Here is a 144,179-nt window from a genome sequence, read left to right on the forward strand (position 1 = left end):
TGTGGTCACACTGAAGGATGAATAAAGTCACAGGTTCTGCCTGTACAAAGACCTAAGTTCTTCCCAGTCTTGCATAAACTCTTATACTCAAATTTTGTTTTCTTTCTTCGTGCTTAATATGCTGATTCCTGCTGGGAGAAAAAAAATAACCACAACCCATCCACATAAAATAGATAAATCTTTAAAAACATAAGGGAAACTTGGTCATATTTATTGTGGCTAATCAGACAGCTACTATCACCGAGCTGAGTGCCGCTGACTATGGTAGAAACAGCCAATACCATTCTTCTCTCAAAGAAGTGAAGTGAGTCACACAGGCATAAATTTACCGACAAAGTTAATAATAAACGAAGAGGGAAAGCTGTCTGGATCCTGAGTCTTCAGAAAAGATGGGGGATAACTATCCAGAGGGATTTGGGTTATAAGAGGTCACAAATAGTAGGTGATATAGGAGTTACTTGCCCCTAAAAGTCTAAACTTTAAACATATAATTAATCCCATTTTTTTTGCATGGTGTATCCACATCCCAATACATCCACGAATGACCATAAAGGTATGGTATGACGTCACAGGATCTGATGATGTAGTCCTGGTTTCAATTCCGCCTATACTTATGATAGCTTCCAGTTGTACTATCTGTATTTGTAGCATCTTAGTGATAGCTAATTGCCAGTAACACCTGATTCCCAAATTAGACTAGACACTCTGTGAAAAATGCGGTGCACACAAATTCTTTGTAACTTCCTTCTCATAAGAATGCCACATCCTCCTCAGAACTGAGACTATGGCTGACTGACAAGCCCAATGGAGAAAGCAGCAAACAGGAAAGCATGTATTACACAGCTCCCCGTGTTCATCAGGCAACCCTTCAGAAAGGGGAAATTACAAAGAGTGAATGGTGGGAAGTCGTTTTATCTGCTAGAAAAATATGCCTTGCTCTCTACTAAAAAAAAAAAAAAAAACAAGTGGCCGTGAAGCAACCACATTATTTAAAGCTACAAGGCAAACAGGAAGAGGCCAACCAAACACAGGCCCTGAGAACTTCTCACAAAGGCTGGGCTTGATTGCAAGCACGAAGGGCCTGCTGGTGGCTTCCAGGGGCTGCTGTGAGGTTAGAACATCTAGATGGGGAAGGAAGGAGGAAAGGAAAGTGCCAGTTCCCCTTTAACAAGCTATTTAGGGGATCAGTTTCTAATTAAAATAAACTTTTAATTAATTGCTCTCTGGAACCAACATCCATCAGTATACCATTGACATCTGAAAAGAAAACCCAGGGCAAATGTCCAGGCTTGTTACAAAATTTTCTCAAAAGTACAACATTCAAGAAAACTCTCTTCGGAACTACAGAAAAATGGTGATGCTTAAAATGAAATGGCAACACAAGTAACTCCAGTAGCAATAGTACTTGCGATTTACATAATGTACTAAGAAAATCCTTAATTCTAATGTGACATTTTTTAGACAACATTTCCCTATTTCAGCCACATTTTACAGTATGTGTGACCACAGTTAATATCAGATCTTAGCTAAATTATCCCATTGCTTTTCAGGCCTCTCTCTTAGCTGTGTAAAGAGCAGGGTTTCTAATGAGCAAGCATTTGGACACTGTTCTGAACATCTACCTTAGTCTAGTGAGCCACCGCAGTATCAGGGTCACAGTCTCACCAGTGAATACCCTGGGGGGTGGAGCGACTGGTCATTCGTTGTTTGGAACCAGGTCTATCCACGGACACATTCCCTTTATATTTCTTCCCCTATGCCATAGGATAAGATATATTTAAGGGATGCTATGAAATGCTCTATAGCAGGATAATTTATCACAGTAGAAAATGTGAATTTCTTTGATGCCAGAACAGAATAGCAGTGGAAAAGTTTCCCCCTTGGATACAACCAGAGGCATGACTTCATTTCACTCTCAAAACTGAGTGATCTTCCTAGGGACAGAGAGCCAAAGGCCTTCTCATTCTAGATACAAACGGCATAGAAAAAAAAACCGAACGAACGAGCCATCTGACAGTCGTATTAATGTATGTTTTCCTATTTCTCGACTCTGACAAGATGTAGTGTCACAGAGAACCAAATTAACACAGCAGGAGGTTTTGTCATTAAAGAAATTCCAGCTCGCTTTGATTATTGCTGGCAAGAGAACTGAGTGTGGGGGGCAGACAGTAATCCTAGTCTCAGAACTAATATTCTTGCAGACAGCACCGCTCTGTCTCAGTGTATCTTGAATTGGGAGATAGGGTGTAATTTTTAAAATCTAGAGGGACAAAAATGATTTCCAAGCTAGGTACTTAAAGGTACATCCAGCCATAGATCGCCGTGAACACAGCTGTCAATGTTGCCGTAATCATAAAATAAAATAAAAAAAAGTGTGTGAGAGAAACACGAGAGTCAGGGGAGAGAGCCACAAGTGTCTCTGTGTGGTTTGTAGGAACAGAATATGCCATTTGTGATACACAGCCAGAAAGGCACTTAAGTAACAGGGTAAAATAAGATTTATTTATCTGAGAGAAGTTACCAAATATAATCAGGCAATTTACTGAAAGAGTTTCTGAAGTCCTCACTTTATTGCTGTAATCGTCTTGTTTGTCTTTGCATTCAAATTAGAAAGCTATCATTTTACAGCCTAAAAATGCCTTATGTCTTCCTTCCTTACCCCTCCCTCCATCTCTCTTTCTTCCTTCCTTTCTTTCTTTCTTTCTTTCTTTCTTTCTTTCTTTCTTTCTTTCTTTCTTTCTTTCTTTCTTTCTTTCTATTTATCTTTCTTTCTTTCTCTTTCCTCCTCTCCCCTCTTTCTTCTCCTCTTCCTTCTCTTCCTCCTCCTCCTTCTTGTTCATCTTTATTAAAACTTGTCCATTAGGAATAAACAGTTCATAGCCAAAGATCCAGGTTTTTAATATATAGAAATTTCTTATAGAAAGAGATATAGATCTCTTTCATTGGCTACCAGTTGTTAATCCTTTAGTTCCTCATTTTTCTCATCCAATAACTGAAATAATAATGTTATTTAACCATATTGCCCAGGATTGTGCATATCCAGTGTGAGAGTTAATAAGAAAACTTCCTACAAAAACAGACCTAACCCTCCAAATGGTGATAATTTCTTAGTAAGCACAAAGACATTGAACTCCTCTGATACCAGCAGAAAAATCTATCTATGGAGGGAGGAGCACATACGGAAATCCGTATATTCTCTCAGAAATGGGTATCAGCATATTCCCCTCCTATCCTGAAACAGCAAACTCCGAGTCTGTTTGAAACCCAATTCACTGAAAGAAAGATGAGCTGAACTCCTATCACATAAAACATAAAATAAAGATGTAAAAATCCACTTAATTGTCTCAATTAATTGTTTCACTTCCTAATATGGTATTCAGTCCTTATGGGGATAGGTAATTACACCACAAAATCATTTTGATCTGAAAGAGTTTAACCAAAAGCAATTACTCAGAGGAGGCATTGTCTCCAAAATAGAACACCTCAGGTTTTCGTGAGGAGAAAAAATGGTCTCCTACATAAATGGCCCAACAGGGCTGAATGATGAGAATGGAAGGAGTATCAATGAATTCTACAAAGAACAATAGTGATAGGAGTCCGTCATTATTCAGTCTCTGCCAACTAGCAGGAGCTTTGAGTACAGAACCCAAGGCCTAAACAATAAATCCAGGACAACAGGATCAGACAGAATAGATATCTACCTATTGACCACAGCCAAACGGCAATAAACTATTTCTTCCATAAAATGATTCAGATTATTAAAAATGAACTTAACAGTTGGATTTTACTATAGTAGTTAGGTCTGGTTCTATCTCCCAGTCCTATGCTCATAGCAAACAGACTCAGACTCAAAATATATTTACAAATACCTTAGCCATATAGCTAGGCTCTTCTCTGACTAGACACCATTTGTTACAAGGCTTTCTAAAATGCCTTACTAAATTGTTTCTATGTCCTTATCCAAAGTCAATAGACTGTGTATGTGCATCTGCACCCAGAGCCCTCTGCTGCCTTGTCATTGTGTTCTACAGGACTTTGAGTCCTTGTGTTGACTGTATAATGTCTTTAGTTTCTAAATAAAACTTCGATTAAAAATCAGATGCTTTTGATCAAATTGATAATTACTACAGATATAATATACACTACTTATTAATCTGCAAACCCACTTCTTAATCTGTGGATATGGCTCATCCTACCACTTGGTCTTTCTGAGACGAAGTTTAATACAGATCTCATGCCTTTCTTTTATGTAGGCAGTTTCACCCTATGAGTATTTATGTGTAAATATTCCATGTGTGGATAGAGATCATACAACATTTTTTCTAAAACTATCGAGAGTAATTTTCTCAAGTAATGCCCCTTTATTGCTGAATGTTTTATTAAGACATATTTCCTGGTGTATGAATAGCCACAAAGCTATTATCAATTCATAATGGACATCATATACTATCCAGATTTTCCCAATTGTCTGCTTTACGGTAAAATCAAATTTTAGGACAAATCTTATGTGCCGCTATCATTTCACATTAGTACCTTAATCTAAAACAAAGTTTTCTAAGAGAAGTGTTGCTGCTGGTGCAAACGCTGCAGATGCTTCCAGTGCTGACTGCTCTCACCATCCACACCAGCCTCAAACATGGGATGGCTGACTATTTCAAATGAGAATAATAAGTATTGTAAATCAATCTTATTTTATTTAATAATAAACGGAATTCAAAGCATTAATGATGACAAGTGGAAGCTACTGTTTATAGCTCTGAACACTTCAATAGCAATTCTCAAGGCTTTTTTCTTTGTTTCTATAAATATGTTTAATTATTTGATAGCAAATCTCTCAAATTTGGTTTATCATGCATTTTTGACAATTAGATTATATTCAGACATGATATTGTCTGCATCATAGACCATCACATCCGAAGGCCCCCAAAACTGACTAATAACTATGATGTACATTTGGATCATTAAGTTAACAAGGCTGCTGCTGAATTCTCTATTACTAAGTAAATTCTCTTTTGTAAATGAAAGAGTAGCTTATAGAGGGGTACTTTAAAGGTATATAAATACTCTCTGATTCATGTCAGACTTATTTTAACACTTACTGATGTTTCTTGTTTAATTTAAATTGTGGGGGTCAGAGAGCCTTGGAGATGGAGGAACCAGGCCTGGAGCTAGAGTGGGGTTGAGGTATCTCCAAACCTCACAAATTCTTACCCCTAGATCCAGAGGAGTAGTGTCACAACCCATGCCTTGGGCCTGCATGTCTAGGTGATCATAGCCCTCGGGCTAAGCCTCCATCTTGGCCTGCTAGAGGGAGGTGAGTAACCCAGTAGCCCAGTTAAACTTCCTCTCCCTTATAAGGTCATGTGAAGCAACACCTGGAAGTCTTCTTTTTGCTAATCAGCATCCCTAGCATCAGGACCTGGTCAGTGATATACATTTTCCCTCATAGCCCTCTCCACCCCCAAAGGTTTAAACAGACTTTGTTTCCCTCACTAAATGAGCTGTTTCAAGGAAGCTGGCTCTGTGTTCTGGCTGTCCCACCTAACTTTGCCTCTCAGGATCTGTCGGTTATAATGTCTGGCCAACCACAATGTTAAGGGTAGGAAACAGAGGCTGAACACCATTAAGTCCCCAAGAAAGTAGCTCCATTGGCTAATCTATCTATGTAGACAGTATGTTCAAAACAGGAACTAAAAACTGTGAGATTACTCAGTGAGTAAACTGCTTGCTGCTAAGTTGTAGATCAGTTTGCTTCCCAGAATCCACATGGTCAAAAGAAAGGACCTACTCCTACAAACTGTCCTCTGACCTACACAAACTATACATACATAAATAAATGTAAACATGTAAAGAAACCTGAGTGCTATTAAAATGAGTCAAAGAAGCAAGTGACACTGAGAAATACAGCTGAAGGACCAGATGAATAAAAGCATGTTAGATTATCCATACAATTCAAAATTTACCGACCAGATCATGTATAATTTCTTTTTATTCTTTCTTTAATATTTAATTTTTGCCTGTTTCATACACATGTAAAAAGCAATGTGATCATATTCATCCCCAAGTCCTCTAATACCGTGGGCCTTCCCATTCTTGTTAACCATGGTATTCCTATTCCTACCTTCATGTATGTGTATGTATGTATGTATGTATATATGTATGTATGTGTGTTTGTAGTGTGTATATGTATGTATGCATGTTTGTGTGTATATGTATGTATGCATGCATATGTATGTATCAATGTGTATATATATATGTATACACAAGTATGTGTGTATATATATGTATGCATATGTGTGCAAGTGAACATGTGTATGTGTTCACATACACCTGACATGCAGGTAGGCATAGATTGTGATAGCCACATCATAACCAGAAATCATTGTTGAATAGCTGCCTTGCCATATTTTGACTGATGCTGTCTGTCTGTCCCTTCTTCCATGATATTCCCTGAATCTTGCTGCTGGATTTAGAAGAGGGTGTTACAAACATCCCATTCAAGTCTGAGGACTTAATGGTCACTATTTCATCCTGTTGACGACTTATGATTTTCTAAACTGTCACCCTCTGCATTAAAATAAAAGCTTTATTAATCAGAGAGCACTAATTATAGGTATTTGTGGGGGGGGTTATTTATTAGATTTTTAAAAAAACTTTCTATATTCTTTATTTACATTACAAATGATCTCCCCTTTCCTGGTTCCCTCCTCCCCAAGTCCCATAAGCCCCTTTCCCTCTGCCCATTCCCCAATCAAGCCCTTTCCATTTCTCTGTCTTAGTGATCCCCTACATTGCTGCTTCAAGCCTTTCCAGAACCAGGGCCCTCTCTTTCCTTCTTCTTGGGAATCATTTGATATGTTAATTGTGTCTTGGGTATTCAGAGCTTCTGGGCTAATATCCACTTATCAGTGACTGCATTCCATGTGTATTCTTTTGTGATTGGGTTACCTCACTTGGGATATTTTCAAGTTCCAGCCATTTGCATAAAAATTTCATGAATTCATTGTTCTTAATTGCTGAGTAGTATTCCATTGTGTAAATATATCACATTTTCTGTATCCATTCCTTCATTGAGGGACATGTGGGTTCTTTCCAGCTTCTGGCTATTATTTTTTTTGTTTTGTTTTTTTATTCGATATAATTTATTTACATTTCAAATGATTTCCCCTTTTCTAGCCGCCCCACTCCCCGAAAGTCCCGTAAGCCCCCTTCTCTTCCCCTGTCCTCCCACCCCTTCCCACTTCCCCGTTCTGGTTTTGCCGAATACTGTTTCACTGAGTCTTTCCAGAACCAGGGGCCACTCCTCCTTTCTTCTTGTATCTCATTTGATGTGTGGATTATGTTTTGGGTATTCCAGTTTTCTAGGTTAATAACCACTTATTATTATTAGTGAGTGCATACCATGATTCACCTTTTGAGTCTGGGTTACCTCACTTAGTATGATGTTCTCTAGCTCCATCCATTTGCCTAAGAATTTCATGAATTCATTGTTTCTAATGGCTGAATAGTACTCCATTGTGTAGATATACCACATTTTTTGCATCCACTCTTCTGTTGAGAGATACCTGGGTTCTTTCCAGCATCTGACAATTATAAATAGGGCTGCTATGAACATAGTAGAGCATGTATCCTTATTACATGGTGGGGAATCCTCTGGGTATATGCCCAGGAGTGGTATAGCAGGATCTTCTGGAAGTGAGGTGCCCAGTTTTCTGAGGAACCGCCAGACTGATTTCCAGAGTGGTTGTACCAATTTGCAACCCCACCAGCAGTGGAGGAGTGTTCCTCTTTCTCCACACCCTCTCCAACACCTGCTGTCTCCTGAATTTTTAATCTTAGCCATTCTGACTGGTGTAAGATGAAATCTTAGGGTTGTTTTGATTTGCATTTCCCTAATGACTAATGAAGTTGAGCATTTTTTAAGATGCTTCTCTGCCATCCGAAGTTCTTCAGGTGAGAATTCTTTGTTTAACTCTGTACCCCATTTTTTAATAGGGTTGTTCAGTTTTCTGGAGTCTAACTTCTTGAGTTCTTTATATATATTGGATATTAGCCCTCTATCTGATGTAGGATTGGTGAAGATCTTTTCCCAATTTGTTGGTTGCCGATCTGTCCTCTTGATGGTGTCCTTTGCCTTACAGAAACTCTGTAACCTTATGAGGTCCCATTTGTCAATTCTTGCTCTTAGAGCATATGCTATTGGTGTTCTGTTCAGAAACTTTCTCCCTTTACCGATGTCCTCAAGGGTCTTCCCCAGTTTCTTTTCTATTAGCTTCAGAGTGTCTGGCTTTATGTGGAGGTCCTTGATCCATTTGGATTTGAGCTTAGTACAAGGAGACAAGGATGGATCAATTCGCATTCTTCTGCATGCTGACCTCCAGTTGAACCAGCACCATTTGTTGAAAAGTCTATCTTTTTTCCATTGGATGTTTTCAGCCTCTTTGTCGAGGATCAAGTGGCCATAGGTGTGTGGGTTCATTTCTGGATCTTCAATCCTGTTCCATTGATCCTCCTGCCTGTCACTGTACCAATACCATGCAGTTTTTAACACTATTGCTAGAACACATCAAAATGATCATCCACCATGATCAAGTAGGCTTTATTCCGGGAATGCAGGGTTGGTTCAATATATGGAAATCCATCAATACAATCCACTACATAAACAAACTCAAAGAACAAAACCACATGGTCATTTCATTGGATGCTGAAAAAGCATTTGACAAAATTCAGCATCCTTTCATGCTGAAAGTCTTGGAGAGAACAGGAATTCAAGGCCCATACCTAAACATAGTAAAAGCAATATACAGCAAACCGGTAGCCAGCATCAAACTAAATGGAGAGAAACTTGAAGCAATCCCACTGAAATCAGGGACCAGACAAGGCTGCCCCCTTTCTCCTTATCTTTTCAATATTGTACTTGAGGTACTAGCTCAGGCAATTCGACAACATAAGGAGGTCAAAGGGATACAAATTGGAAAGGAAGAAGTCAAACTATCATTATTTGCAGATGACATGATAGTCTACCTAAGTGACCCAAAAAACTCCACTAGAGAGCTCCTACAGCTGATAAACAACTTCAGCAAAGTGGCAGGTTATAAAATCAACTCAAGCAAATCAGTGGCCTTCCTATACTCAAAGGATAAGCAGGCTGAGAAAGAAATTAGGGAAATGACCCCCTTCACAATAGCCACAAACAGTATAAAGTATCTTGGGGTGACTCTTACCAAACATGTGAAAGATCTGTATGACAAGAACTTCAAGACTCTGAAGAAGGAAATGGAAGAAGACCTCAAAAAATGGGAAAACCTCCCATGCTCATGGATCGGTAGAATCAATATAGTTAAAATGGCCATTTTGCCAAAAACAATATACAGATTCAATGCAATACCCATCAAAATCCCAACTCAATTCTTCACAGAGTTAGAAAGAGCAATTATCAAATTCATCTGGAACAACAAAAACCCAGGATAGCTAAAACTATTCTCAGCAACAAAAGAAAATCTGGGGGAATCAGTATCCCTGACCTCAAGCTTCTGGCTATTATAAATGAGGCTGAAGGGCGATGGTGGCGCATGCCTGTAATCCCAGCACTTGGGAGGCAGAGGCAGGTGGCTTTCTGAGTTTGAGGCCAGCCTGGTCTACAGAGTGAGTTCCAGGACATCCAGGGCTATACAGAGAAACCCTGTCTCAAAAAAACAAAAACAAAAACAAAAACAAGCAAATAAATGAGGCTGATATGAACATAGTGGAGCATGTGTCCTTATTGCATGCCGGGGAATCCTCTGGGTATATGGCCAGGAGTGGTATAACAGGGAAGTGTCATGCCCAGTTTTCTGAGGAACTGCCAGAATGATTTCCAGGGTGGTTGTACCAGCTTGCAATCCCACCAGCAGTGGAGGAGTGTTCCTTTTTCTCTACATCCTCACCAACACCTGCTGTCTCCTGAGTTTTTAATCTTAGCCATTCTGACTAGTGTAAGGTGAAATCTCAGGGTTGTTTTGATTTGAATTTTCCTAATGATTAAGGATGTTGAACATTTCTTAAGGTGCTTCTCAGCCATTCAAAATTCTTCAGGTGAAAATTCTTTGTTTAGCTCTGTACCCCATTTTTTAATAGGGTTATTTGGCTCTCTGGAGTCTAACTTTTTGAGTTCTTTCACATGCGGATTTAGAGGACAGTTTAACTACACGTCAGTTTAGCAAAGCATCAATAGTAGATTTACCTATAGAACCTGTAACCTCTGCAATCATAAGCTTTTGATCAGGTTTACAGACCAAGAATGCATTCATTCTTGTGGAATGGACCTCAAATCTAATCAGAATATAGTTGGTTGTCCCCTAACCTGTCATGTCACTATTGAAGCAGTGAGTATATATTGTCTGGAACATTTTTATTGTAACTTACAGTATCCACAACTGATTACAATTATTGAAGCCGTTTATGAATTAGTAGCTTACGAAGCACCTTACGATGAACACTAGCCAGGGAGGATGCTTGAGAACAGCTCTGGATTGATCTCTCTGTGTCTTGTATTCAAAGCATGCCTTCCAACTCAGTAGCCATTGAATCATTTCTGCCTTTAGTAAGTATTCTTCACCCTCCATTTTCATGTCACCCACTAAGGCCTTCCAGCACCGCACTTCATGGCTCCTCATTAATAAAACATATTTTATTATTTTTGATTCTTTCATCACATCTTTACATTACATCTTGATCTCACTTACCCCTTCACTGCAGTTCCTATCTCTCTCTTCAGAGAGTCCCAGCCTCTCCCAAATTGATGCCTTCATGCCCTCCCTTTGTCATGGAATACTGATGTCTAATTTCACTGCCTATATATCCATGAATGTAGAGTCATCCTCTGGAGCATGGCTGAGTTACCAGGGCTCACATCTTAAAGGAATGAGAATCTCTAACCCTCAGAGGCCTCTGCTATCAACAGCTTCTCAACCAGAGATAAGGGTGTGTAAACCCAACTCCTTTCCTACAAATTGACTGGAGACAGACCTTGTATTTCTACTCTATTTCAACATTATGGCTAGAGCAATAGGCTTCATGACTTCTGAACATTCTTGCATACTAAATATTCTCTCAATCTTGACCAGACATCAGTTAGATGACTGTGTTGGAGTGTTGACAAGCTTGACCACGCGCAGGTCTGTGCTGGGAGCTGCCAGTGCTGTGAGTTCCTGAATGCAGTGGTTCTAGCACATCCAAAAGTCACTGTCTCAATCTATCTAGACCTGTGGCTCTTACAGTCTTTCCACTCCATTTTCCTAGATTTTTTTTAAATTTAAGATGAGAGGATGTGATATAGATACTCCATTTGTGGCTGAACACTTCACAGACAATTATTCTCCTCACTTTGACCATCTGTGAGGCTCTGCATTAATCATCATGACTTCTTCATTGTTTCCTGGCCAATTGTTTCCTCACTCCAACTTGCACAAGAAAATCGTAGTATAATCTGTACCAGTTACATGTCTATTTTCTGAAATTTTCATAATTTTTTGTTTTAATGTTAAATAGAATTCCATTAAGTATATGGGTTGCACTTTCGTTGTCCATTCATTACTTGATGAACATCTAAGCTGATTTTATATCCCAAGTATTGTGAACAGAGCAGCAGTGAATGAACCTAGTGTCCTTTGAATATATTCCCAGCAGTGGTATATCTGACATACTGGGTTTGTCCATTTCATTGATTGGTTTGGCTTGGTTAGGTTTTTGTTTCTTTGAAGGATGACTTTCCTAAAAATAATGAAATCTCTGATTTCATTATTGGACCAGATTACACATGCCAGAAAATATGCATCTTATTTTTACCACTTTCCCTCCTGAGATGTTTGTTTATGTAACTAGTTAATCACACTGAAACTGAATTATAAATAAAATTGAAAATGATAAAATATATTTATCCTAGATTTCTAAAGTAGTTAACAAACTCTTAATTTTATTCAAGTGCTAATCAAATAATTTTAATTCTGAAAATGTAATATGTCAAAGACAATGACACAGAAATGTGAAATACCTAATTGGTTGATCTTCAAGAGCCAACATCAATAAAATAATATTTATGCTAGATATATACAGCAAGTTAAATGTATTACATGAACAAGGTCAGCCAGAAAGAAGCAGATACAGTTTGTATAAGGAGGGATTCATAACATAAATGGTCCCACTGGATTGAAGGGCTTATCTGTATTAATCTTCGTTATAACTAAACATAGATAAGGTGCAAACTACAACTTATCAAGGTAGATTGCCAGTCACCCCTTTTGTTTCCACTCAACATACATCAATTTCAAGGAATTAGAATAGTTGTTTTTACAGATACAATGTTTAAATATGTAAGATTTTTCCACATTATTAGGCATTTATTTTCTCCCAAAATTCTTAATGTCGCAAATAGTTCCATGATAGATAGCCATGAACATAAATTTCATAAATGGTTTTTGCTTTTTCTCTTCTTAAAATATTTATTCATTTCTCTTTAAATCCCACTCAGTGCCCTTCCTCATGGTCACTGCCTCCAACACTCCTTCCACCCCTTCCCTCTTCTCCTTTGAGAGAGTGGAGGACCACTGGGCATCTCCTGACCCTGGCATATCAAGTCTCTACAAGGCTAGATGCATCCTTCCCCACTGAGACCAAACAAGACAGTCCATCTAGAATATATCCCACACATGGGCAACTGTTCCAATCGTTCAGAACTCACTTGAAGACCAAACTGCAAATCTGCTACATATGTGCTGGGGGTGGATATATCCAGCTCTTTGGTTGTTGGTCTCTGAGTGCCCCAAGGGTCCAGGTTAGTGGACTATGTTGGTCTTCCTGTGGAGTTTCTATCCCCTTTGGGGCCTGTAATCCTTCCCCCAACTCTTCTGTGAGAGTTCCCAAGCTCCATCCATTGTTTGACTGTGGGTCTCTGAATCCTTCTGAGTTAGCTACTTGGGTAAACCCTTTCAGATGACAGCCATGTTAGACTCCTGTTTGCAAGCATAACAAAGTATCATTAATAGTGCCAGGTATTGGTGCTTGACCATGAGATAGGTCTCAAATTGGGCCTGTTATTGGTTAGCCATTCTCTGAGTCCATCCCCCATCCCTGCATTTCCTATAGACAGGATAAATTTTGCTTGGAAAATTTTGTGGGTGTCTTGGTGTCCCTCTCACTCCACTGTGCTTCCTGCCTGGCCTCAGAAAGTAGCCTCTTCAGTTTCTGAGCATGTACCCGAAAGATGCTCCACCATCCCACAGAGAGACTTGCTCAACTATGTTCATAGCAACTTTATTCATAATATCCAAAAACTGGAAACTCCCTAAATGTCTCTCAACTGTAGAATGGATAAAGAAAATGTGGTACATCTATGTAACAGGATACTATTCAGCTATTAAAAACAAAGACATCATGAATTTTGCAGGCAAACAGATGAAACAGACATGCATGGTATGTATTCACTTCTAAGTGGATATTAGACATAAAATACAGGATACCCATGTTACCTCCACAAACCCAAAGAAACTAAACAAGAAGGAAGGCCCAAGTGAGAAAGTTTGAATCTCACTTAGAGGGGGAAATAAAGTAGTCATAGGAGGCAGATAGAGGGAGAGAACTGTGTGAGAGAGGGAATTCAGAGGAAAATGTAGAGGATAGTTAGGGATCAGGTATGGGGTGGGACAGGAGAGATGGCCAGATGGTCATGAGAAAGAATGAAAATCTGCAACTGATTGGGGTGGGGCAGGTGGGTGGCATCTCAAAGATAGAGATGTGGGATATGAGAGGCTCTCGAGATTCAATGAAGGTGACAATAGCTGTGACTCACAGAATTGGGGATGTGGAAGCTAAATATTATGATATTTTACAAAGAAGAATTAACTATGTACTTAAGTATTTCACCCTTATTACTGAGAGTGATGTGCCTTGCATTTTTTTTCTGTGTCCCACAATATTCTGGTTAAGAGCAGGAGTCCTCTTGACCTCTAAAATTACTTACATATTAACTATCATATCATTCTTCACTAGACTTGAATTAGATGATTGATTATATGAGAGTATAATTGAAAACAACTTGATTGTTGCCTTCTGGGAATTGAACATTTGTTAGCTCATGAAGGCATTTGGAAATACAATGGTTTCTCCTTAAGAAATGGAAAGCAGAAGTCAATATTAAGAGGCAAAACAAGAAATGGGACAATTATGTCAGAAACTTGGAAGTTACCCTTAATGGAAGGGCCATCTTGAGCCAGAATCAACTAATCAAACTGGAAGATATTAGACTGAGTTCATCCTCGACCTGAAACGATAATTCTCAAAATGGCGATAGAACGCACCCTTCGACAAAGGCATCCTCTGTGGTTGTTAACCGTGAACTGAAGAATGATGATGGTAAGCGGTACCTAGGGGATATAGATGATGACACAAAACATTCACGCCTCTAAGAGGAAAGCATTTTCCCAGAGCTCTGCAACTGTCACTAGTGTTAGTTTTTTCATGACAAAGATAATTACAACACCAGGAAAGAATATTTACAGAATATCATCAGAAATCATCTTAGTTTTTCCTCTAGCCCTCTGTCTCTTCACCATCTCTACTCAGTCTCTGAGTCTGTCTGGGACAGGACTTCAGCAGCAATCAGTCTTAGATTTACAGTTAGCATTATTCATTTCTAGCAGCACAAAAGTCTGTGCCATATATATAATATATGTGTGTGTGTGTGTGTATGTATCTTTGTGTGTGTATATATATGTTTGTGTGTGTGTATGTATATATATATGTGTGTGTGTGTATATGTGTATATATCTTTGTGTGTGTATATGTTTGTGTATATATATACATATCTTTGTGCGTGTGTGTATATATATATATATGTTTGTGTGTATCTTTAAATTGAAATGCCCAAGCCACATATCCATTTTAGAATATTGTAAACAAAGTCTGAAGTCAGAGAAGTAGGTGTGTTCAGGTCCCCTTAACTTTTCAATTACTCTTAACAAATTCCATCTCACCTGAATGCACATGAAAACAACTATACCAATATTTCCATTCAAACGTTTATCCTCAAATTATCATATCTCATCCTTCTTAGAATTTTCCATAGGTAGGCAAATTAGGGATTATGTACTTGATTGGTTTGATGTGGTGATGTTTTAGACTCCACATCCCTCTTCGACCTGACTAAAATGTACTTAACACTACTTCTCCATTCGTGCCCTCCATCCTCCTTATGGGATATGTGAAAGAAGAGTACGATGAAACCTTCACGGGAGAAAGAGATCATTGGTAACTGCATCTTCAGTACATTTTCCTATGGTATGTGCTGTACTTTGTACCTTAACAGGTTTCGAGATGTAGAAGTGAGTGAGTAATTGTAGTGAAACTACTGAACAGAATATAGTTATGCAGGTTGGTGAACTTGTAAGGGAACTGTATTGTGAAAGGTTTAATATGTGCTTGACCTGTACTATCTGAGATATATTGGACTTAGCATATTTTACGATATGATGGTGTCATTCAAATTGAAATTGTCATTAGTTGAAAGAAAGTATAATAGAAATGAGATTTGCCCTTGTGCGCTACTGGTACTGGAACTCACTCTCTGGCACTTCATTGAAGCTCAATCAATTATATGTTTGTGCTGAGACTTCAAGTGAGGTCAAATACAGCAAAGGAAGAGGGAGAAAACTGGAATGCCACTAAGCAGCGTTGAAGGCATGCTTCTCCTGGCAACTGTGGCAGTGAATGCTAGCAAACAATCATACTCAGTGTTCCGGGTCTGCTTCTTTCTATAGCAACTTGTTGTCTATCATTCAGCCACAGTTCTCTTGTCCTCCTCACTTTTCTGAGAGATTTGTTCTTAAGCCTTCCCAATTATCCTTAGACTTGTCCAGCATCTTTGCAATAAGGTCCTTTTCTGATTAATTCACTTGAGCCTTGTCTCTTGTTTGCAATCAGTGGCCGTGACTAAAGAATGTGTCTTTACGTCTTATTCTGTCTACGTTCCTGGAACTAACCCATATTGTTGACATAATAAATACTCAGTTACTTAACTGGATAGTTAATTGCAGAATTCTAAAAAGTTTTACATTTTGTTTCACAATTTTTATGCAAAGGCCCATGGTAGAAAGCATATCCTGTTGATATTGTTCTAAATCTTCTCCTTTGATTTAATTCTTGTGTATTTTCATGAGTTCACCAAATCTTCTATCTAATCATAACCTGACTATCAGTGCTTCAGGTTTTACCTACATGATTTCAGTTCACAGTTTAAACTCTTATGATATACTTTCATCATGTGTGCTGCCAGCCTTTCAAACATCTCTGGTAATGAATAACTACCTGGGTTACTTCTGGGTAAGGCGGCAGACTAGAAATCCTGTTGGAATGTGTGGCTGGTTACAATTGGAGATGAAAAGGGACAAGGAACATTCATCACTTCTTTACTCTTGAACCTAACTTGATCAATAAACACTCGCCAATAAACCTTGTTTACTTTGAGAGCCTTGGACTTCCTCTACCACCAGACTGAGCATGCTTCTGCAACTGTAGCCATTGTAGCTGCTGCCAACTACATATTAGTATCCATCACACACCAGGCAAACTGAGCTAAAGGAAATCTCCAAAAGAAGCATTGGCATGGTTTTCATAGAACAGTCTCCAAGCACCTGCTACCAGGAAAGAGAAGCCATAGGAGTAAACAAAAACTTAACCAGTACTTTAGAGGTTGCACAGCCACTAACTGACCCTCATGGGAGAAAGCATCAACTGCTCTAAATGTCTTTACTACCTCTACTATCCACAGCCCCCAGAACCCAGTCAAGTGACACCACATACAAGGAAATCTGAAGCACACAACTAAAGAAAAGACAGGTAAAATCAACAGAGTACAGACTGGGCCAGAAACAAGGGAAAAATCAAGAGATACAGCAAAAGATGAAATCAACATTCAGGCCAATGATCTAATGTTCCTATATTTGCAGCCAGCTCTCTTTCTTTAATACAACTGCTCCTTGACTGTCATTGATAATTTATACACACACACACACACACACACACACACACACACACACATACACACAGGGCAGCACTTGAGCATGCCAACAGTGGTCCTTACCTCCTGCCACCTTTTACAATTCTCTATGTGTCTGTCTGGTTTCATCTCTTTATTTTTCCTTTACTCTCTTCCTTTCTCTTTTAGCATACACATTCCTTTTATTTTTTACAACTTCCCAAGCCCAGGCATGGACATGCTTAATATCACATTATAGTGAAATGATTATGAAAAATATTAAAAGCAAATGTAAGCAAGAAATGAATGTATATTACTATTGTAACGTCTGGAAAAATAGACTTCAAATCAATTCTTGTCTGAAGAGATAAAGAGGGTTACTTCATACTGATCAGACTAACAATAATAAGTTCCAATTCTAAATGTATATACAGCAATGATAGATTTATCCAATTTTATAAAAATAAACATTAATATATTTAAAAGTACAGACTAACCAGAACTAGTGATGGTGACACCCTACTCCCACCATTAGACAAACCAACTTTGCAAAACAAATGAACAAAGACATGGTGAAATTAAGTAACGTCATCAATTAAATCAAATCAATCTAACGGAAATTACAGAACATTCAACCCAAAGACCAAAAAATACACACATTCCTCAACACATCATAGATGTATCTGTAAAGTAGAGCACATGTTAGGACACACTTCAAGTCTCAAGAAGACTGAAACGTCCTTATGTTGGTTTGATGAGAAGTGTTCCCCATAGGATGATGTATTTGAAAACTTGGTCCACAGAACCCACTTTTAATGCACTAAGTCTCTGTTTTGTGTTGATGGTTAAAGATGTAACTTCTCAGGGTACTGTTCTGGTGGCCTGCTTTCATGCCTCCTCTACCATTATGTATTCTTCTCTTAGAACCAAAATCCCAAATCAAATATTTCTTCCATAAGTTGCTTTTGGCCATGGTGTTTTATCTCAGCAACAAAAGGTAACTGATACAATCCTATATTTTTTCATACTATAGGGGGATAAAGGTAGAAATCAATAGCAAAAGAAACTACAGGAAATATGCAAACTAAATGTGTTAAAAATGGATTATTAGATGATGCCTGTTATTAGATTATTAGACTATTTCTTTGTAGAAATCAAGAATTTTTCAATTCCTAATATTAAATAAAAATGAAAATAAAATACTCCAAATGTATAGCATACAAAGAAGGCATACTGAAGGATGAATTTTACATCTCTAAGTGCCTACATAAAAACTGAAACCAAACAACAACAACAAACAACTGAGGGATGAACCTTCAAGAATTGACAAAATTAGAACAATCCAGTTCTAAGAACAATAATTAGAAAATATAGCAAAGTAGAGCTGAAAAGGTAAGACATTTCAACAGACCAAAGGAAATTCAAAACATTATAAAGACATAACTTTAACATTTTATATTCCAATAAATTGAAGAATTTAAAAGAAATTGATCAGATTCTAGATACACTTGGCCTGCCAAAATTAAACAAAGGCCTAAATAATATTAACAGATGTATATCACTGAAACAAAACAAAAGAAATTCTGGGGGAATCAGTATCCCTGATCATTGATCCATCCTTGTCTCCTTGTACTAAGCTCAACTCCAAATGGATCAAGGACCTAAACATAAATCCAGAAACTCTGAAGCTAATAGAAAAGAAACTGGGGAAGACCCTTGAGGACATCGGTACAGAGGGAAAGTTTCTGAACAGATCACCAATACCATATGCTCTAAGATCAAGAATTGACAAACAGGACCTCATAAAATTACAAAGTTTCTGTAAGGCAAAGGACACCATCAAAAGGACAAAACATCAACCAACAAGTTGGGGAAAGATCTTCACCAACACTACATCAGATAGAGAGCTAATATCCAATATATACAAAGAACTCAAGAAGTTAAACCCCAGAAAACCAAATAACCCTATTAAAAATGGGGTACAGAGTTAAAGAATACTCACCTGAAGAACTTCGGATGGCTGAGAAGCATCTTAAAAAATGCTCAACTTCATTAGTCATTAGGGAAATGCAAATCAAAACAACCCTGAGATTTTACCTTACACCAGTCAGAATGGCTAAGATTAAAAATTCAGGAGACAGCAGGTGTTGGAGAGGATGTGGAGAAAGAGGAACACTCCTCTACTGCTGGTGGGTTTGCAAATTGGTACACCACTCTGGAAATCAGTCTGGCAGTTCCTCAGAAAACTGGGCATGTCACTTCCGAAAGATTCTGCTATACCACTCCTGGGCATATACCCAGAAGATACCCCAGCATTTAATAAGGATACATGCTTCACTATGTTCATAGCAGCCCTATTTATAATAGCCAGAAGTTGGAAAGAAACCAGGTATCCCTGGCAAATGGATGGAGCTGGAGAACATCATACTAAGTGAGATAACCCAGTCTCAAAAAATCAATCATGGTATGCACTCACTAATAGGTGGATATTAACCTAGAAAACTGGAATACCCAAAACATAATCCACACATCAAATGAGGTACAAGAAGAATGGAGGAGTGGCCCTTGTTCTGGAAAGACTCAGTGTAGCAGTATAGGGCAAAACCAGAACAGGGAGGTGGGAAGGGATGGGTGGGAGAACAGGGGGAGGAAAAGGGGCTTATGGGACTTTTGGGGAGTGGGGAGCCAGAAAAGGGGAAATCATTTGAAATGTAAATAAAAATATATCACCTGATACCAGTGGCAGCGGCGGCGGCAGCGGTAGCAGTAGCAGCTGGTCCAGCAGAAGGGCCATCAGCAGTGGAACCAAGGCGACAGGGTCCAGGCAGGCCCTGCACCCTACTACCACTGACCTTCACTAGCCAGCTGGGATGTAAGCGATGGCAGATTTACAGCGCCTTTCACCACACAGAAGCTACATCAGAAATCTGGCTCCTGCCAGTAAGTTACGAGAGACTCTCCTCCATCTTGGATCTCGGACACCAGAGAAATCAGACAGATTGAGGTATGCAAATATAACCCGAGGTCAACATCATGGGGGTCTAAGCCCAACGGGTGTTGGCCTGCACCCAGGCCCTGGGCTGTTGGGGGGGAGGCATCGGTGTGCCAACCTGGCCAGGAGGTTGTTAGGCTATCAGACTCTCCTGGCACTTTCAAGGAGCATGCACACACTCCACCATCCTGGTCACCTGACAGAACCAATGAACAGTCATAGCCCAAAGGGAACTTTGTTCGGGCTTAAGCCTGCCAGGCTTTTGCCTAGACTCAGGGCCTCAGCAGCTAGGCTAGCCTTGTGTGCATCAACCTGGTTGGGAGATCGGCTGCCCAGCAGAGTGACCAGCACTCAGAAAAGGTCCCGCAGTATACACCATCAGCACTCCCTGAAGGAGCAAATGGGCACCGCCTGGTTCACACAGACAATCTGGGGCAAGGTACACTAGGGTTCCAAGAGCATCCAAGAGGAGGACAGCACATCAGCAATCTGTAACAGGGGAAACCCAGCCATCCAGTGTTGCAGAAATAGCCCTACAGCCTCACAGGAGGCACAAACACCAGCCAGAGACAAGACCAACTAATGCCAGAAATAACAAGATGGCAAAGGGCAAATGCAGGAACACTATTAACAGAAATCTAGGCAATATGGCAGTGTCTGAACCAAACTCTCCAACATCAGCAAGTCCTGGTTACACAAACACACCAGAAAAACAAGATTTGGATTTAAAAATCACTGTTCATGATGCTGCTAGAAGAACACAAAAAGGACATAAATGAATCTCTTAAAGAAATACAGGGGAACAAGAATAAGCTAGAAACCCATATAATGGAAACACAAAAATCAGTTAAAGGAATTCAGGAGAATAAGGCTCAAGAGATAGAAGCCAATAAAGAAGAAACACACACAAACACACACACACAAAAAAAAAAACTTAAAGAAATGGAAGAGAAAGTGAGTCAAACAGCAGAAGTCATGAAAGAGGAAACACAAAAATCTCTTAAAGAATTACAGGAAAACACAAACAAGCAAGTGAAGGAGCTAAGCAAAACCATCTAGGATCTAAAATCAGAAGTAGAAACAACTAAGAAATCACAAAGGGAGACAACTTTGAAGATAGAAAACCTTGAGAAGAAATCAGGGGCCATAAATGCAAATATCAACAACAGAATACAAGAGATGGAAGAAAGAATCTCAGATGCTGAAGATACCATAGAAACCATTGACTAAACAGTCAAAGAAAATGCAAAATGCAATAAAGCTTGTATCCCAGAACAACCAGGAAATCCAGGACACAATGAGAAGACCAAACCTAAGGATTATAGGTATAGATGAGAGTGAAGATTTACAGCTGAAAGGGCCAGCAAATATCTTCAACAAAATTATGGAAGAAAACTTTCCCAACTTAAAGAGAGAGATGCCCATGAATATACAAGAAGCATACAAAACTCCAAACAGACTGGACCTGAGCAGAAATACCTCTTGTCACATAATAATCAAAACCCCAAATGTACTAAACAAAGAAAGAATATTAAAGGCAGCAAGAGAAAAAGGCCAAGTAACATATAAAGGAAGACCTATCAGAATCACACCAGACTTCTCACCAGAGGCCATGAAAGCTAGAAGATCCTGGGCAGATCTCATGAAGACTCTTAGAGAACACAAATGTCAACCAAGACTACTATACCCAGCAAAACTCTCAATCACAATTGATGGAGAAACCAAGATATTCCATGACAAAACCAAATTTACACAATATCTTTCTACAAACCGAGCTCTACAAAGGATAATAGGAGGAAAACTCCAATACAATGAGGGAAATGACACCCTGGAAAAAGCAAGATAGTTACCTTCTTTTATCAAACCCAAAAGAAGATAACCACTCAAAAACAAAAATAACATCAAAAATGACAGGAAGTAATAATCACTATTCCTTAATATCTCTTAACGTCAATGGACTCAACTCCCCAATAAAAAGACATAGACTAACAGACTGGATAAGGAAACAGGACCCTATTTTGCTGCATACAGGAAACACACCTCAGTGTCAAAGACAAAAGCTACCTTAGAGTAAAAGGCTGGAAGACACTTTTACAAGCCAATGGTCTCAGGAAACGAGCCGGAGTAGCCATTCTAGTATCAGATAAAATTGACTTTCAACCTAAAGTCATCAAAAGAGATACAGAAGGACACTACTTGCTGGTCAAAGGAAAAATCCACCAAGAAGAACTTTCAATTCTGAACATCTATGCGCCAAATGCAAGGGCACCCTCATTCATAAAAGAAACTTTACTAAAGCTCAAAGCACACATTGTACCTAACACAATAATTGTGGGTGACTTCAACACTCCACTCTCCTCAATGGACCGATCAGGAAAACAGAAACTAAACAGGGACACAATAAAACTAATTGAAGCTTTGGGCCAATTGGGCTTGACTGATATTTATAGAACATTTCACCCTAAATCAAAAGAATATACCTTTTTCTCAGTACCTCATGGTACCTTCTCCAAAATCGACCATATAACTGGTCACAAGACAGACCTCAACAAATATAAAAAGATCGAACTAATCCCATGCCTCCTATCAGATCACTATGGAGTAAGAGTGGCCTTCAATAGCAAAAAAAAAAAAAAAAAAAAAAAAAAAAAAAAAAAAAAAAAAAAAAAATACTCTACTCAATGACAACTTGGCCAAAGAAGAAATAAAGAAAGAAATCAGAGACTTTTTAGAATTTAATGAAAATGAAGTCACAACATACCCAAATCTTTGGGACACAATGAAAGCAGTGCTAAGAGGAAAACTCACAGCCCTGAGTGCCTCCAAAAAGAAAATGGAGAGTGCATACACGAGCAGCTTAACAACACACCTGAAAACCTTGGAACAAAGAGAAGCCAATTTACACAGGAGGAGTAGAAGACAGGAAATCATCAAACTCAGGGCTGAAATAAGTCAAGTGGAAACAAAGAGAATCATACAAAGAATCAACTAATCCAGGAGCTGGTTCTTTGAGAAAATCAACAAGATAGATAAACCTTTAGCCAGACTGAGCAAAGGGCACAGAGAAAGAATCCGAATTAACAAAATTAGAAATGAAAAGGGGGATATAACAACAGAAAGTGAGGAAATTCAAAAAAATCATCAGATCCTACTACAAAAGCCTATACTCAACACAACTGGAGAATCTGGAGGAAATGGACAATTTCCTAGACAGATACCAAATACCAAATTTAAATCAGGACCAAATAGATCATCTAAACAGTCCCATAACCCCTAACGAAATAGAAGTGGTTATAGAAAGCCTTCCAACCAAAAACAGCACAGGACCAGATGGCTTCAGTGTAGAATTCTATCAGACCTTCAAAGAAGACCTAACACCAATACTCTTCAAATTATTCCATAAAATAGAAATAGAAGGAACACTACCCAATTCCTTCTATGAAGCCACAATTACACTGATACCAAAACCACACAAAGATCCAACAAAGAAAGAGAACTTCAGACCAATTTCCCTTATGAACATCGATGCAAAAATACTCAATAAAATTCTTGCCAACCGAATCCAAGAACACATCAAAATGATCATCCACCACGATCAAGTAGGCTTTATTCCAGGGATGCAGGGTTGGTTCAATATACGGAAATCCATCAATGCAATCCACTACATAAACAAACTCAAAGAAAAAAAACCACATGGTCATTTCATTGGATGCTGAAAAAGCATTTGACAAAATTCAGCATCCCTTCATGCTTAAAGTCTTGGAAAGAACAGGAATTCAAGGCCCATACCTAAACAGAGTAAAAGCAATATACAGCAAACCGGTAGCCAGCATCAAACTAAATGGAGAGAAACTTGAAGCAATCCCATTAAAATCAGGGACTAGACAGGGCTGCCCCCTTTCTCCTTATCTTTTCAATATTGTACTTGAGGTACTAGCTTGGGCAATTAGACAACATAAGGAGGTCAAAGGGATACAAATTGAAAGGAAGAAGTCAAACTATCATTATTTGCAGATGATATGATAGTCTACCTAAGTGACCCAAAAAACTCCACTAAAGAACTCCTACAGCTGATAAACAACTTCAACAAAGTGGTTGGTTATAAAATCAATTCAAGCAAATCAGTAGCCTTCCTATACTCAATAGGTTATTTGGGGAACTATAATGTGGACATGAAACTAGTGAGATGAGTGTGAATATGGGAGGAATTATTATACGAATTTCTGAAAGAATTAATAAAAGTATAGGTTTTTAAAAGTCAAATTACAATTGAAGGGCTGTCTGATTTTACTAATCTCACCAGAGAACCATGTTTAGTAACTTTGTAAAAGCAGACAAGCCATAGACTTTTAAAACAAAAAGTACTTCTTTTTACCTGTGTTTCTCTTTCTTTCAAGCCTATGCCACATGTTGGACTCAGCATACATACTGGCCCTAGAATCATGTCAATTTCAAATGTCTGTGCCTCCTAAGACAAACGCCATCAGGCATTCCGGAAGCTGGAGAGCGACTACTGGAATCTGAAAACAACGCCCTTGGAGTTTGAAAACGGAAACATCCCAGAGAGCTTTGGCACCCCTCCCTTTCATTTCCTTTTCATAATAATCCTGCTGTTCAAAAAAGAGTTCTTAAACGCCACTTTATAAACAACTGAGTTTCAAAAACACTTAGGAAAGTCTTCCCATTGTTTCCATTCTGCCTTGTGACAGCCACTGTGGACAAAATTTCCACAAAGGAAAGCAAACAAAAAATGATTCCTCAGTGCATTGCCCACCAGCATAACTTAATATGTACAGGGCATGGTATCATGTATCTGGTGGAATATAATATGTCTAAATATGTTAAAAAATAAACCAATTAATGTACCTTAGTACTTATTTCCTTGAAGGTATTTCTTCTCATGTTAATTAAAAATAAGCTCAATTTCACCCTGTTAAGTAAATCTGAGGGTTGGCAAGAGCAATATTGACCCAACAGTAATAACAGGTAACTTTATTGCGAAAACATATTCATTCCTTGACTAAGAGTACAACTAATATTTCTCTAAGGGTAAGAAAAGCATATAGAATGGACTCCACACTACTTTATAAACATCCCCAAGTACAGGCTCAGGTTCTCTGTTCCCTTTTCTGTCTGGACACATTAGACAATCTACTGCAAATGTTGCAGACAGAACCTGCTCTCAATGACTACAGTTAAAATCCCAAAGACTGTCTTAATGGCACAGTACTCAACAAAAATCATGAAGTTACAAAGACTTTTGGACAAGACAATGCACATGATTTTGTGCCAGAGTAACAGAAGGCCCAGATTTTCAGACACAGCATTTTATTGTCATGTGTTTACTTTGTCAGTAAACAATGCCAGTAAGTATTCAGTAGGGATACAGACTTAGAGTATGCCTTATAAAGGTTAAAAGCCATTAAAGAGAGGTAGATCGTATGGTTGGCAGGGCTTCTCTGGAGAGCAGGTGTTGGTAAGAATGTTGCTTTGTCAGATTTGATGACCTTAGGCCACATTCCTTACCAATCATCTCCATTCTAGTTGTATACACACAATAATCAATGTAGCAAGCTTGGTCTCATTCAATCACAGATTGAATAGCTTTGGAAAACATGTTCTACAGGAAGATTTCTCCTATGGTGGTAGTTTGGGGTTTTGCTTAAATGTTGATTTTGTAAAAGTTCTTTGGAAACTTTACTATTTGACTTCAATAAACAAGGTGTGAAAGAGAAAAAAGAGGTTAGAGAGATGGATCAGGTATTTTTAAGTGTTTACTGTCCTTGAGAACTCAGGTTTGGTCCTCAGCACTAATATCAGGAGGCCCCAAACAACCTTTAACACCAATTCCAAAGGACCTTTGTCCTGACCTTCAGAGCCACCTATACACCCATGGTACATAAATTCACAAAGCATATGTGCATATATACATATTAAATCAATCAATCAATCAATCAATCAATCAATATTTTAAAGGAAAAGAGAAATTGAAAAATCTAATTCATAACAGCTGCCAAGTTTGTAAAAATAAGTGGTTATCAGAGCTCATAGAAAGCCACGGTGATATAACAGTCAGACAAAACTGTCATGCCACTGCCCACCACACAAGCAAAACTTAGTTCTTCAAATATGTACATATGAGGAAAACAAAGTCAATGCAAGCTGTCCACCCGTATGGAGGTGGGAAACAACAAACTTTAAAATGCTCATGTGCTTTACTTGGAAAACGTTTCTATATCAGCATGTTGTCACATTCATTCCTCACGATACCTGAGGGTTCCAAACTGCCTGACAGACCAGTGGGGTGATTTTTTTGTTGTTGTTGTTTTATTCCATCTTCCAATTAGAATTAAATTAACTAAATGACAGTGGAAGATTTAGGTTCCACATTTCTGATTGAATTATTTATGTCAAATGCAACCAAACTAGATACTAGTAATATCACTCATGTCTATCACTTTGAAATAATGATTTTCAAATTCCACAACAACAAAAGTAGTCATTATGAAGGTTTGACTGTATAGTGGCCTAAGGTATCTAAGGGGAATAGATGAACACACCTGGAGTTGATTGTCTGTGTTCTCTCATCGCTGTCTGCCTTAAAATCTTTAAATGTTTTGCTAAGTCCTCCAGTTGATACTAGAGCTGAAACCCTGAAGGAAATTCATTGCTTGGAGCATTCTTCATTCTTATTACCCCCCAACCCAACCCAAGCTCTGTTTCCAAACGCTAACACAAAAAATATACTCTCTGTCGTCATGTCCATGGCCTGAGGGTACCTGACTGGAGCTGGGAGCCTGTCCAGTTGAGGCAGAAGGAAAATATTACCCTTCTATTTAATGAGGCAGTGCTGAAGGATTAATCATTAAGTAAATAGCAACAAGCCAAGAGGTTTGCTGGAGCAACAGATCCCCACCCATGTTCTCAATTTTTTTCTGGGATTCAGGACGGAAATTATTACAGGAATAGTTTGGAAAGAGCTTCACTAACAACCATTTTCAGGGCAAGATGGAACAACGTGTGAAACCTCAACTATGGCCTGGCCAAGAGGGAAGCTCATTCTCAAAGCCCTCCGAGAACACAAGCTCCTTTTGTCTAGCAGTAGATATGCTGCACATGATTGGAGAAAGCTGGAGAGGACTCATGGCCTGGCTCCTGTTACCTAAATCACAGCAAAACTTTTTGGAGCTTTGACTTTCCCGTTGTAAAAATGGCAAAAGTATGACCAAAGTACGTTATATACATATATGAAATGTCAATATAAAATCATGCTTTGTACCATAAGTATAAACTAATAAAAATCCTTAACTTTTGAAAATGGCAATGTGTATACTTACCATCATCATTAAGTAGTTTGCAATTAGTTACACATAGAACATTTAAAATGTTGTCACTTAAACTTTTAAGTCTATAAAGACACATACAACTATCTGCTGCCTTCCTTATGAAAAACATATGTAATCTGAGCCAGAAATTCTGAATCATTTGGCTAAACAAGATAGAATATATGCTTTCTCTTAGGAACTGGAAGGTATATAGCTTCATGAACCCTTCCCTTGGGTTTGTAATTTGCATGGTCCAGTATAGGGTTTCTCAATTTTTTTTACTCATGACCTCCATTCATTCTCCCAAATTTTTATGCTTATCTTGGAATTTGATCATGTAAAATAAACACAGAAGTCAAAAACTTATGAATAAGAAATCATAAAGAAGCCTACTTGAAAACAATACTGTGATATATCTATTTTTACTATTTATTGAAGACCAAAGGAAAAATTCAAACTGATGAGATGGCCATGCTTATTTATTTCTACAGGAAGACTTAAATCTTGGCTGACTGCTTGATACTGCAGGACACATAGAACTTTTCAGAGTTGATCAATATAGAGACTTATAATCATCAACTCTGAGAATTCCACTTCACATAAATATAAAGTGCAAAATGGCCGAAATGTTTTTAGAGCCACTTCAGATGTTGTTGGAAACTCTGCGCTAATCCAAAGTCAAACAGACTTAATGATTTTAGGCAATCCAAAAAACAATTTTTAAAGTTATACATTCTAATATAGTCCAGTCTTAGGAATATACTAATTTGATACTTTCATTCTAAGGAATGACTGTAAGAAATATTGAAAGCCTTTGTTTTCCATAATTAAACTAAAAGCTTTGTGTATGCAGTTAGAAGAAATAAACACTGCAATTTGTAACATCATAGTCTGGGGTGAGGTGTTTCAGGCAGAGTTTGTTGACATCCCATGATGTGACAATATATGCTGTCCAAATTGCACATGTGTTTTCCAGGACCAGGGCTGAAGTGACTTTGTGTGATACAACACAGGAACACTTGCCAGAAACACCTTGGGTTAACTATGTGTTTGAGTTTCAATTTGTTGGGTTTTTTTTGTCATCTTCAAAACATTTTCCTGTTGCCAAAACTTTTGCTGTTCCCATAGTTTAAGATGTTAGTGTCTAGTCAGTGTAGCTGGGTGGTACTGGGCAGATGTAGGTGCTCTAGGGAATGCATTGCTTTGGAGGTGGTTCCTTACATTAATATTTCTTTTAAAAATCCTTGAACAAAGATCTTTACCCACAATTGAATCTAATCTGTCTCCTTTTTAATTTTGTATATTCATTGTTTCTGACAAAAAATAGTCCCTAGAAATTTCTGGACTCAATGCTGAATATGCTATAGAATATAAAAGAACTAAGACAAGATGTTTCTGTTTTTATGACAATTTTTCACAAAGTTAAGGATAGAAAGGGCAAAAAATAATATATGTAAATCAAAATATGACTGAATCTGGAAAGACACCTGAAAGCCACATCTCCCAGAAGATGAGGAAGGACTGATATGTCAATTTCCAACAGCCAAGATCATATAGAGGAGAGGAAGGGGCTGTCCATGACCCCTATGGTGCTGCTACCTAAAGTCAAATTAGGGCTAGGCTGCCAGATAGATCACTTTGGATGTCTTTGCAGGTGATGAAGTGTGCTCAGTTATGCTTTGAATACATTTGCTTAAAGAAGTATTAGAAGGTAGAATCAACATTCTGTAGAGGTAAAGTGAAATTTTGAAACATGGAAGAGAATATACTAATAAAGGCCAGGATGCCATTTTGAAGAATGGGTTTCTAACTCAAAGCTCTAAGGATTGAATGTTTTATATCATGAGAGATCAACATCTGCTAAAATGATTTCCTTTCTCTAGTCCTTGTGAGAGTAGCATCTGATTTCTAGACTGTGGTCTTCTAACACCCGCCCATCTTCTTTTATTTCCATATTCATGTCACCTTGGCAAGGAAGCTTCTTCGGGACTTTTAAGTCAGATGTATCTTTTATCCTTTTTATACTCCCGATGCAATAATCATTACTCATTACCCCAACACTTGCTTATCATATTCCAGGACTCTCCCATGTCCACCAATATAAACCTTTAGTGCTGAAGAGTGCAGAGAGATGGTAAATCATTAAACAGGTGAGCAGTGATTTTCAGGTTCTTAAGTGGTGATTTAGCTGTAAAGAATGATGTTACTCTTAGGAAGATAACACAACATCTTTAGATCCTCAAGAATTGAGAGTCATAGGAGCCAAGCATAGAAAGAAATCATGAGGCAATCTTATAAAATGTGTGACAGACACTATACTCTATTCAAAGTATGGAAGAAGGCACCAATGCTGCTGGGAGGGTCAGTGTAAGCGTCAGAGAGGTGAGCTCCTGACTGATGCCTGAACAATGGCACGAGGACTCTCTTTAAGCAGAGAGTAAAGCAGAGGTTTTCAAATCTGAGCAACAGTGAAAAGTGGAACTCAAGACTCTTTGACCCAAAGTCTTTGTTTTATCTACAGAGTCACAGCTAGAACACATTGTCTCAGACTGAAATCTAAATTACTTTAGATCACAAGTTCCCAAAGGGTAGAAACCATGTTTTGGTGTGTTCTCTCAGAACTTCCTGCCTTGTGCACTGTGTGTGTGTGTGCAATAAATATTTAATAAAAAGGAGTTCACTTCAATTACTATTGCTTTAATCATTATTAAGTTGTGGTATTTTTTTAGATAGCAGCTTGGTGCCATATTAACTATTTTGGCTGCCTGCACTTCTAAGACAAGGTAACACCACAGAATAACATTCCTTACTCAGGATAAATGATTTTGGGATACTGCCTGGATATCAAACTAAAGCAGTAGAATTTTGGAAGGACCCTTGCTGAGAGAGTATCCAAATGCATGCTGTAATAGACACTTGATACTAGAAAATGCAAGGAATTCCCTGGCTGAAATCAAAAGTAGAGTAAGCAGTGACTTTAAAAAAATAACAACAAAACAAAAGAGGAAGAGCTCTTTAAACAAATGTTGCAAGGGATGGTTGTGTTCCAGCATTGATTATAGATAACATCCAGGCAGAAGACAGTGATGACCCACAGCAGCAGACCTGTGTGTTTCAGCGTTGATGAGTCCAGTGCACCAAAGTAAAGAAGGAAAGCATACCTGCATATCTGATCACGTGTTTTATATATCACATGTGTATGTCTCAGATCATTAATGACCAGACTGTTCCAGGTGGCAAAACAATCCCATTTTACCTCACCGAGTAATCATAAGAGACAGCTGTAACTTTTGGAGTAGAATGACACAAGAAGGCAGTGAGCTCTAGTGCAGAGGAACCACCCTGTCAAAAGCTGTACCCAGTGTAATGGAGCAGAGCTGAAGAACTGGAAAGCGGGCTGAGCAGGGAGGGAACACCCACACAACAAAAGCAAGATCAGTTTTCTTTCTGTCATTCTGGTCTGAACTCACCCTGAAGAGGAAAATCTCTATAGATAAGTACAAGACTGAGACTTTCAGGCAAGCTTCCTTGTGAATCTTAATTTAAAATTAGACTGCATTAAACATTGTTTTCTCTTTTTTCATCCTTAGTACGCATAAACATTCAGAACAGTATTTTAAATACAATTCAAACTGGATCATTCTCCTGTGGAAAGCCCTCTCGTGACTTCACATCAGACAGCTCTATGTTTTCTGTGGTGCAAGTGTCTCAGATGCAAGATCCTAGGGGACCAGATCATAAGTACTAAACATATGTTCTGAGATCAGTGGGGCCTTTCAAAATTAATGTGTGACCCATTTATAGAGTGATTATTCTGCTCACTCGTGCATTTGTGTTGCCATGTAGAAGCAAGAACTGCTGGATGACATAGCTTACAATTTCTTCTCACAATCTGAATGTGAAATTTTTATGTACATAATGTGGAATATTGCGTCAATTTTATAAAAATACTGTTCCATGTCAAACCAAATGCATGTACATTTTTTTTTCTGACTTCTAGTTGACAGTTTGTCTTCTGTGGCATAGAGATTGGACAATTCTACCACTGGTGTCTGCAAACATTTTTTTCATGATTGCTAACACAGGGGTTAATTTTAGGAAATATAATCAGTATGGCAAAAATCAAATGGTAAGGTTGCAATGACCTGTACGGCTATGGAAATGACATGATTGGCAAATAAGAAATGAAAAAAAAATGACAGATACATGCCTAGAAAAGTCTGGACTAGGTGGGCCATGCACTCTGATTGACATACACCAGCAGCCCTAAAACTCAGTACATTTACTCTACACAGCAGAACAGAGAGTGGCTTACCTAATCTTTTTATTATTATTATTATTATTATTAATTATTATTATTTTCTATATCCTTTGTATACATTCCAAATGATTTCCCCTTTCCTGGTTCCCCCCTCCCCATAAGTCCCATAAGCCCTCTTCCTTCCACCCATTCCCCAATCAACCCCCTCCCAATTCTCTGTCCTGGTACTCCCCTACAATGCTGGATCCAGCCTTTCCAGGACCATGGACCTCTCCTTCCTTCTTCTTGGGAATCATTTGATATGTTAATTGTGTCTTGGGTATTCAGGGCTTCTTGGCTAATATCCACTTATCAGTGACTGCATTCCATGTGTGTTCTTTTGTGAATGGGTTACCTCACTTAGGATGATATTTTCCAGTTCCAACCATTTGCCTAAGAATTTCATGAATTCATTGTTTTTAATTGCTGAGTAGTATTCCATTGTGTAAATATTTTCTGTATCCATTCCTCCATTGAGGGACATCTGGGTTCTTTCCAGCTTCTGGCTATTATAAATAAGGCTGCTGTGAACATAGTGGAACATGTGTCCTTATTGCATGCTGGGGAATCCTCTGGGTATATACCCAGGAGTGGTATAACAGGGTACTCTGGAAGTGTTATGCCCAGTTTTCTGAGGAACCGCCAGACTGATTTCCAGAGTGGTTGTACCAGCTTGCAATCCCACCAGCAGTGAAGGAGTGTTTCTCTTTCTCCACATCCTTGCCAACACCTGTTGTCTTCTGAGTTTTTAATCTTAGCCATTCTGACTGATGTGAGCTGAAATCTCAGGGTTGTCTTGATAGGTCTCTCTAGGATAGCAGTTGCTATTTGGAAGTGTGAACCATTGATTGACATAACTTCTAATTTCTCCACAAAATCTAAATGTGAAAGTTTTTATGCAAAGTTCTAATTTTGGAATACTGAATCAAATTTATAAAAATAAAGTTAATGTAATACATGTGTGATTTTTTTTCCATTCTTCTAGTTGCCAGTTTGCCTTCTGTGGCATAGAGTTTAGATAATTCATCCAGGAGGAGGGAATCTGTAGTGTGCACACACTGTCAACATCTGTATTTGGACCAGGAATAGGCCTTGTCATTCCTCCAAGCCTGACTCAGGGAAGGCCATGCTTGGCATTTCTACACATTGGAGGCATTGGGATCCTGCTCATGTCAACAATACACATTCATTCAGGATATCATTTACTCTCCATATGAGGTCAAAGAGATAAGTTTACAACAAGGAATTCTAGAGGCATCTAGGACAGAAGGCAAAAGAGAGATCATTGGAAGTATCAGAATGCTGCTGAGACAAACTGACATCTATGAAAATGCAAATATGTAAGTAACTTTCTGAGTCAGTAAGCTAATCCAATGCTATGGCCTTGCCAGGCCTTCCCCACAGCAGTGAACATTTCTCTTGCCTCATTAGACAACTTCATTTCTGGGGGAAGTCTAGGGGCAGTGAGTCAAGAGTGGATAAGTGGGGAAGTACCCTTATAGAAACAGGGAGGGGTATATTCTTTTGCTTTAGGATGAAATTATATATATATATGTTAAATCTAATTGGTCCAAAGCTTCGATTAGTTTCACTGTGTCCCTGTTTAGTTTATGTTTTCCTGATTGGTCCTTTGAGGAGAGGAGAGTGTTGAAGCCACTCACAATTATTGTGTTAGGTGCAATGTATGCTTTGAGCTTTGGTAAAGTTTCTTTTACAAATGAGGGTGCCCTTGCATTTGGAGCATAGATGTTCAGAACTGAAAGTTCTTCTTGGTGGACTTCTCCTTTAACCAGCAAGAAGTGTCCTTCTGTGTCTCTTTTGATGACTTTAGGTTGAAAGTCAATTTTGTCTGATATTAGAATGGCTATTCTGACTTGTTTTCTCAGATCATTGGCTTGTAAAATTGTCTTCCAGCCTTTTACTCTAAGGTAGTTTTTGTCTTTGACACTCAGGTGTGTTTCCTGTATGCAGCAAAATGTAGGGTCCTGTTTACATATCCAGTCTGTTAGTCTATGTCTTTTTATTGGAGAATTGAGTCCATTAATGTTAAGAGATATTAAAGAATAGTGATTATTACTCCCTGTCATTTTTTATGTTATTTTTTATATTTGATTGGTTATCATCTTTTGGATTTGATGAAAGAAGGTTACTATCTTGCTTTTTCCAGGGTGTCGTTTCTCTCCTTGTATTGGTGTTTTCTACCTATTATCCTTTGTAGGGCTGGGTTTGTGGAAAGATATTGTGTAAATTTGGTTTTGTCATGGAATATCTTGGTTTCTCCATCTATGGTGATTGAGAGTTTTGCTGGGTATAGTAGTCTTGGCTGGCATTTGTGTTCTCTTAGAGTCTGCATGAACTCCACCCAGGATCTTCTAGCTTTCATGGTCTCTGGTGAGAAGTCTGGTGTAATTCTGATAGGTCTTCCTTTATATGTTACTTGCCCTTTTTCTCTTACTGCCCTAACTATTCTTTCTTTGTTTAGTACATTTGGGGTTTTGATTATTATGTGATGGGAGGTATTTCTGTTCTGGTCCAGTCTGTTTGAAGTTCTTGTATAGTCATGGGTATCTCTCTCTTTAGGTTAGGAAAGTTTTCTTCCATAATTTTATTGAAGATATTTGCTGGCTCTTTAAGTTGTAAATCTTCCCTCTCATCTATGCCTATAATCCTTAGGTTTGGTCTTCTCATTGTGTCCTGATTTCCTGGATGTTTTGGGTTACAAGCTTTTTGCATTTTGCATTTTCTTTAACTGTTGAGTCCATGGTTTCTATGGTATCTTCAGCATCTGAGATTCTTTCTTCTATCTCTTGTATTCTGTTGTTGATATTTGCATCTATGTCCCCTGATTTCTTCCCAAGGTTTTCTATCTCCAAAGTTGTCTCCCTTTGAGTTTTCTTAGTTGTTTCTACTTCTGATTTTAGATCCTGGATGGTTTTGCTTAGCTCCTTCACTTGCTTGTTTGTGCTTTCCTGCAATTCTTTAAGAGATTTTTGTGCTTCCTCTTTCATGACCTCAGCCTGTTGACTAAAGTTCTCCTGTATTTCTTTAAGTGATTTTTGCGTTTCTTCCTTATTGGCTTTTGTATTCTGCTGAATTTCTTTCAATGATTTTTGTGTTTCCCTTGTAAGGGCTTCTAACTTTTGATCCATTTTCTCCTGAATTTCTTTAAGTATGTCCTTCATGTGTTCCTGTACCAGCATCATGACCAGTGATTTTAAATCCAAATCTTGTTTTACTGGTGTGATGGGATATCCAGGACATGCTGTTAAAGGAGAATTGGGTTCAGATGCTGCCATATTGCTTTGATTTCTCTTTGTGACTGGATCGGATATGAAGTTTGCAGAGGGGAAATTGGAAAAGGGGATAACATTTGAAAGGTAAATAAATAAAATAACCAATAAAAATTTAACCAAAAAAAAGAAAATTACCTTTTAAAAACTAAAAAAAAAGAGTAATTGAAGTCAAAAGAATTCAATGTCAGAACAAAATACTTCTTTTCTGAGGGTCGAGTAGGTTTATGTGCCTCAGAAAATAGGCCATTACATGAATTTGGCACAAAAGTATATTTCCTGATGACAGTCCCAAAAATCAGTGTTTGGAATCGGAATGGCAAGACATGGGGATTTAGTGTACTCAGGTAGAATACCCAAGAGTCCCTGCAGTCAGGCACAGACAATAAGCAACAGGAAATCTCAGAGGTTTAGTGAGCAGGACGATCTGATCAACAATACTTTTAAAAACAGAGCATCATACAAGATCAAGAGTATATTAATGTAGGTTCTATTAGTTTATTAATTCAACAAATGTTTATATAATTCTAGATATGGTTCTAGACTCAACAGCAGTGAAACATACCATTGATTCTTGTAGATTGTACATCCAGTCATGAAAACAACAAGATGACAAATAGTTTCAGGTGGATTTTTGCACTTCAAAGAAAACAAATAAGACAATCTAAGACAAATGAACAACCTCATTGCCTTCTACCAATTTAGAATTATTCATTAATAAGCCAATGAAATCTCTTAGAAAAGAGATCCCGAACTTAAGTTTGGGAGATGGAAAGGATCCTGAAAGGGAAAGTTCTCAGGGAAGAGTGTCTCAGCAGAAAAATGGTACTTATCCTTGGATGTTGAAGATGGATCACAGATAGCTGGGGAAAGCTCTTTAAAAGGTACATGTTTTTAATAAGCAACTATTAGGATGTTGTAGTCAGTAGAGTGCTGTGATATGAGCAATGTCTTTCAGGAAGCACAATGTGAAATTGTGAAAATTGTGAAATGTGAAAATTGATTTTACAAATTCTGAAACAGTAGAGTCATCTTAAATAGCAAATTGAATTGACCAGGCAGAATATTAAATTGCTTTGAGTTATGTTTCACAGAGAAGTACTGAATCAGATAAATGAGTCAGAGAAAAGCTTTTTGAAAGTCAAGGTCAAGCTTTACAAATTAATTCATTGCTTGGAGAGAAGAACACCGAGAAGCTACCAGATTAATTCAATACCAGAGAAATAATTTGCTTGCTTTTTGATTATCTGCTTTCCTCCACTGACCACATACATCGTGAGAAAACTCCTGCTCTTTCCCAGACCTGCCCTTTCCAGCTCCACTATAAAGAAGACTAAACATCCTATAAACAGGTAGTGTGCTCATTGGACTTCCAGTGTCAATCATTAGGAGAGTAGGCTGTCAGGAAGTGACTAGGGTGCTAAATGAGTAAACAGATCAGTGAACATGTATCAGATAAAGCAAGCTGGAGTAATGAAGAGAGTAGGAGAGTAGTGTAGACAGTGGAGCAGTAGCCACCAAGCTCATGACAAGATATGGACTTGAGGGTTATGGAACTAAACTACACAGAAAGAGCACAGTGAAGAATACCTCTATGATTTGAAAGGCATCAAACAATGTGGCAGTAACAGACATCCTCCAATCTTAAAGGCTACAACTGACAAAGAAGTAAACGATGTTTGCAGTAGATGTGGTCGGTGTGGTTGTTACTTTTCTATTGCTGTGATTAAAACAAAAGCAAAAAGCAATAGTCACGGACACTGGGGGAGATCATCTACAACCAAGGCAACTTATAGTAGAAAGGCTTTTTGTGTTTACATCTGCAAAGGTCGTGGCAGGAGAGCATGGCAGCAAGCAGTGGGTGTGGTAGCAGGAATAAGAATCTGAGCAGACTAGCACTCTCCAAGCATATCCCCAGTGACATTCTTCCTTCAACAAGGCCTCACTACCTAAACACCAAACAGTGTCACCAACTGGGTGGTCATGAGCCCAAATGCCAGAGACTATGAGGGACATTGCCCATTCAAACCACCACATATGAATTAGCAAGTCATATTTATTTCACTCTCAAGCACCCACATACCATGTCCAGTATGCTACCCTGGTGTGCTGAGCAGAAGACCGAAGACTACATTTCCCAGAAGCCCTTGCAGCTAAAGTTCAGTAAGAACATTTAGCTAAAGAGATGCATGTGTGGTTGTGATTTGAAAACAGAGATGAAATGCCACTGCCTGGCTTTGCTGCTTTGTAAGCAAGCACGACCATAGTGACATTTGATTTTATTAAAGGAAGGATTTACCAGTGATCTTGGGCTCTAGACAATAGTTCCATGCATGTAAAGAATGAGGAAAGGGATTTTTATTTTCCTGATGGAAATTATAGCATGTGGTCCTAGGACCTACAATAATAGTAATGACTTCCTAATAATGGCAGTTTAGTGGTGGTAATGAACACTTTCAGTCGTGTCACCTTAGGATTTTGCTAGTATTGGCTGCCATGAAGAATGATTAGCTTCTTGGTGGGCAAATATGATATAGTGGCCTCAGGAGCTATTCCTGGAACCTTACTATGTATTTTGGCTTTTTTAGTTCAGTGGATAATTTAGTATGTCATTTAATAATGCCCCGATGAAAACCCCTAGTGCTTAAATTACTTACTATGCATGCTGTTTTCTGTAACTGAGCCATTGGAGATATGCCTGTCTGTGTTTCGATGTGAATCTTGGAGAGTGAAGGGAACATAAGGAAGGTAAACCTGGAGGATAAAAACAGAATGGAGACTGAGGGATAAAGAGAAATATTTGTCCTCAAAGTGTAGAAGTAGTTTTACAATGAAAGAATTCCACAACACACACACACACACACACACACACACACACACACACACACACACCACTCACGTGCACACACACACAGAGCCTTTTAGTGCAGCCTCAATACAATGTAAGTAAATCAGCAAGTTGTAAGATGAGAATAGAGACAGGATGCTGCCTACATAGCAAGGGGACTCTGCAAATCATCATGCTAGGAGGTAAGAACATTCAACAGGAGAGTGGAACAGAAAGGTTTATTGGGAAATATTTCCAGGGTGGTTTAGAGTATAGATGCTCTGTCCATGTGGCTTGCACGCAGTCCCCATGAGGAAAGAGGAGAATCCATTGGATATGGTGGCTGTCTTGCTTTTCAGCCATATCCACACAATGCAGAAGAAAGGCACAGAGCACATGACCACCAGCAAGGCACAGGGCATCTGAATACAGGGACACATGTTTGGAATCCCAGCATTGCAGAAGCAGAAGCAAGATGATAATCATGATGTTGAAGCCAGGTATGGCTGCTTAACAAATGTCAGTCTAGGAATGGCTGTGTCAAGAGACTCTGACTTGGAAGGGATGAGGTCAGGGAACAGCAGAAGACAAGGTAGAGGAAATGGAGGGGGAGGGGGAAGACGGGAGGGAGAGAATGGAAGAGATAAGAGGGGAGAGTAGAGGCTAGAGCACACAGCCTTTTTGGCACCATGTTTCATGTCAACAGGACAAGAAATAAAAACAAAAAACACCTTTCCCACAGATCTGAATATACTAGGAAACTCATAGAATGATATGAGAAATTGTTTTCAAGGGGCTGGCCAGATGGCTCAGCAGTTAAGAACACTTGTTTCTCTTCCAGAGGTCCCAGGTTAGACATCTACCATTCACAGCATAGTTCACAAACATCCTTCATTCACTTCAGTCTAGGATATCCCATAGCTTCTTCCATGTAACCAGGCACACACGTGGTATACCTACATACATATAAGCAAAATACTCATGTACATAAAATAAATACACCTGAAAAGATGTTTTAAAGAAATTGATTTCTTTTATTATTAGTAATTTTATTTATTTACATTTCAAATGCTGTCTCCTTTCCCAATCTCCCCTTCACAAGCTCCCCACCCCATCTTGCATCCCCTTTGCCTCTAAGAGGATGATCCCTCACTCACCCACCTACCCACTCCTGCCTCTAGCATCCCCCTTTGCTGGGTCAACAAGCCTCCACAGGAGCAAGGGCCTCCCCTCCCATCCATCCCAGACAAAGCCAACTTCTGCTGCACATGTAGTGGAAGTCCTGGAACAACTTATGTATACTTATTGTTGAAGCCAAGATGTGCTTGCAGACAGGAGCCGGGTATGGCTGTTCTCTGAGAGGCTCTGCTAGCACCTAAGACAGATGCAGAAACTCATAGTGAATCATTGGTCTGAGCCTGGGGACCCCAATGGAAGATTTAGGGGGAGAACTGAAGGAGCTGAAGGGGATTGTAGCCCCATAGGAAAACAATATCAATCCAGCAGACACCTCAGAGCTCCCAAGGACTAAACCACCAACCAAAGAAATTGTTTTCTAAATGAAATATAAGGCTAATTTAGAGTCTTACATAATTATCCTGGGGTTAGTGATATTCTGTGTTTTCTGGTCTTTTTGCAACTTTAGATCAAGCACTACCCAAACATAAGATGGAATAGTAGAAAGAGAAATGAATATGAGCATGTGTCTACATGGAAGATTTTTTTCCAAGTGTTATTTTATTTTATTTATTCATGCACGCATTTTCCCTTTATTTTTCCCTTCAACATGTTTCACAAAGCACCAGAGAAAGACTGATCTGTGATGTCTTCAGGACTTTTATCTTAGGTTTTAAACTATGTGCTGGGGGCTGACAAGCTGGCTCAGCAAGCAAAGGAGCTTGTCACCAAGTTTGATAACATGAGTTTGATCCCTGCATCCCACAGGGTAGGAGGAGAGAACAAAATGTCACAGATTCTCCTCTGAATTTCATCCATTCACTATAGTACAGGAACAGGCACACACACAAAAAAAACACTTAGTATCTCCACAATATATAAAATTCACTCTCCATCCTATCTGTGGTGCTTTGCTGAATGTTGTAACAAAATATCTGACCAAAGCAATGTAATGAAGACTTGTATGTTTGGGCTCAGGATTTGAAAGGACACATGGCATCATGGGAGGGAAGTCACAGCAGCAGGAAGAGAGAAAACTGGTCAGAGTCTGATGGAGAGAGCCACGAGTGCTGAGGATTGCTAGAAACTTCGTTCTCTTTTATTTTGTCTAAGCACTATGCCATGGTCGGTACCTACCACATCCAGGGTGAGTCTTCCCTCCTCATCTAAACCTGACTGGAAACTCTCTCACAAACACAACTGCCTATGTTCTATATCTACATAATCTGTAAGAATCACTGACCAAACAAAACAAAGCAAACAACCAACCATTAATAGACAGAGAACTCTGTGGCATCATCTCATGAATAGGGTATTGTACTCCTTGTGGGAGGGGCACCATCTCCATAAGTTGCTGCAGAAGTGAAAACAAGTATCCCTCAGGTTGATGTTTCCACTGGGAACGACTCAGGCAAACACTACAGACATCAACCTGCTCTACGATGCTCAGGATCTCAACTGAGCATGTGGGTTGATTTGACCTGACTTTTCGTTTTTTTCTATGTGTTGCAATCAGAAATAATTTTATATTTTTATTTTCTTAAACTAGCATTCAAAGTGATAGGCTTCATGTTAATAAGTTTGCACATTCTTTATTTTAGTTGCTTTTCCTCTCCTGGTCTTTGTCTCAGCTCCTTTCCTACCCTATTACAGCACTATCTGCCGTCAGGGGACAGACCCCTCTCCACTTTCATACTGCGCTCATTCTATGACCCTCCTCAACACTGTCGCCCATTCCACTTCTAGCTTCTTGACCTATGATCCTGCACACTCACACATACACATATAAAAGAGTTAAACATTAGGATCTCCATATGTGAGAGAACATGTGGTTTTCGTCCTTCTGATTCTGAGTTGCTTTGCTTCATGTAATAACTTCCAGATCTATCTATTTTCCTTAAAAAAAAAAATCACAATTTCATTTTTCTTGCAAAATTTCATAGTATATATGCACCACCAAACCAAATGCCAATCAATAAATGGGCTAATAAACTGAACAAATGGTTCTAACGCAAAACAAAACAAAAAACAAAAAACAAAATAAATATTTTAATCATGCAAACTTCCTAGCTGGCAAAGAAATGAAAATTGAAACCATTCTGAGTCCTAGTAAGTAAGAGTGGCTTGGTTACAGCACAAAGAAAATAAATAGTAAGAAAGACTAGGGAAGTTGTGGGAAAAGAGGAGGGAAAGAGGTGGGGAGTCAACAACACAGACTGGAGCAGGTGACAAATGCCACGGCAAGCTCACGCGAACACTGCTGCAAGTTCCGTTCATTCCCTGAACCTTCACCCCATCGATCCCAAGAAAGCATCTCTTCTTTTTTTTTTTTATTATTTTCTATATTCTTTGTGTACATTCCGAACGCTTTCTCCTTTCCTGGTTCCCCCCTCCCCATCAGTCTCATAAGCCCTCTTCCCTTCACTTATTCCCTACACCTAATGGGAGTACCCTGCCCATTTCCCTGTCCTGGTACTCCCCTACAATGGTGGATCAACTCTTTTCAGAGCTAGGGCCCTCTCCTTCCCTCTTCTTGGGTATCATTTGATATGCTAACTGTGTCTTGAGAATTCAGAGCTTCTGGGCTAATTAATATCCACTTATCAGTGATTGCATTCCATGCATATTCTTTTGTGATTGGGTTACCTCACTTAGGATGATAGTTTCCAGTTCCAACCATTTGCCTAAGAATTTCATGAATTCATTGTTTTTAATTGCTGAATAGTATTCCATTGTGTAAATATACCACATTTTCTGTATCCATTCATCCATTGAGGGACATCTGGGTTCTTTCCAGCTTCTGGCTATTATAAATAAGGTTGCTATGAACATAGTGGAGCATGTGTCCTTATTGCATGCTGAAGAATCCTCTGGATATATGCCCAGGAGTGGTATAACAGGGTCCTCAGGAAGTGACATGCCCAGTTTTCTGAGGAACCACCAGACTGATTTCCAAAGTGGTTGCACCATCTTGCAATCCCACCAGCAGTGGAGGAGTGTTCCTCGCCAACACCTGCTGTCTCCTGAGTTTTTAACCTTAGCCATTCTGACTGGTATGAGGTGAAATCTCAGGGTTGTTTTGATTTGCATTTCCCTAATGATCAGTTCCCAATTGTCTGGCATTGTCTGCACCAGCAATCCTTGGTCTTTTAGGCAGTCCTCAATTAAGTCCTCCTGCAGGAGATACCTTTGTATCTTGCAGGCCCTGGTGCTTACATAAAGGTGGCCATGCCATTCCTGGCACAAGATTTCAATAAACTCCCCAGAGCTCTGGATGTGTTCAGTGTATTAAAAATATACCCAGTGAATAGATAGTAGGGTGAGCAAATGGAAGGGAATCCAGACTGGCTGCAGTTTATTAACTTCTGGAGTACAGGTTTTCAGTGACCTCTATATCTCTATCATTACAAGGAAATCCTGCAGAGAAGATGGCACCAGGCCTGCTACCTTTGGTCTTCCAAGTCAGAGCTTCTGGAGTTCTTTGGCCATGGCCTGTGCAGCCAGGGCTCCATGATGACAGCCGCCTAGTGGTAAAGCTTTAGGAGAACACACGTCTTAGTCAGGGTTTCTATTCCTGCACAAACATCGTGACCAAGAAGAAAGTTGGGGAGGAAAGGGTTGAATTCTGCTTACACCTTCCACATTGCTGTTGATTGCCAAAGGAAGTCAGGACTGGAACTCAAGCAGGTCAGGAAACAGGAGCTGATGCAGAGACCATGGAGGGATGTTCCTTATTGGCTTACTTGTTCTGTCTTGCTCAGTTTGCTTTCTTATGAAGTCCAAGACCAGCAGACCAGGGATGGCCCCACCCACAATGGGCCTTCCCCCACGTTGATCTCTAATTGAGAAAATGCCTTACAGCTGGCTGTCATGGAGGCATTTCCTCAACTGAAGCTCCTTTCTCTGTGATAACTCCAGACTGTGTCAAGTTGACACACCAAACCAGCTGGTACAATGCTTACAACTGCAACCTTAAATGGCAGACCCAGCCCTACTTCTCAGTCTTCACTGGAAATCCAGTATTGTAGACATAACCTTCCAAAAGAAAGTTTGTTCCTTCGTGTATGTTCTCTCTGAGAATAACAAGTGTACTTCCTACTGTGCAATTTAGAGTGATATCTGAGTAAGCCTTCGCTTTCCAGACTCAGCCTCAGAATCACAAAGACACTCACACCCTTCTTCTTGCCTTACTCTGTGAAAAAGTTCTCCTCTCTCCTCTGTCTGCTGTATCCTCCTCTCTCTACTGTGGGCTCTGTGGTTTCTGACTTATATTTTTCTGCTCAGGTTTCCTCAGTCAATCAATCACCCCATTATCAGATAAGCTTCCTTCTTGTGGGTTCACTAGTTTTAGTCTCTGACCTTTCAATTCTTGGTCAACTTCTAATGTCACAAACATGAGGTCAAGATGATAGTGTCCTGGAATACTTAACTCTTTGGGGACAGAATTGCAGTAGAACAGTTTAGGGAGAAGGAATTTGAGCCCATCAGAATTTGATGAATGCAGAGAAGCAGCAATTCATGTAAGCTTTGCTCCCAGTAGTTCCATTGTGTACATCTGAGTTCTTTTCAGGTATGGACATGTCTTGTGGCATATGTAGCCACAATGTAAAAGGAATGGGATGATTTGGATGGTTTAAGAAAGTTTAAGGCCTCAAACAGAGCCTTTCCCTGAGATTGGGGGAGCAGGACCAGTTATCAGGATAATCAGCTCTGCTCATTCCTGATTCTGAGAAACAGTTCATTCCAAGACAGATTACACAGAAAGTCTAGTTTATTTAACTGCATCCCCATGCCAACTTCTCTTCCAAAGAGGTCAGCTCACCTTATAGATCCTTTGTTCCCTGAATGGGGAATAGGGATTTCCTCAAACAGAAAAATCTTTGAGGTGCTGACACTTGGAAAAGCATTGACTTCCAGGTGGAGAGAACAACAGATGTCCTGAGAGGAACTGGACTTGGCTGCGAGGGTGGAGAGGACTCCTGGGAGGAAATAAGCAAGAGTGAAAGCCACTAAGTCAAAAGAAAAAAACCAGTATTAGTGTGCTGAGTGTGAGAGAGAGGGGTGGGAAAGGGAAATGCTGGAGACAACTGCAGGAAGTCTCAAGGAGGATAAGTAGGGATTCTTTGGCAAGTGGAAAGTAAGGGGAGCTGGGTTAGATCAAGGAAGGATGCTGTAGTAGGCCACAGAATTTTAAAAAATGTGAAGGAGATAAGGGGAAAAAAGTAAAAGCATGAACTACTCCCAGGCTGCATGCAGTGAGAGACAGGTAAGTGGATACCACTGATAAAATTCCTTCTCATTCCACTGACAGAGTTGGGGATGGGATTTGTACCTTCCTGGGCTTGCTTAGGAACCCAGTGGCCTATCCAACAGAAACTGCTTAGTTTCTGATAGAGCATGCTAGCTCTATTTCCTACATGCCTTCCACTACCCTTCATGTGCTTGTGATACTTTATATCTAAAAGACTGTAAAGACCACTGGTCGGATAGGGAGTATACTCATATTAGAAAAAAAAAAAAGAATAGAAAAGACATGCCAAAGGTAGATACAGGTTATGAGGGCCTCATGGAGCCTAAGCGCCTTAGGTTTCTAAGGAAGAGTGGGTAGAGATTAACACTGATCAGCAAGATGAGAAAAGAAATTCTCCAGCTTTGCACATGCCAAGAGTGAATTCTGAGCTAAGTTTGGATGGCAAAACAAAACATGGGTAGAGGAGTTTTATAACTCTGTCCTTTCTACACCTTGCTACTGAGCATGTGATATGAGTGGCCATAAAGGCAGCCATCATTCTTGTGGTCCTGCCTGTGCTCTGTGCAAGTGCCACATCCTGTGCTCTGCTGTGGATCTTGCTTTCCCTTATCTTTCTGTTTTCTATGGTGGCTTTCAGAAGGCAAACTGCACTGCCCTCTGTTCATTTACCTCAGTGCTCAGCTACCATCCCGCCACTAAAGTTTTCCAAAGAAAAGAGAGGAGAGTGTGGGGGGAAGGGAAGCAGGATCAGGTGTGGGGGGAGCCTGGGATGACATACAGAGGGTCAGGAATTTGAACAGAGATGTGTAGCAATGGGGGATGGGGAACTGGGGGTAGCCACCAGCAAGTCCCAGATGTCAGGGAATCAAGAGGTCCCAGGACCCAGCAGGGATGAGATTAGCTGAAATGCCCAACCAAGGGGAGGTAGAAGCTATAGATACCATATCCACGGTTAGGCAAGGCCCGCAGATTGGGGATGGGGCCACCCACTCATCTCCAATTTCTTAACCCAAAAGGTCTCCTATCTAAAGGAATTATGGGGACAAAGTGTGCAGCAGAGACCGAGGGAAAGGCGATCCAGAGACTGCCCCGCATGGGATTCCATCCCATATACAGACAGCAAACCCAGATACTATTGAGGATGCCAAGAAGTGCTTGCTGACTGGAGCCTGTTATGGCTGTCTTCTGAGAAGCTCTGCCAGAGCCTGCCAAATACAGAGGCAGATGCTCACAGCCAACCATTGGACTTAGCATGGGGTCTCTAACGGAAGAATTAGAAAAAGGACTGAAGGAGCTGAAGGTGTTTGCAACCCCATAGGAAGAAAAGCAATATCAACCAGACAGAGCCACCCCCTCCCAGAACTCCTAGGGACTAAACCACCAACCAAAGAGTACACATGGAGGGACCCATGACTCCAGGCACATATGTAGCAGAGGATGGCCTTGTTAGGCATCAATCCAAGGAAAGGCCCTTGATCCTATGAAGGCTCAGTGTCCCAGTGTAGGGAAATGCCAGGGCAGGGAGTGGGTGAGTGGATGGGACACCCTCATAGAAGCAGGGGAAAGGGAATGGGATAGGAGGGTTGCAGAGGGGAAACCTGGAAAGGGGAAATGTAAATAAATAAAATAGTCAATAAAAGGAAGAAAGAAAGAAAGGAAGGAAGGAAGGAAGGAAGGAAGGAAGGAAGGAAGGAAGGAAGGAAGGAAGGAAGGAAGGAAGGAAGGAAGGAAGGAAGGAAGGAAGGAAGAAAAAGAAAAACAAGGGGGAAATGTTAAGGAGAAAAACCTTTGGGAAGTTTTTAATGCACAAAATGTATTTCCTACTGAACATGTGTGCTTTCTGGGATATACGAGTGTGTGTGTGTGTGTGTGTGTGTGTGTGTGTGTGTGTGTGTGTGTGTGTACATACATACACACACACACATATATATACACACACACACACACCTATCCCAGAAATCCATAATTTACAAGTCCTTTCAAAGTAGTCAGTGAGGGATCTGAACATTTCTCTGGTCAACCAAGCCAAGTCCAGTCTCAGCTCTCCTCAGCACACAGTGATGAATCACACACACACACACACACACACAAACAAACAACAAAAAAAAAAAACAAAGAAAGAGAAAGAGTCAGGTTACAGCTGTCACTAGACCCAAAGAGACTGCATGTTTGTTTTCCCTTATTTATGACTGTTTCAGAGCCCACAACATCTGGCTTATTTAAAATTGAGCCAGGGAACAGTTTTCTGATGAAATCATTCCTAAATTTTTACATCTAATGTTTTTTTGTGCACTCTACCTTTTTCATGACTTATTTTTATCTTTTTAATTTTCTGATGACTTTACTGAATATGGACCGCCATTTTCTTTTTTCTTTCTCTCTTCCTTTTTTTTATTTATGGAATATCATCTTCATTTACATTGCCAATGGTAGAACCTTTCCTGATTTCTCCCCTCCCCAAAGACCCCCAACCTCTCCTCTTATCCTGCCTCCATGTATATGCCCCTCCACCCAAACCACTCCCTCCTCCCCACACCTCGATTTTCCTTTGTTGGGGCATCTACTGAGCCTTCACCTGACCAAGAACCACTCCTCCCACTGATGTCCAAAAAGGCATTCCTCTGCCACATTTTTGGCTGGAACCATATGTACCCCTTGGTTGGTGGTTTAGTCCCTGGGAGTCTTGGGGCATCTGGGTGGTTGAAATCATTGTTCTTCCCATGGGGCTGTAATACCCTTCAGGTCCTCTGGATCACCCTCCAGCTCCTCCATTGGGGACCCCACACCCAGTCCAAAGGTTGGCTGCTAGCATCTGCCTCTGTATTTGTTAGACTCTGGCAGGGCCCCTCTGAAGACAACCATGGCAAACTCCTTTTGGTATACACTTCTTGTCGTCCATAGTAGTGTCGGGGTTTGGTGACTGTTTATAGGTTAATCCCCATGTAGGGCAGATGGACCACCATTTTCATATGAAACCAAGCACTTTGGAGGATGGATCGCCTCCCCAAGAATACCTCAGAGCTGCTGTCAAAGGGAACAAGATGCTAGGACTCTGGGATTTGACCAGCACCTTTCCTCTGTACATCTTGGAGTTTTCTCTATTCTGAGGCGGGATCTTCATGGGACCTTATACCATGTTAACAAGTAGTGCAATTTGTAAGGAGGCTCTAAAATGCTCACTTGTTTAGGGGCTGCATGAACAGCACAGTTAAGACTGCACACATTCGTGCTCTCCATAAAGCTGAGAGCTTCACTGAGCAATAATCAGGCAAGGCACTTCCTTTGCTCTTCAAACTCTTCAACTTGATAGGGTAACATGCTCAAGTGAGTGAACTGACCTCTTGGAATGCTACAGCTCCATGTTCAGGATACTGATTTTTTTAAAACTGTCTATGACCCGGCATACATCAAATGATGAAATAAAAGAGAATTTGCTTCCTGTCATACGTGACAAGATGAGAAAACCCGGAAGAGATTAACTTAAGTGAAATCACCCCGGCTGCCCTGAATGAGAAAAAGTGCCTAAGAAACTGTAAAGAATGAACATTTTCTTTGATTTCAAATGCTTCAGTCCATGGTTGTCTAGTTCCATTGTTTTGAACATGAAATGGTAAGGCAGAGCATCTTTGGTGACAGGACAGGAGAGGAAAGTTGCTGCCAACATAGTAGCCAGGGTGCAGAAGGGAATAGGAAGGGACCAGAGACAAAGTATACCCTTCACAAGCATGCTTCAGTGATCTACAGCCTCTTGTATACTGGCTGTATTCTAAACCTCATTCCCAACAAGTCATTACATGGTCACTGTTGTTATCCCAATGCAGAACTGATATGGTTCTATCAAAGGGTTAACCCATTGCTTAGATCAGAGTCCATGTGTTCCAATCATCTCTCAATTATACCACTCCCTGGGGACCAAGGCTTCAACATGTGAATTATCTTGAGACATTCAGTGCTTGTGATGATGTTGAAAAAGGTTTTTGTGTTGGATTAACATATGGGCAATCCTGTACTCATGGGCATGTGGTGTGTGTGTGTGTGTGTGCGCGCGTGTGCTTGCATGTGAACACATGTACACATGTAATGGGGTAACTTCACTGCTTAATTGATTTGGGAAGACCTATTTTAATTGTGGACACTATTATTCCTTGACTATGGGATCCTGGAGGGTGTAAAATGGAAAAGTGAGCAAAACACTAGTGTGGATACATTCAGTGCACTTCTCTGCTCACTAGAGATGTAATGTTGACTTCCTGCCATGATGAAACTCTGAACTATGAGTTGAAATAAACGCTTTCCCCCTTAAGTTGCTTTCGTCAAACTATTTTATACTCAGCAACATGACAAGAATCTAAGACTATATCCAATCCTCAATATCTCAGAAGACTGAACATGGCATGACAACATTTATAAATTATATCTAAAATAATCACTCATGGAAACAGAGACTCATATAATAGTTTCCATGGGCCAAGAGTAGAAGAAAATGAGATGTATTCCATAAGATACGTCAAGTATGCAAGATCAATAGGCTACTCTATGCAACACTCTGTAAATAGTTACTGTGGGAATCATATGGGAAAAGCCCTGAGTGAATGAAGTTCTGATTGAATGTATGTTGTTGACAGAGGCGCAGATATGCCAAGGACCCAGGCCATGGGCAAATGGAAAAGCCTCCTCCTGGGCGTGAAACTCAGAGGGATGGCAAAGCCTTCCTCTGGCCCATGTATAGATAGTTGCAGTGTGTGCAGAATAGATCTACCACAACCTCTTCCATTGTTATGGCCTGAAGACTGCTTCTCTACACAAACTGCCCCTACAGAGCTTAGTAACCTCTTTCCTTGCTCAGTTACATTTATTAACACTTCCTTCTTGTTGATATGTATGCAATAACCCTGACTTCTTTTTTATCTATACACAATAACACAGTCTTTCTGTTCAATTCCAGATAATAAAAATGCTGAGCTTCCAGGGTTCTCCATCAGAGCGCTGTCATCCCAATCTCAGATTTTTTGTCATTGTATCCATATATCACATCTATATTCTCTTGCTTCACTGGCAATGTAGTTTTATTTCAGAATGCTTGCTCCCCTGAAGCTGTTCCTCAGTACTAGAGAAAACATAAATAGCAAAGATATCTTGGAAAGTGTTCTTATTGTAGCAAAATAAAAAAGTAAAACATTAAGTAGGGCAGGAAGGAAATGTGGTGCCAACAACTTCAATTTACGAACAAAGAAATGAGGCTTAGGAAAGTAAGGCTACTTGTCCTTCTTCCAACAGATCTAAATGGTAGCAAACAGACCTTGGAGTGGGGTGTGAATCTCTGTGTTTCTAACCCTTGAATTTTCTACACACTGTTACATAGTACATGGCTGCGAAAAGTCTAGCCAAAACCACCGTCTTTATTATCCACTAATCAAGTCAAAGGGAAACTTAGTTAAACAAATAACAAATTGAAACTAGTTTTGAAAGATGGCTTGCATTTTTGGGTCCCTGATCCTTGGTTGTGAGTAGGAGCTAGGTTAGAGATTTGCATTTCAAGATGGGTCTTTTTGAGCATCTCATGTCTTTACAGCAATATTTTCCAGATAAGCAGGAGTACATACTGGAAGTCTGAGAGCCCAGTCCTGCCTATCTGGGGTGACTCAAAGAAGCTTTTACATCATGATTAATTAATATGTGTATATATGTTCCCTCTCACCTGTACCTGCTGTAGAAATTTAAATGGACAGTGGCCTATCATTATGACTCAACAGTAGTTTGTACCCATGCTAATATACCTAGAACTTCACATAGAAGACATTTGTGATTTATGAAAGACTTATGTTGTCCTTTTAAGGAAGTACCTTGAAAAATGTAAACGTTTCAGAGGACAACGTGATATACTTAAAAGACAAGAGGCCATGGGGTAAACATGGGTAACAAAGGGGCATATAGAAACAGCTCAGACGCAAGGCACCATGGTCTTCATTCATTATTAACATTACCTCCAACAGTGTCAGGCATTCCATTTTTAATAGATTTCTTTTAAAATTTTTGTTCATTCTTCTCTCATATAGTGCATCTTGACTGCAAATTTCCCTCCCACTCTGAAAACAGCAAGTCTCCCAGGGACACCAAAGGAACATGGCACTGCAACAGACCATAAGACTAGACACAAAACTTCTCATCAAAGATGGGCGAGCGATCCCAATAAGAAAAAGGATCCTGAGAGCAGGCAAAAGAGTCAGAGTCATGCCACCCCTCCAAACAAGCTAACAAGCATAGCACATATGCAGAGGGCCTAGCACAGCCCAGTGCAGGCTCCGTGATTACTGGTTCAGTTTCTGTGAATCCCCCATAAGCCCTGCTTAGTAGATCCCACTAGCCCTGGTGTCCCACGTTCCTCTATGCCTCTTTCTCCTCCTCTGCTTATTCTGTAGGGTTCATTTGATCATATTCTTTCCCCAATTCCTCTTAGATCCTCCCCCACTTACTCATAAAAACAACATCATCATGCTCTTTATCGCTGAGAGAGAGAGAGAGAGAGAGAGAGAGAGAATAAAGAAAAAGAACAGGGAGACTATTTCAGGTTGGCTGACTTCCCATTTAGGTTACCAGATGACTTAAGAGAATTCATGGAATTACAAAATTAGATCACAGTATCATGAATATTTCTGTGTGCTCTATACCAATGCTTATTATTGAACAGATGCCAGACTAGCAACAGACCCTCTATTCAAATTAACTCATAAGTTCCAAAGCTAATTGATATCTGTGCTGTACCTTAAAGATACAAGAAGGAACAAATTCAGTGAGAGAAAAAAAATCAAAGTAGGTTAGATTTTTTCAGACTTTCCCCCTCTGATATATTGCATATTTATTGATAAATATTAACAATATCTATATAAAGTATCAACATCTACATGTGATGGATACAATGTCATATTTGTAGCTACTGGAGTGCTATTCATAATAGTTCAGTTATGGAATCAGCCTTGGTGTCTGTGATGGTTTGCACATGCTCGTCCAGGGGAGTGACACTATTAGAAGGTGTCACTGTGAGGGTCAGCTTGAAGATTTTCCTCTTAACTGCCTGAGGATGCCCAGTCTGTTCCTGGCTTCCTTCAGATGAAGATATAGAACTCACAGCTCCTCCTGCACCATGCCTGCCTGGGATGCTGCCATGCTTCTGCCTTGATGACTTGATGACAATGAACTGAACCTCTGAACCTGTAAGTCAGCTCCAATTAAATATTGTCATTTATATGACTTGTCTTGGTCATGGTGTCCATTTACAGCAGTTAAACACTAACTAAGACAGTGCCTATCCATGCAGGAATGGAATTTAAAATGTGGTATATGTAAATAACAAAGTGTTATTTCACCATAAAGATGCAAGAAAATGGATGGTCTTGGAAATCACCATGTGAAGTGCAATAAACTATACTTAGAACAAATAAATCCATTTATTTTTTCTTACATATAGAATCAAAGTGAAGTCATGAAAGAATAACAGAGACTACAAGAGATGAAGAAGAAACCAGGAGGTAGGTGGAGATATATAGGGTATATAGGATATATAGGGATATATAGGGTATATATATAGAGAGAGAGATATATAGGATATATATATATATGGTATATATGGTATATATGGTATATATATGGGGCAATGGGAAATAAACATGATCGAGGTACGTAATATGCACATGTGTATATGTGAGAGTGATACATTGTTCTGTATAACTAACATGCATTAATAACAAAATTAAGGCCAGTGATTATATTACATAAGAGACAGGAATACCTCTGGGCTTCACAATTGTTTCACTGATTAAATACAAGCCTTCACAATTTTATCCAAGCAAACTTCTTTTAGATAAATATCATGGATCCAAAGCAAAATATGGATGCTGAAATGAAATTTTGTGTTTCCTAGACTTTTAGTTTTCCCACTTATTCCCACAGTTAAGCAATCAGCCTTACAGCTCCTGAAAATGTTCTGAAGAAGAGTAAGTTCTACTTCCAACCCCAGTGATTGCTCACAGTTTCATAGCCTGTAGCCTACGCCAGGAAACAGGCAAGCATTCCTTCTCAAAGCAGGTGCAGCAGCCTGACAATAATCCAATAAAAAACCTATTAGCTGGGTCTCCATGACACTCCTGGTATCCATGGGACCCACAATTTCTTTAATGAAGATAATAAATCCAGACCATTTCCTTCCACAATCGCTCCCAATATGGCTTCATTTCCAGGACTGTTCTACTAACCTTTTGATGTTGCATTTTCTCATGAATGCTGAACCACTCTCTAATCTTTGCCAGAAAACAAGTGTGGTCGCACTCAGTGAAACAGATCAATCTGCTTGAGTTAGCCAATTGCAATTATCTACTGAGCTGTAGTTGCTGATTGCAATTACAGGCTTAAAGCTGACCAAGTACATTTTCAGCATGGATAGGTAGTCAAGTAATGGTAGGTAGTGAGGGAACACAAGAAGGGGCTAGTGACCTCCGAAGTCACTGTGTAAATGGCAGACCAAGTCAGAATGTTGAATAAGAACTCGGGTGTCCTAGCTCATCCTGAATGCCCTTTCCCACAGTGCTGCTGTTATAGTCCATAACAGCAATTCAGATGTGACTTTTAATAGTTAATACTAAATGGTAAAACAACCTTGGATTAAAGACTTTCAGCAGGTATCATTCACACACACACACACACACACACACACACACACACACACACACATGTATTTACATCCTAACCAACTCCAACTGTCCTTTATTAACACTCTTGCTAATGAGGCAATACATACCTGGTTGTTAAATGCATATTGTCTTAACCTTGGTATAATCTACAAAAATAACTCAAATTTTGCCTTAAAGTTAATATTAAAATTTTATATAGAACATATATGCTTATAAAATTTACTGAAGTAAATTTACTTGTTTACATCCCCTTTGATCTAATTTTTTCTATAATTCCCTTTGCTATACTTTTATATTCTTCATTGTCTTAGTTATATATTAATTTTTCTTCACACATTTTCTTGGACTCCTCTTAACTATGCTGACTTGTCAAAATCAAATGAAATTAAACGTCCTTAACTTTTGTCTAGAAAATGCTTACACTTTAAGAGTGTTTAAAGGTAATCTTAATACTCCATTTTGTACACAAATGTGAAACTTAGTGCTAAATAAAATGCAATTGGATCTTGATATGCTTTAGTGCAGCTAGATCCAGAGAACCTCGACTATGGATACCGAAATCCACAATGTTCTACTCTGTTAACTATCATCCCTTTGTATATGAATTACAGACACTCTCTGCAGGCTTTTGTTTGTCTTTGCACCACTTATAATCATATGATGGCTGTAAGTCCTGTGGAATTAGTCAATACACTGAATTTCTAAAGGACTCATTGTTAGGGGAAAAGGTCTCTAGATGCTCAGTTAGTCCACTTACTTTTTTCTATAGTTCTCATGTGTAGCTAGTTAAATCAGAGGATGGTAACCTGCAGAAATTAAGGGTCATGTGTGCATCACTAGTTGAAGTTTAAATAGTTCACCACATCTTGACTTAGAACCAACCTTGGACTTTTGTGTCCCATCTTGGCATAATTTGCTCTTGGCTGTGCCAAAGAAACTGTCATTTCTTAAGATTGTTAAGTGCCAGTTGCTCCATGGGCTCCAGGAAGATTCCATCCTGAAGTCTTGCAAATACTGTTTGCTAGTACATTCGTGTTTTTGATATAAAATTTTGAGCTCTAAGATATAAAAATGTAAAAATCAATGCAGGATAATTTTTTAAGTGGCTGCATTTTCTTTGTATCTTGTGTTTGATGAGAAAAATTAAAGTCATTTCAGACTTGCGGTGATTTGTCTTAAGCTAACAAAGACATCGGGTAGCCGTTAAATGTCCCTAAAACTGTAAAAACTCAACAGTCACTCACAATCAATAGTCCTCCTGGGGAACTGCTTCATTACTGGTTCTACAAAATGCAACTAAAAATTATAAGATCATGAGATCACAGCCAGGCATGGGGAAATTTTAAAAGGGTTCCATTTAATTATGAGAATAATACCGACAGTATCCCTGAAGGAATGTGTCACAAGCGATATACAAAATCATGTCCTTGTCATTACATACTGAGTCAGGAGAAGCATACTAAGTAACAAGACAAGCTGCTGAGAACCTAATAAGGCAAGTGTGTAGGTAGCTCTGAGCAGACAGGTAGCCACCCATGCCTGTTGCCCATTCTCCACTGGCTCTTGCCATCCAGCTAAGTGAGGTCTTCAAATTCCCTTGCACTGAACTCCTGTCTTTTGTCTCAGATGTAAGCTAGTAGAATTAAATCTAAACATTCTGTGCTATTATCTCTCTCAAACTTGGCCACTGAAGACGCCTCCCCATGTTTCTTCTAGGTTCTTCCAACTTCCATATGATAGCCTTGCCAGAAGCCTTAGCAACAACAGGCAACATTGTTACCCTATAACCCTGAATGACTTTGACAAAAAGTCTCCCTACTAATCTCAACACCAGTCCTGGACAGTAGTCATGATTAAACTCACTGAAATCTAGGGTGGCACATATTCTCTGTAGTTCAACGTACCCTACCCATATGATAGAAATATGAATGGAGGAGAAAGATTGCCAAAGTTATAAACAATGATCTGTTGGTGGTTTTTAAAAGACAATAAAATACAAACCTACATATTTATTCATCACATTACTGTAAGATGTATTAGCCTAAAAATAGATATTGAGTACCTTTTAATCCTTTTAAGATATTTATTTGTTGTTTATTTATGTACATTTTGTTGTTGGTTTTTCGCCTTCATGGAAATGAGGGTGCCTGAAGCTCTAGACTTGGGGTTACAGCCTCACATGTGCCATATGATTTCTGGGAATTTAACCTGAGTTCTCTGGAGGAACACTGGAGCTCTGCGCAGCTAAAACAGCTCTCCAGCCCAATGTTGATATATTCTTTAAGTGTTCAGGAAATGCATATCACACTCCTCCCAGTCTCTCTCGCTCTCTCTCTCTTTCTCTCTCTCTCTCTCTCTCTCTCTCTCTCTCTCTCTCTCTTATATTTTCATGGCAAGGCTACTTTAGAAGCAAGTCCATAAACACCATCTCCAGTCTTAATTGTGATTTGCTACCTTTAAGCTTGACCAAAGAAAGGAAGCAACATTCAATAACATATGTGGAAGAAGATATTAGCAGGAATGACTTGTGTGCACTCTCTGTGGTCACTAGACTTTGCCAGTGGAAGAATTCCTTCTCAGTTCCTCAAAGCAGCAAGGAGGTTCCAACAACATGCGTTCGGAACAGGCCTTGAGTAGAAATAGTTGTTTTAAGCTAAACTCGTTTCTTCACTTTGGCCCCTAAAGATCGTAACTGTGGCCTACGAGGGTGATAGACAACATGTACTGGCTAGTTTTGTGTGTCACCTTGACACAGGCTGGAGTTATTACAGAGAAAGGAGCTTCAGTTGGGGAAGTGCCTCCACGAAATCCAGCTCTGGGGCATTTTCTCAATTAGTGATCAAGGGGGGAGGGCCCATTGTGGGTGGTTCCACCTTTGGGCTGGTGCTCTTGGGTTCTATAAGAGAGCAAGCTGAGCAAGCCAGTAAGAAACATCCCTCCATGGCCTCTGCATCAGCTCCTGCTTCCTGACCTGCTTGAGTTCCAGTCCTGACTTCCTTTAGTGATGAACTGCAACATGGAAGTGTAAGCTCAATAAACCCTTTCCTCCTCAACTTGCTTCTTGGTCATGATGTTTGTGCAGGAATAGAAACACTGACTAAGACACAACAACTATTTTGTTAATTCAAAATTTAACAAATTCTCTAATTTTCTCTAATTTTCCATTTTATTTAATGGCACCCTAATGTTTTCCATTTTAAATTTGAATTTCTACATAAAACCTATTTTTTCAGCCTTATACTATCTCTAGGATTCACAATTTAGTTTCAATTTTATGCACCTGATAAACCCCTCAAAGACTGTGATCTAAAAAAAAAAATTCTAACTGATTTTAGTCCAAATATTTAATTAATGAGTTGATCAGAGAAGATGCCCAAATATGTATAGAATTACCTTTTGCTAAATATTTATTAAGTTCTGGTCTTTATGCCAAGTCCTCTATATTTATTATTTAGTCTTAAAATTACACTTGTAGTAGATTATTTTTGGCACCACATTCACTACATATGAAGAGACTAACTCTTAGGAGGGTTAATAATATGTCTTTGTTTGTAGTATTTGGTAGTGGGTTTAAAATTCAAACTGTCTTGTCTGAATCTGAAGCTTAAAGTTTTGACTATTATACTGAGTTTAGAATGAAAATTAAGATTAAGAATCACTTAATCCAATTATTGCTTTTTAAGTAGAAACATTCTCAGTTTTCCTAATTCTAAAAATCCAAAAGGATCACTTACTGTGTGTTTAAAGATTCACATTCTCTAATGAACTTGAAACTTCTCTGTCATGCACCTCATAGATATCTCTGTATCATCTGCTTAGCTACCGAAAACAGATACTTCAACACAAGTTTTTTTATGTGAGCGTATTAATATAGGGAAATATATAATATGTTCTGTATATAAATTTATTATACAGCACACACATGCATACACACATATACACACATACACACATGCATACATGTGCATATATACACACAGTTACTTATCACCTTATGGTCCTCTTGTCCATCACTCTTCCTTTATTTTTTGTCCCCTTATTCTAGAGTCTCCTTTGTCTCCCCTACCCCTTTCCCTTCAACCAGTCCTGTTTTTCAAATATACAGCTAGCAAAGAATTTTTTTTTTACTTACCCTGTAGATTATCCCTCTACTCAATTGTTTTCTTCGCTGTTCTAAGGCTTAAAATTGCATGCACTCTCGTTTGTGTCCGGAGTGATGAATTTTTTCGTGAAAAATCCCTGCCTAGACCTGTGACCTGAAGTGTTTTCCTTTTTACTTTCCTCTAATAATTTCAGAGCTTCAGGTCTTATCTTAAGGTTTTTCGCACTTTTGGAGTTGACTTTTATACATGGTAGGAGATAGGAATCTAGCTCCAGTCTTCTGCATGTGGATTCTCCCAACACCATTTTTCAGTCTTCTGCCGATGTATGTTTTGGATTTTTTTTTTTTTAAGATTAAGTGGCTATAGATCTATAGGTTTTTTTCCTCAGTCTTCCCATTATTTTTCTTTCAGTGTGTGAGGACTGAATCTTAACAGGGTTTGGTAGACTGCTTAATAGATTAAATTTGAACTTTATTTGTTCCAAGTGAATTAGTGATTAAAGTTGTACTGATACATCAGATTATCAATTTAAAATAAAATTGAATGTTATTATTGATTCTTCTCTAAGCAAAATGTCTAATGTGACCTGCTTCTTTTGTTTTACATAGATATCAGCTATACACTTTATGAAGTGAAGACAGTTGAGGATTACTGAGGGTGAAGGGTTTAATGAAATTGGTCTAACATGGGGAGGCACCAAAGGTTCCATCCTTCATCCTGGAGACAATCCCGAGGTCTCTTTTCAACAGAAAAATGATAAGAGCAGAGTACCAATGCTCTAGTTTTCTTTCTGCTGCAAAAAATACCATAATCAAAAGCAACATGAAGAGCAAAGTGTTTATTTTGCTTACACATCCCAGGTCAGAGTTCATTGAGAGAAAAATCAAGGGAGGAAGTCAAGACAGGAACTTGGAGGCTAGAATTGAGGCAGAAACCATGGAAAAATACTGCCTACTGACTTGCTCTCCATTGCCTGTTTAGACTTACAGAACCTACAACCATTTGCCCAAACCAAAGTGGCCTGAACAATTCCGTATTAATTTTCAATCAATAAAATGCCCCATATACTTGCCAACAGACTACTCTAATGAGGACACTTTTTCAATTGAGGTTTACTAGTCAAAAAGTGACTTTATCATGTGTCAAGTTGATGAAACAATCAAACAAAGAAACAATAACCAAACACAAACAGAAAAAACAAAAACAAACAAAAAATAAAAACAATCTCATCAGCACAACTGACTTCATTCATCAGGAGAAGGATCCAAAATGCGGTAACAGTGAAAGCCTTGGAACCTGACAGGGGACTAGGAATGCACCTCAGTCTGCATGGATATAAAGGAAACTAAGAGGCACTGGATTGTGTTCTAATGGATTCATAAGTTTCCTAAATACCAAGGATAGCTAGAAAATTAATATGTAGTCTCATGTTAATTCTTTCAAGAAAAAAAGAGGAGGCAAGCTAATCATTATATTGATGTTATTAATGGATAATTCAAACTTCAGAGAGCTCATGCAGCATCCAAGGTCAAAAGTAGAAACAGAAGTGTAAGAGTTAACATTAGTGATAATTCAAAAGAACACATGTCTGAATGCAAGGATACACAAGCAGAAGGTAAGATTTTGTAGGCTTTCTATCTTGGGGCAGGGGAAAACTGGGATCGTCATTTGTGGGAGAGAGCTGATACTAGCAAGGAAAGTCTGTTTCCCATTTATTTACCATACACACTATGTTAATTTTCTGGATAACTACCCCATTAAAAAGATTCCTTCTCTTCTGAACAAACTTAATTTTAACATACTTGCCTGCAAATGTTTTTTGTTTGTAAATATTCAATGTACTTTCTAACAGCAATAATTTTCTACCATCAAGAATAAAAGAACCATTGTGTTTTCGTTTTTTAGTTGAATATTCATGGGGAATTTGGCTAACAAATGTAAGTTACAATTTTTTAGTAGATATTATTTAGCATGAGGAAGAAGAAGAATTAAAGACATTGTTGAGAATTTGTAAGATTATTGTTGTTTCTATTGTGTTGTAAAATACCATTGCAAGCTTAGAAGCCAAATTGTAGTTTTCATTATTTTTCTTTACCAAGTTTTTCTAAACTTTCTGAGCATGTTTCATTTTGTAGAAAAAAATCTGGGTATGTATTAAATATTCATTACTGTGGCTTTTTAAAGAATCTTTGTTTCAGTTTATATTGCAACAATCCTCTCTCCTCCATAAGAGCGATTTTTGTATTTAAAAGATGTCAAAATAGCAAAATAGTTATCGTATTGGAAATAGATTTTATACTATCTTAGATATAATGTGTGTGTGTGTGTGTGTGTCTGTGTGTGTGTGTGTGTGTGTGTGTGTGTGAGAGAGAGAGAGAGAGAGAGAGAGAGAGAGAGAGAGAGAGAATTAATTTTAGAACAAGGAGGCTGAGGCAAAAGGATCATGAGCTTAAGACCAAATGGACTACATAGTAAGATGCTGTCTAAGTAATAAATAAAGTAAAATTTCTTGACATTTTGAGCTCATCCATCTAGCCTCTATTACCTTTTCTCATTTTGAGGACATGGACAAAGAATAAAATGTATACTTCTTATTTCTCCATGTTCTTTCTACTTGAAGTTAAATTTTGCTGACATCTGTAAGGAGACAGGCAGGTAAATCAATGGAATAGAATTGAAGACCCAGAAATACACCCACAAACATATGGACATTTGATCTTTGACAAAGAAGCCAAAAAATATACAATGTCAAAAAGAAAGCATCTTCAATAAATGGTGCTGGTGTAACTGGCAGACAGTATATAGAAAAAAGAAAATAGATCCATATTTGTCACCTTGCACAAAGCTCAAGTCCAAGTGGATCAAAGACCTCAACATAAACCAGATACACTGAATCTAATAGAAGAGAATGTGGGAAAGAGCCTTGAACTCATTGGTATGGGGGAATTTCCTAAACAGAACTACAATGACCCAGGCTATAAGATCAAGAATTGATAAATGGGACCTTATTATATGAAAAGCTTCTGTAAGGCAAAGGACATAGTCAATAGAACAAATCATCAACCTATAGGTTGGAAAAATCTTTCACTAACCCCATATCTGATAGAGGGCTAATATCCAAAATATATAAAGAACTCAAGAATCTAACTTCCAAAAGCCAAACAATCCAATAAAAAAAATAAGATATAGAGCTAAACAGGGAATTCACAATGGAGGAATCTTGAATGACCAAGAAGCACTTAAAGAAATGTTCAAAGTCTTTAATCATCAGGGAAACGCAAACCTGAGATTCCATCTTACACCAACCAGAATGGCTAAGATAAAAAAACTCAGGTGACAGCACATGTTGGCAAGGATATGAAGAAAGAGGAACACTCCTCCATTGCTTGTGGTATTGCAAACTCATACAGCCATTCTGAAAATCAATCTGGAGTATACTCAGAAAGTTGGAGATAGATCTGTCTGAAGACCCAGCTATAACACTCTTGGACATATACCCAAAAGATGCCCCACCATACACAAGGGCACGTGTTCCACTATGTTCATAAAAGCCTTATCTGTGATAGACAAAAGTGGGAAACAACCCACGTGTTCCACAATGGAAGAATGGATACAGAAAATGTGCTTCATTTACACAGTGGAATGCGATTTAGCTATTAAGAATGAGGAAGTCATGAGTTTTGCAGGCAAATGGATGGAACTAGAAAATACCATCCTGAGTGAGGTAACTCAGACACAAAATATTCCTTTTAAAGCAGTCTTTTTGAAAAGTCAACACAATGCTGCCTTTGGTGGTTGGTAACTCTCCCAGGTAAGGCCATCTTAAATCTAGGAGTGGGAAACTCACCTGGCTTAATGCTGAATAATTTAACATATGCTGAGCTTGCTCAGCATTAACAGATTGTGCACTTTTCTCTGGGTACAAATCTTATTTCCAGATTCAAATATAATTCCTGAAATTATCAAGATGAGGCAAATGGACTATTAGGAGATAGCTAGTCTAGTCAACATAGCTGAACAAGAAACATCCTATTTTCTTCACTTTATGTACACGGTAGGTCATTGCTCTTTAGTGCTTAGACCACACTGGCCTAAGGTGGCTCACAAGCCAACAAAATATTTTAAATTTTCATTGCTCACTCTGGTTCCAGCTCTAGTTGAGCACAATCAGGTATTATTTATCTTTTTTGTCTCAAGCCTATATATGCATAGATGCATAATATATAAACATATATAACTAGTAAATCAAATATGAGTCTATTACCTATCTCAATAGTCTTCGTTTGTGCTGCTATAAGAGCTCTGAGACTGGACTGAGCAGTGTGTGTCTGAGGAAGTAGGAAAGGTATCACAGTCACCTTCAAAGGAACCTTCATAGATGCTGATATAGAAGCAGAGAAAGAAGGCAAAGACAGTTGTCACAGAGTGTCCTCAAGAGACTGATTCATCAATTATCAGCCATCGACAGTGAGAGTGTGACATGGTCTATCATCTCTGTGTTAAATAATTCAAGATGTTTATATAAAGGCAATCCAAGCAGGGAGTTATCTCTCATGTAAAGGGTGCTCATGTAAAGATTAGCATGTATTTGATGAAGGCAAATTGACTTGCTATAAAGGACACTGTGTTATATAGCTTATGACATAAGGTAACTGGTCTTATGCCTGTTTTCTTATCTTTAAAACAGAATTACCAGCCTGGTCTACAGAGTGAGTTCCAGGACAGCCAGGGCTATACAGAGAAACCCTGTCTTGAAAAACATAAACAAACAAACAAACAAACAAATAAATATTTGGGGCTGGAGAGATGGCTCAGCGGGTAAGAGCACCGACTGCTCTTCCAAAGGTCATGAGTTCAAATCCCAGCACCCATATGGTGGCTCACAACCATCCGTAAAGAGATCTGATGCCCTCTTCCGGTGTCTGAAAACAGCTACAGTGTACTTACATATAATAAATAAATAAATCTAAAAAAAAACAGAATTAATAGTGTATGTCTCATCTCTCTTAAAACAAAAACGAAAGTTATTTAAGATGAAATGAATGTGATAATGTGAAAAACACAAGAAAAAATGCCAAGAATTATTGTCTAATTTAGTTATTGGCATTTAAACAAAATGTAATTACCTGAAGATGTTCTTGATACTTGCCTGAGTCACTTGTCAATTTTCTTCCAAAGCCTCATCTTCTAAACGAGGGTGCACATAGTAGGTACAATCAATGTATCAAAAGATGAGTCTCTCCTTTTCTTTTCCTTTAACTTCCCATGATTTTGTATTTGAGAAATGTCCAGGGGAAAAAAATCAACTTGAAACTATCCTCCTTCTTCAACATGAAGTGAAATATATTTTAATTTTAATTTTTCTCAATGACTGATGCAGAAGAAAAAAATTGATTTATAAAATATGATAGATGGGTGAGGATGCAAACCAACAGTGTTTTAGAATTTATTTATTAATTAAGTTAGTAATTTAATACCAAGATTGTATCCTAGTCATTTAGAAAATGACTCCTCTTTCTTGTGATTTAGATCCACGAGTTAATTGGTTTTTCTGCCTGGCTGATTGTCATTGGTGAAGCCTACATCACCTATAACTAACATGGCCACAAACAGAGCAAAGTTACCGGTTTAATCAACTTGACTTGGTAGTTCAGGGAAACCAAGCTTTGTGCACATGCTTCCCTTGTGTTTGTTTATGGAGCTGCCACCTCAGAAAGCACTAGGCTGTGGCTATCTATACAATAGATACTGACTCTGTTGGGTATCATCTATGCAGATACTGACTCTGTTGAGTATCGTTTATGTAGATTGTGGCTACCTATACCATAAATACTCACTCTGTTGAGTATCATCTCTGCAGATACTATGTTGTGTATCATCTATGTAGACTATGTAGAATACGTGCCCACTCAATTATTTAACTGAATGTCTAGTTGTCTAATGAAATTGAATGTTTGGTGAACTGTGATCAGTAGATCCAATAGTGATATGGAAACAGAGTCATTTTCTTTTTTTCAAAAACTTGCTTTTCTTTCCCTAAGAAGGCCAATGATTAGTTTTCATCACACTTACCCAAACAATTGACCTATGCTGCAATAAAAGAACTGCATTAGTAGTTAAAAGGTCTGATCTTCTGTCTGGTAATCTTTTTCCAACTAACAAATTATATAATAAAAGGAAATACATTTAAAACTCACACCCTATCTTCTTTCTCACTGCCTCATTTCTAGTTTTGGTAACATTTCAAACAAAAGTTTAAGCCAATAGTCTTCAAATGTGTGTTTCATAAAAACTGATGACAAAATCATAGTGATCCTATTTGCTGTGAAATCCTTGATTACACAGGCTTGAATTATATAAGCTTTTCTGACTTGTGTTACTATCCAATTTGTGTTTGGAGGGCATCTGTAGACCTGGATTGGCACGCCAATGTGCAATGGCTACTAGCTGTAGCTTCCATATGATATCAGTCAAGTGTACCGGCAAGGGATCCCAAGGGTTGTGACACTTGAGCTTCCTATCAGACTCCGAGTAGATATTAACCCAATGAAAATGGGAACAGTAAAAGTTACGCTTACACTCTTCTTATAGTATTTCAGAGTCAGAACTCTGAAGAAAGTCATGTCAGTTTGAGAAATTATAAATAGTACCCCATGGAGAGGGCATCTCTCAATTTACCTGGTATATAAACTGGGAGAGGAAATGTAAAATTAGACACAGTTGGACAGTAAGTAATGTGTGTGATGCACTATCTAGCTCAATGATTTCTGAAGAAGGTAGCCAAAGAGATGAAAGACATGGCCTCCCAAGTGCTTTCTAGGCCTGTACTATAGGCTCAGCCCTCAAGAATTGCTTAAAAATGGTATGTCCCATCATTTTCCAAGACCTAGTAAATGATGTCACATCAGTGTAAGGGAGAACTTCCAAGTGCCTAAATGGAATCAGTGAGGTGGATATGGAAAAATGAATGACTTTACTTGGCATGGCTCTACGTGAGACAGCTAAGGACATGAGCCTCCACCTTCATGTTCACAGGGTAGCACTGTTCTCCTGTGCTAATTTGGGATTGTGGTAAGGTAGAGTATATTTTATTTTATTTATGTTTTTAACTAACAGTTACAAAGCATGCCAGAGCTTCCCACCAATTAATGAGCTCCCGCGGGCTAGGCTGGAGTTATGTTAGGCAAACATGCAAGAGGCATGCTGACAGAGCACCCGAAGAATGACTCCAGGGCCCACAGTCCATTCCTCAGTCGCATGTGTCTATTGCTCTCCTTCTTCTGTAGCCACCCAGCTCATAGATGTGTGTTCCAAGAACCTGCTTGATCCTCTAGCTTTTACCACCACCCAAGTGTTCTCTCTCAACACAAAATACACACAGTATCAAGCAAAGCATGGGCTCAGAGGAAGGCAGTTTTCATTAGAACCCCAGCATGCTCAATTACCAGCTCTGTAATTATGAGTGAGCATTGTAAATATGTCAGCATCTTCAGTCACCACAAATGGGGATTCTACATACACCTAATATAATACGTGTTTTAGAGCAGCTCTGGTCTGTGCCCCCATGTATAAAACCAGAGGCTGTGTCCCCAGCCCAACCTCTCTGACAGACAAGAGAGACAGACAGACAGACAGACAGACACACACACAAACACACACACATCAATTATTCAATCAATCAATCAGCCAATTAATCTTAAATAACAGAGAAGGTCCACTGTTATTGCAGAGAGTTAGGGCAGGGAGGATTATTCTGTGACTCTTGGAGAAGAGAACTTTTTTTTTTTTTCAGGAAAGTTGATGGACTCGGTTGTACAATATTAAATGAGATCACACAATCTCAGAAAAAATAAACCACATGTTCTCTTTCATATGTCTAGTCTAAGCAATAATATATGTAAAACAAACATACATGTGGGTACAGTACTGTATGAAAGAACAAGAAAGATTGAATATAAAGAAGGCAGTCTGCTAGGGCATCTTATGATTGAGGTGGCCTCTTCCAAAATGACTAGCTTGTATCAAGTTGGCATGAAATTAGCCAGCATGGTAATTATGATCAAAAAGCATTCTCTTCATATATTAGGACTAATGATCTTGACGTTCACCCTGTGATGTTCTCTCTAATTAGTAACAATGCCCACTCAATGCTTTCATCCTAAGCAGCTCTCAAGTGATAGTAATGGACCTAGGATAGTACATAAACTCAAATGTGGTACCCTCTCATCAAGTCAAACACAGCATGAGATGAGTTTGTCTGGCTCTGTGGTGCACTCCATGGTCTACACACTGAAGTATTGTACCACATGTATCTGGGGCTTTACTTCATTTTAACTTAATGCTACACAGTGTTGAGGAACCACTTGATGGACTACATTTCCCTTCACTTTATATGAATCGTGGCTAATTTTCAAATGTATAAAATTAACTATAGATGAAATAAATAAGAATGATTATCATTATCAATAGCAGAGATAGGAAATAGCCCAAGGTAAATCTAATCCCAAAGCTCAAACCTGTCTTCCACCCCATTGTGTTGAGTTTTGAAATTCTTGACTGTATTTCCCGGTCGTTCTGAGGGAGATAGAAGGGAAAAGAAAGAGTTGTCTGTAGCTGCTGTGCTCGGCAGTGTTGGAATTAGTTATTTCATCATTATCCTGCCACATGACTAGGGTTCCAGTTGCTTGGCAGGCTGAGACAAATTTAAAGACAGAATGGACAATGCAGAATGTCAACGGGAGATGGGGCAGCGTGTATCGTTAAGTAGTGCAGCGCTTACCCAGAATGCACCAGAACCTGTGTTCTATCCCAGGTACTGAAAAAGATAGTTAACATTTACTGAACTTTGGGGGTGTATTTACCACATTGCATATCTTCAAAATCCCTGAGGGCAACATTAAATTAGTTGGACTTTTGTTGCTGTGAGCAAACACTGGGGAGTTAAAACAATAAATGCTCCCTTTGGCATCTAGTTCCAGAGCTTTCAGTCCAGTCTGCTCTTTCCTGGAAGGCCGGGTGGAGCAGCCCACATTCTGTGGCCCAAAGAAGGAGCACAAACCTCTGCTGGGGGCTTCTGCCATTCCCAGTATTATTCCATCAAAGGTCTCTGTCTCTCTGTTTCTGTTGCTGTCACTGTCTCTTCCTCTACTCCCTCCGTCTCTCTTCCTCCCTCCCTCTCCCCTCCCCTTACCCTCTTATTCCCTGATGAATGACTGGCAATGACCCTAGGAGGAAAAAAAATTACAGCTTAGTGTCTGGATGGAGCAAAATGTATTTTGCCACAGGTTAAACACCTTATCCTCACCTTTCCACAAATGCCTTCCCAGGAATGACTCCATCTCACCAGATTACTGAAGGCAAAACAGATATATCTCAATATTGTTCTTTGCAAGAAAAGGACAGCCCTTCATACCAATGGCTTTCTTTTATTTGTCCCAAATCATTTCCCTTCACAAACAAGAAGGGAACCTGTTCTTTTATGTTCCTGGTTGGATCCAAATTAGCCACACATGTGAAAGACAAAGACTTCCAGATGTCTCTCTTGTTTTCTCCTGAGGTATTTTGTTCCAAAATATATTTTCTTCTAAGAATAACACATAGAACCTATAACCTCCTAATAATAAGATCTTAATCTTATTGCAGCCTTAAACTTGAACCTTGCTCAACTGCATAAGCAATTGAAGTTTTCCTTTTAATGTTTTCTCTCAAGTGTACAGAACTGTCTGTATATGTGGCTCGTGAAAGTCTTCTCGAAATTTCCCCGGCTTTCTCTCACACTCGCTCACCTGGTCTCTGACTTCCTGGCTCTTCACATGCATCCTCTTCCTTCCTGAGGTAATTGAGAACAGAGGTCTTCTTGTCACATTACTTCCTCACTTATTGCCAAGCGCACTTTATTTCACGTATTTGTTGGGCTCATGCATGTCCCTCGAGTTTACAGCAATCCAGAGTTGCTGGATTTCAATTTAGTGTTTCCTTTACCACTAAATTCATCTCTCTGTTATTGCCGAAGTCTTAGCTGCATGCCAGAAAGCTGTATGCCAAAAAATATAGCATTTATCTCACAGTGCAGGTGCAAATGGCATATTCTTCAAATGTCTTCCTTTTTACCAGGAGCTATGGAAAACAAAGACTGGGGCCAGGGAGAGGGCTCAGCTGCTAAAAGTACCAGCCCTCAAAGCCTGACAACCTGAGTTCAGTTCTTGGAACCCTCACAAAAAAACCAGATGCAGGAGTGAGTGCACAAGTGTAACCCAGCCCCGTACGTAAATGTGAAAGGTAAAGATGGAAGATTAGAGAGGAAGCTAAAGTCCAACAAGCCTGAAGTATGTAACAAGATAAAAACAAGAGAGACAGGTCCAAGAAGGTAGACAGAACTGGCTACTGAAAATTGTCCTTTGACACATATATGCCCACTGTGACACATGCATGCATACACACACACATATCCATACATGCAGTAATATTAGTAATTTGGTAAAATTCAGCACAGCAAAATTAAAATTGTTTTATATATGTTTGTATTTGTGTGTATCTTAATGTCAGCTTTCCAGCTCCAGATGCACTATGTAGCATCGAGAGACATCATGGCCACCATTGTTCATATAGTTTAAAGCAGGTCAAAGATTTACTGAACTACCATCCCATTATACCAATAATGCAAATGACTTTGTTTAACTATTCAGAAGTACCCCTAGGCTAAGATAATATACAAAAAGTAGTTTTACATTCATCAACACTGACATAAACAAATATACAGAAATTAAATCACACAGATTCTAACTAAGGCAACAGATCGTGCAAAACCAAGGCTGGCAGCAGTAATGGGTGGATCTCCCTGGTACCATCTACTTTCTGCTCCAAGGCCATTCATTTTTTTTTCCTGCAGCATCTTCATCTATTCCATGCAGACAGATGCTCTTTGCGGCATAACATCTGGGTCCAGCCACACCTAGAGGGATTTGAGGTTTGGTCTATTGGTGGATGACTGTATCTGCATAACACAGATCATGTTTTTTCCCTGGACCAACATTTCCAGTTAGACTTTGGATCAAAATTCATGCTCAAGGCATTTCTGAATGTCATATATTCAAAGCATAGGTGTAAATTATCTATGAAATTGAGAGGATGAAGAGAAAGCTTTAAGAACATGTAAGATGTGAAAAAATGAAAAAAATAGATTGTTTTTATTTTCTTGTGTCTTCTAAGGTTAAAGGTATTTGCTTAGCTTAGGACTGTAAAGTGAATAATCTAATGTAAAATACGAATTTATCGAGAGAGGGGGGAGGGAGAGGGAGAGAGAGGTAGAGAGAGAGGTAGAGAGAGGTAGAGAGAGAGGTAAAGAGAGAGGTAGAGAGAGGTAGAGAGAGAGGTAGAGAGAGGTAGAGAGAGAGGTAGAGAGAGAGGGAGAGAGAGAGGGAGAGAGAAAGAGAGAGAGAAAGAGAGAGAGAAAGAGAGAGAGAAAGAGAACATGATGTTGAATTGTAGAAAGGCAGCTAGGGTGACAAATAAGTTAGAGAAGGAACATGATAAAAATACATACGCTGTATAAAAATATAAAGGAAAGCCTCCCCAGATAATATTTAAAAGTAAAATTATTATTAAATGATCATGAATAACATGAAGACTTAAAAAAGAACATGTATGCCAATACATACAGCTGTTTACAAGTATACACAATAGGTTAGATTCTGCATATGAGAGAAATGCAGTTTTTATCTTTCTGAGTCTGAGTGACCTCTTAAATTACATATTCTATGTCTAGTTGGTTTTCTCAAAGTTTTATTTTTAACTTTTATTTAGAGCTAAGTAATATTCTATTGTATGTATGTGCTGGTATTTCATTATGCATTCATCTGTTAATGGACATCTAAGTTGGTCACACTCCTCTGCTATAGTAAATACAGGAGTAACAAAAACAGCTTCCAAATATTTGTGGAGGAATATGGGGTTCTCTGGCATATGCCCCAGAGTGAAATAGCTGGGTCATATAATATTTCTATTTTTGCTTTTGGGGAACCTCCAAGCTGATTGGTATAATGGCCATATTAATTTTTACTTTTACCAGCAGTAAAAAGGGCTCTATTTCCCTCCTACAGCCTTTCCCTAGTTCATTGTCAATCGAGATGGCTGCCATTCTAACTGAAGCAGTATCTCAAAGGAGCTTTGTGTGTTTGTGTGTGTGTGTGTTTCCCTGATGTCTATAAATGTTTGTTTGCTGTTTTAAAAAAAACAAAACAGTTATTGGCCATTCGTGTTTCTTCTTTTGAAAAGTTTTCAGCCCGTTTATTGATTGCCAGTTTTATTTCCTTGGTATTTAATTTCTGAAGTTCTTCATTAATTCTGCATATCAGTTTCTTATCTTGGGTGGCTGGTCTAGATTTTCCCTTATTCGGTGGGCTGTCTGTGTGCTTTGCTGATATTTCCTTTCACTGTGCAGACTTTTATGATTCCTTGCAGTCTCATTGTCTGATACTCGAGGCTTGTTCCTGTGCTAATGAAGTTCTTTTCTGAAAGTTCTTACCCGCCCTACTCCAATGTCCCTCAGCGTATTTCCTATGTTCTACTAGTGTTTTCAGATTTTTAAATTAAGGTCTTTGACCCATTGCATACAAATTTTTACAGGTGAAATAAAGAATCTATTCTGACAGATCCAAGTGTGGTGTACTATAACATTCAGTAAGGAGACTCGTGTCCGTGGGAATATGATGCAGGCCAATGAGCTGGGTAAGCAAGTGCACATGTGAGTCATGGAGGAACCGTAAAGGTAAGTGCGGTTACAGAGTTCATTCTGTAGCGATCTTTTCCATTTAGGGCTAAGCATATAAAAATATGATTGACACTGTGAAACCCCACATGAGGCCCCATAGATCCATCCCAATAGCTCACTGAGGTGGACAGATTTCGAGATGAGACAAGTGTTTGGGTGGACACCTTAATCTAGCTCTGTGATTTTCAAATTATAAGTCCCTTACAATGAAGTGGTTGTTTTATTTTTAAACAATGACAAAGAGTAGGTGACTATCTTTTAGTTATAATTCTACAGTTTATTTGCCAAAATTCCTAACTTCAATTGGGTTCTAGATAAGGCAATTTATTTAAAAAATAATTTAGCAAAATATTTTTTATATTCCTTGTGTTGTAATCCTTCATTTTGTAGCAAATGGATGGGAACTAGTATTATTTCTTACAGCAAGTAGGCAAGAGTTTAGAGCAAAAACCATTTGACTCATGATATTGATTCTGTACTCGGTTTTACCATTGATACACAATGATTAGGCAAAGTCTACAAAATCTCTCTGCTGCATCTTCTCATCTGAAAGACTAACCATTGGTATATTCATTTTATTTATAACATTTACAGACTCTCAGTGAATTCTCTGTTTAGGTCTGTACCCTCACTTTGGATTATTTATTTTTTGATATCTAATTTCTTGAGGGTTTTTTAAATATGTTTTGGGTAATAATTCTCTATCTGATGCAGAGTTACTAAAAAATCTATGGGGACAATTCTTATTCAAACCACCATAGGTAGTCTCCATCAAATCCCTCATTTCAGAGCTCAGGGAATTCCTCAAAGATTTTAACAGCCAGAGGGGATGGAGAACCCCAGGAGAAGAAGGCTCTCTGAATCAACTAAGTAAAGCACATATGAGCTCACAGAAACTAAGCAGCAAGCAAAGGGCCTGTATAGGTCTGGCTAGGCCCTCTGTTTAGATGTTACAGATTTTAGCTTAGAAATTTTATGGGACTCCTCACCATGGGAACAAGTGGGTCTCTTGGGGCTTTTTTCCTCCTGTTGAGTTGTCATGTCCAACTTTAATATAATACTTTTTGCTTCATCTTATATTTTATTTTGTCATGTTTGCTTATTGTCTCTTAAAAGCCTTTTCTAATGAAAGACAGAATGGGAGTGGATCTCAGTGGAGTAGCCATGGGGAAGAATGGCGAGGAGTAGAAGGAGGGAAAACTGATATCAGAATATTTTTATGAGAAAAGAATCTGTTTTCAATAAAAGGGAAAAATATAAGAATGTAAATTGATAATTGGGAGACTTATCTTCCTATTGTGTGGCCTGTTGCTTTGTCCAAACGATGGTGTCCTTTGCCATACAGAAGCTTTTCAGCATCATGAGGTCGTATTTATTAATTATTGATCTTAGTGCCTGTGTACTTCAAGAGACCACAGTACTGATATATATATATATGAACTCACAGAGACTGGAAGCACACAGAAAACTTACACAGGTTCAAGATAGATGGGATCCCATATCTGAGAGGAGGAAGTCCACAGTCTCCCACAGAGAAGCTCTTTGCAATTGATACCTAATGATTAAGAAAAAATCAGTTTTCTTCAATAGGGAGTCACTGAATAGATCAACCACATTTCAGGGCTTGACCCATGCCCATGAGAAGTTAGCCAATACAAAACAAACTCCATGTTGTTGTTATTTTTGTTCTAGTTGTTTTGTAGACCTTTTTTTACTTTTGTTTTGTTTGGAATTGTTATCTTATTGTGTCTTTGTTAGGTGTTATGGAATGGAAAAACAATCATATATATTATTTGCAACACAAAAAATTAAAAATAAGAAAAAATTAAAAATAAGAAAAATACCTACCTATACTAATTTGAAGGTTACAGAGCAAAACATCCCTTGTTAGAGTGTATGAGCTTTATGATTGATTAAATTGGGGGGCTTTTGAATGCAAAAATACTACTGAAATAGAATTGTATTCACTTTGGCATGGCTGGTTAGAGATCACAAATTGTTGTTAGTATCAACATTGTCAATTCTCCAATAAGATTATCTTCTAAGGCTTTCCTCTGTAAAGCTTTTATAGTCCCATTTGTAACTAATTAATATTTGAGAGATTTTGAGACTACATATAAATGTTGATAGCCCTCAAAAATTTAGCTCACTATTTTAATCAGTTGATCAAACTGATTTAGCTCATTATTTTAATCAGTTGATCAAACTGTCAGATATTAAATTCTGAACTGCATTTTCCGTCATTCATTTTTTTGTAAAATTATTCCACATAATTATTTTACTCAGCTACAATTAACTATCATTATTAATTTTAAGCGTAAGTTTTATTGGATTTTGCCAGTGGTATCCCTTTAATAGTGGTTCTTCTGTCCTTTTGAGATGCCATGCCATATTCTGAACACTTCTTTACAAAATATTCAGCCTAGCTGTATTTTGCTTTCCCAATCCTGAGAGCAGAGATTTGTTGGTTCAAATAAAAAGTTTTATTTTTGTTCAAATATTTATTCTACTTGTATTAAATATTTCTATTAAGATCTCAGTTTGTTCCATGAGTTTTCTTTTTTTCTACTATTTTCTAACTTTCTTTTGAATAAACTCAATTTTTGTCAATCCATACCTTTATTTCATTGTTATTCACTATTATTATTATTATTATTATTATTATTATGCAAGTAATTTTCCTAGAGTATATAATATACATTACTCCCCAACAAACTTCAGTATGTTCTTGTTCTGCATTAATATTATCATAAATTTTGGGTACACATATTAGTTATTTTTATTATTTTATATAATACACATTGAGTTAGAACTACTGCCCTACTTTATGCTTTCTGGTGTACTTTACTCCTCTTTACAAGCATTGTTCTTGTATTTGAGGGACATCCTGTAGCATTTCTTCTAGTACTTTTGTTTGCCTAAATGCTCTTTCATTTCACATTGCTTTTTGAAGGTTTTTGATGGATGTAGAACTAGAGTCTGGGAAGTGTTTTTTCAGGCATTGCACTACTCATTTTCCATGGTCTACTTTCTTTCTTGGTCTTAGTAACCTAGGTCCCAAAGTAACCTACACTGAACTCATACCTGCTTTGAGGTAGGTCAGGTTGTAGCTTTTCTGCTGTTCACTTTAAAAAAGGGTAAGTGAGATGGCCTTCATTGCTCAAAGCAGATTTGTTGAACCAGCCTTTGGTATCTCAGAATGGGACTTCTTTTGAAATACAATTATAAGGATGTGATCGTGATTTTTAAAGGAAGTTGTAAGACCAGTCCCTTATCCCATGTGATCAGTGTACTTATTGAAGAGGTAAAATTTTAGAAAGAAAGGTATTTATGATTCTCCTATATTGTACACTATATTTCATAGTTGTATGAGATATGACAATTCTGCCTAGCCCCTCCCTTGAAGGCCTATTAAACCATGAACTGTCCCAAGAGGCCTGTTTCTAAATATCAACAATATATTACTTGGATAATCCAATTAGCAGACATGAATTCTATGAGCCAGTCTTTCATGCCATAGTAGTGCATAACGTTCCGATAGGGCAGCGGTTGGGTTAACTACTGCTCTAGCTGCTGTATCTTTTGGTAAAAGGCATTTCTTGAAATTTTTCTCCAATACTCTCAGGTATAAAATTTTATGTCTTTGTCAAACTCAAACCTTATCAGATATTATCTCTTCACCTATTTTTCTAGCTCCTTTCCCTCTCTCTCCCTTGCTCTCTCACTCTGTCTTCCTCTTAATTTATGTATGTATGTATGTATATGTATATGTATATGTATATGTATATGTATATGTATATGTATACATCTCTTATAATCTTTCCATGTATTTACTCATTTTTTTATTCTGTGTGTAGTTTGGGTAATTTCCAATGTTTTAGTTCTAATTTGTTATTTCCATAGTATATTACAACTACTGTTAAATAATTTTAAGATAATCTAAAGAAGCACCAGAAAGTTCAAGTCATGTAACCTGGGCTTGAGTACCAGAATCTGTCAAAGTATGTCTTGAGCAACTCATGCAGGAACTCTTTTCCAAGTTTTTCTTTTTTTCATATTTAAGAACTTAGTATAAATTGCTATCCCATTTTACCCCACGGTTTCATTGCAGAACTCCCTGTGTTTGCCTGTGTGAATGTGCCCATGGACATGGACAGAGTTCTAAGTACACATAAGCGCACTTCCCCTGAACAAGCTTACAAGCAAGCCAAACTACCCTTAGTTCATTTTCAAGGACAAATCCAGTGTTTAGTTTTGGACCCTGGGACAAGGGACTGAGGTGCAGATTTTACATATCAAAGAAGACCTGGCCTCCAGGTTCTCCCAGCATCCCTCAGATCCTGACTTGGAATTTTCCATCCCAGGGGCTGGGCTAGGCTGCCCTTCCCCCAGAGGCTCCTCCCTATATAATACAGACATGTTGGTCTCTTTCAAGCTGGTTCTCTCTCTCTCTCTCTCTCTCTCTCTCTCTCTCTCTCTCTCTCTCTCTCTCTCTCCTCCTCCTCCTCCTCCTCCTCCTCCTCCTCCTCCTCCTCCTCCTCCTCCTCTCCCCTTCCCTCCCCCTTCCTCTCCTCCTCTCTCCTTTCTCTGTGCATTAGTGCCCTTTCTCTCCACGTTTTCCCCCTCCCCATCTCCCCATGGTGACTCCCCCACCTCAATCCTTGGGGCCAGTGACCTCTCCTGAGAGCAGCAGCTTCCCAATACGCCTGACTTTAATATAACCTAATCTGGCTTGAATTGGCTCATTTTAACAGTAGAGAAATAACCTATCACCCAGGATTGCCTTTACTACCAAATGCCCACAGGCCCAATGATAGCAGCACAACTGTGGTTTGACCCACCAGCAGCACTGCACAGATTGCAGTAAGAAAGAAATTAATTCTATAGGTGGGGGCTTTATTTAACTGCATAAAACACTAGCAATACCCAGTTTGTAGCATTGCATTTGTAAGTGGCTTCCAATCCTTTCTGTTAATTTTTCTGTACACTTTGTGGCTTAATTGGGATTCCAAGAAATATCTGATTTTAAGGGTACTTGTGACATTTATTGTAGCTATCAACAATGCACTGAGGTCTTTATACTATAAATTCCAACTATAGTTCCAGCACTAGTAAGAATAGTCTGAATAATGATTATCCTGAAAGATACTCATATTTGAAGAGAGGAATTAGGAAGATGGCTCAGGAAGTACAAATGAGCAGAACAACCCCTGAGATAACCCCACCCAGGGTCACATGGGGTGGCAGAATATAGCACTCCTAAGATGACCCAGACATCCAGGGATCCTGGCCACCACTAGGATGAGGAAGTAAGTGGGGGAGAGATAGAAGAGAAAGAAAAGCAAAGTGGTATGTGCACAATAAAAAGAGGCTGAAGTGGAGACTGGAGGATAGTAAGAGCCTGAGGTAAGTAGCCAGTAATGCTACTTGAGGCCATGGTATTGTCCTGGCCAGTGCTGCCACCCGGGGCCATGTCTGGTCTATGGCCTTGCTGCACTTGGGATCTGTTACAACCAAAAGCCATTGGGGTATCCTGGTCTGACTGCAGCTTGGGCCATGTTAATATCTGCGGGTTATGCAGAGGTAGCCCTACCTCTCAGCAGCTGTAGCATTGAGAAGAACTGGCCCCACCCTACCCTAAGCATCATGGGAGAACTGTTCCCAAGGGTGTGAGAGCATAAGAGCTAGCTTAGCCCGCCCACCCTACTCCCCCAACTCCCAGTGGTAGCTTCTCACCCAGGAAGCTCAGAAGAGCTGGCCCTGGTTGCACAGGGTTGTAAGTGAGCTGGCCCCAAGGGCATGAGTGCAAGTGAACTGGCCCTGCCTCTTGCTGGCCTTGGGGTAGCTTGGGATGGTGGGAGAAATGCCCCCTCCCTCCCACCATTCTCTGAAAGCTAAAGAGCTGGCCCCATCCCTAGCCTGAGTAGTGTGGGAAAGATGGCCAATGGGGCATGAGGGCATGACAGCTGGCCCAACTACTTGCTGTAGTACTTAGGAGAGCAGGCGCTGAACCTTTCTTGGGCAGCAAAATAGAGCTGGCTTTGTTGGCATGAGCATGGGTGAACCAGCTTCAAAGAAATGAGAGCCGGATAGCTGGCCCGCCCACTTCCCAGCTGTGATGTTGGATGAGCCAGCTTAGCTGGGGCTGTGATGGGAAGCTTACCCTGATGGTGTGAGTATGAGAGAGCTGGTGGGCTGACCAGCTCAGCCCCCACCCAGACCCAGATCCAGGGTTTTGAGTTGGCCCACCCCAACACTTACTCCATCTATAAACTGCTGGAGATTAGGAAGGGGTTGGTCATGTAGAGCGAAAGCTTCAGGATCTTCACCACAGAGAAATAACAGGATGTCTGCTAAAGATCCTGGATCCAGTATTAATAGTGAAGCAGAATCTAGAGGCCTTGAACCATACCAATAACTCATTATAGTGAACATTGGCAAGTAAAGATGAGTGGACAAAAGAGTATACTGTGGGGCACTCTGTAGTACAGCTACCACAAGGAGATTTTGTTGTTATTCTTGTTGTTGCTGCTGTTGCTGTTTTGATTGTCTTTTGTTTTATTTTTTATTTTCATTTTTGCAGGGGTGTTGCTAGGGCAAAGAGTAGATACAAAAGGATGAGAAAATGAGTGGCATTGGGGTGCAAAATGTGAAATTTACAAAGAATCAATAAAAAAGTTTTAAAATGAAGAAAAGAAAAGAAGAAAGACAATTTACTGATTGAGACCACTTGGTATTCTTGCAGAGGACCAGGATCTGGTTCTCAGTACTCACAATGAGCTCACAATCTCCAGTGACTCTAGTTTCAGTGAATCTGATGCCCTTGTATCAGTGGGCATCTGCATACACACAGTATGCACACATACATACATATATACATACAAACATACATATATACATATATACTTACATAAAATTTTTAAAATGGCAAATATATCTTTTAAAATATATTCCTATTTATCTTATTTAAGATTTCCAATGCTGTGAAGAGACACCATGACAATAACAGCTCTTATAAAGGAAAACATTTAATTGGGGCTGGCTCAAGTTTCAGAAGTTTAGTGCATTATCAACATAGTGGGAAGCATGGCAGCATCCAAACAGGCACAGTGCTGGAGAAGAGCTGAGAGTTCTGCATCCTGATCCAAAGGCAGCCAGGAGGATTGTGGACGAGCCCCTGAGTGGAACTTAGAGCATCACTTCAAAGCCCACCTTCACCATGACACACTTCCTCTAACAGGCCTACACCTATTCCTACAAGGCCACACTTTCTTCTTCTTCTTTTATTAGATATTTTCTTTATTTACATTTCAAATGTTATCCCCTGTCCTCATTTCTCTTCTGAAAATCCCCTATCCCATCCCCCCTCCCCCTGCTCACCAACCCTCCCACTCCCGCTTCCCTGTCCTGGCATTCCCCTACACTGGGGCATTGAGCGTTCACAGGACCAAGGGCCTCTCCTCTCATTGACGTCCAACAAGGCTATCCTCTGCTACATATGCAGGTGGAACCATGGGTCTCTCCGTGAGTACTCTTTGATTGGTGGTTTAGTCCCTAGGAGCTCTGGGGGTACTGGTTGGTTGATATTGTTGTTCCTCCCATGAGGTTGCAAACCCCTTCGGCTCCTTGGGTCCTTTCTCTAGCTCCTCCATTGGTGACCCTGTGCTCAGTCCATTGGTTGGCTGTGAGCATCAACTTCTGTATTTGTCATACACTGGCAGAGCCTCTCAGGAGACAACTATATCAGGCTCCTGTCAGCAAGCACTTGTTGGCATCCGCAATAGTGTCTGGGTTTGGTAACTAACTGTATATGGGATGGATCCCCAAGTGGGGCAGTTTCTAAGTGAAGGCCACGCTTCCTAATATTGTCACTTCCTGTGGACCAAGTATTCAAACATATGAGTCTATGGGGGCCATTCGTATTTAAATCACCACAAAATTCAACCCCCATGGCCCATGAATATGTGACCGTTTACAAGGAATTGAATTGTACAGTTATAGTAGAGCTAAGGTTTTTGAGACAGGAGGATGTCCCTGGACCATGAAGTGAACCTAATGTAGTTGCCAGAGTTCCTGTAAGAGACAGACAGGAAATTGAAAGGTGTAAAGGATTGCTGATGACAGACCTACAGGGTACACTGATGCAGGGCTAGGAGCCAAAGAATGCAGTTCACATCTAGAATATTCCCCCTTGAGTTCCAGAAAAAACATGACCAATCCTGCTGACACCTTGATTTTAACCCATCATGCATGGTGTTGAATTTCTGGCCTCCAGTATTGTAAGCGAATAAGGTCATGTCATTTTAAACCATCAATTTTAGGGAAAGTTGTTGCTATAGTATTAAAAAACCAATCTGCTAGCTTTATAAAAGTGTTCGTATATCTAAATAAGATAATTGTAACAACCAGTTCTGTCATCCAATAGACAGATGGTGACTTACACAGTTAGTGGATCCAGGTTTCTTGCAGAAGTGCAGTTGGTGGTTTGCCTATGTGATCATTCTTCTGCTGTTTCTTAAGATACATTTTTTTTTGCCTTAACTTGTCTACATTTTGCCCTGAGATTTTACACACACACACACACACACACACACACACACACACACACACACATATGCTTTATTGTTTGCTTGTTTTTCTAAAACAAAATAGGACTGACAATCTGTAAATAAGGGCAAAGAACAGTATTATTTTCAAAATCAGAGATTTTTATCTCCAGCTCTACCTTTTAAAGAAATACCTCACTTCACTCCAATCTTTTTAAATATAAATTACCTATTGTAGCCACATAAATGTTGACAAACTCAGTGGCTTCAAGCACGCATATATTCAGGAGGCCAGAAAGCCAAGGTCAAAGTGTTAGCAGTATTGGCTCCTTTTGGTGCTTCAGCAGGAATGTACTCCATGCCACCTATTACCTTACGTTGGTTGCCAGGATACCTTCAATGGTATCATTACAATGGTTCTGCAATCAAGTGTATTTCCCTTAGAATTATCTCCTGCTGCTGACTCTGGTCATTAGATCTAGAGATCACATTAATCCAGTGAAACTTCAGTATTAATATTGAACCAAAGAAATAGAGCCAATGCACTGTATGTGTTTATATAGAGGAAGATTCAAGAATTGTGCTCAAACAGTTACAGAGTTAGCTGATAAGTGCTGGTATATCAGGTGCACGCTGGAAACAGTAGAAAGTCAATGACAATGGTCCTACTTCAAGATAGCTAGGCTATGGATCCAGGAAGAGATATCTTTTAGTTTAACTCTTAAAGAAGTGTGTGGGTTGGGAGGACTCAGTAGAATGTAACCAAAGTGAATTCTTACTTTGGGGAGACTGTACAATGATTATTCCATCCAGGACTTCAAATGATGGGATGAGGCTCCCTACACTGCAAAAGGCCTCTACTTCACTCTATCAAGCTCAGTGTTAAACATATCAAAAAACACTTCCACAGAATTATAACTGACCAGATTATTTGACGTCATTAATAAATAAATGATCACAACTTGATCTGCACTAATTTGTATGCAATGGCCAACATTCCAAATTAGGTCATGTGTGGGCTTACCTGTTCATGTGACCTTAAGTGATAACTATTCAGCCCTCTGTATCTTCTCCATTTTTCAGTTTGAATATGGGTGTCTGAACTCTCATCCTGGTCTTCTCAAGCAATGCTACTGGAGAGATCTATATGGAATCCATGCAGGGCTTCTTTGTCCAGAAGTTTCAGCGGTTGCTATGGCTGATAAGTACTGCTGTGACAAAACTAAATAAGGTTCTCTGTTTCTGGCCCACATCCAGGATTTATTCTGTAGATAAGCCCTACAAGTTTTACAGAGAGGACCCCTTTCATTTCCCAAGCATTTTGTACAAAAACACCTCCACCCAGCTTATCTCTGAGAAGCTCCCAACACAGAGGGAACCCTAGAACCTAGGACCCAAAACCCAGTCTAGAAATTCAAGACTAGTACAGTAATCTCCAGGTGGCCTCAAATTCTAATACTCTGTGGGCCAGCTTTCACTACAAGAATAAAGCATGCTTACTCTCCCAATACTTTCTTGGATATATTTATTATAATCTTAAATATGAATGAACAATGAAGCTACCTGTAAAATTATAATCCAAACAAATGTGCACACCCATTTCAAAGATACCAATTAAGTTTAATCAGCAATAATGACCTTGGGCGTTGCTGCTTGACTGGAATTCGATCACAGCTCACCCTGCACAAGTTCTGGAGCAATTCGCCAAGATACGGTGTGCCACAGGTGATAGAATTCTTCCATTGTAGTCTTTCTCTAATTCCAGGAAAGTATTGCTTGTACAACTCTTTTGGAGGGCATTGTGTGGGCACCCATTGCTGATGTATTTCTTATTCCTTTTCCATTCTGTTCTTATTTATAGTGATTGATCACTGGGTAGCTCTCATTTGTGTCCATGCAATAATAAAATAACAAAAAACCCTATGACAATTGCAGTCTAGGGTAAGATAGAATACAAAAAACCAGACTGGCTTTGTTTTATGGGATAATTTAATTAACATTGATTTTTAAGAATGTAAAAAAGTAAGCAATTGTACATTATTTTTGAATGTATCGGAGCTTATTTTCCATGGTTATTACATTTATTCATTTCATTATTTATTGTGTTAGATGCATGGACACCTGTATGGCATGGAGCTGTTCTCTCCCTCCCCAGCTGGTCCCGGGGGATCCCGGTCAGGATCTCAGATTTGGCAGTGAGAGACTTTACAACTGAGCTGTCTCACTAGTTCTGGAATACACTTTAAACATTTTCATTGGTCTTTACAAGTGAACTTGTGAACCTAGAGCATCCTCACCAGGTTAGCCATACCACTGTTCCTTTGCCTGGTACCAAGGAGTCAGTAATACATGTGAAGATGGGTCTCAGTCATAAAGCTTACCTCCTCTCGCCTCTGTTGACCAGGGCCACGGACTTTCCCTTCTCTGAAGGTACTAGAAACTTGTGGCTAGAACTGGGTGACATCTGATGTCTCCCAGTTGAAATGTCAGGACAAAAGGGCTGTCCTGTAAGGACCTTTTTAAGTGTCTCTCTGAGATTGCCCACAGACAAATGTCATCACTCCACATTCAGCTGGCTTATGAAGTCTGTGGCATTTCCAGGACACAATTCTTTCTTTTTCTTCACTAGTAAACATAATGACTCAGACTAACAGAAGGAAATGTTGAGAGGCAGAGTCCTTAATGGGCTGCTTTAATGAACAGGTAAGAACAGTTTAAAATTAGCACAATGATTGTTTTTCTTGCAAATTGATTCTCTACTCTTCTATTAAACACTTTAATTCTCTACAATCTTGTTTACTCCAATAATTTGCTAAGAAAACCCTTTCTTTCATGGGTAGAGTAGCAGCAGCATTTAGTTAGGGCCAGTCCAAATAAACAAGAGTTTCAAATTAGTAGCATCTGATTTAATTAGGATTTATTAAATAGCAGTTGAGAGAATGCATTAACTTCCTTAGCCCACTAGGGGTTCCCTTTGTGCTCTGCAGTTAATCCGTGCCATTTGCTCCACCGCCTGTTCCTTCCCTCTTGCCTGCCTCTTCATTTACTGTAATATGGAGAACCTTCGGACTAGCTACACTCAGCCCCTCACCAGTGTTCCCAGCTCCGCAGATGGTGCATAAGATTTAGCTGCCATTCTGCATGGTGAGGTTAACAGGTGAAGAGAAGGCCAGCTGAGCGAAGTCACTGATACCTTGTTCCTGCATTTACTTCCGGAGAGACTCACCAGATGGGCAAGCTCAAGGTGAGCCTTTCTTGAGGACATCTACAGGTTTGGTTTATTTGTACAGTGCTGTGTCTGCCTTTTCCTGTGCTTTCCCCTAGGTCACACATTCTAGTAGCGTGTTCTTCTCTCACATGAGTAAATTCGTGCTGTAGAAAGGGGTAACATGAATGGCCTAGAGGAGAGGACTTGTTTGCCCATTCATCTAACCCTTACCTTTATCCCAATCCACTGCCATCATTCTGAGACCGAGATAATAACAACTACTATGAATAGTATGGTATACTATAGAATAAAGTAACCGTCACATGCCAGACTGACTGCTTAATTACCAAAGGATGCTCGCAGAAGAAAACAAGTGTGTTCTGTCCTGGTGACAGCCATGGCCCGGCAGAGGACATGATCTGATGAAGAAGAAATATGTTCCTATTCTTCAGCAGCTTCTACTTGACAAAGTGAGTCATAATGTTCCCTGCTTCTAATCTCTAAGAAATATTTATTTTAATGAGAGGGGGCACATAAAAGCAATATGCAATATTATCTTGGAGGAGATGAACACTTTGAAGAAAAATTTATATCCAGGAGAGCTCATTTCAACCAGTCACCAAGATGGAATTTTTCTCCTGAGTCTCGTATTAATAATCTTTACTAGACCTGAAATAATATTTACTTCAGTCCCCACTGGTTCAAAAATTTATGCAGTGGCTTGAAAGCCAAAATGTAATTTTCATAGCCGAGTCACATCTATTTCCTTCAAAATTAGATCCAATGCCCAACAGCAGTTCAGCCAGCAGCCAGCATCTCTGAGGAGGTGTTGGGGCAGGTCAGGGTCCAAAGAGAAAGACTGAAAAGCATTGCAGAAGTGGGAGACACCCAATCAATCGACAGAAAGTTGGGCTGGAGTATCTTTAAAACTAAGTCTCACCTCAGTATCTACACTGTTGCAAGTCTTCAGAGTCTTGATGCCTCAAGGCCATCCAAGGTGTGCTATGAATGGGAGACATATGTTGTACTGTTCGGCCATTTTGTGAGCCATTCTGTGGTTGGTTTTCTGTGCAGCTCAAAAAAAAATGCATAGTGCTTTCTTTCCTTACGGCACATAACTCGCCAGGCGGTGGTGGTGCATGCCTTTAATCCCAGCACTTGGGAGGCAGAGGCAGGCGGATTTCTGAGTTTGAGGCCAGCCTGGTCTACAGAGTTCCAGGACAGCCAGCCAGAGCTACACAGAGAAACCCTGTCTCAAAAAAACAAAACAAAACAAACAAACAAAAAACCAAACAAGCAAAAACCAAAAGAAAAGAAAAGAAAAGAAAGGAAAAAAAAAGGACATGACTCACCATGCCAAAAAAAAAAAAATTACAAATTACACAACCATTTATCAGATCTAAGAGCTTCCTTTAAGACCCAGCTGTAGGAAACAGTCAGCTCGGCAGCTAATAACAAACCCTAAGGAGAAGACTTGAGCCTTAAATGACATCTCTCTCATTGGATTAGGGGATCACTTGTGACGAGAAGGCAACACTATCCTCCTGTGAGCTTCCCTGTTCATCCTGGACAGAAAGTAAAGACTTGGGGGCTTTAGAGCTACAGAAACGATGGCCCTTTTGTTGCCAGAGTTTTCACACAAGGAATGTCTTAAGGCATAATAACATGGTAATTTAAGAACAGTCAGCTCGGCAGCTAATAACAAACCCTAAGGAGAAGACTTGAGCCTTAAATGACATCTCTCTCATTGGATTAGGGGATCACTTGTGATGAGAAGGCAACACTATCCTCCTGTGAGCTTCCCTGTTCATCCTGGACAGAAAGTAAAGACTTGGGGGCTTTAGAGCTACAGAAACGATGGCCCTTTTGTTGCCAGAGTTTTCACACAAGGAATGTCTTAAGGCATAATAACATGGTAATTTAAGAACATTATTTGTCAATAGTAATTCTACATTTTGATGATCCAAAGACTGAGCATAGGTTCAAAGTATGTACTTACCACTATTAAGAACATTATTCTTAAGAGTAAAATCTCTCTGGCTAGTCTGTGACTGGGACAGGAGCCAAGGATTATGCTGAATAGAGTAGTAGTTTTAGAGGAATCTGCCTTAGAGGATAAAAGTATAAGGCCTGAAGCTCAAACTAAGTTGAAATCCCAGCTTTACCCCATGTTTGCTGCACAGCTAATCACTTAATCTTTCTGATACCTGGTTGTCCCATTTTTATGAGATATCAATACTCTTCAAAATGCCACTTGAGGATTAAATGAGATAATGTATGCATAGTTCTTAGAAGAGATTTAGATGCTTAGTATAAAACCTTTTGGGGTTTCACATTACGTTAAATAATCTAAAAATTACATTAATTTGGGATGATAATGATAATAAGAAAAATAATCAATTACCTTGAATACAATTCTTTAATTTTACATCAACAAGGGGTATTGTAAGGAGAGGAAAACTGTCCAAGATGACCCCATTGGGTAATCTCAGAGGTAGGATTTGGAGCTTTCTGAATTCAGGTCACTATGGTTTCTTCAATAGTATTTTAACATACTTTGGGAATGCACATAAAGATTCTAGGCTCCCCAATTCTCCTTATGGGTCTAATCTCTAGCTGGATTCCCGGCAAAGGGACAAGTTCCAATATTGTGCTACCTACTCTATAAAATAAGACTCCAGGAGGATTAAAGTCTCACTGAATTGTGAGTAGCCCTTTGATCTGAGACTAGCTTATTCTTTGGCTCCTAAGGTCAGATGTATGTGCTATAGAAGAAACCATTTTCTGTTTCCATAGGAAATCACTGGCCACTCCATACTGCTCAGAAGGACTCATCTGATGCCAATGTATTGTTTTGCCTTATTATCTTATGATAATGAGACTTCTCAACCTCTGCTTCTATCACCTCTCCTGAGGAATGGGTCTTGAAAACAGCACTAAAATAGATTTAATTCAAATTCATCCAAAAGAAAAAATTCCTAACAAAACATTTGGGCATACCAGCCATCACCAAACATTTTGCATACCAGCCGTTTTGCAGTTTTGCCTATCAGCCATCACCAAGAAAACAGCATGACAAGATGCTCACCTGAAGAACATTCTCTGTGACAAAAACAATTGGACACTTAATTCTGTGGTGGCCTCTATAGGATCTCTAGTGGACCACACTCTATATCGATCATCATTTTGAAGGATACTCCAACCCCAGTCCACACCATGACAACTGGCAACAATTCTGAAGGTGGAGGTAAACACAGATGGCATGAAAATTTCTGGTAAACCTCTTCCTAGTCTCAGGTAATATATGTGCATGCTTCCTCCTTATTAACTCACACTCACATCCTTTACCCTACATTAAGATTTCTCCAGCCATGAAGAACTGAGAAATTGACTCTTAAGTTAGAATCCTGCTTCTCCAGTTTTTTGTCACTGAATAAATGTGCACACACCACACACACCACACCACACCCCCCCAGACATACACACACACACACACACACACACACACACACACAGAGAGAGAGAGAGAGAGAGAGAGAGAGAGAATTATGCACCTCATATAATTTTCCTAGGATTTACCAATAAATCAATCATTCCACTCTGTACATACCACTATTACTTCTTCAGATGATGGGGTAAAATGAGAGATGTTCCCAAGATATGCAAATACAAGACTTAGGATGAGTCCCAAACATTTCTTTCTCTGATCTATCTATCCCTAGATCTAGGCCTTGGTAGCTTCTAGCCTATGTACAATCTAATCTTCCAATTTGACTTTTTCAATCTGGCTTCTCTTGGCTTCTGCCTGAGTTGCTCTGCTTGGCCTCATACTAACTTTAGCAATGTTCCAATCTTCTGTCTCTTTCTCATTCTCTGGCTCATTCTGTCTTCACCTGTGTCTAACTTGTCTTCTCTGCAACCTGTGTCTGTAAGACTGTCCCACAAAAACAGCTATACACATACTCCACAGTTGTATATAGCCTCTTATCTCTCCCTGTGCTGCTCTTAAGTAACCTCTCTTTCCAGTGCTGTTCTTGTGAGAGTTGGGTATGTGCTATCTCTGACTCATTCTCTCAGATCTTTCCATGATTCACCACTTTGTCTGCCTCTCAATTAGATAACAATTTCTTACATGGCTGCTTCCTTCTACAAACTAGCCTTACCTTCAAGATTAGGAATTAAACATGTATACTAAGGGCATGTCTTCCAGCCAGACATAAAGTAATTCAGAGCATGTCTGCATTCCAGCCAGATCACATAGACCTGGAAGGTTTTTGGATGTGATCCTTGCCAGAGCAGTCCTGTTGCTGAATTAAAATTCTACACTATCTTCTTGCATGAATCAATAGTAGCTCTCAGGATAGAATCAAAAAAGTGGAGCATTTACTCAAAAAGACACATGCGAAAGCTGCACTCTGTTTCTCTAATATTCATATTTATGGAGCCAAAAAAACAAGGGTGAAAATAATTCTTTGCCCTCAACCCATCCGGAAAGCTGCTTTTCCAAACTGCTTCACATCATATAAAGCTAGAGGTAGAAAGCACAACCCCATTCTCAGAAAATATAAAAAGGAGAAAGAAAACTCTATAACCTGGGTGTCTTTGACCATAGGACAATATAGGATTATAGACATAGGACTATATAATGGGTTATATGTCCATGTTTTTTGTTTGTTTTGTTTTTGTGACCATCTTAATCCCTGCATAGGTCTTAGGTATATATTGTCTATGGATTCTATATTTCAGATTTCAGTCTAGGATTCTCTGCTTCAATATACACAGCAATTTGGGGGCCTCAAATAATAAGACAAAACTATAAGCCCTCTAAATTACTTCTTTAGGATTGTAAGAATGAACCTGCTACCCAAGCCACCAGAGGAAAAGATGAAAGTTTTCAGTCCACACTACTGCATGAGATTTTTTTTTTGGAGAAGTTCCTCCTCATTATCTTCATTTTCATCTCCCTGGATGGTCACTGGTCAATGTTTTAGAGGAACTACAGAGGAGAGTTCCCCTTTAGTGTGAATGCTTTAAGTCAGATATGTGTAAATCTGCATTTGTAATTATCAGTTCCAAATGGAAACACTTTCTTTGTCTTCAGTTTTTATTGCCATTTGTGGCTCCCAAGCCACAACTCCAGCCTCAACCTTGCTCAAGAGAAGAATCATATTTGCAGCCACGAACTACAGCTTTGATAACGAGAGCCTGAAGATAACCAGCTGACACTTAAAGCTAAAATATTTATGATAAATTCATATTTTCCAAACTGCTTCACATCATATAAAGCCATTAAATGAACCTTTTGGGGGTAGTTTTATAATTTTTTCTATTCCTCTTGATGTTACCATTAACTGCTCCATCATTCTCCCACCATGCAGATTGTATTCTTTAGGTTTTCTTTTTTTATGAACTCTCAAGTTCAACCAATCACCAGTTAACTCATAATTTCTTTGAGCCATATCCATCTTTGTCATTACCAGAGTCTAGAATCTTAATATTTTACTTTAGTGAATATTTGCTTATTTATTTATTATTTATTTGTGTGTGTGTGTGTGTGTGTGTGTGTGTGTGTGTGTACCTGCATGCCAAGGGGCATATATGGAGATCAAAGGACAACTTACAGAAGTTGATTCTCTCCTTCTATCATGTGACTTTCAGGAATGGAACTTAAGTCATTAGGCTTAGCCACATATTTACCTTTTGAGCCAATTACTTGCTCTGCTTTACTTAGTTTTGACGCAAAAACTTACCATGTATCTCAGAGTAGTCTATAATTAGTGACTACTTACCTCTCTGTCTTTTATGCAGATATTACTATTAAATGCCATCATACCTGGTACTTTCTGCTGAATTGTAAACTCGCAACTTCTGGCTTCTATCTCAGCTGTACTTACCTTTTAAATTAGTCAGTAGTTGTCATTTGTGGCTTCTTATAGCCTCCATACTGAAATGTACTAGACAGGATTTTAGGATCCTAGACTTATGAATTTTCAACTGTGTTAAGAAGGCTGGAAGTGTCACAAAGCAAGGAGTGGAAAATGGTGCAGCTCTGTGACCTTCCAATGCTCTTAGTACCACAGGCAGGTTGACCTTGTGTTCATAAGCAACGCTACATATTGGGATCCACAAAATTTGCATTAAAATTATCTTCATTGAAAAAAAACACAAAACAAAAGTATATAAGCTGAAAATCAACACCTTATGTAAAAACAAGTTCAACATTCTGATTTTTTAAGACTCTTCTAAGGAATGACTTTATAATTCCAAATTACTTCATTTCTTTTAGAGTTGAAGGTGATTTTTTTCTTGTTTGTTTGTTTGTTTTTACACACTTTCTCACACTGCATAGAGGCTTCCTGGACAGTAGCAGGTAGCCCAGGCTGGCCTTGAACACACAGCATTGCTCTTGCTTTGGAGGGATTAGGAGTTCACATGTGAGCCAGGACAACTTGGTAAGTTTTATCCAAAACTCTTCCAATGGTTCTTAGATGTTCCCTTCATCATCTTTGACTGAAATATATCAGCACTTCTGATACTATCAGCAGTTCTCCTATTTTCCAACAATCTCTCACTTTCCTGCCCTACAATTGCAAGAAATAATGGCACTTTTAAGGGTTATGTCTAAAGTTAAAACCAATGACTTTTGAGCACAAATGATTTGTGTCACTCTCAAAGAATGGAACATTGATTGCTAGTTTAAGGTCCTCTAAGGCTTGGCCACTCTTGCACTATGACTAGAACCAGGGCAATGACTTCACCATTAGCCTTGGCCGTAGAATAAACATGAAATTGTGGGAAGCCACCCAACTACATGGGAGAAGCAAATATTTGTCCCAAATGCAAAGGATATCAAGTTTTATGGCCCTGTTCTACTGTTTCTAAGCAATAGTAGATTAAAAATCTTCAAAATGGTTTTCTTTTAGCATTTTATCATGTAATCCACTTCAAGATTCATGCCTCCCAATGTATGGATATCTGTTAAATGTTAAACAATCCACAGAATACCCAAAGTCCTTGTAACTGCTTAATTTTGGGGTATATAAGTCAATAAGCCACCTACTAGTGATTCCCAGTGCTCCCTAAGGAGCATGACTCCTCCAGCATGAACACTCCTTTAAATGCTGCAGATCAGGGATGGCATTTCAGGATTGGCTTCTCTTCTCATCCTTTCCTGGGTCTAATGTACTTACTCCAGTTGGAATTTGGCTAAATTGAGGTAAAAGAAGTTACTGAAGGAAAGATAATCTCATAAAATATAGGTAAGAAATATATCATCAAAGGTGTGTGGGTATCACAAGACCCAGTACCTCCAAATCTGTGAGTGATATTTTTCATTTACTATTGTCTTTCTGTTCACCCCCCCTACCCCACTCTATGGACTGCTTTATACAAGAAAGATGCAGTGAACTATTGAGGGACTACTGTCCTGTAGAATTGAGGGTGGTCACCTCACTTCAACATGTCCTGGCATCATCCCTGACACATTCCTAGGTTGGTGAAGTCCAGGACTAAGTGAGCTTTAATGTCCTTGTTTCCTAGCCCTTCCATGTCTCATTCAAAGATGTCCGACAAAAATTCATGTGTGGGTCATATGTCTTTTTGTGTTTGTTTGTTTGTTTTGTGTGTGTGTGTGTGATAGAGTTTTTTTTTTAATTTCCTTGAGTAAAACTGGAGAGTGACAAGAATTACTAAAATGAGCTAATAGTAGCTAATATTTATTTTTTGTATAAACAGAATAGAAGCAACTAGTCTAAACATGTTTCATGTGTTAATGTGATGCAATATGATAGTTATGGTAGGGCCCAACATCAGATTGCCAGAATACTGATCTTTGCTCTTTAATTCTTACCTATACGACCTTGGGCAACGGCTCACTTTATGCTTCTGTGTTTTCATTTGTGAACTGAAGTGATGACCATGATAGTATCCACCACATTGATATTCTGAGACTCCAAGGAAGCAATTAATGTGTCAGTCTTAAAACCCAATCCAGGAGAAAGTATGAACTCTGTATGTTCATCCTGATTCATTACAAAGAGCAAGAAGAGCCTATACCCAGGAGCTAAGGAATATTTCAAATGAGATCCACAGAAGCAAGTCTATCAGCTTTCAATATCACATCAAAAAAGGAGAGTTGAAAGTTGGTTCTTGTCTTTATTGAGATGGAAAAAGTGCTTCCTAACAGAGGTTCTTTTGTCTGGCTGCTGCTGCTGCTGTTTCGCATTAGACAGTTACTTTTTCTCGCTGAAGGTGTAATCATGATATACTCTGTACTTCAGGGTCTTACCTCAGAGACATTTATGAGATGTGATAACAACTCTCATAGCACTTAATTCCCAGCAACATAAGCCAGGCCATCTCTGGCTAACACTTTATGGGAATGCCCCCAATGCAGTTAAACAGAACAAGAAACAGGTCTAACACAATTGTCCAGGGAGGAAAGGAGGATGATCATTTGACCTGTAGTAATTGCTTTGGGAGCATTGGCGATTGCTGGAAGGGAAGGGTAGACTGCCTGGCAGGGAAGAGATCTGGAATCCCATTAGGAGCTCCTATGTCGTGTCCTGAGTCCTGAGCCTTAGCCACATCCTGCCTGCCAGTGCTTTTCTTCTCTCAACACCCACAGAAGGTAAACCAGAAGTGAGAAGCCCCGTGCTTGGACAGGTGGCTCTTAGGCTTGGCTCCTTGCAGTCTGAGGATGGGCAGCCTTCCAGAGGTCGGCCTAAAGACCAGGAAAGGAAAAGAAAGCCGTCTCACCGCCTTCCAACTTGGAAGCTTTCTTCTTCTTTTGCATCTGCTGCCAAGAAGGTGTGTGGAGCGCTTGGTCTCTGAATGGAATGCTGGTCCTACTTGCCAACTTGGACAGTTTGCAGTAGGAAAAAGCAGAAAATAATTGTGCTTTGACATAATATTTCTACCAGGTGGTTTAACTATATTATCATTGTGAAAATTTATAGAAAAAAAATCCATATGACTATATTATCATTTTAGCATTTCAGTTGGCACTCTTTGTGACGTTTCACTGAAACCTGATTCTGAATCATTTTACATATGAATGTAGTGCGATGTCTTTAACATTCACCCCTGTGTTGCCTAAATTGGCCTCTGATTTCTCAGAACTCCAAAAAGCAAGGATGAAAGTATCTTTTTATTATCGTTGCTGACCATTACCTTGGCAGGGATTTTTATTTTTTTATTGAAAAAAATTCATACAAAATGTTTTGATTATGGTTTCCCCTCCCCCAATTCCTCCCAGATCCTCTCCTCCTCACCAACTTCATGTTCTTTTTCTCCCTCTTTCGTAAACAAAAAACAGCAGCAACAACATAAAAAAAACAAAAGTCCTGCAAAAACATAAACAAAAAAATCAAAACAAATATGCGAAAGTCCAATAAGACAAAAAAAAAAAAAGAAAGAAAAAGAAAAAAAAAAAGAAACAAAGCAAAATAAAACAAAGAGTCCACAAAATGCCATCAAGCTCATGCTGTGCTGGCCTACTACTCCTGGGCATGGGGCCTGCCCGGAAGTGTGGTAATATACCCAGTGGGACTCCTTTAGAGAAGCCAGGTTTTCCCTTTGCCAGTGTATATCAATTCTAAAGTACTTCTTTGTTAGGGGTGGGGCCCTGTGTCAACTTCTCCCTCTCAGTTTAGCAGAGAGCCTTAAAAGAAAAAATTCTAGGCATGCACATAACAACACTTATAAGGGAAACAATAAATTTGAGAGAGAGAGCAAGAGTGGGGGTTTCATGGTGTGGGGCGTTGGAAGGTAGAAATGGAGGGAATGACAAAATTATGTTTTAGTTCCAAAAAAACATCAATTACAAATATTTTTGAGTTGACTCATCTGAATATTTTTAAATCACTCATTAATTTTTCCAGAAAAGAATTTTTATGAAAGAAGTTCTCATGTCCAAAATTTTAGTGTAAAAATAGATATTATTATTATTATTATTATTAAAAGCTAAACCAAAACCTAGAGTCATCAACAAAGAGCATCAGAATCATGGCATTGTATAATTTTAAATCTTTAAACAGAGCACAAGCTTACTGTAACTGAAGATGTTAGAAAGTCAATGAAATTGAATACAGTCAAAGAACAATTAAACTCTGGAAGCATGCAGCTTCGAGTTAAACTTTAAAACGTGTTTAAATGGGATTCATTGAAATAATAGTGAAACATATGCAGAGCTGAGAAAGAAAAAGGTTGAACAAAGAAGCTGAGGAGCAAAAAAAAAAAAAAAAAAAACATATTTGGGAGATGTTTTGTTCCCAGAGAACATTTATGTCCACATCTACTCAAGCAATGTTTGTTTAATACATATTAGGCACCTGGCACTTTGTTCGGTGCTGAAACTACAGAGATGAATAACACAGCGCCAGTCTCCAGATGAAATCAGCTCCTAACTGGCCTCTGTGCTTCCAAGCACAACCCAACCCAATCCATCAGTAACACTGCCATCAAAGTATCCCGAAAACTATAAACCTGTTTATATTACTGCTTCGTTTTAATCCTTAGATCATTTTTATGGGATTGGGAAACTTCAGTGGCTTAGCAATGCTGTAGGATAAAATCCAAGGACTTTAATGGGGTTTTCGTGGCTTTTGTCCATCTGGAGACGTCCTACCTTGACTAGTTCTGCTTCTCTGCTGTCCTTTCCAGCAATAATAAGCTGCTTTCAGTTCTGGTCAAATGCAATTTCTGAACACAATGTCTAGACTGCTAGAATCCGTGAACGCTGTTTCCACTTCTGGAACATCTCCCTGCTCTGCTGCCAGGCCCTTCACCCGCATCGTTCAGGGAACTAACTCCTAGCTGTCACCTTTGGGAAGCCTCCTCTTGGTCCCGAGTCTATATTATGATTTCCAACTATGCATTCTCACAACACCTTCTACTTGCACTGGCAAAATTCACCTCATATTTTATCTACATAGTTTCTTTTTCATGTAATCCTCAATATTGCAATCTCTACAAATACAAAATCTTTGTCCCTCGTACTAACCTCTAAATTCTTGCATTCTGCAAAGTATGTATTCTCTTTGTTTATTTGTTGACATAGTTTGAAGTGAATTTGGTTTCAGAGAACTGGTAGCTGTTTCAACTCAAGAACCAAAAGCTTGGAGCATTGAATTACAGAATCAAGCACACCCAGCATAGGTTTTGAGCAGAGCACAACTCAGGTTGAAGAACTGGAGAGCATAGCATTTAGTCTCTTTAAGCAGTGCGGTAGACACAGAATGAATAAATTCCCACTGAATTTACACAGATAAGAATTCAGATGACAACATCCTAAATTGGAGACTTTGGAGAATGAATTACATAAATAGCTCATCTTTACCATTCTAGTTATGTGAGCTTGCATAACTTTCCCTCTCCAAGACTGAGCTACCTCTTCTATCCATGAAAAGAAGCTTCTTTCTGAAGGGCATGCAAAAGAGCTAACAAAACCAAGCCCAGGTATGTAGCACAGTGCTAGAGTACTAATGTTTCAAGTATAAGGCCCAGTGCTTGATTCCCAACACTACAAAGAGGAAAACTAAAGTAAATTTTAAATAAAGTAAAATAAATAAAGCATAGATAATACAAAATATGAAAAGCCCTAACCGCAGCACATATAAAATGCTCACATTCCTTTCTCTCTTTCCTTCTCACATATCTCCTTTATCCCCAAAGAACCTTAAAACGCCACTTCCTTCAGGACTTTAGTGCTCTCCTCTGCAAATATATGTAAGGTATTGGATCCAAGATGGTAAAACACATGAACCATAAAGGAATCTAGCCTTTTTTAGATACACACACACACACACACACACACACACACAGCTACATAATGAGAACAAAGACCTCAAAAGCATCCACAGAGAAATCTTCTTCTTTCTTACCCCAAGTTGTAACTGTGATCCATTGTAATGTTTTTGAACCATTTGGAGTAGATCAAAATCTAGCTTTGACAGACTTCCTATAAAAGCAAAATTCCAAGTCAATTTTCTCTTTTCTTTTCTTTTTTCTTTTCTTTTCTTTTCTTTTTTCTTTTCTTTTCTTTTCTCTTCTCTTCTATTCTTCTTCTTCTTCTTCTCTCCCTCTCTCCCTCTCTCTCTCTCTCTCTCTCTCTCTCTCTCTCTCTCTCTCTCTCTCTCTGTTGTTGTTTTAGTTTGTTTGTTTTGGTTTTGTTGCAGTTTAATTTTTCTAGGTGATCCTAGGAAAATCATCCCATCATAAGATTACACATTCATGTCTGCAGGACTTACACTCTCCAGTATAAAAAGTGATAGTTTCACTTTTAATCTCTTTCTCAAATGGAAAATGTTTATTTAATAAATCAAAAGATGAATTGCCTGACTAAAAGTTTTTGTTGTAATAATTATCAGTGAAGTTAACCTCTCTAAATGTGTGTTGAGGTAGGAAAAGGCAGACGAATCGACAATATCTTGCCTCAATCAAATAATTCAAGTCTTTACTTGTCTGGGCTAGACTCTCTAACAATGAAGACTATAGCTTTTATGTATGGTGCCTTCAGACCAGTGCTCTTAAAATAGAGACAACATGAGGGTATCTTTATTCTTCTAAAGTTATAACATCAGCACCAGGCACTACTGGCAAGTTGGCCAATCACCATTGCTGTATTAAGTCAACACCACATTATATGATCATTGTAGACTCTCAGAACCAGGAAGAATAGTAGAGACAAAGTCAAACCAAGTTAGAGTTTTGTTATAAAGCTGGATTTCTGTCTGATATAACAATAGAAAATGTATAAACTATATGGAGCATACATGAGATTCAGAACTCATGGATATTTAAAATTTGATGCCTACAGAATTATTTAACACATACACTCAATACTTCATACATATTTCTTGTGCCTCTTCTAGGGACCAGATGTTGCATTATAAATTGAGTACAAAAATACATTAAGGCATGGTACGTTCTTAAGAAACTTGCAGTTGATGAATAAATATACTTTAAATAATTGTAATCCAAGATCCATTCTATGTTAACTGTATTACATGTGACATGTCCCTTAATCTATTTGTCAATTATGCATCATGAATATTATTATTGCACTGAGTTTAACAGTTCACTCAATATTCAGATACATTAGGAATGCTGGGCTACCTCTTTATTAATAATACATGAACCTGTTAAAAACACCCTAGATTTTACATAACATATTTGCAAACAGTATTGTCTAGTGAATAACTGTGGTTCAGTTATTGTTAAAGGAATACCTTCATTAAGAGTCATCAAGTTGGCTTTGCCCCCACCTCCTTGTCTACCAATCCACAGCAAACAAGTAGGACTTGTCAAGCCTTGAATACTCTGTTTCCTGTCCACCAATCTCCTGCCACAGATCTGTAAGAGGTCCCTGACTCTGAATCCTCTGCCCACACTTCTGCCTGCTCCATAGTTCCAGTTATAGATTAATAAGCAATCGCTCCCAGTACTATACTTCCACTCACCAACTAATTCCAAATACATAAATACCCGTACAAATACAAGTGGTATGAAAACCCAACACAACATGAGTCCTTCAAACATTACTAATCTCACTGTAAGTGACCTCAATTTGATATGGCTTCAGAATACTTTCAGACAAAAAAATTTCAAAACATGGTTACAACCATGCTCAGATTGAAAGGATCTCTAGTAAGTCTCAGCAAGGCAAACACAGGACCAAACACAGTACTGACTGGTTTCACCTTTTAACCTTCACCCCTTGCTAAAAATTGTTAAGATTGCACTCCTAAAGGTAGTCTCCAAGGTCCATATTCTTATTTGGCCACTGCCTCATTGCTGAGAAAAAGCACCAAGGTCCAAGCCTCAAAATCTATTATTTGGCTAACATGTCCAATAAGTATCTACCAACTTGCACTAGTACTTCCCATTTTTCTGCTTAAAAGTAAAAAATATATCGAATAAAAAAAAAAGTTAATAAAAAGAAAAAAAGAAAAAAAAAGTCCACTCCTGCAACAAAAGCTTGCATGCTTACTGCTTGTTGCTTGCTTGCTTCTGTTGTTGCTGCTACTGCTGCTGCTGCTGCCGCTGCTGGTTCTTGCTTATTTGTTTTCTGCCTTTGCAGTTCTACCCCTTCTCACCTCCCCTCTCCCACTTGCCCCTCCAGAGTAATAGATCTCTTCTGAGCTGTGAACTTGGTGTCTGGGTGTGTGACTCAGGGGGCAGGAGAGGGGGGGGGAGGGGTGGTACACAAGGAAGTCGCTGTTCTTTACAAAGGTAACATACAGCAAAACAAAACAAAGATGGTTGAAATGAGGGAGTCAATAGAATTCAGTAAAGACAGGGTTGTTGAAGAAGGCAAATTTGAATGCAAACCTCAATAAGCAAACTAAAAGGTTCTGGGAAAAGATTTACCATCAGAAAGCATTAAATAGAATACAGAGTCTTGGGGTTGGAAGCCAAAGTAGAGGAATTGGATCAACTACTAAAGGCCAATGGGAGTGTTTTGTAAATATAAATATGTGAATAAACTATGGGAGAGCTTCAGAACCCCATGAAAAGCCATATCCTTCAGGCAAAGAAAAAGGAGAAGAATAACATATCAAAGACATAGAACATATTTTAAGTAAAACCATACAAAAAATATTTTCTTACCTCACCAACAACTTTGAGTGCTTAATCACCTCCAAAACTAAAGGACAAAAACCAAACAAACAAACAAAACTACATTACAGTGAAAACATTAAAACCACAGAATAATGACAATGAATTGAAAGCAGCAAGAGAGAAAGGTCAAGTCATGTTCAAAGGCAAGCTGGACAGAAGAATGCTTGACTATTGCCAGAACCTTGTACTCTGGCAATACGGAGTACTGAGAAAGATGTGCTCAAAGTTTGAAAGACCACAGCTGTCAAAGCAGACTATTATAGATAGCAAAACTATTTGTTAAAATATAAAGAGTAATAAAATACTTTCATAATAAAATAGACTAAAACAATTTATAACTAAGGTATACTTCAAGCTTAAGAGAAAACACCACACACACACACACACACACACACACACACAATGTCACACAGAGAACTGATAAGCAATATCAGGTCAGTAGATCAAAAGAGGTCAAAAAATAGCACAAAATCACTAAATGTGAATTAACACACATTAGTCAATCAAAATTCTAAATAATCAATGGCCTTCATTTTTCAATAAAAAAGTAAAAAGTTGCATTGAATCAGAAAATATGACTCATTATTTTATTGACTTCAAGAGATGCACATATGGGTTAAAATCAATGATAGATACTAATCTAGGATACAGAGATGGGAAAAGGTAACCCAATGAAATGGATATAAAAAAACAGTAGCTGTAGCTAATCATAGTAGATCACAAAACTGACTTCAAATCAAAACTAGAAGAGATAAGAATGATGACCACTCATATTAATCAAAGACATAATAAACCCAGAGGATATTGCAATTCTAAAATGACATACACTAAACACAAATGCACCAAATTTCATTTAAAAAATTTAGACTAGCTGTAAAACCAGAGATTACCCCAAGTAATACTTCAATACTCTCCAGCAGATGGGTTATTTATAATAAAATTAAACAGAGAAATACTGGCATTAAATGATATAAAAATCAATTGGACACAATAAATATCTATAGAACCACATGAAGTCTGCTTCTTCCCACAAATTCAGGTATGGTTCATAAATACACTCAAAGAAAGAAACCACATGATTACTCCTTTACATGGAGAAAGGGTTTTTTGCTTTGTTTCGTTTTGTTTTTAACAAAGCCAACACTTCATGATAAAAAATGCTGGAATTTCTAGGACTACAGGGCACAGATCAACAATAAAGGCTGTAATGACAATATAAGCCCACAGCCAACATCATGCTAAACAGATGAAAATTCAAAGCATTACTGTCAAAATTAGAAATATGACAAGTATAGCCACGCTCTCCATTTCTATTCAATGTAGTACTTGAAGTATTAGCTAGAAGAAGACAAAATAAGAAGATAAGGGGGATAGAAATAGGAAATGGGAAAATAGAAATAGGAAAGGAAAAATAAGTCAAAACATTCTATTTTGCAGAATCTCCTAAAACTAACAGATTCAGCACAGCAACAAGACGAAAAATTAACATACAAAAATCGGTTGTCTTTCTATATAGAAAAGACAATGGTGATAAGAGCAAATTCAGGAAAATAATCCTATTCACATAGCCTCAAAGAAAAGAATACCTTAGGATGATGAAGTGAAATATTTTCAGGAGAAAATCTTATGGCCCTGAAGAAAGAAACTAATGAAGATACCAGAAGTTGGAAAGACCCATATTCCTGAACAGCTATCTTGCCCAAAGCAACCTACAAATTCGACACAATCACCATCAAAATCTCAACACAATTCTTCACAAATATTACAAAAAACAAAAACAAAAGAAAAAAACTAAAAATACATACAGAAAACAGAAGACAACCAAACAATCCTGAACAATAAAAATACTGCAGGAGGTATCACCATCCCTGATTCAAAGAAACCCAGCAGACTGAAGCAGCGTGGAAATGGCATAAAATCAGAAACTGACACTGGAACAGAAAGGAGGACCAGAGAGAAGACTGTACTCCTATAGCCATCAGACTTTTCACAAAGAGACCCAAAACACACTGGAGAAAAACAGCATTTTCAGCAATGGTGGTAGGCAAACTGGATCACCACATGTAGAATGGACTAAATCATTATCTTTCTTTTTTTTTTTTATTGAATATCGTCTTCATTTACATTGCCAATGGTAAAACCTTTCCCGATTTCCCCCCTCATCAAAGACCCCCAACCTCTCCTCCCACCCCCTGCCTCCACATATATGCCCCTCCCCCTGACACTCCCTCCTCCCTGCCCTCGGTTTCCCTTTGTTTGGGCCTCTATTAAGCTTTTACCTGACCAAGGACCACTCCTCCCACTGATGCCCAATAAGGCCTTCCTCTGCCACATTTCTGTCTGGAACCATGTGTACTCCTTGGTTGATGGTTCAGTCCCTGGGAGACTTGGGGCGTCTGGGTGGCCAAAGTCATTGTTCTTCCCATGGGGCTGTAAACCACTTCACCTCCTTCGTGCCACCCTCCAGCTCCTCCGTTGGTGACCCAACACCCAGTCCAATAGTTGGTTGCTGGCTTCTGCCTCTGTATTTGTAGGGCTTTGGCAGGGCCCCTCTGGAGACAACCATGGCATGCTTCCTTGGGTATATGCATCTTATCGTTGTGTCGGGGTTTGGTGACTGTTTATAGGATGCGTCCCCAGGTAGGGCAGTCTCTAGGTAGCCTTTACCTCAATCTCTGCTCCACACATTGTCTCCCTTATTGCTCCTGTGAGTATTTTGCTCCCTTTCTCAGAGGAACCAAAGCACCCTCACTTAACTTTCACTTTACACAAATCTCAACTCCAAATAGATCAAGGACTTCAGCTTAAGACTGACTTACTTACCCTGACTGAAATAAGGAAAAAAGCAGAAAATAGGTTTTCATTTTTTAGAGACAATAAAATACTTTCTGAACTGTATCCCTGTAGCATTAAGACCAACAAATCAAAACTGGGACCATGTGAAACTAAATTGCTTTGTACATCAAAGGACACCATCTTCAAAGTGGAGACACAGTAGAGAGGATGGGAAAAATTACCAGCTATACATCTGACAGAGAACTGGGATCCAGAATATATAAAAAATTTAAAAAACTAAATATCAAGAAAACAACCCAGCTAGATTTTAGGGATGGAATTAAACAGAGAGTTCTCAAATGAAGCAATGCATAAGGTTAAGAGATGTTGTTTAAATGTTCAACATTCTTAAGTGTCGGGAAATGCTAATTAAAAATACCTTGAAATTTTATCTGATGCCAGTCAAAATGACTAGGATTTAAGAAGAAAGAGGAGAAGGAGGAGGAAGAACAGGAGCAGGAGGAAGAAGAGGAGGAGAACAAATGTTGACATGAATGTGAGGAACTGATGGGTTCTAAATGAAGACTGGTCCATTTTCCTGGAGTGTGGGGCTCCAGGAAATTCACAGTCCAGCAGAGAGTTGATGCTTGTGTATATACACGTCTGATGTTAAGTCCACTTGATGGGTTTAAATGCAGAGCACATGACATTAGGCAGAAATGCTGGTGAGAGAAGGGTCAGAGAAAACTGTAGAGAAGGCAGAGCTGGGTGGATTTGATCAAAAATGCATTAAGTACATGTATGAAATTCGCAAAAAAATACTTTTTCCATGTCTATATACAAATATTGGGTAAAATAAAAGTAACAGTCCAGACTCCAAAATAGAAAATGAAATTCTAGGTGAGCAAGAATTGTGTTGAAAAGTCCCAGAGAAAATAAAACTTTAAGAACTGGTGATTAATCCAAAGAATAAAAACCATTCTTCTGTCTTTAGCAAAAGAAGGAAGAGTTTATGTAAAGAGAAGTAGGAGGAGCGAGGGGGGAGGTGCAGAAGGAGGAGCAGATAGAGGAGCAGGAGGAAAAATGGGAGGAGCAGAAGGAGGAGCAAGAGGAGGAGAAGAAAAATCCCAAAACTATCTAAGCTAATAATTAGACAACCAAGTATTTATTACTGCTCCAAAACCCTTTGAAAGTTGTCATTTCAGGAAGTGGAGAGAAGGGTAAATAATCTTTGTGTCTGATTGAAAACAGGCTTCCTGGTTCTTGGGTTTCCACATTTAACAGCTCATTCCACTAAAACAAGTTCTTCCTTGTGCTTGGTCTAGAAAGTCTCTTACTTCATTAGCTCATTTTAGCACACTGTCACCTGTAGGTGACTCGTCATGGTCGAACGTTCACCTTACAAACCTCAACTGCTTCCCTGCCACTAAATTAGCTGACTGTATCATTGTTTTGACTTGCATTAGATGATTGCTGTTGAACTTGAAAAGGTTGCGTTTCACTTTCTGGCAACTCCAGGCAGGTTACAAATCATACACACACTAATTAGCAGGTGAACTTCTGGATTCCAAGCATACTAAGCACAGAGAGACTTGGGGAAGGGAGGGAGAACACACTGGCATTCGTGCCATTTAGGGGGGGAAAAGATAGAAGTAGGGATAAGAATTTGAACAACATTCTGTCTCTCAAGTAGAATACAAGCAAACATAAGTATTTGTGTATATATATATATATATATATATGTGTGTGTGTGTGTGTATGTGTGTGTGTGTGTGTGTGTGTGTGTGTGTATGTATATATATATATGAACAAAATGCTTCTGGTTCACTAACTAATAAATTGGGCTTTCTAAAGAAAACAAAAACCTGTCTCATAGCTCCCCATACTAATGGCAGATTTTGAAAATGGAGACCTTTTAAACACCTGCTGTTTCCATCTTCCTCCCCTCCCCTTGCCAAGCTGAGCCTATCACAAAGAAGTTCTTCAGGAGAATTCTACCAAAGACTCAAGGACCTGAGACTTTCTGTGTTAAGCTTTATTATTTTGCTTTCTTTTTCCTCCTCTATGTCTCCTTTTCTGATCCTCAGGACAACTGCATCCTAAGTGAACCTTCAGGCCAGACTACAATAGAAAAGTACTTATTTTGGAGTTAAAGATAATTGACAAAAAGAAAAGACAGTGCTGTCCAAGCACAGTGCTCCTGAATGAAGAGAAACTTTCTTTGAAGCACTGGGATGCTCGGTGGGATACAGGAGGGTGTGTTCATGTCTACATTTGGGGCTTCCCATAGAAAGAACTAGAGCTTCATGGGATAGACTTGTAATATCAGTTACTAACAGGAGACAGAATTCAACGATCCACCTTTTCCAGTGAGAAATCTCAGCTCACAGAGTTGGTTGGTTGGTTGGCTGGTTGGTTGGTTACAAGCATGGACTTGCAGAGCAGAACCAAATACTCCTCTTCTTTGTCCTCCCTCCCTCCCTCTCTCAATCTCTCTCTCTCTCTCTCTCTCTCTCTCTCTCTCTCTCCTCTGTCCTTCTAAAATAGATACAATGGAAAGAATGGAAAAAATGTTCCTCCAGTCCCAACCTGGAAACTGAGGGAACATTGCCATGTTTTGTCTTATTTTATGTTCAAAATGAACATTATATTTTATTTTAAATATAGTTTGCTGCATTAAAATACAAACCCCTATTTATTTTATTTTTTTCTTTTTCATATTTGTTATCTAGCTTCATAGCCCACAACTCTTACTCTACCTAACAGAGAACTCCTATGATAGGCTTAATGATTTTGTTGCTTGTTTTGATGTGCTCTTAAAGTAAGTAGATTTTATATAATTCTATGTATTTTAATTTTCTCATAAAATCTATTGCAGTGTACACCTCACTTTGTGCCCCCTCTTCCTGTTTATTTTAAAGATCTATTAATGACACTTTCCAGATTGCTGTGTAATTTGTTGCTTCTATCTGTAGCCCACAGTATCCATCTTCCATGTGATACCCTCTCTGAAACCCTGTGTTGTGATGGATGGTTTCAGTATAGTGTATCTCCCCAACAGGACAGACTGCAAACTTTACTGCAACAGTATCAGAAAGTAAGAGTAAATGCCTTATAATTAGGCCAGAAAGGCCAAACAATAGTGTCACTTCCAGTGAGTAGTTTTGGTTCCTTGTAAAACTGGGAAATGTGACTCTTTTACCTACTCTTCCCTTTGACCCAGTCTCATCCCCCCCACACATGTTTAAAGCACTGCATGTTGGCACTCACTGAATGCTCAGCTAGCAGTCTTTGGTTTACCAGCCTCTAGAGCCATTAGTTAATGAATTTCTCTTCATTATAGCACAGCTTCATCTTGTCTATTATAAGAACACAAAATAGACCAAGGTATCTAATTATAGGAAATAATGAGCTAAGCTTTCAAAAATGAATTAAAGAATAGAGAATTTGTCCTCTTTTATGCCGATGCACAGCATAATGCTATAGAATAAAAACACAAGTAAGGGTCAAGATTACACAGATAAGCCAGAAATGGAAGCATCTATAATCCCACATTCTTGGAAGGCTGAGGGAAAAGGATCTCCTGTGGTTAGGAGTTCAAACCCAATCTGGGTAGAATAACAACAGGGGTAGAGATAGACTTGAGGGAGAAAGACCTGGTGGGATGGGGTTCACAAATGGAAATCAAACTTAAAAAAAGTGGTGATTTATAAATAATTGAGGTTTTCTGTTTATTGAAAAACATGAATGAAAATATTATTTTCCATATTTAGCTTTTGGAAACCTTTACATATGGCTTTTCGCTTGACCTACTCCAGATAATATTCATCCTTTCTATTAAAATTAATAAGCAAGCCAGCCTCCATTCCATCCTAAACTCCACATGCTTTTACATGTACTGATTAGAAAGGCTTCATCTTCTCAAATGAATCTCTTTGAAAAGGAAAAAGAAGTGTTCAGAGGGTGTACTCTGTGTCTCATAAGAGATTATTCAGCCTCCTTTATTTCCCCTGCTTCTCAGAGCTAGTGCTAAGCATGTATGGGACTCCTTGCAGAACTCGCCCAAAAAGAATTTAAACATGCAGAACTTAACAGAGGTTGGGAGTATGGAAGGGCATTGAGGTTGCTGAATTTAAGACCACAAATATGATTCTTTGTTACTTAGGTAAGAAAGTCTGTCTAAGCTTCTAAAGAGCGCCTAAAGGGGCACTCATAGAATGAGACCTTTTTTGATCCCCAAACAGAAGGAACTACAAGAGTTGTCAAATCCAAATATCCTCCACAGTAGTGAGGAAACATACTAGATAAAGTTCAAATTATTCCTCCAATGTTACAAAGTTATCTAACTGATACAGAGCTTTGATTCAAAGTTGACTCTTTTCCTCCTTTTATTAGCTAAGATATATTAAAGTGTTACAGTAATGATAACAAAACATTTTCACTTATTCTTAGTTTCCATGAAAAACAGCAATAGCTGGTATCTGTCAGACATAAACTATTGGCTCCAGAGAGCTCACATGGTTTCAAAATTATTTTATGTTCCTCTTGATAATGCTGTTTCATTGAAAAGCTTGATCGTCATCTCTCGCAGTGAGTAAAAAAGTAACTGAATAAACCCAAGACAGAAATTATACAGAAATATTGGGGTATCTTGAAAAGTATTGGAGTCTTTAGTGGGGAGTTGAGGTCCTGGAAACTTGACCGCCATAAAAAGTTTGAGCCAGAGGTGTTCAGGTTCTTGTCTCAAAGATTTGAAGAATGATATGCAAAGACCACAGAGGGTATGTTTTAGAGCAAAGTCCATTCTGGGTCCATAGATGAGAGCTTAAGAAGCAGAAAAAAGAGCAGAGAACATGTATGCCAGGGCAGAGAGCCGCTTACCACTGAGGGAAGGGAAGAGAATGAGTTGGTCAGGACTGCTAGCCCAGCGGGAGGTCTGGGTGCCTCCTCTCAGTCATGTACTTATAGTCATGTAGTTGTAGTCACATGCACCAGTTAGACAAAAATGCTCTACTAGAAGATAACAAGACAATGGGAGATAGAACTCTGTTCTGAAATGCCTAACCTCCAGTAAGGATGTTCTCTGCACAGCTGTCTGGGGTCCATGTCCCCTCCTGCCCAGATCAAATCAAAAATTAAATAACTGAACTGCTTAAGGCTTGAGGAATTGTATTGTGCCTAACACATCCACTTGCATTCTTAGAAAGTGGTTCATCCCAGATACTGTCAACAAACTCCAATACTACTGTGCATGCTAAGAAAGGCTTGCTGAAAGGAGCCTGATATATCTGTCTCCTGAGAGACCCTGCTAGAGGCCCTTACAAATACAAAGTCAGATGCTAGCAGCTAACTATTGCACTGAGTGCAGGGTCCTCAATGGAGGAGTTACAGAAAGGACTGAAGGAGCTGAAGGGATTTGCAACCTCACAGGAAGAATAAAAATATCAACCAACCAGACCCCTGCCCCAAACCTCCCAGAAACTAAGCCACCAACCAAGCTACATATGGCTCTGGCTACATATGTAGCAGAGGACAACCTTGTCAGACACCAATGGGAGAAGAGGTCCTTGGTCCTATGAAGGTTCAATGGATGCGCCAGTGTAGGGGAATTGAGGGCAGAGAGGCCGGAGTGGGTGAGTGGGTGGACAAACACCCCCATAGAAGCAGAAGGAGAGGGGCTGGGATAGGGGGTTTCTGGGAGGGGGGACCTGGTAAGGAGATAACATTTAAAATGTAAATAAATTAAAAATAAATAAATAAAAATTAAAATATAACGAAATATTATTGTGCTATTTTTAAGAACAAAACAATTCTTTTTCTTCATCAGTTATTTTTCAGATGGCTACTAAGCTGTTGAAGTGAATACTTGTTTCCATTTTAATACTTAAATGACTATTTTGTGCTTTTTTTAACTCAATAATTATAATGTTAGAGTTTGTATGTTTTTGTTTTGCATTGTTTTGTGTTTTGATTTCTTTCTCATTTCTTTCTTTTTTTCTTTTTGTCTTTAAATACTTCATGAAACAAATTCTGAAGCACAAAGTGTGTGAAGAGACTAGAAGAAAGAAAGGAAGGAAGGAGGAAGGAAGGAAGGAAGGAAGGAAGGAAGGAAGAAAGAAAGAAAGAGAGAGAAAGGTAAATAAAAGAAAAGGTAAATAAAAGAAGGGAGAGGGAGGAGGGAGGGAGGGAAGGAGGGAAGAAAGGGAAGGGAACAACAAGGAGGAAAGGATGGAGGGAGAGAGGTAGACAAAACATGAGATGCTTCAAGTGTTATAAGAGCCTTGAAGGGCACTGAGTTGGACCACTACCTAATGAAGCACACCTCTGGCACTGGGTGGAGACATTACATTCTGATTTGCTCCAAATACTAGAAATGTGTATATTGTTTTCTCCTCCCTTGTGAGTTAATTACAATGGGCCTGTCAGTTGTCTGGCCAAGAGATTCTTCCTCAAAAAGGCTGCCATCCTAAGGAGACAGAATAAGTAATTACTTCCTTAGTGAGATAATGTGTGTTTCCTTTCCCAGACCTCCACGCACATGCGGAGTCCCCGACCCATAACACTGCAGCAAGTGCTCACTCCTAACTCACAGTCTGTAAGTTTCCCCTTTTACTATCATATTCCTGTGCCCACTTTTCCTAACACTCTGAGCTTTCTCATTTCTCTGAATCCCCCTCCAGCTCCAAGTTCTCACCATGTGGGTGTTTGTCTGCATGTGGGTACTTACAAAAGAGCATGGTTTTCTCTCTACCAAGATTTTAGAGCTTTCTTGTCCTGTTGTGCTTCTCTTGAGCAATAAAAATTTTTGCAAGCTTTCTTCTGGGCCCATTTTAAATTATTTTTACTAAACTAAGACTCCAAAGAGGCAACCTCATTTTCCTTAAAAACAAAACATTTCTCCATAAGAGTAGCATCATATCTTCTGTGTATTTGTGACTTGACATATGGGATCTTGAAGATACCCCAAGTTTAACAAAGTGCCTTTATTTACCTGTTTCCCACTCTGTACATTTGTATCATTCTTTTGAGAAGTATGCTGAGACCAGAACAAGTAGACACAACACATTGGTATGAGTACAAGTTAAAAAAGTTTCAGGATAACAATTTATACTTGACTGAGATCAGGAAGTAAAAGGAGAAAAGGAAATGAAGAACTTTCATCAAAACTGCACAATCAGTTTGTTTCTAACCAAGAGTTTGGCACAAACACAGTATTAACCTCTATTCAAAGGATCATTAAAAATAATTTACAGTCATTTAAATGGGAACCTTCTTAGCTTAGATCCAGGTTTAACATTAGTTGATCTTTCAAAGTCTCTGATTTTACTCATGATTTAGATTTAAAGATTACTTGTTCCAGTTTAACAAATATTACTTGTACTGTCTAGTTTTGCATGTCAACTTGACACAGGCTGAAGTTATCACAGAGAAAGGAGTTTCAGTTGGGGAAATGCCTCCATGAGATCCAGCTGTGGAGCATTTTCTCGGTTAGTGATCAAGGGGGCAGGGCCCATTATGAGTGGTGCTATCCCTGAGCTGGTAGTCTTACGTTCTATAAGATAGCAGGCTGAGCAAGCCAGGGGAAGCAAGCCAGTAAGGAACATCCCTCCAAGTCCTCTGCATCAGCTCCTGCTTCCTGATCTGCTTGAGTTCTAGTCCTGACTTCCTTTGGTGATAAACAGCATTGTGGAAGTGTGAGCTGAATAAAGCCTTTCCTCCCGGATTTGCTTCTTGGTCATGATGTTTTGTGCAGGAATAGAATCCCTGACAAAGACACTACTCATTGCCACAAGTTGCATCTCCTGAACTTGAAATGTAGAATCATCGTTCTTTCTCCTTTCACTTTAATGTGAACACTCAGTTGGGGGCAATAAGCATGAACTATCTGGCACATTTACTCTACCCTTTCCATGAGCTATTGAAGTATATCAAGACGAGAAAGCTTTGGAACAGTATATAGGTAGTTACAGGGATAGAACAAAGGGAAATGGTTGCTCTCAGAGAAGTGGAAGTTATAACCGAGACACCAAAAATGTCAAGCAGAGAACCCCAGAGAATATGCTCGGTGGCATGAAAAGGGGACCTTGGCAAAAGAGATGGGGCATAAGGCACCCATGGAGAATGACAACCACAAAAAGATGAAGGAAAGGTAGGGGAGTAAGGTTAGATGACTGTGTGTCATATTGTATTTTGCATATTAGGTAGGTTGAGGAAGAAAACAAAACTGTAGAAATCTGGGAGGTGACTTATAAGAGAACAAAGAAAAGTGAGACTGAATGCTTTGCTTGATATTTATAATGACTGCATCAATTTTGAAGAAGACCTTGTAAGTTACTTTTTCTGAGAGTATTGCTTTTCAAAATCATCACAGCCAATGAATCAGAATCTTGCCCCACCTGATGTCTGTGCCACTCTCCAAGCAGAACCATTGTTCATTGAGACAGTTGATGATGACTTCATGGATAAACCATCTTACTACACCATTTCTTAAATGAATGTAACCTGTTCCCTGTGGGCTGTGAATGATGACAATAACTCAAGTCAAATAGCATTGACCATAGCAAGAAATCTGTACCCAAATAATTGTACCTACAATTCATTCCTTGGTGCAGCAGAACTATCAACTCTTAGCTTAGCTACTATAGTGGTAAAATCCTTTGGTGATGTGAGGGACATTGAAGTACAGCCTTATTACAATGAATTCCAATGTCTAAAAATTGTTCTTAATGTGTGTTTGTACCACAGTAAGAGCCAAGATTTTAAGCTCTACTAAAAACCAAAAGAACCAAACAAAAAGACCTTTAATTTGTATATTCATTTAATAACATGACCATCATTTTTATGATTGGTATAAAAATATATATTGTCTTGAATATAATAAAAAGTTAAAATTAAAATTAAAAATGGTAGAAATCATCTCTTATATTTACAAATTTATTCAGTTCAACATAAGACTGATTCATCAGATCTTTGCTCCTGTGACTGAGCAGACAGGTGCAGACAGAAACACAGAGAACACCCAAGTGTAATATCACTTGGGACACAGTCCACCAGGGCCCATCATGCTCCCAGGAGCTGGGAAGCTCCACAGCCCTCTGTGCACCTATCCTGCAAGGGGGCATCTGCTCTGCAGGGAGTCCTGCAGTTAGAGGTGAGGCCACCATCTTCACTCCTGCCACTGAGAGGGCTGGAACAGTCAGGAACGCAGGGAATATCCAAGTGTCAGATCACTTGGGACTCGGTCTACCAGAGCCCCACCTATGCCCAGGAGCTGGGCAGTGCCACAGTACTCTATGCCAGGGGAGAGCCGGTCACCCAGGAGTACTTAGACAGGCTTGCAGGCACACAGGAGGGACAAGTGCCAGTCAGAGACAAGACCAACTAACACCAGAAATAAACAGATGGCAAAAGGCAAACGTAGGAATATTACCAACAGAAATCAAGGCAACATGGCACCATTCGAACACAATTCACCCACAACAGCAAGTCCTGGATATCTCAACACACCAGAAAAGCAAAATTTGGATTTAAAATCACAGCTCATGATACTATTAGAAGACTTCATGATGACATAAATAACTCCCTTAAAAAAATACAGGAGAACACAAGTAAACAGGGAGAAGCCCTTAAAGAACTACAGGAAAACACAACAAAACAGGTCAAGGAATTGAACAAAACCATCCAGGATCTAAATGTGGAGGTAGAAACAATAAAGAAATCACAGAGGGAAACAACTCTGGACATAAGAAATATAGGAAAGAAGTAAGGAGTCATGGATGAAAGCATCAACCACAGAATACAAGAGATAGAAGAAAGAATCTCAGATGCAGAAACTACCATAGAAAATATTGACACAATAGTCAAAGAAAATATAAAATGCAAAAAGCTCTTGACCCAAAACATTCAGGAAATCCAGGACAAAATGAGAAGACAAAATCTAAGGATTATATGTTTAGAAGAGAGTGAAGATTTCCAACTTAAATGGCCAGTAAATGTCTTCAACAAAATTATAGAAGAAAACTTCCCTAACCTAAAGAAAGAGATGCCCATGAACATACAAGAAGCCTATAGAACTCCAAATAGATTTGACCAGATAAGAAATTCCTCTCATCAAATAATAATTAAAATGCCAAATACACTAAACAAAAAATAGAATATTAAAAGCAGTAAGGGGGAAAGGTCAAACAAAAGATAAAGGTAGGCCTATCAGAATTATACCAGACTCCTCACCAGAGACCATGAAAGTCAGAAAATCTTCCATGCTTGTAAATTGCCAGGATTAATATAGTAAAAATGGCCATCTTGCCAAAGCAATATACAGATTCAATGAAATCCCCATCAAAATCCCAACTCAATTCTTCATAGAGTTAAGGAGAGCAATTCTCAAATTCATCTGGAATAAGATAAATCCCTGGATAGCTAAAACTATTCTTAACAGTAAAATAACTTCTGGGGTAATCAGTATCCCAGACCTCAAGCAGTACTACGGAGCAATTGTGTTTAAAACTGCATGGTATTTGTACAGTGGCAGACAGGTAGATGAATGGAATAGAATTGAAGACCCAGAAGTGAACCCACACACCTATGGTCACTTGATCTTTGACAAAGTAGCTAAAACCATCCAGTGGAAAAAAAGATAGACTTTTCAACAAATGGTGCTGGTTCAACTGGAGGCTAGCATGCAGAAGAAAGCAAATCGATCCATTCTTGTCTCCTTATACTAAGCTCAAGTCCAAGTGGATCAAGAACCTGCACATAAAACTAGACACACTGAAACTAATAGAAAAGAAAGTGGGGAAATTTTCCTGAACAGAACATCAATAGCTTATGCTCTAAGATCAAGAATTGTCAAATGGGACCTCATAAAATTACAAAGTTTCTGTAAAGCAAAGAACACTGTCAAAAGGACTTTTCACCTAAGTTATAGCACAGCATCCTCTTCTTTCATCTATTTTTTGTTCCATTCAATGTTCCATGTTTTAACCTTTCCTAGACTCCAAAATAACCTTAAATTTGTTGTTTGGAACTATCTGGATGCAATCCACCCACAAAAACTTTTTAGGGGGTTTATTCCTTTTTAAAGTCTCAAGGATTTGGGATATGTCAATTTATTTATTTTTCTATTTATTTATCTATCTATCTATTTTTGGTTTTTTGAGACAGGGTTTCTCTGTGTAGTCCTGGCTGTCCTGGAACTCACTCTGTAGACCAGGCTGGCCTCAAACCCAGAAATCTGCCTGCCTCTGCCTCCCAAGTGCTGGGATTAAAGGCATGGGCCACCACCGACCGCCCGGCGGGACATGTCAATTAATTTATGATACAGCTTCTGTTCTTTCGTTTCCAGCATCTTATCATCAGTAGCAGCATCTTTGAAAGGCTCAAATTCACATCCTCTCAATCTCCCAATGGTTAGATCTGCTTTAGTTGTGCAATCTATAACTTTTTCAAATCAAGGCAAACACTCAGTCAAATCTTTATTACAAGAAGATGGCAGGAAAATGTTTATTGGGGTCTGGTTACTTGCTCATGTTGTCCTTGGTTGAATCCCTCTGCAAACTTCTCTACACTGCTGTATTCCATAGTGGTGGCTCTATGGGCAGTGGGACACTAGTGTGCAGTACGGGTCTGGCTGGTGGCAGCAGCAGTCAGGTGTTGTGAGGAGCTTGATTTTAATGGTCCCGCCTGTCTTCCTTTAAGGCTCTCCAGCTGAGCTCTTTGAAGCTAATTACAAAGTGATGCATTTTGATGATGATGGACATTATGAAAACTTATCAAGCATTTATGTGCCTCTACAATTATGTTTTATTTTTTCACTCACAGTAATACAACTTAGGAGGAACTCCAAGAAGGATTATGAAAAGAGAGTAAACAGTTAGCAAGACTTCATAGACCAATGCTTCTCAACCTTTCTATAACTGCGTGCGACCCTTTAACACAGCTCCCCATGTTATGATGACTCCAACCATAAAATTAATTTTGCTGCTACTTCATAATTATAATTTTGATACTGTTATGAATCGTAATATAAACTTTTTGTGACAAGGGAGTTGTGACCCACAGACTGAGAACCAATGTTTTAGACCTTATTATTCAGAGAGCACACTGTTTCTAGAACACAGGCATTGTTTTCTTTGGGAATCAATTGTTGTTTCTGTTTGCTTTGATTTTTAAGCTTCTACAAAAAAAAAAAACAGTTTAGAAATCTCAAACAAAAAAAAAAGTACATTTCTCACGTTTTCTAAATTATCTGAAGACGTCTCCCCTGCAAACCAATATTCCAGAACAGCAACATGCAGTAACCCTGAGTCATATTGCTAGTTTATTGTAAAAGGTCCAATCTGGCCTTGTTCCTCATTGACTCCCAGGACTTTCTCCTATGGATGGCCCACTTTGCAAGCCTGCAGCAGAGCAATGTGGGCAATGCAGAGACAAAGACTGTCTTGTAAGCGCTGTGACAAATGATTACTCAAAACCTATGGCTCTTCTTCTAGAGACAGACACATGAAAGGACATGGGAGAAGGAAGCTTCTGTGGTTTGTTTGCTTGCTTGTCCTCATTCTCATTCACAAGTGCTCCCGAGGTGCTGCCTCACTGCTATTGTAACCTACCGCTCCAGGATTCCACTGTTAACTGAAGACCAGCAGGTCTCTAGGAATCTTCTGGGACTTGAGCACCACAGTGAGACTGCTGAGACATGTAGTCTTATTACTTATAAATTGAACAGCTATCAAATTCTTGGCTTTCCCATTGGGAGATAGGTATTGGACTTACCTGACCTAAGCTAATAAATCTCATATGTATACACACACACACACACACACACACATTCATTCATTCATCAGTTCTGTTCCTTCAGAGAATCATGACTAATAAACCTTCCCACCACCACTGACTTTATCACTTCACACCATGAGTCATAATAATAATTAACTCCTCTCAAAAGGACAAACTAACAAAACAAAATAACTTGAAAAAATGGTTTCAGAAGGTCATCTTTCAACACATATCTAGTTTATGACTTAATAGCACTCTGACACTGTACAACATGGCATGTTACTAAAAGTCCTCATATGGAAATGTTTTTACTCTCATGACTATATTTTCTCTGCCTGTGGCATTTGACAAGTCTGGCCAACCACCCGCACTTACCTATACAGTTATGGTAAGGCCACGTACCCTCCCTCCTTCATGACTTACAAAAATAAATGCAATGCATCATTTTTATAATGTTCTTATAGAGAACTGTAGAATAGAATCAGCCAAGAGTCATCTGACTCAGAAGGCAGAAGGCAGAGGGAATGTGGGCAGATAGATTTGTTTTGTTTTGTTATGTTTTTTTGTTTTTTCAAGACAGGGTTTCTCTGTGTAGCCCTGGCTGTCCTGGAACTCATTTTGTAGACCAGGCTGGCCTTGAACTCAGAAATCTGCCTGCCTCTGCCTCCCAAGTGCTGGGATTAAAGGAGTGTGCCACCACTGCCCTGCCACTCCCACCAAGACCTTGACCCCAGTCATGACGTCAGTTAGATGCTCAGTGGACGGGCATCTATCTGCTATATTAACTTATCACTCAGTTGTGCACCAGGAGAAGATAAGTCACAGTGTTAACCCTTTCCCCATTGTTGTACCATCTGAATGTACAAAGCCCTTGCTGCTTTGCTCTCAGATCCCTCCTGATTCCAGAGTTTCTCTGTTTCTTTCTAATAAGTGTCTCTCAGGTCCATTAACTTTGTTCCTTATAGTTCACTGAGCGTGCTCTCAGGATTAGACAATTATTAAGTTTGGGAACTTACCTGAGATTATATATTGTGACTACATGTGTAGTGGCTATTCCTGGTTATCAAATTGACTATATCTGGAATGAACCACAATCTAGAATTGGAAGGCTCACCTGTGATCCTGATCTTGAGGCTGAGAGATATGGGTTTCTGACCTGGATCTTGGCATGGAGATCTTGAAGCATAGTGGCTATGAATTCCCAGAAAATTAAGACAGGGAGATTTCTGAGTTCAAGGTCATCTGGGATTAAAGGTATGGTGGCACACCTTTAATCTGGGCCACAAATTCTGCTGGAAACCTACATAAGGACATTGGAAGAAGGAAGATTCTCTTCTTCATCTGCTTGCCTTGTGGGACTAAACAACTGCTAGGTTCTTGGACTTCCATTCACAGCTGCTGCTGACCATTGTTGGGGGGGCTAAAGACTGTTAAGTCATCAACAAATTCCCTTAATATATAGAGACTATCCCTATGTTCTGTGACTCTAGAGAGCCCTAACTAATACAACAGGTATTAACCAGTCTCTTTTTTCTCATATCCTGTTACACAAAACCACACCTCTTATGTATCACAGGCACTCATCTGTCATCTAAGAGCACTTAGCAAGATAGCTGTTCTGACCACCTAGATGTAAGGCTTCACATGACCAGCTCCTATCATTCTCCAGATCTTCTCTTTGGGAGGACCCAGCAAAGTCTGCTAATTGCTGACACTTCCCATCCTGACAGAACTCTGGGTGAGAGGGAATGACGAAAGCCATGAGCAACTTGAAGGCCCTGACTAATGCTACTCTTTAGTGTATTTCTAATGGTCTCTTGGCAAGAACCCCAACAGCTGGGACAACTATTCAAAAGAGAGGTCTCCCTTTTCTCTGAATCACTCCCCTCAAGATGATGAACTTACTGATGAGATTTCCCTAGGCATCTCCTCTTCTAGATAGCCTAGATGAATTTAAATGGAATGCGTCTATGATTTAAGGACTGAGAACTTGCTCTGTGATGAAACTGGACTCTCTAGGCAGAACAGATTTCTGCCCTACCCTTTCCCAACAACAGAAATAAATTTGAGGAACTGAATTATTAAAACATATTTGGTCTGGCACAGCTTAAGTTTCTGGAGTGCCCAAAGGGCCATGGGAAATGGGGTGCCACACAGGTCCCCACCCATCGGGAAAAAATGTACCCCAAGTCCCATCACCATAACCAAGACAAAGAACATGGGGATGATTTCCAGGCCTATACTCACTCTTAGGGCAGAGGTAAACTAATTGCTGAATACATATTATGCTCTTGTGGAGCATACACCTTACCCTGGGTCTCTCTACTAAATACAGAGACAATTTAGACTGGATAAGCCAGACTCCTAATCTAAACTAATCACTGAGAGGTTTCTGTGATCAGGTTTTTATTTTTACAACCAGTGGTCACCTTAATGCTTCTTCAGTTATTAAGACTAAATTATACTCTGTCTCTTGATTCAACTGCCTCTCACTCCTGTGGGCAACTCTCAGAAGCCCCTCCTACAAAGACTCTACTTTTGCATTGGGGAAATTTAAAGGTTACTTTTGTCAGACAGAATTAGAAAGTCTGTGCATGGAGTCCAGAAATTTCAACCTAAGGCAGCATCCTTGTAATACACTGATGTTATACTGGAAGTACATGGCTATGGATGGCCCTTCCCATGCTGGTCCAGGACCCAGAAACTGTCCCTCATGGTGTGTGCAGAGAGGAAGTGGGTGGGGGTAGGATGCTCCTAATTTGACTTAGAGAGTAAATCCCACCATTTTGCCTTTTCTTTTTTATAGATTGGCAACTCAGAGTCAAAGACCTCTCCTGCTTCTTCTCTGCTGGGGGTAATTTTGAGCAAATGGGACCCATTTGACCCACAGACACTGACGAAAACCTAGAAGATGCTTTTCTCCCATTCACCTTGGCCAGACTACCAACTGTGAGATGGAGAAAAGTGGTCCCTGGAGGGAAGTATCAGTCCTGCTATGTTGCATTTAGATTTGTTTTGTCTGGAGGAGGGAGCATGCTCTGAAATTCCTTATGTATACACTTTCTTTGTTTTGAGAGATAAACCTGATTTATGTCAAAAGTGACACAAAGATTCACAAATTCTAACCATAATTGGGGTTCAACCTTAAAAGCCTTTAAATAGACCCCCTAGGGAGAGGAGGGAATGTGTTCAACAGTAAAGAACAAGTCTCCACACAGAGAGAGGCCTAGAGTTTCTCCTTCCTGCTCACCCTCTCTGGGTGAATCAAAGCCACAGATTTCTGTGAGTGGCTTAGGCCTGATAGAAGACACAACTGGATCCATATGTTCCTTTCTGTCCAAGCCTAAAGCAAATTAATACTGATCTAGATAAATTCTCAAAAGACCCTGATAAATATATAGGCGAATCCAGGAATTAGCCAAACCCTATGCTATGGCATGGGAGAATCTTATGCAAATTCTTAACTAGCACTTAACAGCAATAGAAAAGACTGCAATTTTGTAGGCTGAAGAATGGTACTGGAACAGAATGTACGAGATAAACTGAGCAGGAATTTACTAACACTGACAGGATGGGGGGGGGCTTTTACACTATTGGTGGGCAGGTAGTTCTTATGAGTCACCCTAAACAGAATTATAATTTCCCTTTGGGAAAAATAAACAAAGGCACTTGCTGAATATCTCAAAATAATTAGAAAAAGAATCAGTATTGGGACACCACATGCTGATGAGGATGGGAAGCCAAGGGAGCACACTCCCACTGCTGGTGGGAGTGCAAACTTGTACAACCTCATTGGAAATCAATTTAGTGACTTCTCAGGAGATTGGAAATAGTTCTCCCTCGAGAACCATCTATATACTCCTAGGCATATAGCTAAAATATGCTCCATCATACCATACACAAGATACTTGTTCAACTATGTTCATAGCAGCTTTATTCATAATAGCGAGAAACTGAAAACAACTTAGATGCCCCTCAACAAAAGAATGGATAAAAAAATGCGTAGTATTACTCAACTATTAAAGACAAGAATATCATGAAATTTGCCGATAAATGGATGGAAATAGGAAAGATCATCCCAAACGAGGTAACCCAGACTCAGAAAGACAAACATGGTATGCACTTACTTATATAAGGATATTACTCATAAAGTACAGAATAACCATGCTACAACTTGCAGACTTGAAGAAGCTAATTAAAAAAGAGTATCCAAGAAGGGACACCTGAATCTCAGTGAGTATGGGAAATAGGATAGACAACTTGGGTGGATGGAAGGAGGGAACTAGGTGGTAGCCGGGTGAGGAGAGAAGCAGGAGGGATGGAAACAGATGCAGAGAGCCACCGCCAGACATTAGGGGGAGCTTGGGAAATTCTGTGGAAGAGACATTGATTGAAGGAGCCAGAGAGAAGCCATGGACACCACAAGAAAACCTACAGACTCAATATAGGGGTCCACAGAGGCTGAACAGATCCATACAGGCAACATGTCTGGGATGGACCTAGGCCTACCTCACATACGTTATGCTTGTGTAGTTTGGTCTTCATGTGAGGTCAGGATCAGGGAAGGGGCTGTCTATGACTCTGCCACCTGCCTTTGAATCCTTTTTTTTTTTTATAACTGGGCTGCTTTGTTTAACCATAATAGCAGAAGATGCACCTAGGCCTACTATGACTTGATATGCCAAGATGGATTAATATCCATGAAAGGCCTCCCATTTTCTGAGGAGAAAGGGAGGAAGGGAGGATGAGGCAGGAGGCAGGAGAGAGGAACTGACAAGATAGGAGGGAGGGGCATTAAGTTTCAGGATGTTCAATTAATTAATTAATTAAAAAAATAAGGAACCAATACTAAATCCTTAAATTACTGTCTCAAGAAATTTGGAGAGAGCAGAGGAGATCACCTACATCCTTTCTAAGGAAATTCAGGGATGGGCTGATCAAACATATCACTGATATTGTTGGCCTAATAGGAATGGGGGCCCTCTTTTTTGCGCATCTCTTAGTTTTACCTAATGCTGCCTTTTTCCTGACCAGATCAATATGTCACAGTAAATGCCTTCCCTAATGCACAGGTCCTTAAAATTTTCAACCTTACTTCATCAGAAGACTTTTCTAAGGTAAATTCCTTTCTAAAACAAACATTCTCCCCCATAAAACTAAACATGTTAATATCTGCAGTTCCCCGAACCTCCTTCAGAGGCGCCATTAACAATTGGGTCCGCCTTTAAGAGTTTCTTCATGCCTAATAGCTTTCCCACACTTGCACACCAGTTAGGTATTTACCACCTCTCCCAAGTCTTACAATCCACTTGATACCCCACCCTTACAGCTCAACAACACAGCCTTAACTTGTTGGCCAATGGGATCCTTCTGAATCAGAGTATGCTAGGCTTTCTCACCCCTGAGTTATGTGATTACCAGCCTCTTATTAATGTGATCTGTCGGTTTGGGGTAAAGAGTATGTATGGGCTTGGTAGAGGAAGACCTAAAAAACAGAATTCAGAGTAGTTGATGATCTCTTTCAGGTTCAAAGACACCATTTCACCTGCCTTGCAGGACACAACTCTGGGTCACCACGGACCATGGCTACCGCCACGACACGTTCTAAGTTCTCAGTCGAATTGGATCGGAGCCACTTCCATTGACTTTCAGGGGTTCCTCAAACTTTTGAGTTCCAAATGCAAATATTTTCCCCAGTCTTTACGAGATTAATTCCATTCATCATTTTGAAAAATGTTTTTCTTGAACTAAATCCTTCATGACTTGGGCTAAACCCAAATGTGAATTAAACTAATAGAGAAAGAAAATGGACTGTGAGCAAGGTCTATTTTATGGGCCTGTCAGAAGCACACAGGGATGTTGTTAGCCATCATTTCAAGCCACAGGGCCTCCTGGCTTGGTACAAAGCCTACCGCATCAAGGGAAGCCAGGTAGAGCAGAGTTGCAACAAGAAAAGTAGAGATATAAATGACTGGTGAGTGCTTCCAGGATGCCGAGTCAGCTGAAAGAGAGCCTGCTGCTGAGCTCAATGGATCTTTTCTCAGTGGCCTGAAGTGTTGGCTGGAGGTTGCTTGGCAGTGGCACAGGGAAGACAATTTTTAGTCCATCGATTCATTTGAACTGGGCAGTTTGCCGTAGTACTTAGGCACTCAGACAAACATGCTCTTAATCACTAGCAAACCCAGTAATGTAGGGAGGCCCAGCAGCCCAGTCAGCACCTCAGGTCTGACCAGGGGGAAGAATGGCCCAGACAGCTTAGGATAGCAGTCTCTAAGAACTACAAAGATTCTCTTAAGCTCAAACCCTAAATAATTCCAGAGTTTGAGGGTTAGGAAAATAATAACTCAAGAGAACTAGACTCTTTCCATTGCCCTCAACCAAACCAAGGGCATCTAAGAGCAGGGTTGGGGCCTTCTCTCACATCATCTGATTTAAACTGTTTTTGTGGCTGGTTACCGGCAAGCATACCTTAGGTTAAAATCAGGACCCTGTCCTGACCCTTCTCTAAATCATGCCCATTTATCATTGTGATATCACTATCACAGCATAACACAAATGCCTCTTTATTTATTTATCTCCATAATAAAACTGAGTTTCTTGAGCCTGAAGATTTCTATTAATTATTAACATGGCACAGTGACTCACATAGGAAATACCATGGAATGCATAAATGTTTACAAGGTAAAGAGTGGAGAGAAAGAGAAAAAAGAGAGGGAGCTGATGAGAAAGGAAGGGGGTGAAAGAAATGGGGAGAGGAAGAGAAAGCCAGAGGAAAGAGGGGGAGGGGAGGGAATAGTAGTGGACTACTCAGATGAAAAATAAAACTGAGGGTCTAAGAATACATCCAAGTTGATGACTAAAGTCCACAAAGTAGCACTAACTGCAGAACTGTGTCAAAATAATCAATACAGTTGGTTGAATACAGTGTTTGAATATTTAATATAGTTGGTTGAAAATAAAAACTCTGTGTGTCTGTGTGTGTGTGTGTGTCTGTCTGTCTGTCTCATTGACTATTCTTAAATCTATAGGAAAATCTTTTACTGTTATCTCCAATTTTGCTTAATAAAAATATAGGAAATAAAAACAACACAAAGTGTACTCTCTAGTAGTACCTTGTGTGCAACTGTTTTGAAAGTCGAAAACATCTTATGGATGGGAGGAACTGTTGGCGCCTCTATCCTCATTGCGAAAGATTTGCTCCTCTTATCAGTGCATGATTCACACTCATGTTCATATCCCAAACATGAGCCTGGAAGATTAAATGGGTGGCGTCTGATCTATGCGTAAGAATACAATTGTATGTTACAAATAAAATGTCTGCACAATCAAAAGAAGCTAAAATATAGAAAATATATGTTATCCCAATAATAATTACAAGGATTAATTACTTTAAATTTAAGTGCACTGGAAATCATTGTAAATTCTGCAAAGACACTCATGTTGGATTTTTATGAGAACTCCAGAATGACAAATTTAAAGGTCAAAGTGACAGTCACCAAGGTTCAGTTCCTTCTACTAGATGGTACAGTTGGTAAGTGTCTATAACCTAGAAAATGCTGGACATAGAATAAATATTTTAAAAAGCAAACACACAATCAAACAAAGTGATGCAAAGTGCCCACGAAGCAGGCAACACCAGTTTCACACTTCATCCGGAAGACACTGAACAGCTACGGTGTCACATAAACAGCTACGGTGTCACATAAACAGTCTTCACTACCCAGAGGCAGACATGCTCCCATCAGTCTTTCATCTTAGAGTCCACTTTATCCATTTTACAGGGGGCTAATAATTAACACCTATTCCTTGGATTTCTACAATATTACAAACAGGTTATATGTATAGAATACGGAGCAAAACTGTGCCAGACATATAAGGAACATTTAGGAGCAATTGGCACTTGTCTTATAACTGGAATTTACATCATCAGTTTAGCTTGGATTTTTTTTCTGGAGTCTTTCCAAACTTACATATCTTTGCTTCAGATTCTATTACTGAGACAGGGGCAAGTTTGCTGCCATGGTTATATGAGTCTTTCCTGGTAGAATTGGAACTCTTGCTCTTACTCTTAATCTCAGCATCAGAGAGACTTGGAAATGTGATAGAAGGGCAGCCTCTGAATCAAAGGCGGGGTAGTTTGAAAAACAAAAACAAAAACAAACAATCAAACAAAAACTAGAGATTTTCTTCCAGGACTTGAAAGGAGCCTGTTTGGCTGTCTCAACAATATGGCTGTGTTGTAGTGTATAACAGCCTAAAAATACTGATAGAATGTTTTTAAAGTTTTTATAATGACAAGCAGCTCATTGCTTAAGAAAATCTAATTCAGAGAATAAATACATAAAGTGTTGTGTTAAAGACAAAAACCATTCTAAGTGAGAAAGAGACAGAAAATGGGCAAAATCATTAACTGGAATATAGAAATGATGTAAATTCAAACATATATGAATATAATGTCTTCCATTTTCATTTTTATCTTTATATAAGTGTTTTTAATACCATAGTATATTATTTTAACTACACAGGAATATGGCTTATGAATAAAAGTATATGTACTTAAGTTCAAGTATCTTAATTTTTATTGCAAAGATATGTAACCAAGAAGATTTTGAAGTCAATGGTTTATATTAGTCTTACGATTAGAAAATGTTTAAAGAAAGATGTGTATAACAATATTCATTGTGATCCATAAAAATAAAATGTATTACCATTAATAAAATAATATGCTCATTTCATTCTTTTATAACATTAATTTGAAACCTGATAAAAACCAATACAGTTCTCTAAATCTCTATTCTTTATCGCTCCCTTTTTATATAAGTTCATTCATACTTAGTACTATCACTGCAAAGAGAATTTCTAAGGACAGATAAAAAAATCAAACCACAAATATGACTGAAGACCTTAACATCCTTTAGCGTTGTAGGCCAAATGTTAGCCAACATTTCACAAGTCTACCTGGAACAAGCAGAGGAAAACACCATGTACCAAGAAACCAAGTCACAGCACCTCATTTCCTCTAAGCAAAACAGACAGACGTGTTTTCAGTTCTCACTTTCAAGTCTCAGATGTGACACAAGTCCTTGCCACTAAACCGTGGGGGAATAAAAGTAGAGACGAGCTGGGAGAGCTGTCTCTCTACCAAGCTCCTGGGGTAGCTGGTCTAAGCCAGAGAGCCACAGATGCTTGAATCCCTTCCTAGTCATTCCTTTTTATTCTGAGAGAGTGCTCAGAAGACCTCAGCTAAGATTCTAGAGAGAGCAGAATCTAGCATCAATATTCTGGAGAAATGTGTTACCATTTACTTTACCTCCGTTCTAATCGTTCACCCCTGAAAAACCTACCATTTCCCAAAAGAAAACCAAAGAAAGATTTTCTGAGTGTTTATGACTCACACTTTATAGCAGAAATTATTCTGATTATTCACACAAAAAAACAACAACCATGTCATTTGCCTCTGGGCAACAGGATAACTGTTTTGTTTTGTTTGGGGATATGTGACTGATTCTGTTGGCAGAAGCTATGTCAGGATTTGCATGCCCTAAAGTATACTACATACTCATCTGTATTTCCTGCATTGTATCATTATCTGGCTGGAGGCAAAGTGTTGAGCAGAGGACTCCAAAAAGCCCATGGTAAATATAAAAGGAACTGAGTTGTTACGTATGTGAAGATGAGAATCCCTTGCAAACTCTCCAGCTGAACTAAGTTGTTCAAGAGTGAGAAGGCTTTAAGGGGGTATTTGTTGTAGGAGCTAGAGAGGCAGATGTACACTTGTTGAGCATATGACTTAAAAACTCAGACTGGTCTGCAGAGAAGGCAATGATTAAGAGCACTGACTGATCTTCCAGAGGATCCAGGTTCAATTCCCTGCACCCACGTAGCAGCTCACAACTGTATGTGACTCCAGTTTCCAGTGATCTTATATTCTCACACAGAGATGCATGCAAGAAAAACACCAATACATGCAAAAATAAATAAATAAATAAATAAAAATAGATAACCTTATACTTAATAGAACCTAGCAAATGTGTCTACACGTACAAATGTTTGTATGAAGACATGAGGAGTAGAGCGATGAACCCCCATGAGACATTTTACTGTAGTAAATCATGTAATCAGTACCAGCACAAGGCCTTAGCCATTCCCATTGGCCTTTTGGAATTCTTTGTATCACATCCTTCATTTTTAATAATTATCTTAGACATGATTGTTTTAACAGTTATTTTCATATCATGACCTAAATAATTTGAAATCTATGTCATCTCATGCTCTATGATCTTAGATAATAAATGGGAAGATGAGTGAGTTAGGGCAGTCATTGCTGACAGGTGTTTTAGAGTTTAGTAATGCAGAAACTCTCCTCAGCTGGAGAAACCCACTGAGGGGCTGACAGTGGACATGACATTCACTGACCAAAGTGACTATGGAACTCAACTGACCATATTATCTGGTTTCAGTCACATAAACAGAGCATCATTTTCAGTGTGGCTTATCTACATGTTCTTCTCTGATATTTCTAGACCTGGGTGTGTTTTCCCAGATGATGAGAAAAAACTCATGCTAATAGTGAAATCAGATTCTAACACTAATATAGACATGCTGTGTTAATCATTTTATACCTGAAGGGACAAAATGTCAGACAAAATATATCCTAAGTAATAGGATTTATTTGCCTCTCTGTGGAAGGCATGGTTGCAGGAGCTTGTGGTGGTTTGTCTAGTTCTCATCTTATTTTATCTTTTTTATTCAGTCTGAGACCCAAGCCCATGGAAAGGTGTTACCCACAAAAAGGTAATACACCACATCTCAATGAACCAATCATAAATATCCCTTTACATTCATGCACAGTGACTTGTATCCTAGGTTATCCTAGATTCTGTCATATTGACAATTTATAATTACCTTCATGCACTCTGGCCCCAGTCTTAGAGCATCACTATTCTTTCTTTAACCGATGTATATTATAATCGTTGTTTGTATCACTACTTCATTTATTTTTCTAGTTTCTACAAGTTAATAGCTGTTTTGAAATGTTCTCAATGTATAGCTATATTTAACTGACCTGTAGATTTGGTTTGGAAAGATGACTCTGTGGTTAATAACACTTGCTGCTTTTGCAAAAGATCTGGGCTAGTTCCCAGAACTTACTTCAGCTGTCGCACAACTGCCTCTAACTACAATTCTAAAGATATGTTTTCTGGCCTCCTTAGACACATGTATACATCTGATGCACATAAACTCACACAGATGTGTATAGACTACATATTAAAAATGAATATAGTTTTAAAAAAACAAGTTGTAGGAGTAAATATGTATTCAGAATAGCTCTGCTTATTTATGAATTATTTAATTACCAGAAATATGAGTCATTTGTAGAAAAACACAGTATGTTATTATTGAATCACAATGGCTAATATCCCTAGTTTTTCTGTGTTCCACTCCCTCAAGTAAGTTTTGAAATCACTGTAGAGGTGTATATAAGCTAACCATCAGTACACCTATAAGCTCATTCACAGCTTGAGGCCCCATTGGCCTCTCAGAGCAATCTCCCCAAACTAAATTAGATTCAAGTGCCTGGTGCTTGAATGTGTGCCACCTAGTCCTTCTTGTGGATTGATTTGGAATGGAGCTGCTGCTCCTTCATACCAAACAGTCAAGTGAACACTACTCTGACACATTATTACCCTCCTAGAGATAGTGCCCAGGGAGGGAAGGTTAGAAAAGAGGAGTTAGAAAGAGATTAGAACCAAGGTACACAGAACCTGAAAATACATGATGGAGGATGCAGAAAGATGTTGAGTGAGGTAATGGTGCCCAGGCATAAAGTTTGACAATGCACAGTGGTGGCTGCAGAAGCAGAGAAGGAGTTGGAATAAACACACAGTAGGGCACAGAAGACTAAAGAGGTATGGACTAGCCAGAGTTGTGTTGACTCAAAAGTGATTATCCTTGACGAAGACTCACCATAGAACCTACAGTCCTGAATAGCAGTTCCTCAACCCTACTAAGACTTGGTCTTCTTCTTATCTTTGTGATGACTATGCTGCAAGAATGGTGACTTGAGTTCAACAAAGAAACAGCAACAAAATAAAATAAAGATTCAACCAAGAATTCTACATGTACATATCCCAGTACAGAAACAAAAAACAAGAATCAACAGTAATCGACTACGTATGTATGCCTAATGGTAAATAATTGGATACAAATTTAAAGTGAATATACATTTTAAAGGTCGAAAATAAAATAAATTATAAAAATCTGAGAATACAAAAATTTAAATAAATTGTGAGCATGTAAAATGATTTATGGTATATGAATACAAGTAACTATGCTACCGTGATAATAAAATTTCAAAAGTTTTAACATTAATCAATAAAGTTCTAATAAACTGCTAAAAACACAGAGCTGAATGAAAAATGAAAATCAATTCAAGACATGAAATCAGAATACAATAAAAACAATTATGAAGAAAAGTCCAATTGAAATGATGAATGAAAGGAAAACTCAGTAAGTCAAATAAAAAGGTTGATGGGAAGTCTCACCAATAGAATACATCACATGGAAAACAGAGCATCACAGGTTAAAGACAAAGTCAATGAACTGAATAATTTAGTATAGGTCAATGATAATCTCTTAAAATACATAAACAAAATATGGGAGAACCATTAGACACCATGAAAATATCATACTTTTCATGCCAAAGGCATAAAAAACATTTTCAATAAAATTGTATGAAAATACTAATTAACTCTAGGGAGATGCCCAAGAGGTCTGTTAAACATCAAATAGATAGAACCATCAAAGAATGTTTTCATAGCATGTTATACTTAGAACGTGAAAACATTGAGCAGGGAAAGCATATTGAAAGCTGCAAGAAAGGAGGCCCAAGTCACACATGAAAGCCAACATTAGAATAACAGCTAATCATTCAGTAGAGAGACACTTTGAAGCCAGAAGGGATTATAAAGACATATTCCAAGTTCTGAAAGATCGCAACGTCTACTCAGACTATTATACCCTGCAAAACTATTATAATGAAGGTGAAATAAAAAAATTAAAATAAAAACCTCCATGATAAAAACAGACTAAAGGAAATGTCCATTAAGCCAGCCTTACAGAAGACACTGGAATAAATATTGTACAATTGGATTTGAAGCTTACTTCACAGGAGCAAAAGGAGTCATATTATGAAACTTTCAAATCCATAAGTTCATGGAAGTCAAAGGGTCCTACTGGGGAACTTATTCCTACTGTTTAGTGAAGTGACGACATCAAACTGCCTTCTAAAAATCTATTTATGTACATAGCAAATATTACTTGCAGCCATATTGAGAGGAGCCTCTTTTTGCAATGGATGCTATTTAATTCAGAGACTACAGCTGCTCAGGATGCTGAGAATAAATAATGGTTGAGTGCTTAGCCTTAAATAGTTTAGACATTTTTAATACCTCCTCACATGCTTAGGGAACATTGCAGAAGAGGGAGCAGAAAGGATATAATGGCCCAATAGTAGGGAAAGGGACTGCCAAATGGCATCTTCTGAAAATGGCATAGCCACAGCAATCTTGAATTCACATTTCTGTTTATCCATAATGGGTTTGCATAATACTGACCTTGTCAACAGTTATGGATGGGTGGAGTACTCACAAGGCTCCACCCTTGCCCTGTGAAACTTGACTACTTAAAGATTCTGAGAGAGGGTAGTCTTGTCCTCAGTTCAGTAGCCACAAGTGGGCCTACCAAGCACCAATAGATAGTTCCAGACACAAGGTTACACAAATGACCTCAATTAAAAGTGTAAGTCAAAAAAGCCAAAAATTTTATGACTATGGAAAAGGGATTCATATATAGAGAAGGGGGACAAGACTGAGAGTGAAAGTTAATTGAACACATTTTATATATGCAGGAAAGTGTCAGAGAACAAATTTAATTAAATTTTAAAAGGCATGAATCCAAAAATGTAATGGATGTTGGTGATATTGCTTTCAACTCGAATACTTACTATGTTAGCCTTCTATTACCATTACAAATACCTGAGAGAATTAAAGACAAAAATAATTTAATTCATGGTTTTAGAGTCCAGTTGATGACTTATTAGGCATTTGACCTGAACACTGGGAGAAATGCATATGGCATAGTAAAATTTATTCTCATGACCAGGAAACAATAAAGAAGGGGGGAAAAAGAGTGGGGTCATGGCAGCATCCAGGCAGGCATGGTGTAAGAGGAACTGAAAGTTCTGCACCTTCATCTGAAGGCTGCTAGCAGAATACAGGCTTCCTAGCAGTTAGGATGAGGGTCTTAAAGCTCACACCCACAGTGACTCACCTATTCCAACAAGGCCACTTCTACTCCATCAGAGCTGTACCTTCTAATAGTGCCATTCCCAGGGCTGAGCATAAATAAACCATTGCAATTTTCTTGTATTTAAAATAATATGGCCTCTTGACATTCTGTAACTAAGTGGGGTAGAGAGCAAATAAACCTCAAGCATAAATTTTATTGTCATTGAGATGTTCATGCCATCTTTAAACACTTTCCTTAGACATTGGAAAATAAAACTAGTATTAATTCATAAAGTGATGCTGATAAGAATATTATTATTTTGCAAAGAAAATAACTTCTATTCAAAAATGTAGAAATATATCAGAAATATACTGCATTAATAATTATGAACAAATTTGAAAGAAGAATGCCTTTTCTTTTTGGCTTCATTTTCTACTTGGATAATATTTCCTCTTTTAATATATGGTACTGAATAAAACCAGGTGCAAACATAAATGTCAATTCATTGTATTTCTTGAGCATAAAAATGGTTAAAATTCTCTAACTTCACAGAAAGCCTTAATTGAGTCTTATTATTTAACATATTTAATAACATAGTTTTTATGTTATTGTTTGGTGCTATCTTAATATACTGTTGTTTGTTTATAAGATGTCATTGACTGTGTTAATGGAGAGATTTATCTTTGATCAGTGTAGTAAAGAAAGAGTCAAGGGAGATCAATTTCATGCATCTATTTGCATAGATAAGTGCACAATATTTGAAATGTGAGTAAATGCTCTCACCCTCTTACTCTCTTGCCTCTTGTCTTGGGCTCTCCTCTCTTCCCATTCCCTTTACCCTCTCTCCATGTGATCATGGCCAGCCTCTACTTCTCTACTCTTTTCTTCTCTCTGCCTTTCTCTGACTCTATGATCCCCTTAACTCCCCTCCCCATGCCCTACATAAACTCTATTCTATACTATAAAAAAAGAAATGTAAGTAAATGAAATTATCTTAAAAAACAAAAAAGCAAAAACCAAAACCAACCAATCAAACAAACGAAAGACTCAGTTAAGCTCTTTGTAATATTTACCTTGGATAAATTAGGCAAATCATGGTTTGAATCTAAGTCTATCTTCCAAAGAGTCTCTTTGCAAGTTGGCAGTCACTCTAAAGCTTTATTTTTCTGTATATAAAATATAAAAGGTTCTCATAACTTAATTACACTTTTGTAAAATGTTATATAGGAATTCATAAAATCACTAGATCCTATGCAAGCATTGAATAAATGTTCATTCTTTTTCCTCTACTTTTGTTTATTGCAAGAAAGTCCTGGCCATGTTATCATAATCTTCTTAAAAAGAAACTTCTAAACACAACAGTAAACATCAATCTGGAAATTGGAAAAGATTAAAATAAGTTTAATATGACAGGGCTCTTTGGGTTCTTCTGATAGTTCTTTACATGGTCCTTCCTGGCTATGGAGGGCCACTTGAAGCAAATGTAAAAGTTCTCTAGCACTGTCCCATCTCAAAATATTCATCCCTTCCCTCCTTGTGGATTGGTTCCCTTGGAATTATTATACTTCTTGGTTTGATTTGAAATGAATGTAGGAAGGGAATCCTTTGACTTTAGCCTAGACACCACAAAACTCAAGACCATCATTTGGTTTCCTTGGTTTTCCATATTCAGAGTTTTCTGGAGCCTTCCAAATGTTGACTAAATCTTTTTTACCCATTTGAGCCTGTAATTCTCACATACAATGCAAGGGGGAAATAAACCCTGCATGATATGAAGATGGCTTGGAAGAGAGAATAGGACAGGGAATGTAGAAAAGAAACTCAGAGGCAAAGAAATCCACAAAGAAAGTAGAGAGTTGCCTAAGAGAAAAACCAAGTAAGTGTCCAGGGGGACTTTTATTGTAGAAAATATTCTGGAGCAATGAAAACAATTATTTAATTAATTAAGTAAAATAATGGCTGTTCTGTTTATTTTAGGGTCTTCTCTCCCCAAAACCATGTCAGCCTTTCAATGACAAACTATTCATTTGAATTCAATATAGACATATATCTGTGAGATCTCAGAAAAACTCCACCAACGAGGTATAACTTGATGGCATCTTAGGAATAAAGTAGAAACTAAGAAATAAGAGGAAAAGAGAGCATTACTTTGTAGAGTATCTGCTACATTAGATGATATGCTAGGTACATCGCAAGCCCCTTGTAAAACCTCACATTGCCCAGAGGTCATTATCATCTCCACCTTTACAGGCAAGGAAAGAGACTTAAAGAAAATAATTTCTCCACATTTACCCAGTGAGCGAATTTTATAACTTAAAAAATTCTACACTAGCCAGTATAGTAGTGCATTTTCTTCACTCTATAACTCTTGAGGTAGAAGCAAATAGATCTCAATGAGTTTGAGGCCAACGTGGTCAACATAATGACTTTTAGTATGTCTAGGACTACATAGTGAGATCCTGTCTTAAATAAATAAATAAATGATAGATAGATAGATAGATAGATAGATAGATAGATAGACAGATAGATAGATAGACAGATATTAAATAAATAAATACCCAAACAACAAGAAAAAATAGTCCTCCATTTTGCATAATTGTCCTCATACATCTCTCATGTAAAGCCACAGAGATGAAAAAATAAGGTTTGCTTATGAAGCAGAAAGGGAAGAAGAGACGGTTGAACATGTAGGTCAAAAGGCATTGAGGAAACTAGAAATAGTCTTAGGAATAATGACTGGTGCATTACAAGAGACTACTGAAGCTTTGAAGAGATAGAAAGATGAAGGCAAACTAATATTTAACATGTATGTTGTCTTCTATCACAATAATTTTGAACATAGTGCTTGGCACTGAATTCTTTATATCAAATAGCTGACATAGTCATTACACACATTCACAACTATTAATCATTGTCCACTAAAGTTATCCTAGTATGCTACTGACCCTCAGACATAACTCATTTAGCATCTCCTCTTCACCTTCCTTCTTTCACAAGCCCTAGAAACCGTTCTAGTCTCAACTTACAGGAGACCATCATTTTAGCTTCTACCTGTAAGCTGGGCACTGGCTGTATTTTACTAAATTGTTATGTAATACTATCAGAATTATTTCTCTTCCTCAGCAACATTACCCAGAGCAGGGGCACACCTTTATGGTCTATTTGTTATCTGGACTAAACCCCAAGGAATCTGTGAATAGGACATTAGACCCACAGGCCTAAATGAACCAGATCCATTTCTAATTCTTAATGGAATAAGAATTACAGCTGCATATATTTAAGTATCTCCCTTGCCTTTTTGTTTGCATTCCAGTATCATTCAGTTGCTCCCTCTGAATTGACATATTCCCTCCTGGAAAAATGGAGGACATTCACTAGCCCTCTACACTGGGCTTGGGTGAAATTTTTTCTCCGGTCTATTGTTAATGTTCTACCTTAGTTACTTTTCTGTGACTTATCTGTGGTAAAATGCTATAACTAGATTATTGAAGTGAGGTTTTCGTGTTTGTTTGTTTGTTTATTTGTGGTTCCACAGAGGGAGCAAGTCCATAATTGTGGGAGAGGAATGGTGGCATGTTGCCAGAGCAGGAAACTGTGAGATCACATCTTCAACCACAAACATAAAGCAGATCTAGCAAACCAGAGTGGGGTCAGCACATGAGCTCTCAAAGCCACACCACCTGGTGACATGTTTTCATTCTAGTAAGGCCATATACCATCTCCCCACACAGTACCCACATCTGTGGATGCACCCAACTCTAAATAAGGCCACCACCAGACAGGTAGTGTAGATCTCCCTGGACATTGCATGGAAGCTGTGTTAGCAGGTCTACTAGGCATCAAACACACAAGCTGGTGGGGAGGAGGGGCATTCTCATCCAAGCAACCACGTTAGGATAAATAGACATTTTTTCATACACCAACCCAGGAGAAAGTACAAAAACATTCAACTCAATATTTTAAAATTTTCCTTCCTTCCTTAATGGGTACCCCATCATGAAAGCCCTGTACCCCTTAACTCAAGAGTCTTCTCTTTCACTACTGAACCATGTCTTTTTCATGTTTTAGCCGCATCTCTACCTTCTGAAACAAGACCAGCCTCACACAGTTCCTTTTCCCTTTTGTACTCTGTATCAGAAGCTCATTTGTAAAGGAAAAAAAAAAGAAAAATTAAATTACAATAGCAATAACTATGGGACCAGCTCCATACAACAGCAGCAACAGCAGCTTTCAAAGTCCTTTGAGTGTGGAAGTCTTATTTGTTTTATGAGCCAACACATGGAGCTAGTCTTTAAAAAAAAATGAAAGCTTTCTTTCAGCTCAGATTTCATAAAGAAAAAATGCATCTTTAATTAAGATTTATGGGCCCCAATAGCGCCCAGCAAGAGCAAAGCAATGGCTCAGAAGTGTTAAAGCTAACAGTTAAAAACCAGGAAATATGATTAAAGACCTTTAATTCTGCTTGTCCCTTTTGCAGGGCTTCTAGTGGCCCCAGGCAAAAACAAACACATATTGTCTTTAAAATAGCATTATTCTTGGCATAGAATGTTCATGAATCAAGACAGGATTGTAAGGAGTTAGGATCTCTTACCTGACTTGAAAGGGTTCTATTGCTAGAAATAATATTTAGTTTAATTGAAAGAAAAAAAAACCAACCTTCTTAAGAGAAAAAATATACACACACGTTTATATAGGAGACACACACCATATGAATTGACATTCTGACTACTGGGTCACCACTTTTCGATTTTCATGATATCAAATGCCTGAGCTCACCATCTTGATAACTTTAACAGACGAGTACAATAGGTACTAGAAACTGTTTTGAAAATGAGCTGCCTCTCTGGGTCCTCCCAACTGTACCTTCTAAATGCAAAGCCTGTACAGTCCTCTTCCCACATGGCGATAGTGCTGCCTTCGCTGATAGATTCTCATGCTGTATTATGCTATATCTTTTTGGACACTCATTGTCCAGGACCAAGTGTGCCTCCCCAAAATAGTGCACTGGCACCAGGTGTATGTCACAGAGCAAAGCTATCAGCTCCTTCTTTTGCCACATGCTGTCACCAAAATGGGCATACTACCATCCATGCTAGGTCCCTCACATAGTGAGGGATTTAAAAAAAAATATCCTATACTTCACATTATACTATTTGAAATTCATATTTTGTATGTCTTTATAATATATATATATATAATCTATCAATATCTGTTGGTATGGTTCAAATATGAAATGACCTCCACAGGCTCATGTGTTCAAAACTTAGTCCCTGAAAGGTTGTAGAACCTTTGGGAAATAGGGCCTAGCTAACTAACATAGGCATTTAGGGACAGGTGTTGAGGGTCATTGCCCTCCCTGTATCCAACCTCTTCTCTCTCATGGTCCATAATAAGTGAGATGTATCTCATATTACCACTGGTCCTCTCAGTATCAAAAGCAGCTGCTGTGCCTCCTTGCCCTGTTGGCTGCATTCACTGGACTATGAGCCTGAATTAGCCTCTCCTTGTTCAACGTGCTTTCATTGAGCATTTTGTCCCAGCAGCAAGAAAAGCTAATACAAATGCATTTTTTGTTTAAATATAAGTCCATATTTATACTTTACAGGCACCTTTCCTTGTAGGAATATATACCAACATACTTCAGAGACCACTGTTTTGGAATATGTTTTTTTCAGGCCTTAGCACAGATTGCTGATGGAGACAGACAGATGTTGAAAGCATTGTGAAGTCTCTGAGATGCCATATAGATACAACTGAACAGGACTCAGGCACAACTGTTCAACAACAAACCGTCAAGCCTCAAGTGACAAAGCACTTCAGTAATACCTGTCTGGTTCCCATGGTTTCTCTCTCTCTCTCTCTCTCTCTCTCTCTCTCTCTCTCTCTCTCTCTCTCTCTCTCTCTCTCTCTCCACATGATCACTGAGTAGAAAATGTGAAAGCATTTCAAAGCTGAGACCTGGGACTTTAGTGATTGGCCTTTCTCCTCATTGTGTTAGAAGTGTGGATGTTGTACACAATCACTGCTTCTGGGTGCTTGAGAACATCTAGGGTGAGCTTCTGGTTCTTGCCTGTGCATGCTGGACCCTGGCCCTAGCATGACTGTGTGCCATAAAAAGAACGAACTCCTTTCTGCCAAGAGTTTCTAATATTTCACTATAGTTTCATGAATTAAAAATGGCAGAAAAGGATTGTTTTCCAGTCTCCACACTATGATATCTAAAATGGACACAGACAGGCACACACATGCAGGCATGCATGCACGCGTACTCATATACACAAAGAGAGATTAGAAAAAGCTATCCTCTTACCCCTGTCAATATCCTTGACACTTCAAACTCCCTTTAGATCTGGAAAACTTACTTAGTAGTTTTCTTTTCTCAGATATAATCTCCAGGAAATCAAGGGAAGAGCACATTGTGTAAAAGCCTTGCAGAGCAAATTGTTGAGGTCTACCTCTGGATTTGACCTAAAACTTTCAACAAAGATTTCCTAGACTCAATTTTATTTTTTGTGAAATGAAGACATAATTGAGGCACTGAAAGGTTAGTAATGTAATTCTTACAAGACGCTCTTCTCTTATTCTTTAATAATCATTCATATGAAATGCTGCTATCACTACTGTTTTCCCTGGCTTGTGTTTTTCCTGGCTTGTATCAAACCCTATGTGTTGTTCTACATATATATTTGTTTCTTGGATGCATGTTAAAATTCATGAACAAGTGAATGGCTCCTCAATAGGAAACAGTTTCCAGTTCATGTGTGTTCTGTGCAGAATTTCACCATTTACATGTGTTTCTAAGCCACAAGCCAAACCCTGAATATTTATTCCTTTCAGTAAATACAGAATGATACATTAATGCAAAAGGGTAGCTGCCAATCACTGAAAAGTGTAGGTATGGGTTTTGGCTTTATTGTTGCTTCTTTTGTTTAATATTATCATGACTTGAATCAAAATGACAAGAGACAACGGGAATTAGAGATTGTGGGGGGGAGTTGTTGTTGTTGTTGCTGTTTTGCATTTTTTGTTTGTGTTTCCCCCTGTAGTTACCTGTATTTTCCCCAACATCATGTTATTCTTCACATGACACTCAAGACTAATATAGGAAGAAACATTTCTTACCTAAATATGTTCATCCCCAAAATTTATACTTAGGGACATTCATAATATGAGATGGCATTGATCTAAAGAAAGTGCTCTCCAGGCCCAGAGCCATACTATTCTTAAAAAATTCTGGAAATGTCAAGTTGCTGTGAATCATGGGGATATTAGAAATAGTAGAAGAGATAACTGAGAGAAGAGGCAGTCAAGATATTCAATGCATACAATGCTGTTTGGAAATGGTCTGTTTAATCTTTGAAAACGTGGTCATTCCACAGGATATGAGCACAAAGTAAAGTGAGAAGGGTATTAATTAAATACAAAGGGAAATAGTGTGTTCATAAATTGCCTCTGATAAGAACATTTGAAGCCTAGAAAGTAAGTTAAATGCATAGGTGACATAAAACCCTTAATCATGTGCTGTTTCTCTAATAATGTGCCACTGAGTCCACACATGCTACAAGAACCGAGGTATCGTGGGATACCCAGCTGGGAGCACCAGTGATAGAATCTAAGTCTCCATTTGCTCATGATCTTACTCATCATGATCTCCTTGCATGACTAACTTCTCCTTTATTGTTAGACCAGAGAAATTAGCCAAGAAAATGGTTAACTTCATATGTTCTCTTATTTAAGAAGGTTAGGCACTTAAACATCAGGTTTACTCAGTGACTACATCATTCTGGGGATCAGTAGTGCCACCAAAACCACTCCCAAAAGTCTGCGTCTGAGAAAAACAAAACCCATTGGCTTGGAAGCAGAGGGCTCAGTACCATCTGCCATCACAGTCAGAACTCAGGCAGACAGTAAAGCCGCTACTTGGTTCTTCATAGAGTATGCTAGGAAAGGGTGTGCTGGTGGAACTCAATGGTAATTAATGCTTTGGCCTGGAAATGGGATACAACAATTCTTCTCACAATTCAGTAGCCAAAATTAATTACATATCCCCACATAACAATGAGGAAAGAGTAAATTTAATCTTACTCTGTGCCTCAAAGGCAAAAAGACAGAAATAGTTGTAAACCTCAAAAAATTTTGTTGTCCAGAAAAGATAAACAAATGTCCTACTATGAACTTGACTTTAGCAACAAAGGCAGGAGGTAGAGGGGAAAATATAATCTAGCCTTTGCTCCCAGTGCACTGGTAATCTTCAGTAAGAAATGGAATATCCAGAAAAACAACCATTAGCTTTTAGAAATACAAATCTTCAAGTTCTAGAACACAACACTAGCATATAATTTTCCCTTTAATATGCTACAAAAATAACTGAAATTTTCAAATTATACCCTTCAGATCATTAATGGCTCTATAATTCTAAGACATTCTTCTTTTAAATTTATTCAAATTACTCTTTTCTATAAACCATTATGTTATTGAATCTCTTTCTTTTCATTTCTAATACAATTAGAGAATTTACTTTCACAGAGAAATTATTTTACAAACACAGCACACAATAATTATGTACCTAATAAGGACTAATGAATAAGCAAAGGCAAACAAGAAGAAATGTACCGATGCTTGTCAGTGGGATCCTCCTGTACCCAGGGAAGGTGTATGTGCCAGCTTCAAGGTCGTGCCTCATCATCAGCGCTAAGTTCTTGTCAGATTGTTGGGACCACTTCAAATAAAGCCAAGAACACTCCATTGGAAACGCTGAAGTATAAGACCCAGCTTGGGTAACAAATATATCATTCCCTATTCCTGTATTGTGTTTCATTTGAAACTCTCTTAGCAGCTGAAAGATTCCAGATAACTTATTAGGAGTTTATATTTTAAATATGAATAGCATGGCATAAAGTTATATAGATAACAACTTTTCCTATGCATTCCTAAAGCATACAGTCACACACTGTTTAATTTCCTTTGAAACAATCTCTTTTTCTTTTCTAATGTAATTCATAAGCAGAGCAAATTTATGACTAACTTTTCTACTACAAATGAAGGGCCAGGTGTCAAATCTGGAAGGTTAGACATTTCAAAATCCCTTTGTCTTGCACACCATTAAAGAATAGAGTGCTTGATAAAGCCTATGCTATAACGGACAAGCCAAACTAACCAAATAAAAAGTTCAGAAAAAGTTCAGGAGAAGAATATTCAAACTAATTGTGAAGATTCCCAAAAGGAAAGCAATAAACATACTGAGAGACCCGATTGCTAGGGACATCACACACTTTAGTCACAGAAGACAGAGAACATGAGAACACCTCAACCTGGAACTGAGCTGGAATCTTTCTCTCTGGTAGTTAAATTTTATAGTACTACAAGGTGCTCTGAAGGCTACTGGGGGATAAAAGTCATCAACTGAGCCACCCATAGACCCTGTCATGTACAGTAACCAGCAGCCTAATAAGAACAGTCCATTGGTGGGCTAGAGACTCGGAGGATGTGGGGATAAGCAATTGCTTTCTGGTCTGACTTAAAGCCCACTGTATGTAAAGAAATGCATAGGTGGTATTGCTAATTTGCTTAAGAGACGGTAGCTGAGACCATGGACATTCAGAAGAAAAAAATTACTAGTAATTTGCTAAACGGAGATGTGGTCAAACTTCTTTCTAAATATTCATGTTTATATAGATTTATTTATAAAGATTAGTGCTGCTCTTAACCTTCTTCAAAGAAGTTTCTTGTGGAAATGGGCTGTGGTTAATGAAGAGATCCATAACTGGTGAAAATGCCAAGATTAAATAAAGGAGGATAGAACACTGAGCTCGAAATGGGTCATCTACAACATATCCTCAAAGGCTTGGGAACACTCCAGAACTTAGGGAAGAAACCAAAGAAGAGACAAAGAGTGGGCAGCTGTGTTGCAAAAAGATGTTTTCTAGACATAGCACAAAACTGTTGTACTCCTGAGCTCACTCCATATTTGGATGCATGCACAAGACCTCTTCAAGATGGTCTTTACTTTTTGTTGTGGAAGACTAAAGAACTCATGAGGTTCCATCCTGTCGTGAGAGAGTTTGGAAAGTTAATGGTAGTTGAGGGGAGGTCCAGCCGTTGATTGATGCATCATTCAATAAATAACTTACCAACCATGCTCGCAGAATCAGCAATAATTAAACTCAGTGAGGTCATGCACAGAGAAGACACGAAAGTAGGATTGTGGGCATATTGCGAAGAAGGTCTTCAATGGGAGGAGAGGAGAAAAACTAGTTTTATCAATTACCCTGATACCTAAACTACCTAAATAAATACCAAACAAAGAAAGAAAATTACACACTAATTTCTTGTATGAACATAGATGCAAACATATTCAACAAAATACTTGTAAATTGAATAAAAAAACACATCAAAATGATCAATCCTGATCAAGTAGGCCTCATCCCAGAGATACAGAGCTGGTTCAACATATGAAAATTGATACATGTAATTCACCATATAAACAGCCTAGAAAAGAAAAGCTACATGGTCAGGAAAGGCCTGTGACATAATCCCACAGCTGTTATTGTTAAAAGTCCTGCAGAGATAGGAAATACAAGGTATATATATCACTATAACAAAGGCAGTAGAAAGCCCATAGCCAACATCAACTTAAATGGAAAGAGACTCAAAGCAATTCTACTAAAACAAATAACAAGACAAGGTTTTCCATTCTCTCCATACTTATTCAGTATAGTAATTGAAGTCTTAGCTAGAACAATAAGAAAACTGAAAGAGATCAAGGGAATACAAATTGAAAAGGAGGTATCTTTATTTGCAGACAACATGATAGTGGAGCTAAGTAACATTAAAAATTGTATCAGAGAATTCCTATTCCTGATAAACACTTTCAGCAAAGTAGCTAGATGCAAAAATAACTCACAAAAATTAGTCAACCATCTTTTGCCCCCCTTCTCTTGCCCCTTCTCTCTTGTCCACACTCTCCTCCTGTTCCCTCTCTCCCCTCTTCTCCCCTCTTTTCATGTGGTCATGGCCAGCTTTCACCGTCTATCTTTTCTTTCTCTCTTTACTTCTCTATCTCTTTTCCCTTTCCTGTTTTAATAAATAAAATAAAGCTTTAAAACCAAAAAAAAAAAAAATTAGTCAATCCCTGTATACAGATGACAGACTGCAAAAGGACGAGGAAAACAACACCCTTCTCAATACCTCATATACTATAAAATGTCTTAAATTACTCTAACAAGGACATGAAAGACTTGTATGAAGAAAATTTTTAAGACTTGGAGAAGATATCAAAAGATGGAAAGGTATACATTTGTGGATTGGAATGATTAATAGAGTAAAAATAAATGGCCATCCTACCAAAAGCAGTCTTTACATTCAATGGATCCCCATCAAGATTCCAACGTAATTCTTCACAGATCTTGAAACGGACATTTTCAATTTCATATGGAAACAAAAATAACCCAGGATAGCTGAAATGATCCTGAATAATCGAAGGACTTCTAGATGTCTTACCATCCCCAACTTCAAACTGTACTAAGAAATTGTGGTAATAAAAACAACATGGTATTGGCACAGACTAGACATGGTGATATAGAATTCAGTTGAAGACCCAGACAAACCCAAATGGACACCTGATTTATTTTTATAGAGAAACCGTAAGTTCACAATGAAAAGAGGATAGCATCTTCACCAAATGGTACTGGTCCAACCAGATTCATCCTCATCACTTCATACAAACGTCAACTCCAAATAAATCAAAGATGTTGACATAAGACAAGATAGCTGAATCCAATAGAAGAGAAACTGGGGAATAGTCTTGAATTCCTTGGTATAGGAAAAGACTTTCTGGGTAGAGCACCCTTGACACAGACTATGATCAACAATTAATAAATAGGAACTCATGAAACTAAAAGGTTCCTACAGAGCAAAAGACACAATCATTAGGACAGCATGGCTGCTTACAGAATGAGAATTTTTTCCAACTACACATTTGATAGAGGGTTAATATCCAAAATACATAAAGAACTTAAAAATCTATATACTAATGGTATATAGTTATACCAAGAAATAACTCTTAACAGCTGGGAAGGGGATAGGAACTCCACAGCAAGACCAACACAGTCAACTAAACTGGACCATTGGTGGCTTTCAGAGCCTAAGTCATCAACCAAAGAGCATGCACAGGCTAGACCAAGGCCCCTGGTACATATATAACAAATGTGCAGCTCAGTTTCCATGATAGTCTTCCAAAAACCGAATCTAGGGCTATACCTAAAGCTGTTGCTGCCTGTCTGTGGAATCCATTCCCCATCAGGACTGACTTGTCTGACTTCAGTAGGAAAAGATGTGCCTATCCCTGCAGAGGCTTGATGTGGCAGCATTAGAAGATATTCAGGGGTCCATCACCCTCTCAAAGGAGAAGGGGTAGGGGTTTGGACTCTGTAATGGGGAGACCTGACAGGAGACAATGATTGGAATGTTAAGTAAGTAAATAAATAAATAACAAATAAATATAAATAAATAAATAAAGTGGTTTGTACCACCACTTCAATAAAGAAACAGCATATTTAGTATGTATGTGCTTATCTGCCATGCCACCCTGGACTTCTGTCTTCCAGCTCAAAATGTAAACCATCACAGGGGTAAATGTCATTGACAAAAAAAGTTCTCTCAACAAATTTCTCTGTACCATGCATAACTGAAATGCAATCATTTTTTCTTTTTAATATTAACTGGAAGTGTATTGTGTACAGCTGAAATTATTCTACTTCACATTATTGTCAATCTATTAACACTAATATTGGCTTTCTAAACTACTAATATACTTTATAGACTATGAAGGTTGTGATTGCCTTTTAAAATAGCATGAATATCTAAAAAGGAACCATATCATCAAAATCAATCAGCTTGGTGGCTAATGACAATACAATGTCTATCCAGCTTTGGGATTCCATAACATTCTGCTTCATTGTACTGAACACTCTCTCCCACCATCCTCTAAACTATCAGAATCCTGTGATCTTCTGTATCACTAAAATTCAAGATAATCCACAGAAGTCATTGAATTAGTGGTAATACCAACAAAATGGATTGCAGTTATAATGAACTAAAGTTTCAATCCATGAAGAAAAGGTTACTATTTTAGAGAGGTTTATGGTTTTGTTTTGGTTTTTTATTAGAAGCCATACTTATATTATAGGTCACAGAATTTTTCACTATGGAATATAAATATGATTTAAATATTGATGTCTTGCTGTACTTTCTTATAAAGTCTAAGCAATAACATACTCAGTTCTGAGCACTTCTTAGGTTTATTTACATTTTTCTTACAAGACTATCAGTGTAAGACCACCATGGTCTGTGGGACACTTAGAAAGAGAACAGAAACTGAAACGCTGGAAATACAAACACTATCTTATTTCAAATTATCTCAGGAATAGAGGTATTGGAGGAGAGTGAAAGGGGGAGGGGAGAAAGAAGAGAGAGGAGAGAGAGACAGAGAGTATGGATTGTTTTCTGCTTATGTCTTCCCCTTAAGAACATCATCCATCCTTACCCAGCACTGGGTTGGCATCAAAACTGTGAAAGATACTGAATCCTTTTCTAAGCCAAATGTTGATTATGAGACTCCAGGAGTTGAAAAACAATGAGAGAAAGAAATTTCATGTCTCCATTAAAGCTGGCATTTACAGCAGCCAAAGTCACTTCCCCCATATTTGGCAAAGCAATGCAAAGCCAACATCCAATCCTGCTGATTAACCTCAACTTTTAGCACTGTCTCCAGACAGTTTTTAGAGTTGCCAAAATGCCTTGATTCCATGTCTAGGAAAAGTTTTTTAAGCTAGGCATTCTACTAAGTCCTCTGCTTTAATACATCCTGGACAATCAAGGAGGTAGAATATGTAATATCTAAAAGACATAAAAGGCTGTTAAAATTAGCTGCTTATCCCCTCCTATGTAAAAAGTCATTTGTTGAAAAGTAAACTTTCTATTAAAACAAAAGCAAAAGAGATAATAATTTAACAACTCCCTTAATATCTAAAGTTAGTCAACTCTGAATACTGAACTCACAGGCACAGTTAGCACTAGAAACATACTCAGTGTAAGTGTTATTGGGTCAAAGAGGGACAGAATATGTAATGATCATCATTTTTCTTTGACATTGGAAGTGTGTCCTAAAGCCAAGGCATTTAGCCTCCCAGTAGTTGAGTGAAGAAACTATCAGAGCAGGGGTTAACAGAGCCCTCCCCCAAATAAGTCTGTGATAGAAAACTTGGAAAGAATTCTGGTGCTGTTAACAGAAACAGAGATGCATTTTTGGAGGCAGGGCAGAGAGAAGTCAGGTCCTTAAAGGAAGCCTAAATCTTGGGAGTTGTGGGAGGAGACACTACAGAAAGCCATGAGACCTAACTGCTTGTAAGCCCCAACATTCTTCTGACCCTTGTATTTCCAGAAAGGCTCCTCGTACTCAGCATAGTCTCACCTTTCCTGGGAGACTTATGGTGCTTTATAGATTGACTTGTGGTACTGAGGTGTCACTTCTTCATCTTTCCTGTGCAACTTCCATCCACCTATGAAGTCTGTCTCGAAGGCCAGAAGTGTATGTACCCAAGGCTATCTTACATTGCTACACAATTTGATTCCAAGCATTCTGGGAGCTTATCTGGGGCATAAGTGTGACTGTTCATGATGGCACTGCTTGAATAAGAGGACTGAAGGTAGGGAGAGCACTCTTAGAGACAAAGGGGAAGGGGAGGGGAAGTCATAGAGGGGAGACCAAGAAGGGGGATAACATTTTAAATGTAAACAAACAAAATAATTAATAAAGAAAGATAGAAAAGAAAGGAATGAACTTTACAGAACAGAATTGTTATACCATAGCTTGCTGCAGCCATGGGCACCAATATTATCCCTCGCCATAATTCCCTATCATAGTACCAAAGGAAATGCATTAATATTTAAGGAGGACTGAAGCTTCAATCTTTCAGGGGAAACATGATTTTAAGCTAGTATATGAAAATCAAGGCATTCTCTCCTTTAGGTGCATGTAAAGCAGAGAATCAAACAAGAGTCACAAGTTGCAGTGTTCCTTGGAGGAGTGGTGGTCACAGTTACGATCTTTTTCCTTCCAGGCTCACAGACCTGAGCCCAGCACTAGCCAGCTCCTTGGAAGGATGCTTCACTGGGGCTTGTAGAAAAATTTCATGTCTGAAAATAATTTGGCGACCATCAAGATGAAAGGCAAGCATAGAGAAGAAGGTCAGGACACAGTTGGAACCCTCAGGCTTATCCCACTGATGCTGAGAACTGAAACAAATCATGTTCTTCCTCTTTCTGGAATAGGGAAGAGGAGCTGTGAAGCTTACACGGGGTAGGAGGGGATAGAAACCTTCTGCTTCCCTGTGCTGAGTCTGACTATCCTCCCTCTGTGTGCAGGTTCCTGCTGCTGTGCCTCATGAGGAAGACATGATGCTGTTGCCAAGAACCGGGGCAAGAAAGCAGACCCTTTCCACCTGTCTGCTTGAAGTTGACCAACAAAATCTCTTTATCAGTCAAGTCTAATTAAGGTCATAATTCCTTATATAGAATATATTTTGAAGAGTCAAATGGGAAAGAATATATATAGACAAACAAACTACCAACTGTCTTAAAGACTCATTGTTATGATTTGAATATTTATGTCCCAACGGGACTCATAAGTTGAACTCCCTGCCCCCACCCTGTCCCACCCAAGTGATGATATTAAGGAGTGGGAGAGGGAATGGGTTAGGGGGCTTGGGGGATGGAAACCAGGAAAGGGGACAACATTTGAAATGTAAATACAGAATATATCTAATGAAAAAAGAAAAGAAAAAAATTAAAAATAAAATAGAATAACAAGATTAAAAAACAAAAAACATAAACAAAAACATAGTGCCTTTAGGAGTTAAAAAAAAGTTGACAGCTGCAAGAATTTGGCCACTTATCAAAGAAGTCTGGGAGAGTTTGCACACTACTTTTGCCTTGAGAGGAAAGGTGTAGTTTTCAGAAAATACTGAAAGTACTATCACCAAGACCTTGGACTCTGGGTTCTTTTAGTGATGTGTGCAGTGAATTTTTGTGTTATACAGATATCCAGATTTGGATATTTGTTTTAGCAGCAGCATGGATAGACCAAGCCAGACATAGGTATTTCTATATTGAATCTCCAACTGTTCAGGGTGGTGAATAGACAGGAGGCCTACAGACTGCTGAGCCAAAGCAGGTTCTTAGACTCCACTATCAAACATCTAACAGACTCCTCTGTCTCTAAGCACACTGGACTTGGAATCTCCAACTTCATGGAAAAGATAAATGATGTCATTACATGTTCTGCAGACTTTGGCTTTTGTTTAAAACACCTCAAATTATCTTTTGAGTTGCAATATTCATTCTTCAATATTTCAACATCTTTGATTGAAGTTTCTACTGGAAATCAGTCTTCTCCATGAAGCTCTGTGTGTCTCAGTGGAAGCCCTTGTAATGCAGGGGGGAGGGTCCTACAAATTTTTGTTGGTTTGTTTCAAAGCAACAGCTCTTTCCTCTTCTCAGGCACTCACTGAGAAACTGCTAGAGTCTCAACACCAGTAATTATAGAACACACTCTCTGAAAGACACATGAAAAAGTGTGGGCCTTTTGTTGAATGCTTTTCTTGGGGGGGCGGGGTCTTGTGGGGCCAGTTTAGCATTTTGAACACTTGACAAAACAAAAAAGCTGAGTGGAAACATATTAACCAGGGTTTAATGTGGAAGTGAACCATCATGAATATTAGGAAATAAGGAATCTATAAGTATTGGATCTAATATGGTCTAATTACAAAAACAAGAGGAAATGCATCAAAGAAAAGTCATCAAGTAGCCATGGTATAAACAGATGAGTTTGCAGGAAAAAAATTGTAAGAAAGATAAGAGTTAAATTGAGTCTCAGGAATTTTTTGGTAAATGTAAAGAGAATAATCGGGATTTTAGGTACACAACCATGGGTATATGTTTGAAGTACACAGAGAAGCTTTTAATTTTTCTTATATATTTGTATATTTATGTATATATATATATATACATATATATATATATATATATATATATATATATATATATATATATATATATATATATATATATATATATATGGGGGGGTATATATATGCCATGTCATGTATCTAGAGGTCAGAAAACAACTAGAAAGAATCAGTTCTCTCCTTCTCTTACCACATGGGATCCAACTTACATAAATCCACTGGTTTGGGGATGCTTCTACTCACTGCTACTCACTGGGTCCTCTTGCTCTTCTAACATGGGGGAGTTTTTATTTTAAAATATGTTTTAATTTAAGAAATTTAATTAGCATACAAAGTATTAGATATAATGGTACTATCAAACAAAATCTTTAACTAGATTCTTCACACAGCAAGTTGTTAAATAGCCCCTGTTTCAACTCTACAAAAGTTTATTAAACATAATCTAAAGGCATAGAATGAGAGTATTGGCAATTTATTTTTTCAGAGCTTAGATGATTCTAATCCACTTTCTGTATTGTGTATCACAGCTAAGCAAGGTGTAACAAAATGAGTCAAACTCTCTTCATTTTAGTGTTACAACAATACTGAGCACCAGTGGGGCCTTTCTATACTCCTGTTATTAACATGAAATATATCTATATCTATCTATATCTATAACTATACACACACACACATATGACTTACGTATCAAAAAAAAAAATCTAAAATGGCAGTTTCTTGGACCAGCTCTAAATAGGAAGATGAGGACTCTATTAATGCCTCTGTTGACAAAGACTCATTCCTATGTTCCCCCATCTTACCAAACCAGTGGGGGCTGGCAGAGCATGTCAGAAAGCTCCAGAGTGTGTTTCTTAACACATCTGTGATGGGGTCTCATGGAGTTTTAGGTTGATACATCTGCCTTTCTTTAGTTCTCCCAACAAATGGGGCAACAAGCACTAAGATATAGAAAAATTGCACTTGTTTACTATGTCTGAAGTTCCCTATCAGGGGTGTGGAGAGGCCAGTCAGCAAAGGTAGGACCTCCCCTGCTGCTCAGAGGATCACAACCAGAACCTTCGGGTGGGAGCCTTCTAGTTTCTGACTCTGGTTTGGGACCACCCTCTGTCACATCATACCATATCCAAGTGGCACAGGGAGGTAGCTAACCACTCAGGAGTGCAGAGAGGCCAGACAGCACAGGTAGGACCACCCCTGCTACTCAGAGGAAACAGCC

Source organism: Apodemus sylvaticus, chromosome 13, assembly GCF_947179515.1.
Source record: "Apodemus sylvaticus chromosome 13, mApoSyl1.1, whole genome shotgun sequence".
NCBI classification, from domain to species: Eukaryota; Metazoa; Chordata; class Mammalia; order Rodentia; family Muridae; genus Apodemus; species Apodemus sylvaticus.